A 143,145-nucleotide genomic window follows, 5' to 3' on the forward strand; every position below is an offset into this window, starting at 1 on the left:
CAGATCCTTCAGCTAGCACTATTAGCAAAATTGATCCGATTGTGCTCCCCGAAGATGCCTATCACCCAACTTTGAACTACTTATAGAACTGCCGGATCTAAAGCAAACTGTACACAGTACAGTAGCATTTAAGCCCCTTTGTTTTAAAAAAGCCGACTTTAATAAATTAAATAACCTTATTATAAATCATGACTGGTTTAAAGAAAATAACATCGCGATACTTTAAAAAATATAAGCGTACAGGGAACAGTGTTGATTTTTCACGCTATTCTACTGCCAAATCTAATTTTAACTTATTAAACTTACAACTTTACAACGATTACTTATGTCGTTGCCGGCTTCAGTTTGCTTATGATCCTAAACAGTTCTATAATTTTGTAAATTCCAAACGAAAATCTTCTTTAATACCCAATTCAGTTACATGTGAAAATACGACGTCAAATAATGATCAGGCATCAACACGGATTTATTGAGATTTTTTCAAACAACTTATTCTGTTAATAGCGACTCATCAATTCTTATAACGTACAAAAATCTAATTTTATTCCAGAGCCTGTGATTACCAAGGAATCGATATTGCGTGAACTAAATTTACTGAAACCTGTGTACACTCCAGGACCAGATGGCATACCAGGTTGCGTACTTAGATATTGCACCGGTTCCATATACTTAATTTTACATAGACTTTTTGCATTGTGCGTTAAATCTTGCCCATTGCCTTCATTCTGGAAGGAATCATTCATTATTCCGTTTCATAAGAATGGCCCTAAAAGTCACGTAAACAACTATAGAGGTATTTCAAATTTGTCTGCTACACCTAAACTCTTTGAAAAAATTATTACATCTCAACTTATGCATTTCTGTAGTAGTTCTGTAGTTCAATTATATCACCTTATCAGCACGGTTTTGTTAAACAAAAGTCTACCACCACCAACTTACTTGAGTTTTCTTCAAGGGTGTTTAAAGCTTTTCAAAACAAAATGCAGACTGATGTTATTTATACTGAATTTAGTAAAGCATTCGATTCCGTTAATCTTTTAATAAATAAATTAAGTATTATTGGATTTCCAATGAATTTTTTGAAGTGGGTATCTAATTACCTAACTAACAGAATTCAAAAGGTAGTTTTCAAGTCAGCGGCTTCCAAGCCAGTGTCTGTAACGTCTGGAGTTCCTCAGGGTAATCACCTTGGACCATTGCTTTTTAATCTATTTATCAATGATCGTGCCCTATCTATCATTGTGATTAAATCGTTCTAAGTATGCTGATGATGTGAAGCTAGCCATCGTTTAGAAGAAGTCTAAGTAGTACTTTATTTTTGCGAACAAGATCTTGACCGCTTTTGTCAATGTGGTGTAAAATACAACTTATAAAACTTAACTGTTCTTGCAAGTGTGAAAGTTAATATCCTTCCTATAGACACTCTCCCACATAGTGCGACTATTGATTATGTTGCCTCTCATAGATTAGCAGATATGTAGACTATGACTATGGTATTCTCCTTGGTAAAACAGCTAGGATCAAGCTGTTATTTCTATCTGTCTTAGTTAAGGCAATTCTATGTTCTCGGCTGTCTAATAATGATTGGGCATTTATTGTATTTATTATTTTTATGAAATTACTTGGTTCACATTAGATCAAAATCATTTTAGATTCGTTTGTCTGCCGTTCTGGAAGTATGCTCTTGTGTTGGTGTCTCCACAATACTCGACACCCAGAATATATTGAATCTGTCCAAAAAAAAATTTTTATTATTTGCTTTGCGAGGCTTTAACTGGGGTTCCAGGAGTTGATCTACCATCTTATACTAATCGTCTACTGTTAATTAATCTTCCATCGTTAGCTAACCGCCGTATTATGTTAGGTGTCATGTTTATGATTAAATTAGTTAAAGGGGAAATTGACTCCACATACTTGTTGAGTCAACTTAATTTCTCAGTGCCTGCTAGGTATACTCAAAATTTTGTTCCTTTATCACTTAACGTTTGTACAACTATATTTCACTGCATGAACCCCTTCGAATACTCTGTGTGTTCGTTCGATCTGCTAAAAAATTTAAAATTTATTGTACTAAAATATATTTTTTTGAATTAAATTTTAATGTTAGAACAACTTACTAAAATTAGCTTTTAACTTTTTTTAACTTTTAATAACTAACACTAACCCAGACCTGAATTGGGTTTTTGGGTTTTCCCCAATCTTCAACGAATGTTGGGTCTGTTTAACACTTCCAATCTTTAAGTTTATCAAATCTAAATTTAAAATAAGTTTTTAAATTGAATTTTAAATTATTTTATGTATCTTTTTCTTTTATCGTCGACTGTTCATAGTTGACATTAAATAAATAAATAAGGTTCACAAAAGCGGTTCGATGAATGCATAGGAATTTTCTAAGCAATTATTCGACTTTTCGACTTAGTTATAAGTTGTAAGTAATAAGTTGTAAGGGTACATAAGATGTGACAAATAAAGAATTGTCCTCCAAATTATTATTTACAAACTTCTGCTTATATTCACTATGTCCAGTGCATCTGTCGAAGATTTTCCAATAAGGGTCAGTGTGTTCGCATCATTAATTTGATTGATAACATCCACCTTGAGATTCAGTATACGTGATGCTGTATGATCAAGTAAACCTTGGTGATCAACTTCAGCGATTGATTCGTTCACACTATTATAACTTGGATAACTTGGATAACTTTGTGTTTTTGCTTGTAGAACATTATCGTAATTGGGTACGAGTTAACAAAACGTCGAATCAGCAAGTATTGGTTTTTTGTTAAATTGGCATCCATGATAAGTGCAACAACTTGATAAACATTTGCTTCAGGTAAATTTTGATCTACCTCTTGCATTCCGGAAAGCGTTTGCAGCAGACACATCTATTTTGGCTATTAGTCGATACTTTGTGCTTGTTGAAGACTCATTGAAAGTGGATTTGGGACGCCCACAATCTTTAGATTCATTTGATCTTCAGTTTTTTTTCGTCACAGTTAAAGACAGCATCAAGCCAATCCGAATGCTTCTGCCATCGGACGTAACATTTTTTGCAGACGGCAAAGGCACAATTCTTTCCGCAACTCCATCTGGATGGAATTAAAGATATGACGGACTCGAGCATTGCAAATAATTTTCTATTGTCAATTATATATATTATATTTATAATAAATAACAATAATAAACTAATTTGACATTTATAACAATAACAAACATAACAGATCACAAAAAAAAAGAAAGTTCAAAGAAGAAAACAGAACTACCTGCTGCATTTGAATCTATTATTAAGCTAATAATAATAAAAGATATGAACATCGGATTCGTTTCGCATAACAACTAAAAGCTTAAAGGAAACACACTCACAAAAGGTTAATTGGGATTATTCTTGTATTAAACGATATACCACGATAAATAAAGTTTTATAAAGTAAAAATCATAGTAAATACCTGATCGAACAATATCCAATGGATATATATGGATAATATCCAGACTTATAAAACGTTGTTGTAACTTGCTTTTATTTACTTGTTAACTTTTAATATTCGCGTCACTTTGATACAAAACACAAAACACTGAATTGCTTAGCGTGTTGTCTAACTTTATGGTAATTTTTCAGAAAGAGCGAATGGTCACACTCTAAAAATAATTTGACTTCGGTTTTTTTTTTATTTTTGTTATATGGGGCCGACCCCTTCGCAATTGTTCACAGCAATAATTGTAATAGAACTTAATACTTTGCTAAAAAAAAAATTGTCTGTCCTATTTTCAGTCAACGGCCGTGGGACTAAGACATGGCAGTAACACTGCTTGAAAGCTAGAGAGGCTTGCCACCTACATGGTGAGGTGTGAGTAGTTAGATGGCACAAATCACTGACTGGCAGGCAAACGGATGGCCATAAATACCAAATTGACACAATTACACGCAGCAACTGAATCAGGGGCATCACGCCCCTTGCCCACCGGCGTGGAGGATGTGAAATTTTATAGACGGCGAGCGCTCGCTCGCCTTAATGGACACCTTTCAGATTAATTGCTAACGGCGGCCACATGAACCGCAAAAAGAACAAAGCATTAATGTAAGCTCCGGCCAATGCTGGCAACGGCCATATATGGTACGTATACCGTATACGTGTGTTTAACCAGCCGAAGTCACGTGTCAAATAAAATGTCAACAAAACAATTGAGTTATTTATTTGGCTATGGGCTGAGCAGTCCGACAGTCAATGTGAGAAAGCGTTTAATATCAACAGCAGCAGCAGCAGAATCAGTATCATGACAGCTAAAGAGGGGTGAAGGGGAGTCGTACGATTGGTGAAGGTGGCTGGAGTGTGTCGAGTATTTAAAAATCCATTGGCGGTCACTTGGCTTAGGTAGGGAGTTATTTTGTCAGCCTGCCAGCTCAAGTGTTGAGTTCATTGCAATGCAAGACGCTCGGTTGTCCCCAGAACACATTTCCACTACCTTCAACATCGGCCAACCCCTGGAAAATATCGTTGCTCGTGGGCTCAAACAATTGACACGTGCGCTCGCTGGTCTGCCTACGACTTTGAATATATATATTATGTATCAATGTGTGTGTGTGTTTGTGAATGTCCTCGTTTGCTGCTTGGCAACTAGAAAATCATTTAGCGGCAGCAGCGGGATTAGCCGATGACACGCGTGTCGTAGGTTAGCGCCCAGACCCACGTCCTGGCTCAGTAATGCTCAAAGCCGCCGAGCTGCTCAATTGAAAAGAAAATGATATTTGCACAGGTCTCAGCCTCTGCCTCTGGCTCTGGCACTGGAACTGGCAGGACAAACAGCCGCTGTGCGCATCCTTTTTGGCTTTCGCTTCTAAGCAAACACAAATAAAGACCTTTGATGTGAATTTATTGGCAATACCCTAAACTAGAACGTGGTGGGAGGCAAGTGGATACGAATGTCCTGAGCATGGGCCAAAGTGCGTGAGAAAAATCTCAGTTGAAATTTGCACAACAAATGTGTATGAATTTGATTGTGAATAAATGCATATGGCCATTGAATATTAAATGTTTTATGCATTCGTATTTGTATGCGCATATAATATATTCAACATGCTCAACCGTATGCATGTATGTGTGTCATATATATGTATGGTTGTATTCCTGCAATGCCATTGACATGACAACTCACCGAAATATGTATGTGCTATTTGCTGTAATTGTAACGTTTTTCATTTGAAATTATATATACCATATACATACATACATTCATGGAATATGCAAACATACTAATGTACACATATATGTTGTATGTATATGTGTTATGTGAATAGTTGCCATGTTGGCCGTCATTGTTGTAAAAACCTCAAATGTCACTCGCCTGCCTGCCACGTGGAAATTATGAACAGCAGCAGTCGACAATGTCACACGATGTCATAAAAATAAATGTGGAAAACGCAAATGAAATTGGCTGCGAGCCCAAGGCATGAAGTGTGGGCTAGTGCCCGCCCGCATCCATTCGCATTCACGCCCAGAGGCAACCGCCAAGAGCATAAATTATGTAAATTCAAAAGCAGGCTGGCGCCCTAACTTTCAACTCCCAACTCCAAAAACCAACACCCACTGCTATTTCTATAAGCTTGTAACAGAGTCAGGGATATTCGTCTTTATCGTAATACCTACATATTTGTATAACTGGGTTTCTTCGGCGGCGCCATTCAGGTCGAAGATTTGAGGGCGCTTTAGGTCTAGCGAGGAGAAGGGCAGCAGCAGTTGTGGCCCCGAGCTTTAAAAAGGTCAGCATTTTACGGTTGATTAAAATTCGCCGGACAGCGGGCAGCAGACAACAAACTACAAACTACAACTGTAGCTGTTGTTGTTGTTGTTCTTGTTGCCGTGGTTGCGGACGATTTTTGGGGCCGCTCAAATTGTTAAAATATTTAATGAAGTGCATAAAAATTATTTACTTAAATATTTCATGCATTTTTGGTCGATGAAAAAAATATACTCTTGACTCTCACTCTTCTGCTAGCGAATGATTTTTGAGTATTTCGTTTACGAGTATTTTTGTCAAATATTTTTTACTCTTGTTTTTGACTGATGCCATTTATATGTTAAAACCGCCAAAAGGCAATTTGCGCATATTTGTTAATGGAAATTGTTAAAATGGCTTTAAGCACTTGAGCCCCAAATGGACTCTGGCCCCAGTTCTCCTAATTGAGTGAGTGGCCGTACATAGCGGTCCTCGGCAAAAAGGACACACGCCAATGCTCACAGCCAGCACATTCATACATACATACATACTTTTTCACGTTTGTATTTGTAAACAATTTATATTTTGGAGTTTAGTCAAGCCTTTGCCTTACTCGCCTGCCAAAACGGGCGTCTGGTCCTTTTATTAAAACAAAAAATATTTCAATTATTTGGACTGAGCTGAGCCTCGAACTGAGCTCAGAAAAAGGTGTTAATTTGGCTAATTTCATTGCGGGCACAAATATTTGAGATTATTTCATATAAAACAATTTGCGGCCAAAAACAAAAGCCGCTCAGAGTACCAAAACAACCCCTTTCCCTTCCATCCTACGTCGTTACACATTACACAATCCCCGCGACATAATCTAAGATGCATGCCTTGTATATGAGCATGTGCCAGATTGTTGCAGCCCCTCATCAGGAAAAACGAAGAGAGCGGATGGGCAGGGAAGCACAAATGACGAAAACGTCACGGGGCGGTTCGGAGAGCTATATCAAGCCAAAAAAGTGGCAAGTTCTGTTTACTGATTCCCGTTTTCGTTCCCGTGCCCGTTTGGCGTTTCCCTGTTTATTGGCTTGCCTGCTTTCAAACATTTTATGGCGCAGAAAATTGAATGATTGATCGCCGAAAGAGGCGCAACTAATTAATTTTCAACTGTGACAGTTGGGCGTTGCGCGTGAGGGCGTGGCTTCCCAACCGGCTGACTATACTCTGGCCACCTGCAAGAGAGTGCAAGGACACACGTGCGCACCTCAGGGTACCGTTTGGTTGCACAAGTCGGGCATATTTGCATAACTTACAGCTGAATTTCATCGAGTTCATCTGCGATGAGCGATTTTCACACGTGTGCGTTAATTTCGAGTTCTGCGGTTGTACAATTTTTTTTGCTCCTTTCCTCTTTTCTACCACCTTAAGCGATTTCCTGCCTAGTCGGTCACCGCACCAACCGCAATTCCACTTTTTGCGGCTCACTTCATTTTTGTCATTAAGTTGCGCTGCCGAAAAACTTACCAATCTTGCAAACAGAGCTAAAAGTGGGCGTGGTCGCTGCTTTTGCGACTTGCTGGCACTGGCAACGCCCATTCGACGATATAAAGCATCGCCTACCTACATAGCTACATACATATCTACCAATACTACTAGCTATGTATGTATATGTCTGTTCTCATCCATTTTTGGCAGTAGTCGTCGCCAGACTTTGGCAAGACATCTAATTTATTCATGACATCATCATTAGGATGTCGTGTCGTGGTGTGCGCGCAAACCTTTGATCCTGCCACTGCTCACCTACCGCTTGAGTTGCTTTCACCTTGCTGCCTGTTTCCCAGTTGCCAGTTTGCTCTGTTATTTATGTTTATTTTGCGTAGAGCCAAAACATCTTCTTTGTTTATGTTTGCCGCCTTGTAGAGCTTCCGCCTCATTCCAACTCTCAACCTCACTCCCCCCGAACGAAAACTGAGCAGGCATGCGACTCGGCTTTAATTGGCTTACGCGCACACACTAAGAGTTTTCTTAGTTCCTTATCTACGACGACGCTCTCAAATGAATTTAAATGAGTGAATTAACCTTTCAATGAATCTAGGAAAGACCCTATAGAACTAGGCGGAAACGACTTTAGACGAATTTTCTTTGGCATATCATGTTCCCTTCAGTAATATATATGCATATATATGAAAAATCATTTTAAAACAATTTTTCTCACACTGTGCACAAATAAACAAAAAAAACCAATTAAATAAATGATTCAAAAATTATTTTTACAAGAAAAGCCTTTTAATTTTAATTTTTAAATTTTTTTTGTTTTACATTTTTACCATTGTTTACCTTATTTTCTCGGCTAGATTTAAAAGCACCTTACTTATTTTTATACAATTGTATATTCATTTTATACAATTGCTTATTTTTAAATATATATTTATACTGTACTTTATTTATTTTATTTAAAGAGGATATAATCGATGTATCCACTGTCAGCCATGGATTACAGCACTTCCCTAAAAGTTATCACTTTTTCCACTTTTGCTTACTTTTAAAAAACATGCGGCTTGATAGAGAATTTTAGTTAATATTATATTGAAAATTGTAGCTAGTTACTACTGGATCACTCACCAACATTCATTTAATACAAACGCTTTTATATGTAGACATGATATTTAAATTAAAACATATTTCCATCTAGGCAAAAAACCACTTTAGTAACTCTAAATTAATACTACTACTACTAATAAACTGTATAATTTACAGATATACAGTTGTTTCATTAAAATAATCTGCTCATAAAAATCAAGACAGTTTTACAAGTGACAAATGTTTGACCTATTCAGTTGAGCGGGAGTGTCTGAAGCTCATTTGAATACATTATCCCTTTAAAGATCTCCCTCCACTCTTATAAAGGACTTATAAACATATGTGTTCAGCATGTCTCATGTGCTCATATACATATGTATTTTGACTATAAATGTTATCTTAATTAATTTTCCATTGCTTAGAGTTGCAGTTGCAGTTGATTGTTGCGGCATTGCAGAGGGAGAATCGACATGCGATAGCTTTTTAGGATGTCCCTACTAACAATAAGTAAATGGGCTGATGCTGATAACACATGCAGGTTGCTGTAGCAGCGATCGAACTGCGAAGCGTTTAAGAGTCAACAAAGGCTTGCTTGCAGGACAAACGACATGCATGCCATATGCACTTCAACTTCATTACTAAAGTCATGGTACACACACTTAAGCACACATATACAGAACATGCAGGACGTGTAGGAACTGAGTCAGAGACAAATTGGAAGGAGACGTGTGCAAAAAGAGGTGAAAATTTACATTTACATTGACTGAATGATTCCCGGAAACTTCAGTCGAGCTCTGGACAGCCATGCTGATTGATTTCGAGTGCCTGCATCTGTGTGTGTGGGTGTGTGTGTATTCTGGTTGATGCAGCTGTGAGCGACTCTTGCGTAAAAACCACGAAACATATTTGGCTTGTCATTGGATGCAGTGAAGCGCAGGCTCAATGGTCGCTGTTTGTGGCGTCCGATGGTGCGGTGTGTCGTTGGGGCTTACTGATGGCAGCGTCGAAAAGTGACCAGCCTCATTGACATTGGACACACGCACATAGTAGTCCCTCTCCCTCTCCATCCATCTCTCTCTGTCTATCTCGCTCTCTTTCTTTTCGTCTCGCAGACACTCTTGGTTGACGTTGGCTTTCATGTTTGTGCATGCATGGCAAGTGACGAGTATCAGCTTATATGAACGGACACATACACACAGATATTGACACAGACACAGATACATAAGTATGCATGTATATGCAGTAAGTGGCCGTTTAAATGGCGTGTTTTTGTCAGCTTCAACTTCTTGGTGTTGTCCTTGTTGTTCTTGTCCTTCGACTGTTGCTGTGTGCGGTTGGACTCTGCGTCTCTTGGTGGCAATAGCTGTGTGCTTTCATACCCTTATGTGCATGCATGTGGCGAGTGCTGCAATGTCCTTGTGCAAACTTCCCGCACTTTGTCGTTTCTGTTGCCATTTGCTGCCGTTTGGCGATTTCATCGCTTCCTTGTCTCCAGCGTCAACTGTGTACTGTGGCTCAAACTACGGCAATCTCCTTGTTCCTGGCTATAACGTTGCTGGCTACTACTGCTGCAGCTGCTGCACAGTCAGTATTCTACCTCTCCCTCCTTCTCTCTCTCTTTCTGCCGCTGGTGCGTTTTTAATAAGTGCCTCGTACATTCGGCATACGCCATGTTGAACCACCCAGCTGCAACCGACAACTAGCGCTATGTTATTTTTTTCTGGTTTTTGACGCTCACATTTCCTGCGGTTACCCTGGAACGTGACACACACAAACTATTAACGCACACACACACACACACACTCGATTGTGAACCTATTTGTATATTTTTCACATGTTCACTGCACTTGTGCGCATCCTTCACAGCACTTGTCCTTAAGGTGCCCCCATCGGACTTGAGCTCAAAAATTAGCGCTTTGCAGACTTCAATGTGTCCTAAATTAGTCCCATCAAGTGCATCCCCTTTCCCTGCCTCTCCGCACTCGAGAGTGCGGCGAGTGCTTCAAGTGGTGCGTATCTGAAAGCGATATATGTATGTCAATAAAAAATGCCCGAAGCCAGATCACAATCACAATAACAATCAAATCTGAATCGCAGTTCGGCTCACACACTCGAAGCGTGGCAGCGCGTGGCGCTACTTAATTGTTAAACATTTTGTAACATTTCGCATGGATTAGCATCGCAAAAAGTGGACATGGAAGGGAACAGCGCTAAGTACATGGGATGCAGGACACAAAGCAGGAATTCAACGGAAACAGGGGTGGGGCACAAATCAAACAGGTCGTCGCGTCGCAGCAGAGCGGATGCGCGAGCTTGGCGGGTAGCTTGTTGTTGTTTGTTGTTGTTTTGATTGTGATGCTCGGATAATCCTCGCTAAGGCACGTGAGCGTTTGTGTACTTGCCTATTGGCGTATTCTCCAGCTCTCAGTGTATTCTCGCCTCATCTATGAAAAGGTGCTATGCGTTAAAAGCACCAAAGGCTCTAAGGCAACCAGCACGTGGTGCATGTGCAGTGGCCACGCGCCACTGATTCACATGGATAAGCTTATTCTTGCCAACTGCCTATCTTCCACTTGCAAGTCGAAACTTGACAGGACTTTGAAGTTGGCTACATTTGCCAAGTGGGTATACACATACATGTGTACACATATACTATAAGTATGTCTGTATGATTGTTACCGTTTCGTTAAACGTTCTGGTATGTCCCTGCGGCCATTACACACACAAACTAACTGTGTGCCTGAGCGGGGGTACGACTTGGGCTGGCACATTTCTTTAATATTTTTCGCCGACTGCTGACGCTTTTCGGTTTTGCTTTTCGATTTTTGCGCAGCCATTTTGTTGGCTTTCTGGTCGCTGGTCCAATTTCAGGACCCCCATTGAATTGACCAGCCAACCATTGCGGGTCGAGTCGGAGTAAAAGTATCGTCTTTCTTTTGTCTCGCTTTTTGGCACTATCCTGACTAACGTTGGCACTAGAGCTGTGGCTGTAGCTGGAGCTAGAGTTGGTGGCGCTGCCCAAAGCCATATCCTTTGCACTATTTGCTTTGCTCGATTTCTATTTGCTCTTCTCGGTTCAGTGTGAACGCGTGTGTGCCAGCGTGTGTGTGTGTGTGTGTGTACTCTCGTATTTCTAAGTATGCCGAGCATGTAGCTTTTGGTATTTATGACTATTGTCGGAAAGCAAATATTTGTCTGCAGCGCATAAAAACAACAGTTAAGCGAACGGGCTACGTAAACGGAATATGTATGAGATAGCATGTGTGTGTGTTGTGTGTATACTATATGTATGTACTATTCCCTATTCACTATGGGTGTTTGAGCACTTTGTTTTTCAAATTATTTGCTAGGGTACTGCTTTTGAAATATCAGATATTATATATACCAAATTTTGTCTTTCTAGTTTGTTGCTCATACAAATGGACAGTGCTCAATCAACTCAGTTTTTGTTATTGATCAAGAGCATATATACCTTATGGGTCTGCCATATCTCCTTCTGCCTGTTACATTCATTTGCACAGCATTATGATGGTAATCATAATCTTATTTCGTATTAAAATGTCGAGTTGAATAATAAAGTAATTATAACAAACTTAAGTTTATAGCTAACTAACTAACTTGATAATAACTAAGCAAATAAATTTAAGTCGATGAATAAGATGGACTACGAAAGAAAAATTCTATATATTCAGTGTGAACGGAATCCGCGTGGAATGTACTAAAAATATCAAAATAGATACTGGAGGAAACAATTATAAAATGTTTGTTTTGGGTGGGAATTGAACGAAGAACTTTTATTACATGAGCCAAATTTTTAATGGAATTTGTCTCATCCCCTATTTTTGAATTAGGAACTACTACAATCGTACCAATATTGGTGACTGCTGGACAGGGATATATCTTCTCAGCTTGATCCAACAATGAATACCCTTGTAGGGTCTACCAAGCCTCCTTCTACTTGATGTCTATCAATAAATATCGGACCAAAAACTCACATTTTAAACTTTTACAAAAATTTTTACAAGATTTTTAAATAGTTTTTTTCCAACAATTGTTAACTATCGCTATATCATAATGAAAATTTTATAATGCAAATATGTTTGTTTAAAATTACGCTTGTTTATTGTCAAATTGTTTAGTGATGCTAAAACTTAGTCAAACGACCCATAGTACAATTGCTGCATGGCTTTTGCTTGTGTGTGAATTTTGTGCTTTGTCGCCAGTGCCACAGGCAATAAAAACAACAGAGAGTACAACAATCACACTCGTAAAAGCTGCACACTAAAAACTACTACCAAATGCGACATGTTTGCCTCGCAACCATTTTTCCCCAACAGTTTTATATTTTTTCTTTATTTGGTTATTTACTGTTGGTCAGAACTTTGATGCTGCTGTGTTATTATTCTGACCCCTAACTGGCTTTGGCTATATACATATGCATATGAATGTATGTGTGTTCATTGACGATTAACCGTCTGCTAGTTAATAATTTAAATAGAATTGAATTTCTAACTAATAGAATTCAAAAGCTATTTTCGAATTCGGCTGTTTCCAAGCGAGAATTTGTGAGAAGTATATAAATGATTAGATATTTTTTTAAAAATCCTCTTTATATTGATTTTTATACACTTTGACATTTTTGTAAAAAATGGAAAAGGATATTATGTGCATGAAAATGTATGTAACAGGGAGAAGGTGGCCTGGCAGGCCCAACAAAGTAAATATATTCTTGATCAGCAAGACAGAGTGAGTCGATATAGCCATGACCGTCTGTCTGTCTGGGTGTTTGAGCGACTGTTTTTCAACTATAAGAGCTAGAGCAACCAAATTTTGTATGAAGGTGCTCCTATACCCAAACCCAAATTCTTTATTTTATTTTTATTTATTTCCTCCGCAAATCGAAAAAAAAACGATTTACAGCCACAATATTCAGCAGTTAAAAAATACTTAAAAATCTGAAATAAATCTTAGGGATATGTACAGTTAAATTTTCAAAATAGACAGCGTGGTGCGCTTGCTTGCGCGTCATACAAACGTCGCTGCCGACGCAAGCTGCTGACGCTACAGCGAAAACGAGCTGTGACGCGTTAGGTGTTTCATGTGCATGTGTTTGTGAGTGTATATAAAAGTTGGTTGCGCCCAACTTTAATTTGTCCACTTGTTGATAATTGTTCTATTACATCACATCCTGGTGATGCGCCTAAGCGCATGCAATAGTTTTGCATTAACCTAACAATGCTGAGCAATCGAACTCGAGATCTCCTGGATAAGTAGTATGAAATATGTTTAATAAACAATATATACAACAAGTGGACAAATTAAAATTGGGCGCAACCAACTTTTATATATACTTTGACTAGAGCATCGCAGCAAACACACGCACGCACTCAAAAACAGCTCGATTTCGCTGTGGCGTCAGCAGCGACGCCGCTGCCTGCGTCGGCAGCGACGTTTGTATTACGAGTCACATGCGCACCCCGCTGTCTATATTGAAAATAAGAATGTGAATAACTTCTAAGTTATTAACCCGAACTTACTAAAATCGAAATCGGTCGAAAATATGACCAGGTGTTTTTGTGATTTATTTTCGAATTTTAAATATTTTTTAATGGCTTATAATCGTGTTTTTTCGTTTTGCGGGGGAGGAGGGGAGGAAATAAAAAAAATAAAATAAAAGCGTTCAGGTTTGGATACAGGAGTACCTATATACCAAATTTGGTTGCTCTATCTCTTATAGTTGCTGGGAAACAGTTGCTCAAACATTCAGACGGACGGACGGACGGACAGACGGACATGGCTATATCGACTCAGTTTGTCTTGCTGATCAAGAATATATATACTTTGTGGGGTCTGCCACGCCTCCTCCTTCTCCCTGTTACCTACATTTGACCAACTTCATAATACCCTTTTCCATTTTTTACAAAAATGTCAAAGTGTATAAAAACAAAACTGCTGTCATTGCCTAAGTTTCACAGGACAAGGAGTGCGTTTCCGACTTCTCAAAAACATTTTTGATTCGAGCCATAACTTGATGCATCAAAAGCGAAATGGCGAAAGATTTAAGCTGCTGTACAGCTTGAACCTTTGATTTCGTAGTAATTTCCTCGATGCGAACGAAGGACAAAATATAATCAAGAACACAATTTTGTATCACCATATCAGTGAAATATTCCACAAGACACATAATGTCGTGTGGAGTCATATGTTAATCGTCCGGAGTCAAAGCTGTTTGTCTAGATTCTTTTCCATTGAATATACTTACCTCGAAAGTATACCCAAGGGATTAAAGAACGAAGGCCCGTGCTGCTGCTGTTGGCATTGTGATTTGTGAGAGTCGACAGCAATTTGGGTAAATATTTGACAGACAAGGGATCAGATCAGAATCAGATAGCAGCAATAAAAGATTGTGCGGCCGATTGAAGTGGGCAAGGAAGGCGAGGGTTGCTTGCATACAGGCTTGGGTTTAGTCCTGTGATCAGTGGGAACGTCGTCAGTGTTGTTTACCATTTGTGTAGAATAAACTATTTTCAGATAAATTTTTTCTGCTCAATGTAACGCCCGCTAAATGCAGGCTAAGGGAATGACGCGATGGTCAGTGAAGCAAGAGATGAGCAAAATTCAAATATTTTTCAAATTAAACATAAAACATTTGCCTTTGCTAATCGGTGCGCTGTTTTTATTATTTCCGCCTTTTTTATTTCTCGTAGCCAAAACGGTTTTTACACTCGACTTCAAATCGCTCAAAGGCGAAGCTCCGAGGCATTGCCGCTCTCCCATGCCGAATGCGCTTTGGCCACCAAATGATAAGCAGAGGAAGAGCACAGCGTTGGAGTGGTGAGCTACGCATCAAAGCTCTATGAAAAATGACCAACGCTAGCAGCGCAAAATTGAAAGTAAGAAAAAATATGGCTGAAATGTTACTTTTTCCAACAGCAAAACGACCAAATGGCCATGACGATGACTAGGACGATGATGACTGTGCTTGGATAGCGCTGCCAATGATGAATGATTCGTAGACCAAACAAGGTACTAGCACCAGGCCCCATGCCCCATGCCCTAGTCCCGGCTGTTACAAAAGCCAAAGCGCGCTCACATTCCGCGTACGCAGCTCAAATGAAATTGGAAATTGCGCTGGCAAGCGAAAAGAAAATATGAGCAATCCGGCTCGACGGCCAAAATGGGCAGCGAAATGAAAAATAGTCAAGCACAAGCAGCACGCAAACAATTTGAGAGCCCATCGATACACAACGCGCTTGCATCGGTTTGAAAATAATTTTTAAGCGCTTATGGTTTATGAGGCTCAAATCGCGCATGTGAACAACTCCCCTCTCCCTTCCCCACCCCTTTGCCGTTTCCCATCACCAAAGCGTTGTGGCATTCCCCTTGATGCAGCATAGGGTAGCCCCAGAATTTATTGCCGCCCCATTGGATTCCACAAATGAATATCGGGCAAACCAACTATGAGCTGACTGCCAATATTTGTATTGCGTATTTGTGCTTGTGTTTCTGTTTGTGTTTATGTTTCTGTTTCTGTTTGGGGTATAGTGTTTGAGGTTGTCGTCCAAAAATCAAAGAATCGTATGCAATCTGAACGCCCCGAAGCGCAGCCTGTAGATGGAGATACATTAAAACGATGGCAGAGCGAGGCTTTTTTTGGAAAGTTCGCACCATTAAAACAGAATAATTACTTTGAAAGGCCAGCGGACAAGCAGTTCAAATGGTTGATTATAAACAAAAGATGCGAATCATTCGCAAGAACAAACAAATGAGATTCCATACAAGCAATCTCACGGCAAAGTAAGTAAGAGAGTAAGAGAGGGGAAAGCGAATCGTTCATCGGCTTTTGGACATTTGCTGGCACTTGTGAACGTCTCGAGCACTGAGATTAGCAGCACTGAGGAGGCTGGGTGGGTAAAGTTGACAGTTAAACAAACAGAGAATTCGCAGATGAAGAAGAACAATGATGGTCTAAATTATGCACATGCTGCGCCTCTTCACATACACAGATGCAACACAACAATTTGGTGTGTGTGTGTTTCTCAGTGTCAAGTATGCCTGTCTATCAATGGTCCTGCAATGATATCTGGGACTGTTGACACAAGTCCGCACACCGGGCAGGAACTAATTTAGCTGAAAAGCGAGAGAACCAAGAACGGGCACCCAAATCTAAACATCTGCAAAATTACGCGCGTAAATCCCTTAACACTTTTGCCGTCATTGTGGCTGCGACTGGGACTGCGAGTTCGTCTTCGACCTGCATTCGGGGGTTGTACTCGGCGCCTTGGCGCGCCTCGCCTTGCAGGGGCTCGTCAAATTAGCCCACTATGAGTATCAGCTCGCTACGTGGGCATGTGCTTATACTCGTGGCGGGTGAACAGCTCAAGTTGCTGCTCACTCAGGTCCATTGTTTACACGCCTCGCACGGCGCTGTCCAGCACTCAGCACTTAGCAGTCGCTGTGATGACAGTTGGCTCGGGTGCAGAAGTCGCAGAGCTACTCTGTGTGCAAGTCTGAATCTCCAGTGCAGCTGCGACGATGGCAGAGAAAAATAAATAACAATAAAGGTTTAACAAAAACTAGATCTACGCTTTGACTATTTCTTAGGTCTGGCCAAAATAAACAAAGGGATAATGACACCAACTCCGCCCCCACCCACACCCTTGTCCATATTGCAGTTGCCCCATGCCATGCGCACTCATTGGTAAGCCACAACACTCTTCTACTCGACTGCTCATCAACACGAATGCGAATTGCTAAATGTGAAAGTGAATGAATGGCTTGCTCGTATCCCTAATGACCCCTATCCCTATCCCTATCCCTATCCCTGGCCCATACACATATTCTCTCTACAGACACATATATGCATTTATGTACTGTTGCTGCTTGATTTCACTCACAAATGCCACAAGGTGGTCCCGTTGAGCGTCTTCAGTCCTTTGTCCATGTCCTTGTCCGTGTTGGTCTGTCTATCCGGCGGCGGCGGCACAATACGGGCAAAGTCTAGTGTGTGGCTTCCATTGGTTTCTATTCGGTTTTTTGCACCACTTTCAGTGCAACTTCATGCAGACAGTTTACTTTGCTATATGCCTCTTTAACACTGCTTATCATGCTCAAATGGTAATTGAAGTGCCGCTCTAAAACTATTTATCCTCAGGCTGTCAAGCGTTCTCTACTCCTTTCTTTTGTTATTATTCTTGTTGTTGTTGTTGATCTTGTTGTGGTTATTCAATATTATTCAGTTCACAATGAGCACACGCATACTCTGACAATGCACCCATTGAGGGGCCTGAACTACCCTTTTGCGCAGTTTGTGTTTTTTTGTTTTTAGATTTTTTATTAAATTAGTTTCGAGCTCGTATTAGGCATTGCATCCTACGACATTTTCCGCTTTTTTTTCATTGTCAATTTGATTTCATTTCGAACATCCCTACTCTCATGTTCATGTCGATGTGAATGTTAATGTTGTCATCATTATTCCGATTAAGGAATGCTTCCTTTATGGCATCGACTGTTGCCAAGGTTAATTGAATAGTCGCTCGTGCATGCGGATTGTTATCTGTTCAGATATGAGCACAACTATAGTAAATGTAGGTATGAGTTTCGATAACTTATCTTCATTATGGCTGTAAAAAATAATTTGCAGCATTAGTTTCTATTCTCTCCAAGTGCCCTAATTAATACACGCTTTCACAATAGGATTGACTACGGTCAATAAAATTCTGTATTTAGACAAGAACCTTGCTCACATGTAAGCTCGCCACAAATGTTGAACTAATTTTTTTTTTATCATAGCAGGATCACAACAAGTAAGCGTATTGTTGAAAATTAGAGCAAAAATTATTTCCATATGGCAGCTGCTTAAAAAAAATTTAGTCTTCTACAATGAAGTTTCATTTTAGAGCCTAATTTAATACTTTAAAGTACAGCGTGTACCAGTGTTACCACTAAAAAAAAGAATAGATGAGAAAGGTAGAACAAGGAGAAGAAGAGACTGCAATACTTATATACACAGAGCTGCGCTATTTTTCTATTATCTTCTTCGATTGTAAGCATAGATGCAAAACCATAATTACAAAAGTCAATTAATAAACTCATAATAAGATTTGCAATATAGAAAAGGTCATTACAATAATGAGAGCAGGTCATGCTAAATACGTGTATAAGCAAAACATATGAAGATATGTATACTTTACATATACAAAAGTATTTATTACAGTTAGATAAGTTAATACTTAGCAATAAGAACCACTCTAACCGATGTAATTATACCTATCCTTATGGCTAGTTCTTTTGAACCAATATAGCCAATTTAAGTAAATATGGTCACTCCTGCCCGCTAAGTTCACTCATCAACTAGTTGTGGACTTGCTGACTTTCCCTATTAAAATAAATTCGTATGACTTACTGGAGTTTAGCAAGAGAGTAGTTAAACAAAAGAGCTGTAAAGCTAACTACATACATAATATCTGTATATATTTTGATCAAAAGTCAAACACTTAGTTCACTCCCATCCAGTCGGATGGGAACATGATAGTCTATCTGTCTGTCTGTATGTGTAAAAAGATCGTATACGATAGAGAGACTGTAAGCGCAAAGATTTTTAAATTGGTGTATATACTTCTGTAGTATAGAATCTATACCTCAAGCGTATCGAGTATATTTTGCGCTATATACACATATTATATATCATTAATGCGTATATTATATTATATAATATAATCTTACAATAATATTAAATAGTTTTTATATATATAGTATATAAGACGATATATGATGTGGGCCCCAGGATTTGAAACCTATTTCAAAATAAGTATATGCTTTTTTTTTATGAAACTTTCGGATCTCAAGAGAATTGTAGTCCGACTGGGACCGGCAGCAGGAAGCAATGGTATCAGTGATTTATTTTGGATGCAGAGAAGCATACGCATAAACACCAGTATCAATAAATAAGGTGGCACGGGAGAAAGGAGGCAAAGCGTAAATTAAGTTCGCGCAAGCTAAGCCCCGTCTTAAGCCAAAAGCCAACAAGAAGTTACCAAAGGCGGAAAACAAAAGAAGAAATCTAACGTCAGCCTCAGCTTTAACGTCAGCCATAGCTTCGGCTTGAGCCAAAGGAAGCAAAAGTATCGCCAAACTTTTATGCACAGCATCATGTTTGGTTTGTCTTTTCAACTTCCGTCTGATGCTCCAGCTTTTACTGTTACTTGGCTTTCTTTTTCCTTTTGTGTTTCAGGCACAGGCCACCAAGCGTGAGAGACTGTTTGTGTGTGTGTGTCTGTGTGTGTCTTTGGGTGTGTGCGCTCGTTCGCTTGCGAATGTGGATGGCTGGAATCGATGCTAGCCTTCTGACGCACAGAATTCTTGAATGCCTGGCTGTCCAACTGACAGATATACAGGGTGTTTAGTCTGTTAAATATGTGACACCCTGTCTCTTTTCACATGCCCAAAAGACAAGGCCAAATCTGCATCGAGGACAACACGCTTGCAGCTCCAGTCTCGCCAAGTACTTGCAATAAGAGCAGACCAATGCTGCCGCTAGAGTTTATACGAATGGGCAATGAGCATAGTGACTGCAATAGCAGCGGCACCGGCAGCTGCAAACAACAAACACGAACATGGTAAAAGCAAAAGGAACTACTCATGGTTGAAAATTTATTCCAAGACGATATAAAATGAGAGCTGCAATCGAAGATAAAGTTCATGTTGATGTAGAGTTCGTAGAATGGCAAGTCAAAGGCGAGTGGTGCAAAGAGCTGGTTCGATGATAATAGCCGTGTCGACTACAACGAAGACAATTGCATTTCCCCTTAGTCTTGGCATGCGCGTGAGGCAAAATGGTTGCCGGGGAAGCGCTCGACCAATCGTAGAGCAGCCGAGGTGTGGCCTCAACTTGCGAAGGGATATTCCGCTTGAGTAAATTTCCCACGCTGCTAATAATCACTTCAGACTTGCGCAGTGCTCAGCAAACGACAAGGGGACTGGGGGTTGCACATTGGCTGGTCTCGTTGCAACCCTTAAAATGCAAGTGGGAAATTCTCTGATTTCATCTCAATTGTTCAATTGTTCAGCGTTGTTGTTGTTGTTGCAGTTGCTTTTGTAAACATGCGACGGCGCACTGAGTGTCGCCAGCAAACGAAAGGGTGCGAGAGTGAGAGTGCTAGCTACATATGTGTTTGGGGGTTCATTTCACTTGGGACTTTTCGACGACTGTGAACTGAAGGCATAGCCAAAGTGAAATGCTTTGATTTTGCTGATTGTTCGATCACACGCAAACTGACAGCGAACTCAGCTGGTTGTCGGCGCGCATAGCCAGAGAATCAGGCGAATATTAGAACTACACGAATCTGTTTACTGACAAAGTCGAGTGTCTAACAGAGTGTCAATCAAGTGCATTGGTATCGGGTTGTTTTTTACTCTTAACACATCCTAATGTGCAAAGTTCATGGGAACCCACTCGAGTATGTGTGTGCGGCTTGAAACTGTGTGCGCTTAGGCAGAGAAACTATTTTTTAGTCGAGATCTAAATAAGCAGGAAGAGTGCTTGCGCTTTACGCCTCTGTGCAAATACAATGTTGGAGTTCTATCCAATGCCCACGAACCTGAATCAAGTCGGCGGAAGCTTGTACTCGCTGCAGCAGAATCATGGAGGTGCGCGCTTCCTGGATAGTCCGAGTGCAACGAGTGTCGATGTAAACAACACCATCAAAAATGTCTGCTTTCCGAGCACTAACAGCATCAGCAGCAATAACAATAACAACAACAACAGTAGCACACCGAGCAACAACCACAATTTGCCAGCAAATATTTCTGGGAGTACCAACAACAGCCCAATATCAACAGCTTCATTAACAGCATCTGTAATACCCTCAAAGCAACAACAGCATCCGAGTCACGCAGTCTCGCCAGCCCAAATTAACAGCTGCCCAACGCCCACTGGACTCAGCCCCAATAACAACAACAACAACAACATAACAACAATAACAACAACAACAACATCATCAACAATCGATCAGCGTCGCCGCTAACGTTGGCATCGACATCGAAATTGTCTGCCGATTGCAGTGGACGCACAGGTATGTTCCAAAAGTATTTTGCACCGGCAGTTAAGGCATTTACCGGCTCGCTCCGCCTCACTTCGTTTCTAGGACTTTCACGTTTTTCGTTTTTGGCATAGTTGTGTGTGCGTGGCGTGCGGGGATTGCTAGTGTCGGGATTGGGGTCGATGTGCGGGTAGGGTAATGCGATGTGGCAATGTAGATATGCGGGGTGAGTCGTAGGCAAATGTTTCCCCAAGCCAGAATGTGCGTGCTCCAATGCTTTAGCAACGGCTAGTTTGCGTAGCGTTGCGTTGGCCTAAATACATTTCGTCTACTTGGGTGTGATATTCAAGGCCAGTGGTGGTGCTAAGCAATTAACTTTAACCCTTAAGCAGAGACCTAATTTAATCTTTAATTCTTGATGATGACATATCAAAACTTATTTGATTACACGACAGCTGAAAGTATCGTTCTCATTATTACTATAGTCGAATTATGTTCAATATTAAAATTCAATGTATTCTTTATTGTTATTTACAACATACTTAATTACTCTGTTTCAAACAACTCAAATCAAACTTAAATTAAAGCACTAAACTAGGAAATATTTAAGTTGGTAATACATCTATTGCATATAGATAGGCTAGTTTTTTTCTAGTCTAATAGGCTATGTCGCTTTAGTTTTCTTTTCATAGTTATTTCTCTTATGTTTCAACTGTTTAGATGTGGTCGTAATTTATTTATTTATAAACTAACTTTTCTGGCCAGGGTTGACGAGTCATCTGTGGGCGCTAAGACACTCCCTGTAGTAGCAAATTAAAGTCATACAAATTATGATAATTACAGAACGGAGGAGTGTAGTGGTAGCATCTACTTTTTAGAGAAAACTATAATAAATTTAAAATATCTGTGTGGATTTTGGTGTGATTTTCTTTTATCTAAATTCTTGACTTCGACTGAAACTAATCGAGAACACAGATAAAGAATTTATGGTTTTGGTTATATACAAAATCAGAATCCATGTTGGCATAAAAATGGGCCGTCTACTAGGGCAGGGTCAAAGAAAGTGATTTAAATTGATTTATGTATTGTGCCGATATTTTTAATACTGAGTATTTAAAGATTATAATTTTCATTTTCATGGCTAGACATGATTTATTTATTTACCTTTTCATTTATTTAATGTCATCTATGAACAGTCGACGGGAAGAGAAAATGATTACAAAAATTATTTTCCAATAATTAAAATAAGTATTCAAAATTAAGTTGTTTTTTAAGTTGTATAAGCTTATATTTTTGGAGTGTTAAACAGATCCAATATTCGTTGAGTTGGGAAAAATCATAATACATAGCCATGACCATCTCTCCGTCCTTCTGTCTATCTGGATGTATAAGCAACTGATTTTCAGCAACTATTAAAGCTGGAGCAATCAAATTAATGTATGAAGGTGCCCACAATATTTAAAGCAAAATTCTAAAATGCCCAATGCCCAAATTTCAGAATTTTCGGATAATTAACTTAGTTGTGCTTGCTGACGCTACAACGAAAACAAGCTGTGGTGCGTTAGCTGTTTGGTGTATATGTGTTTGCGAATGCGTGCATGTGAAAGCTGCAATGCCTAGTTAATTTAAATATATTTTTCATAATTAATCCAATTTATGCTGAAATCACAATTTAGGCAGTTCTTGCAGAAACCACAAAAGTATTCAAGAAAAAACACACATACAAGTTTGTCTTTCAGTACCCACAAGTGTGCCAGACCATTAGGGAATATTGAGACTGCAGAGACAATTGTTGTCTGCTACCTGGGAGAGAGGCGAGCATGGGTTAAACTCTTAGGTTTGCCAAAAGTATGAAAACATGTTGACCACACAATAATTTTGACAATGAACCTGACTAACGCCCACAGCTTGGATATATCCTTATGTACATATGTATGCAGCAGCCAAATGGCGATTAAAGCAAACACACACATATATGCACACACTCATATGCCCTTGAGTGTGCAGCCTCAAAGAAGGCAGCACTTTTTAGCTCTCGTGCAATGGAAGTGTTGTTAGCAAACTTTTCGAAATTTTGGCCAAAATCCAAAGTGTGCAAACAATGTGTGATGCATATGTGAGCGCAGGCCAGGTCCTATCTTCCGCCCACTGCACGGACTCTTACAGACGGGAAAATATTTCCAGCACACACACACACCCACACATGCAATTTGTGTTGATTGGAAGCTGAACGCTCTGCTTTCCTCTGAAATTTCTATTAATGCTTGCCAAATGGCAGCAAATAGTTTCCGTTTCCGTTCCCATTTGCATATTTGTCTCAGCTCTTGCCAATCACTTGATTGCTATTGCTCAGCTATGAATTTGAATTTGAATTTGACGCCTAACTTTAACGCAATGCTAGCCGGAAACCAAAACCAACATCAACTGCTGCCACAAAAGCCCGATTGGTGAGGAATTTCTAGGCATTTGTGGCAGCTGAGTATTCAGATCCTGCCAATAAATATGTTTGCATTTGTGCGATATCGACCTCGGAAATGAACACTTTCTGCGTTAGCTGAAGTTTGTTGCCTTTGCACTCTCCTCTGCCGTAATGTGAGGGAGAATAATCATAACATATGTGGGCACAGTCTTTAATAGGCGAGCGGTGTAATTAAACTCGAGCTGCCATTATGAACTGTCATTATGTGTGTGTCATTGAAGTTGAGTGCCAAAAATCTCCGTACTCCGTGCTATATAAACAGTTTAGGGGCTTAGCTGAGACGCACAGGTATTTACCTGAAAATATATGCCATAAGTTTGTCTGGCTGTCAGTACGTCATCGTCACCCTGCGTCCGTCTGGCAATGTGTTGCTATAAATGAGCCATAACGCGTGGGACGGCTCGAGGCATTAGGGGACGATAAGCGCTTGCCCTGATACCGATAATAAGATTCCCGGTGATAGCTGATAACTAATAACTGATAGCACAGTGTTGATAGTTGATAGCTGAAAGTCAAAAGCTGACAGCTCTGGGTGCTGTTGTCTATTATCTGGTTGTATTTCATAGTTGGGCTGGGCACTGGCAGCAGTGTCGGTGGGTATTGTGGAGTTTATTTTGAAATTATCTGCCATTTAATCTGAGAATTGTGACATGAGTGTGCCGCACTTGTTTTAGCCATGTTTGCGCCTGAACAAGTCGACTTGTAATTAATCAACACACGGTCGACGCACGGCTTCTGTAGTGCCCCAACCGGTAAAATGAATTGAATATGAACAACGCAAATACACACAGTTCCGTATTATCGCTTATATCGGATTTCGCTAACCCCCCTAAGCGCTGTGTCCCCCACACCGAGGTAGTCCATATGTATTTGCACTCGCTGAATTGATAGAGTATAAAAAACTGCAGTAAAGACCATAAATTTAGATTAGATTACATATAGCGAAATGTGAATAGATGACAGTCGCCAGCAATAGCAACAGCAACAGGACAAAACAAAATAGAAAAGACGATAAAATAACATTCCCCAATAAAAGACAGAAATTCAAAGCGTTATTTCACGATCCTTTGTATCGCTTCCCATTCAAAAGCTCACAAATCCACAAGGCAATTTTTGTTCGGTTTTCAAAAGCCGTTATCACAAATGCGATTCTCTTCGACAGACAGACAGGCACACTCACACATTTACTGTAGAGATTGGGCGTTGCAGTGCTGCTGGCTTTTGTAGCATACTTTTTTGGGCGAGCGCGTGCTCGTTTGAAATGCAAACAGTAAACACTTCTCTTCTCGTAACATCCATCGTAAACAGAGTTACTACTCGCCTAGGGGCAGGATACTTCGTATATCCATATTTCTGGGCGTCCCACCACTGCTGCTATTGCTGTTGACAACTGCGCTGCGCTGGATTAGCACACAAAACACCGTCAGGCACAGGGAAATGGTTAGATGTGTTGGAGCGAAGCTCGCTAGGAGTACGATACCACTCTCTTTGTACATGGGATTAAGGCTGTTTTGACTGTTTGCTGCCTCCACTTTTTTCACTCCACCACCCCTCCAAATCTCCACGCTTTAACGTTCAGCTCAAAAAAGCTGCCATTGTGGCATTCATAAATCATGCACATTTTTCAGCAAGAGCCTTATACACACAGACACATACACATACATACACACCGTAACGCCTTAGCATTCATTTTCGGTTGCTTCGCACGTCATATATATTTTGTATGATTACTGCAGCCATAGACGAGTCCTTTTTTGCTTTTTTTGAATAGAGTGTAGATTTTACAACCATTTTATAATCTAAATAGTCTAGAGTACTGGCAAAGAAATATGTACGTATGAGCATTGGTGAGCCAGTAATAACGGTATATTCTAGCATTCCATCTTTGGTATACAATCAATGTATGGGAGTCGGGTACAATACGGGTGTTTCATAAGTCCAACCTAGTTTACGTTTCAATTACGCATCAACAAGCTATCAATACAAGCTGTTACAGGCGGCAACAGCGACAGATAATTTTTTGTTTCAAAGTACTTTTGACTGTCACAGCCATGGATTGCAAGCATTCGCTGGCGTAAGTGCAAAACAATAAGCGAGACAACAGCCGAAGCCGAAGGATATAGGAGGATGCGACGGGCAAAACATTTTCACATGACTTGACAAAGTCCTTATTCTCGTCTGGCGTTTGCCAGCATATGTCATGATAAATTTGCTGGCGACGTATGCTGCCAACCCAAGCAAAACGTTAGAAGTTAAAGATGATGGGTCGAAGAGTCGTCAAATCGATTTTATATATTGTTAACTAACACGCTCATTTTTTTTTTATTATTTTCGTTTTACAGAAGTGGGTCATATTAAATGCGAGAAGAACTACGAACTATGCGAGGGCTGCGGACAAAAGATCCATGACAGATATCTGATGAATGTCGGTGACTCCAATTGGCACGAGCAGTGCCTAGCGTGCTGCTACTGCGGCATGCAACTAAATCACACATGCTACGTGCGCAACTCGAAGCTCTATTGCAAGCAGGACTACGATCGACTGTTTGGAATCAAGTGTGCCGCCTGCTGTCACTCGATTCTGCCACAGGAGCTGGTCATGCGGCCCATACCTAACTACGTTTTCCACCTATCCTGCTTCGTTTGCTTTGCCTGTCGGTTACCCCTGCAGAAAGGCGAGCAGTTCATGCTGCGGGACGGACAGCTCTTCTGCTATCGTCATGATTTGGAGAAGGAAATGTTCCTGGCGGCGGCTGCAGGCCAGCACTGTGGGTTTGTGGGCCTCGACGAAGAGGATCTGTTGCGACCGCGGGACGGACGACGCGGCCCTAAAAGGCCGCGTACTATACTGACCTCACAGCAGCGGAAACAGTTCAAAGCATCGTTTGATCAATCGCCCAAGCCGTGCCGAAAAGTGCGTGAGGCGCTCGCCAAAGACACTGGGCTTTCGGTCCGAGTGGTGCAGGTCTGGTTCCAGAATCAGCGCGCCAAGATGAAGAAAATACAACGTAAGGCGAAGCAGAACGGTGTTATCTCTGGCAGTGGTGGTAATGGCCGTGGTACTGCTAGTGCTACTGCCTCAGATGATAAGGATGCGAGCGAGAAGGAAGACAAGTGCGTAAAACAGGAGCATGGGTCGGATACCGTGGGCTTCCTCGGCAGCATGGACAGCTCATTTGCCAGTCGGCCACTTAACCCAAACCTGCCGTTCTCTCCAGATGGTGAGTACTTATCTATTTAGCCAACTTTGGCTCTAACTAATTGAGAACAAATTGTCTTTATTGTGGCAGATTACCCGGCCAATTCGAATGATAGCTTCTGCAGCTCTGATCTCTCGCTGGATGGCAGTAACTTTGATCAACTGGACGATGATGCCGACTCTTTATCGCTGAACAATCTGGAACTGCAATCGACCAGCTCATCGGGCAACCACAATCAGCACTCGAATCCGCACGACATGCTAGCCAATCTGAACACGAGCCTTATCAATCCCATCGACAAGCTATATCTCATGCAGAACTCATATTTCAGCTCAGAGCACTAAATGGTCAGTGGTCTCTTCCTGACCCAGAGAGTCGTCACAGTGGTACGAATTTATTAGCGTTAAAGACGTGGCCTCGGGCTCCCACGGTAGCAGCGATTTATTTGATGATAATCGATAGAGGATAATAAATAGTTAGTAGTCGACATAGACTTGGGTGTGATACCAAGTTGCAATGCGATTTCAAAGGATTGTAAGAAAAAATAAAATGTGATTATTAAGCTAAACCAAATTTTAAGTACGTGGCGCGACGAATTATTTATTGTTAGTTTGAAGTAACTACATTTCGAAGAGCCAAAGGGTAAATTCAATGTGAGCATACCTATGTTTGTAAATAATTATAGAGCCAAAAATTGTTAAAATCAAATGTAATTTATATTTGAACGTCAATAAATTATGTATTAGCAAGTGCAATTCTAGTCAATACACTCACAAATATTTTAAATTCTCAAGTTAATCCACTAATCAATAGCTCCTGAACAGAAACTACACCATTGTAAACAATAATATTATAAGCAGATTACATAATCAATCTCATATCTGTTTTTGCAGTCATATATTCAACAAAGTGTTTGACCCTGAATAGAAAATTTGTAAAAGGGCATATAATGTATTTAAATTTTATGTGCAACATACAGAAGCGTGGCATTCTCCATCAAGTATATTTATTCTTGATTAATCTGATGAGCTGACTCTGTGTGTGTGTGAGCTCCTGTATCTCCTTTATCTATGGTTAGAGCCAAATATTATGGAACAACATACGATATGGCGTTTTTTATGTTTTTTATTTATTTATTTTTTTTTATTAGGTTGTTTGGTAATGGGACTCCGGGTTTTGCATTTCCAGACCCAAAATACAAAAGTTTTGAAAATTCCAAAAGATATCGAAAACTACTAAAGTGATTGACAAATAGTTATCAGAAAATCTAAATGTTTTCGAAAAGTCTAAGCTGATCGAAAAACTAAAACCATTGGGAATATTGCCATAAGAAGTGACAAGTTTAATAAATACCGACTCAATTGAACTAGCGTGCAAGGTCAGAAAGAAAAAACAATGTGACGTTTTAATAACCTGATGCAATAACCTAAACTGATATAAGACGAAAACAATTTGTGTTTATAAAGATGATAAATACTAGAATTTAGAAGACGGTGGGCAAGCTAAATAATAGGCCTCTAGTGCTACGCTATGGGTTAATCGAGCAGTGGTAGCCCGTGCTTATTTAGAGGCTTATATTAAAGCCGATATAAAAATAAATAAATAAAATTTGTATCAATATGTATGTATGTGCATCCTGGCAGTATGGATTACTTATTATTATTGTTATAACTTATTTATTTATTATATTTATATTATTTTTTTGCAGATATCCCGTAATCAATAAAAATGTTGACTGCGCCCAAATTTAATGCGTTCATGCTTTATATTTCCTGAAATATTCTTAAGCCAAAAAAAACGAGTGGACAAATTAAAGTTGGGCGCAACCAACTTTTAGATACACTTTGACTAGGGCATCGCAGCAAACACATGCATGCACTCATGAACACATACACACAAAACAGCGAACGCGTCACAACTCGTTTTCGCTGTAGCGTCAGCAGCGTCGCCGGCGTCTGCATCGGCAGCGACGTTTGTATGGCGCGTCAGCACGTGCACCCCTCTGTCTATATTAAAAATTGAAATGTTAATAATTCCTATCATTCTGAAATTACAATCGGTCGACAACATGACTAGGCAATTTTGCGATTTTTTTTAGATTTTTGAAGATTTTTGTACTGCTTTATATATAGTTTTTTCGATTTGCGGGGGAGGGGGGAAGGAAATAAAAATAAATAAAATAAAAGCGTAGTGTCCTGGATATAGGAGCACCTACGTACCAAATTTGGTGGCTCTAGCTCATATAGTTGCTGAGAAACACGCATTCATACAGACGGACGGACGGACAGACAGACAGACATATCGTCGAGCCGATCAAGAATATATACACTTTATGGGGTCTTCTACGGCTCCCTTCCCTGTTACATACATTTGCACAACTTCATGATGCCATTTTTCCATTTTTTACAAAAATGTCAAAGTGTATAAAAAGCAACGGTCAAAGGTGACTATCCTAAGGAAGGTGACTATCCAGATGTTACAAACACTGGCTTGGAAACCGCTGACTTGAAAAATACCTTTTGAATTCTCTTAGGTAATTAGATACCCACTTCGAAAATTCTTTGGAAATCCAATCATAGTTAATTTATTTATTAAAAGACGATAATTAATCGAAACAGTATAAATAACGTCAGTCTACATTTTGCTTTGAAAAGCTTGAAGAAAACTCAAAAACAAAAATTGAAAATTATATAATTCAATATAATAAATTATTTTTTAGACCAGCAACCAGGTAAGATAAGTATACGCTTTGATGAAATATTTTATCAACCGCAGGCTCTACGCGTGTATGAGCACCAAGAGCACAAAAGAGCAAAGGAGAGTACGACTTACATCATAATTCTTAAATACTTACCGCCCCGTAATTCAAAATATCAACCTGAACGTATTTTCAATGAGTACACACCGCAGATTTTTTTAATGGTTACATTTCACCCCATTTTGTGGAGCACTGTTATTTTTAACATTACTGTGCTCACATTCTGTTAAGACAGCTGTTGCATTCATCGTTCGAGCTATCTCTTTCGCACAGATGGTTCATACGTACGATTGTTAATGAACTAGTTCATGTGTAAAACTATAAACAAACCACAAAACAATAAATTCATTGGAAATGGTAATGATATTAAGTACAGCAACGCTCTAAAATAATATTTCGCAATGTCATTTAGCTCTTCTATTCCTTCTTCAAATCTTTGGTGGGCAAGGAAGTTGTCGTTGAACTTAAAAATGACCTCAGGTGAGTGCCGGATTTTGTGCCGGTGTAAACGTTTACATACATATGTAGTAGGTAGAATGTGGAAGCAATAATAAAAATGTGCTTTAATATTCAGCATTTGCGGTACCCTGCATTCCGTGGACCAGTATCTTAACATAAAGCTTACGGACATAAGCGTCACAGACCCGGACAAGTACCCACACATGCTGAGCGTAAAGAACTGCTTCATCCGCGGCTCTGTCGTTCGTTACGTGCAGCTACCTGGTGAAGAGGTCGACACGCAGCTGTTGCAAGATGCGGCGCGCAAAGAGGCAGTGGTCAGCACAAGATAGAAACCCGGCATGTCGGATTGAGACAATTACCAGATGCGCACACCAGCACTTGCGCTGGGTCGATCTAGTCTGTGTCTCATGAGTTGTGTACTAAATTTAAGCGAAACTCCTTGTTAATGAACTCTGATTGAAAATAAGACTACCAATATATCTATATCTACATTCACTCTCTAGCTGGCGACCCTCAGTCGCCAATAAGTGAAAGCATCATAATTTCTAAAAATGGAACTATCAAATTTTGTGTATACAATAATATGTACAATTATAGAATGTTGCTCAATTGAATGATTATCACCAGTACCTACGCATATCCATACAAGAATGTATTACTTTGTATGCTTATTTTTAATGATGTTACACTCACTGACTTAAAGCGTGGGCAAGCACGCAGGACGTATTTTATTTCGGCGAGAGTCGAGTGGTCGTCAGCCGGGTCGCAGAATTTGTTCTGTCTGTCTTACTCGCAGAAAATAAAACACTTGTGCATTTATTCAACACTCGACAAACTTTATAGCAATAAAATTTAAAATCACCAGCGTGAAATTGCCAAGGCTCTGTGCATGAATACCGGACATCTGGCTATTTAGGGAATTACTTCTGTGAAATATCATGTTGACGTTTCTATGTACGTGCTGCTCGCCGGACAACACCGCCTCCTCAAGTTTCGAGTTTCCAGCCAGGCACACGCGTGCTTCATTGTTTAATAGCAATTGGTACGCGCATCTTTCAACGCGAAAACGAAACAAATATTTTGTAGCGCCTTTTTACAAGCAGCGAGTTGTCGATTACATTTGACTGTTCCTCACGCATTTACCGAGGGGACCTTTGCAGAGTTTGCGTGGTTGATGATGGTTGCCATGTACTTTTTGGGGGCGGAGCAATATATGCGCGTAAAAAGTGTAATAGACTCGTAACATGGGTGCTGTAAGATGCTAGGATGAATGTTGGCGATGAATGTGAACTAAGCAGGATTCACGTGGGGCCTTCTAAGCGAGGGCATCCGCAGGTTTTGGGTACTATCTCATCGACGTGGTGAGCTATGCGTGCTGCATAAAAGTTTGCTCGTAAATGTCTGCAACGCTCATTCATCTTTTATTAAATAATAAACTACACAAATTTTACAAAGATTATCTTATAGTACTGGTATGTGTGTATGTACAAAATATATACATATATATGTACAAGTATATAAATGAAAGTTTAAAAAAATTATCCGTGGGCATGTACAAAACGCTTGAATTAAACGAGATTGTTTTCCTGTACACGTTGTGTGAGGGTGTGCGTGCGCAGTTGAAAGGCTTATATAAAATTTAAAATACAATATATAATCTTAAACCTGAACAGCTTCCATGTTGATATGTAAATAAGGGTTCGGTAATTTCGAATCAACAAAAATATGCTAGCTGGATTCAAGCTATCTCCACAATCGATAATTCTAATCTACACTTACATATGTATGTATTTATAACATTTGCTTATTCTCAATGTAAGTACTGAAATACAGGCGACCCTCAGTAATTCGAACGAACTTCCCTATCGAAATCAAACTGAACCACGAAACGTTAACCAAATTGATATTTAATTGTAATTTTTATTAAAATGTTGGCTCTGCACTAAGTAAAACAAAAAGCATAAAGAACCAAATTAGTTTTGCCTTAAAAATATTGTTCGTTATCCGAAATTTCCGTTAAATAAGGTATTTGATAAGCCAGGGTTCACTATAATTAAGTACAATAATAAACTGAAGAAAACAATTGAGACAGACAACTGCAACTGAAGTTACTTATGTATGAATGCCTTATTTGCTTATTCACATTCCACTAAGGACTACAGCTACAATTACTACTATGCACACGAACAGTGTTCTAAGACTTGGTTCTCAATTAGTTATACTAATTATTGGTTTATCGGCCCAATGATCTGATCATCAGAACCGCGCACCCTTTATCTTATCCGCAATTGACAACAACCTCACGAGCTTTGGAAGAACCGAAAGAATTGTTCACTCTATGGGAAAAATCTTAATTATGCTGTTGTGGAAGCTCTAGAAGTACTTGATGTCGACGCGTTAGCTCCTGGCTCAGGCAATGGCAACAGGAACATTCTTCTTCCGCCCCGTCTGTGGCAGCGCCAACCCTAGCCTCAACCGTCACCATTGCCGCCAGCTCTGCTCACACGCTCGACACGCGCTTGTTGTCGTCCTCTAGATGACCCGCACCCAACTTAATTTTCATACCATTGGTCACACCCACGCCTACCCCGCCGCGTTGACTGTCGTAGCTAAGTACCACTGTGGACGGTGGTGTCTGTAGCAGCAAATGCTCTTGCTCCCGCGTGCAGTTCAAGTGTCTGGTAGCAATCGCGGCATTGTGGTTAGGATGTGGGCTGCGCACCGATGAGCTCCTTTCTCAGCAGGTGAGGCGTGACAGTGCTGCCAATGGAACTGCCCACCTGCAGGAGGCCGACTTGCTCCTTGAACGAAGACACTCCGGTGCCGTTGATTGAGTTGCGGTAGCAACTTTGCTGCCGAAATGTTCGCATTTGCCTTGAACTACCTCCGGCTCCATCCACCTGTGTCACAGCCGTTAGCATTGAAGGAGTGCGCTGTGAATCGCCTCTGCAAGGAAAAGTTTGTTTATACATTGCAAAGAGGAAGTGCCTGAAGTGATCGACTGATTAACTCACCTATTTAGACTGTATGCGTTATTGTTGCCACCACCGGCGCCGGATTTGTTGCCCTTTCCAGGACATAGGTGAAAGGCGCCGTAGATGAGCGGGTTGACGAGGCTGTTGGACATACCGAAGAAGAAGATGGCGTCCTGCAAATCGTCGCCCAGCTGCAAGCAAAACCATGCAAAATAAATGAATTCTGAGCAGGCGGTCTGTACTTGAGTTTGTTTTGCAAGCTGACGCAGCTTGCGGCTTCTAGTTCGTGCTACCTTTTTGTGGTTGTCCTAATCTCTTATGCTACATGCTTTTATGGTCGTAACTTGGCGGGGACCGAGCACCGACATTAATTAAAAATTGGGCATTAGAAATAATTTTTATATGCCCTGGAGCTGCACTTTGACATAACAGAAAGTGCAAAATATGAAAACATAGAAAAAAACCTGGCATTGGCCATAAAAAGGATTCACAGCATCTGGCAACTGACTATATTTCAACGCGGTTGTCAGGATGGATGAGATTGTGGATTTCTTGAATTCGTTTGGCAGCTGCTACTGCTTCAGACTAAATAACGCAACCCAGCCCGCCCCTTGGTGATTGATTTTCTTTCAATTTTATAAAACGTTGAAGGACCATTTGATATAATCGCTTTATATATATGTACATGGTTTGTGTTAGTAAGTAGATCAAAAGCTGTTTTGTTTCTGTTTTTGGTGTTTTCTTGTGGAGTCTGCTCTGCAAACTGGCAACCTAGGACAATACAAATATACAGTCGTATTTCGTCAGCTAAAAACACAAAAAAACAAGTGGACAAATTAAAGTTGGGCGCAACCAACTTTTATATACACTTTGACTAGAACATCGCAGCAAACACACGCATACACTCACAAACACATACACACAAAACAGCAAATGCGTCACAACTCGTTTTCGCTGTCAGCAGCGACGTTTGTATGACGCGTCAGCAAGCGCACCCCGCTAACTATATTGAAAATTAGAATGTAAATAAGTTATTAAACCGAACTTTCTAACATTTTCGGCATCGGTCAAATCCATAACCAAGCGTTTTTGTGATTTGTTAATAATTTTTTATTAATTAATATCGTGTTTTTTTCGATTTGCGGGGGAGAGGGAGGAAATACAAAAAAATAAAATAAAAGCGTTCGGGATTGGATATAGGAGCACCTATATACCAAATTTGGTTGTTCTAGCTTTGATAGTTGCTGAGAAACAGGTGCTCAAACATTTAGACGGAAGGACGGACAGACGGACATGGCTATATCGACTCAGTTTGTCTTGCTGATCAAGAATATATATACTTTATGGGGTCTGTCACGCACCTTCTGCCTGTTACATACATTTGGACAACTTCATGATACCCTTTTTCCATTTTTTACAAAAATGTCAAAGTGAATAAAAAGGCACACTAGCAGTGAACTCAACTAAATGATTGCTTTTTCTGCCTTGTCTCACAAGCTGATGGGCAATAGAAAAGCATGCAACGATAACATAAGGAGAGGTCTGCGAACAACAACTCTTTGGGGCTGCTTTGTGGGCCTTTGCCACGGGAGGGTTAGTGTCAATCTCAGTGTGGGCCAGTTGGCCTGCGTACCCTTTTGTCTGGATTCCAGAACATGAAGATTATCATCATGACATAGTAGGGAGTCCAGCAGATGAGGAATGCGATAATGATCACCACTGATATGCGTAACGATTTCATCTTGGCCTTATGTATTAGACGCTGGCGATTCGTCTGTGTGGGCAGTTGCTTTGTCGTCGAATAGTTAACCAGTTTAGAGCCCTGAAACATTTTTTCGCTGCCTGCAAGGAATCAGTAAAACCGACAAATGAAAAGAAAAGATACGGCATTAAACTTGGCATAATTTCTGCTACTATGGTAGGGTATGTAAGATTTCGATTACTCCTTACTCACTTGAGATAGTTCGAAATGTTGACATATAGGTGCCTGGAATATTCAAATGAGCTACATTAATATTGACTGCCGAGCATTAGGCCACATTCCTATTTACCGAAAAGTATGCACAGTGGCAGCAGGAACGTGAAGACTAGTGTGAAGGTTGCGTACATCTGTTCCTGCCAGTCGGCGGTGTAAAATCCGTGCGTCACACACTGATAAAACTCCTCAACAAAAGGACCTCTTGCCACATGGAATATGAAGAACTACGGAAGATACGGAAAATATGCGTGAAAAGAAACACACAAAATAGCAAAAAATAAATTCATTTTGATTGAATATGTTTTGCCTATCACTTCCGTCAAATGCCGTCGAACTCCTACAAAACATAGGTCCTTTGTTCACTTTCACTTAAGTAAATCCGCAGCTCAGAGAGGAATCTCAGCTGCCTAAGCTTTTTCTGCAACAATGGTATTTTGTCATAGACTTAGTACTAGCATTAAAATTCAAGCAATGAACACACGACACTTGTGGAGATAGTGAAATTGATTTGCGAATTCAACAAATATTCATTAAGCCGAATGCTGGGGACCGCATTGCATTTAATGCAGCACTTTTCTCTCTACAGTTTGACCATGCTTCTGGCTGGCTTAGGATATACTTTGCTGGTCAGCAAGTCTCCTCGCTCAATGGGAATAAGTGATTCTGTGTCCTTTGTCAGACCCAATTAAATCTAGAGCGTGCTGGAGCAGCCGTGGCTGTGGTTAGGGAAACCTGAAACAACGGCAACTGTGATTATAACTAATACAATAAAAGTCCTTTAATTTGTACACTTTATGGCTTTGCTAAGCCAGTCCACTGAAACCAGCCTTTGAGGATTCCGTGCGCTGCCAGCTGACGCGACTAGAAAAACATTCGCCATGCACCATTAAACGGCGCTAAATAGATACCATAGTAAAAGTTAAATTCTGGGCCAATGTGGGGGCAGCTTGTATTAAATCTCATTTTTATTAATTTTCTACACGTATAGCCATCAAGCAATTGCTCAACACGAGGAGGAGTAGCTTTAAAAGAAGGGACAAGGGATGAAGCTAACCGAGCTCAAGCAACAACGTGAAGTAGAGACTATAAATAAATAAAACTTACACCGAAAGATGAGGGTAGCAAACATTGTTTTTTTTTAAAAATTGGAGGGCTTGGGCACCTTTTTATTATTAAATAATAATTTTATTGTAGTTCAAGTCCGGCTACTTTTAAACTTAAACTGTGATGGAAACTAAAAGAAATGTAAACGCCAAGGAAGATAATTTTGTTGCTATCTTAAATTTTGTTTGTGAATTTCTGTCGCTCACGTCATACTGGCTACGCTTTTAATCGAAAATGGTAGTCTTACTACTACTGTAATGTAACTTTTTATTTTACTTTCTTTCAACCCACATGTGTTATTTTCATTTCAGCGAAGAGCACATATATATAAATGATTTTTTTTTTGTAGGATACATAGATGATTTAAATGATACATAAGAGTCAACTTGTACCATATGTGTAAATAAATATAGCTCTCTCATCTCACTCAAGGGAATGTGTAATAAATTATCCGTTTGTAGGTGTGTGTGTGTGCCTATTTGAAAGTGAAACTTCTTCAGAAGCGCGAAACATTTGCAACGATAAAATGCGATGTGTACTAAAAGCAATGACAAACCAGCAGCTTTGCGTAGGCAAAACGTAATATAAGCGAATTCGCAATAATCAAATGCACAAACACACACACGCACATACGCAAGGACATTTGGTAGGATCAGCATTTGCTGTTTATTGGCAGTTGAAGTAAATTTTCATTTGTTTTATTATTTGAGCCGCGTGAAAACGGATGACAGACTGCGTCACATATTGAATTTGATACCCTGGATATTGATTATTGAGACATGCCATGGGTTGCGCACAGTAAGCGGAGAAAACTTGTGCAATTTATTGGTGGATACCCTGCGAGCCTATTTAGCTGATAATCGTATGAAAGTTGGCACCAGAGCCGAGCAAGTGTCACGTTTGAATGCCGCATGAGTTTTATGCCGTAAGTTCAATAAAACGAAATGAAGAAAGTTTTAACCGTTGGCCAGATGCCGAAAGGAAGCATAGAGACTCCATAGCAGGCAGCACTAGCAGACCAACAAATTCTGATATTTGCGAAATTTATTTTAATTTGTGTAAGTCGTCGCGTTATAAGAACACCACTAATGCCACTTGAAATTCAGTACAGATTCGTGGAAAACTTGACAAATGCTTCGTAGTTATTGTCAACTGCTCGAGCAGTATATAAAAATAAACGTATAATTGCAAATATGATTATTACTAATTTTTGGAACTGCACGAGCTACTAGATTTTTATACACTTTGAAATTTTTGTAAAAAATGGAACGAGGCGTGGCAGAACCAACAAAGTATATTATTTATTTATATTATTTATATTTTTGATCAGCAAGACAAACTGAGTCAATATAGCCATGCCCGTTTGTCTGTCTGTTTGAGCAACAGTTTCTCAGCAACTTCTATAAGAGATAGAGCAACCATGAGAGCCAGTTTATATGTGTTACTATACCAAAACCCAAACGCATTCATCTTATTTTTATTTTATTTCCTCCCCCCTCCACAGCAAATCGAAAACATAGATTACACGGACAATATTAAGCCATTAATAAATAATAAAAAAAAAACACATACCCTTTTTCATGTCTCAGAACGATCGGGATAACTTGGGAATGATTGACTTTTCAATTTTCAATGTAAACAGCAGTGTCGCTGCTGACGCTACAGCGAAAACGAGCTGTGACGCGTTGGCTGCTCTGTGTGTATGTTCTGTAAAGTTCGAGTCAAAGTGTATATAAAAGTTGCTTGCGGCTAACTTTAATTAACGTGCCACATTGCACGCATTAAAAGTCAATACTTCAATACGCTTAAAGTCTAATATATTATCAGAGTGCTTGGCATACTCGGTTTTACTCACGGTATTTGCAATGCTTGCTTTTCAAACATTGTAGTATAAATGTATAGGTGTGACAAATCAAGGCAGCATTTTAACAAATGATAATAATACTTAAATATAAAGTTAACGTAGTGAATGTGTTTGGTGTTCGCTACTCTCGTACAGTTCTCTGTTGGTTGCCAGGCAAGAAACTCCATTTAATGAAAATTATTAAATTCAAAGACGTACACTAAATGAGAAATGTTATAAGGAAGCTGGCAGTAGTCTTACCGGGACACTGCCATATCGCCGCAAGGTGCAACGATTCATTGGAAAACTATTTTACAAGGAATTGGGCACTCCAACAGAAATACATTTAATAAATTAGAGAGTTGTATATATCACCATATGTATTTACTCACATATAGTATAGCAACATACTTATCTAGGCGCTGACTAGGCGTCAAGACTATTAAAACGCCACTCGTCCATAAATCTGCTGGGCAACTCAATTAGATATGCAAACGGTCGACATGCTTACTGACGCGGCAAATAAATCATGTAGTAAAAATGTGGAAATAACTGAGGACAAACAAAAGAAGTGATTCACTGCCATTTGGAGTGGGATGTTTTTGAATTGCTGTTGCTTGAGCTGGGTGAGTATGAAAGGATTCTAGAAGCACTAGATGGTGGGCCAGTCCAGGGACACATCAAAGCGTGCCATCAGCATCAACAATCGTCTGGTCGTTTCGTAAAACAACACACACACACACACACACACACACACACGAATCTCTCCGGGATAAAAGCCTAAGCCTCGCATCCAATGACAGCATTTGTTAGCTGGCTGCCGTGTAAGAGCTCGCGCAATGGCCCAACCCTTTGCTCGACTCGATCGCACTTAAAGTACGTGCTTTAAATGGGACACGTGCGAGGAGGCGGAGTCGTGTCATGCCCCTAAAGCTGCGCTAAATAAGCTCCTATGGAGAAGGCAATCACTTTTAATGCCACCCGTCTTAAGGAATATTTACGCACTTTCACATACGTATTCCATAAAGAAAACATTTCTTCGAGTAGGATAGACCTCTCGTAGAAGGCCCCGAGCTGAGCTGTGTCTCGCTCCCGGCTTTGTGTTGTTCTTTTAATGGAAGACGACAGACAGCAGTAAAAGTTTTCAATGGTTTATCATAAATAATAAATCAATTCAAATGGCTCTCAGTTACGCTTTCCGTAAAGTAAAGACTCACCTGGGGCAGACTGAGCACAAGCGACAGAATGTAAGTGCCGCCGAGAAGTCGGTGACATCGCTTGGCCATGTTGAGGGATTTCATGGGGTACTTAACGGCTATCCAGCGGTCAACGCCGATCAGGACAAGCACATAGGTGGAGAGATAGAGGCTAAACATCTGGAAGAGCTTGACTAGCTTGCATGTCAGCTCATTCGCTAGCCATTGCACCGTATAGCACCAAGCTGCCTCGCCGATGAGACAAAAGCCAGTGACCAGCACATCAGCTATAGACAGGTGGAACATCAACGAGTAGATGGCACTCCAGGTGTGACGTGAGTTGCGCCGTGAGATTCGTGTCTTGTATATATTCCATATCGTGAGCAGATTCCCTAGTAAAGAGAACACGGCCATTATCGCCAGGACATACACTTTCAGCAGGCCAGAGCTAGACAGCTGCGGTGCATGATCCATCATATGCTCCGGCACCTGCTCGGCCATCGGTGGCACCCCCAATACTGAAGCGTTTGTACCCAGATCCATTAATATGGTTGCGGTTGAACTAAGTGCCATCGAGCCCGGAGCTGGTGTGGTTGAATTAAAAGTAGTGGAGGCTGATGCATTGTTGACTAGAGTCATGCCCGCGTCGAGCATCTTGAGAGTGTAGGTTTTAAGCTGAGGGGCCACTGTTGCAATTCGTGAAAGGTTCATTGCCAGCGGCCAATTAGTATCCATGGTGGTATCTGTTCTCTCCAACATACTCCGGGACGCGAGGACCCCCATTATCGTTGGTCTTTATCGGTAAGAGTGTACTAGGTGATTTGCTTTACTTTTGTGGGCTATCAGTAGCTGAGCTTCATGAATCCATTTATATATCAATCTGCATTTGAAAAGCATTTGTCCTTTTTAGATATCCATTGCAAACTCTTATGCCCATCCAAAACAGATATTGCTATTGTAATGCATGTTTGAGCAACTGAGCATTTTTCACTGAAATGGTAAAACTGATTAGCATATGCCAAGCACAAATTCAGCTTCTAATAATAATAATAATGTAGGCACGTACGTACGAGTGTTCTCATTTAAAAACAAGTGGACAGGCTAAAGTTGGGCGCCACCAACATTTAAATACATTTAAATACACTTTGACACACGCATGCACTCACAAACACATACACACAAAACAGCTAACGCGTCACAGCTCGTTTTCGCTGTAGCGTCAGCAGCGACGCCCGGCCGCTGCGTCGGCAGCGACGTTTGAATGGCGCGTCAGCACATGCACCCCGCCGTCTATATTGAAAATTAAAATGTGAATAATTCCTAAGTTATTTGAACCGCATCGTTTTAAATACTTGCACAATCGGTGAAAACATGAACTAGGCAGTTTTGTGATTTTATTTCAGATTTTTGATTTTTCTACTGCCTTATATATGGTTTTTTTTCGATTTGCGTTTGGGGGGAGGAGGGGAGGAAATTAAAAAAATAATTAAAAAAAAGCGTTCGGGTTTGGATATAGGAGCAACTATATACCAAATTTGGTTGCTCTAGCTCTCATAGTTGGCTGCTGAAAAACAGTTGCTCAAACATTCAGCCGGACGGCGACCATGGCTATATCGACTCAGCTCGTCGAGCCTTGATCAAGAATATATATACTTATGGGGTCTGCCACGCCTTCTTCTCCCTGTTACATACATTTGAGGAACTTCTAATACCCCCCCCCTCCCCCCCCCCCGTCATCTTTTTTCCATTTTTTACAAAAATGTCAAAGTGTATAATAATATTTTATGAAAATTCATTTCAATGATCTGCATTTTTTATGCCTAATAAGTAACTGTCAGGGGCTTCCCAGACATCTATAAAAATTTTTATTTTTACATAGATTTTAGAAAAATCTGAACGAAATCGTATAAGGCAGAGCATCTATAGAGTCGTTATTGCTTGGAACGTGTAGTTACTGCGGCTACCATTAAAAAAAATCGGAATCTGTGTTACCTGAAGTTAGCTCGAGGCTTGAGGTTGATTTGACTTTCTGTGGGATATATATCTTATCTATATAAATATATATATATTTTGTTTTTCATTCGTTTTGTTAGTTTAAAGTAAAATCGAAAAATTAGAGCTTTGATTTGAAAAACCAAATACCAAGGTACAAGCTTGGAAGCATGAAAATTTTATATTATCTCTATTTTTTGGAAAACAAATTTTATGCTAACTCTTTATTTTTGTTTAAGTAACAAATTTATTTTAAAATCAACAAAATTTTTTTTTAGCTCAAGACCCAGCTTATAATATTAACAAAATGTTTTGGTGAACCTTTTAATTAAGTGTTTATATTCTTAATCAGCAAGACAAACTGAGGCAATTGCTGCATAACCGTCATCCATAGACAATACTTGAAGCAGATCGAGTTTATTTTGTTTCACCTAGTCAAAGTGTATCAAAGAGTATCACTATAATGAGTGTTTGTGTATGTTGTTATTGTTGAACATGGCTTATAAAGCCAAAAAAAAAAGAGTTATACAAAAACTTATTTGAAAAAGTAAATTATGTTAACATCAACAGTCGTACGATTCGTAATTGAAATTTAAGAGAATATTGTAATGTCATGCCAAATAAAAATTTGTATATTATCATTTTGGTGGTAATTGGCATTGAATTACAAAATCCAAGAATAAATAATTGGAAAAGACATGACTTTAGTTGAAATAAAATCGATTTACGATTGCTTTCGATTCCAGTGGGCATTTATTATTTAATTGAGCCTTTATTTAATTTCCTTAAATAAACATAGCCTTATGGGTAGCTCAATTACATTGTTGCATTCAATAAGCTTTAACTTCATAGCCGGTTTCCTTATATTCACACTGAGTAACTAACATAGGCAAGCCACTTCTGAGAAATTAAATTAATCCGTAATATATCACAGCGAGTATGTGGGCAATTCTGTGAGGCAACGATCGAGATTACTTTGCAAGCAATTTGAATAGAACGCATTGCATTAGTGCATACCAACATTGACCTTTGCAGCACAATTAAACAAGCGTAATCATATAGAGGGCCAGTTGACTTGTTAGTGTAATAGAAGCAGTTGACACAAGTGTGTCTGGTAAGCTGAAGTCAGAAGTACCAATAGCTCGCCTCGCATTGAGTTGCTTTAAATAAGGCGATCATATGCGGCCAAAGCTTATTTTCCAATCAAGCCCACAAATTAACTTTAATGGAGAACAACGACAGTGCGAATTTGTCGACTTTGCGCTGAATTCACAGGCGGTGGCACCAGCAGCAATTACAACACTGATGGCGTTAGCGACGATGACGGGAACGGAAACGACAAACGCCGAACTACTGCAGCGTAAGTTCAAAGTAAAATTCCATAAAATTTCATTTTGAAAATTAATTTATGAACATAAATTAAATTGAGTGCTTGGATAGGGCTGTTATTTCGCTTCTGGGCTGGCAATGAAAAAACAATGAAACCAGTTCAGTAAACAAATAGAACGTAATCAATGTTTGTCAAGTGTGGTATTCGAAAATCAAGCATACGCGGCATATCCCATGGGCATTCAATGGCACGATTTCAACATGTCTAACATTCAATTCAATCAATTTAGTCCGTCAGACCAGACTTTGACTAGCTGGCGTACCTTTGGAATTTTTCTATATATTTGCATTTCAGACTGCTCACAATACGTTTATGAAAACAATAGCCCATAATTATTATAACGCTAACTAAGGCTGTATATCATACATATATAAAATTTATCTCTGATTGACGCTTAAAGCGCAATTCTTTAGTCACTTAATCAGCTCGATTGATTGATGCCTGGTTGTTTGTCTAAGAATTTGATGGATTTCCATATGATTTTTCATAAAATTCCATGAAATGCGCACATGGTATGGTCCACAGCCTCCTTACAGACAGAAACTGAACTGGGCCATGCAAACGTAACGACTCTGGAAAGAATTAACAACTCGTTAGACCGATCAAAAAGGGCACAAAATTAATCTGTTATAAGTTTCGTATACGTCGTCTCTAGCTTAATTTATGCATAAATATTAGCACATTTACATTTACATACATATGTACGTACAATGTACATCGTTGTGTGTGTGTGTGTGCGTGCATGAGAACAATATCTTTTAGCATGGACTCCTCAAGTGTTTCTTGGCTTATTTTTGGAATTGCCAATGAGGTTGACATTGTTAATGGTTTGCCCACGGGCTAGTTCAATTGCGAATCTGCGTCGCTTCATCCCCGTTTCACAAATATTGCGCAATCTGTTATTGGCATAGAACATTCTTTAATATACTCTTCTTATTATCGTTTTAATTTTCGACCTTAAAAAACTTTACACATTCACTTGAGTTGAATTATTTAACAATATTCATCGTTCCTTGCCTTACAAGTTTATGAAAATTTTAAGTATCTTATAGGCTGTGGCAACTGACGGACACAACTCGAGTAAGTTGCCAGGCACACGGCAATATCAAAATGCTTAGGGCCGTTTGGCAAACAGGCAACTGAACTGGACTAACTGCCAAAAACGCAAAAAGTTTTTGTTTCACAAATTTCGAAACTCAACCCACACAAGTTGAAGTATTTGCGCTCGTTTGTGAACTGTATCCGTATTATGTGTCGCATTTATGAACATTTCAGTTGTATTTTGGCTTCGTCTAAGCCAAAACTCTGGCTTATTTGCACAGTTGCCCCGCATCGCACACACACACGTTGTTAGATCAGGTTGGAGACTCGAACTACTTTTGTTTTCAGCTTAAATATTAACATTATATTATAATTTGCTGTTACTCTTTTATTTTATTTTTTGTGACACCACACCTACCTACACACAAATACAAGGAAGCAAGTAAGTGTGTATCTGTGTAATCACGTATACTGCTTACTTCATAATTGTATCTTTTTGTCCACAATGAATAGCAAAGATCTAATACGTCTGTACTTTCAGAATATATTTTTTTCCTTTTATGAGTTGACAGTGTCAGGTACAATTGATTCAGCTTAAGAGCACAATATAATTTTTGTACAATCTGTACTTACAGATTCGATAAACGAATACCACTTGCCTTATAATAAAACGAATATTATAAATTGCCTAATTCACAAATTCACAGATCACTTGGTTTTCAGAGTAACTTTTGAATTTAATAGTAAAATTTAGTAAAATTTACTTAACACATAATAAATTTCTTAATCATATATTCTTTGATTAAGCCCATAATATGAATTATTTTGCTTAATTTAATTCTTTGCCCGTTTCGCATTTCACTTTCACTCGTTGCCATTATTTTCCTTATCTTATCAATTTGCTTTTTTGCTGCGAACATGCAAGTTGTTTCAAATTAGTACCGTTACCGCCGTTCACATGTCGTATGCTTTATTTTTCATTGAACAGAAAACGTCTGCTCACGTTGCATGTTCGGTGCAAACTGAACTCGACTTGACACAACGCAACGCAACGCACTGCGAACTCAAACAAGTTTGTTGGAGATGCCTGCGTATGATAGGAAACAATTTCATTCATGAAATGTGAGCGTTGCTCAGCGCGCAGCTGAGGAAACATTCATGCATGCCCCATAAGCAACACGCAACATGTTGAGGCGGACACAAAATCAAGGCCAACGCATGTTGAGCAAACCCTGTTATACCCCCCAACTCCAACTCCCATAGCTAAAGCTCGTTATGTCGTTGCCCTGACTGTAGTGAAGCTTCCTGTTGGGCACTGATGGGGAAAAAAATTCAAGAAAAATTTAAAAACATAATACAAGAAAATAAGAAGCAAAACTGTTCTTGCAAAGTGGCTGGCGAATTTCAGGCTCGAGTCTGTGGCTTCTAATTATTTCATAAGTTTCAGACAAGCACACAAAATGTATTGCATGCCAAGTTTTAGTTAAATATCTCTACGAGGCGTACAAGCCTATTTCGGTTTACTAATTAACGTGGCTGGTAGGCCATTTGCGGGCTGTTGTGCACGTGTGTTCAAATTAATTGCCTAAATCCACATAAGCTCGGGAGAGAAGCGCAAGCCGAAGGCTTACCAAGGCTCGGAAACAAAAAACTAAACGAAATGTGGAACATTTCTGATCAATCCCGTAAAATTAACTAATTTTGAAAATACTTATGTGCGCTTAAGCGTAGCTGGGCGATTGAAAATCTCAACTGAATTGTGTGTCTGTCTGAAACCCTGGCCAAAAGGCAGTCGATATCAAGACTTAAGCTGTCATGTCTCTGACACTTCCATTTACATGTCCGCATACAGCCTATGGCAAATATACTTTCCATTTGGCAACTACGCGCTCCTCTGTTGTCCCAATTTGTTTCAATACACCGGGCGCTTGTGGTGCGACACACAGCCAAACGCACATACATATGTATAATGCAAATGATGCTGGGACTGGCATTTAGTCATTGTGCTCTAATCCACTGGCTCTGGAGTGAGGGAGGGAGACCGCGGTACACCATGCCTTGGCAGAAAAGCAAAACTGTATACCTTGTCCTTTTTGCTTTCTGCCCGCATTTCTGAAAAGTAAAACTATGTTGTGGTTAATTTTAAATTAAATTTGAATGAATTCTTACAAATGTCTATGCATTTATACATACACATACACAAATGTACACATACCACATCCTGAAAAGCTGACACACGTGCAATGTCCTTATTCCTTGCGTCAAGGAGCATGCCACAAACTCAACCACAAGCATTATTCAAGCTAAAGTGCCTTAACTTAAACCAACGCTCCCTATGAAAATTTTGTTACAAAAGGACACTCAAGTGTGAGTATCAGTGTCCTTGTGTGTGACTCGCGGACAAATGCATACTTTAGCTTCAGGAACATACATCGCCGTAGCGTACATTATTTACGAACTAATGAACGAGAAGTCACCAACCCCCAAACTTCCCTTCTATTGGTGTTTGAAGAATTAAATCAATGAATAACTCTGCAGATTTCTTTTATTTTCTTATTTTAATTAGGTTAAGCTTTAATTCTGTTGAATTGGGATATAAACTAAATAAGCTCTGAGCAAAAAACTAAAATATCATTACGAGAGCAAAAAAGGGGTTGGACTCCTCCTTGAAAAATGTCTAGCTAAGCCCATAGCAACATGTCACTTGGGCGTCAGCCGATTTTTCGAGTGATTTATTTCGTCTTTGGGAAAAGTTGACAGGGCCCCTAACTCGGTTCCGAAGCTGGATTAGCAATACTACCGAAAGAGGAAAGGAACTAGGTAGTCACGTTACGTAATCTATGGATATTTTATGTAAAGTATATTCATGCATACTTACGTATAAATGTACACATATGCATTTATGATATGTTATGGTCTCAACTGATGACAGCCTTTTAAGGTAAGTGGGTCGCAGCTAACCTTGACATTGGAAATATGTTGATAATTAACAACAATCAACATAAGCATCTTCGAATGTTAATTCTTATGACACTGAGCACTGAATTAGGCAAGGCAAAGTCGCTCAGCAGTTGATTTAGCTGTTTCTATTTACATCTGTTCAATTGTCATATTCTAGTTCGGAATTTTTCTGCTGTATTACAATATATTTTCCTTGCCTTCCGCTTAAGATATTCGCTTTAAAAGATTAGATTAGGCCCTTAGACCTTTTTCCCATTCTAGCTTCCCGAGAAGAAGACTAAATTGTTTTATTTTCCTGTAGTGTAAACTTTAAGCTTCTCTCAATACAAATGTTATTTATTGGAAATGTTAAAAAAAATTCCATTAACGGGCTACGGCGTAATATTTATATATAACTAATCTACATATATCTGAACATACACTTTAAATTTAAAGAAGAAAAGTAACCAAAACCTTATCACATATTAATAATTTTATTGTTAGAGTGAAGCGAATAATTTAACTTAAATACCAGATCCAAAAGATGTAGTGGCAATTTTTCTAACCCTTTCGTATTTGGCATGTGCGAAATATCTTTAGCAATATATCTCGTTTCTATGCACTTAAAATATAGCAATAGATGTAAGAAATTAAAATTTAAAGCATGGTTTTTATAATCTGTCGCCGTTTCAAAAAAACATGATTAACTTTTGCCGACATGATACAATTCGGAGGTTGGCTTCTTCCTCCCAAGTTATGGTAGCTCTGGATTTCCAAAATTATGTCATTAAATTCTTTTAGCTCTACGCTGCACGAATAATTAAACAAGCGAGCCAAAAATTAAATTGGCAGAATCCGACTACAAAACACCGTGCACATGCAAAGATTTATTCTTTATCACACAAGTTGACTAGCTATGAGCAACTAGAACAGTTACCTCATAAGAATGGAAAACATTTTCTAACCCTTTTTGATGTGTCTTGTACTTAGTCAAGTCAGATTTGTAGGATGTGAAGACCATAAAGCATGTGTGCATATAAAAAATTTGGCGAATGACTTGGCAAACGCTAATTAAACAATTTTTATGACAGTCAAAATGCAAGCAAATTGTCATAAATGTCGGCAAATCGTTTTCTTTAGCTCGTTTACAAGCTTTTCAGGTGGGTGCCACTTGCTTCAAGCTGAGAGGAGAGACTTAGCTTTTAATATATGCAATTTATATGAGCACATGCGACGTTTCCTTCTACGGCAGTCCCCTCAGCTTTTGGGCCATTCAACCCAAAAATGCGTCAATCCGGTCATTCCCCACTTCTTTAGTCTAGTTGCAAAGTAGCCGACGGCACGTCCATTCAATTGACAGCTTTGCATTCATAATTTCTATCTATACACTTTCATTGTACCATTGACCTTTCAACCAAACAATCGAAAGGGTTTCCTCACCAATCCTCGTTTCAAACGTATCATACAGGCTAAGTAGCCCAACCCTAGTTTGTTGGTGCGACGTCAAAGTCAATGTGTTCCGCAGTGAGAAGTTAAAATTGATTTGCATCTTCAACGAGATGTGGGTAGCCATCAATTCAACAAGCGACAAATGAGAGATGAGTGCGAGTCAAAAAGTAGACCGGCTTGTAAATTAGCTTAGACATTTACATAATATCAAATTAACACATTTTAAAGACAGCTGCTGAACGCGATTAAAGTCATTAGTCAGGGGGCAACGGCCCACTGCCCGTGCAAGCACATTAATCATACGCCGCGTGTTTAAAGTGTGATCAAGCGTCTCATGTGCCTGCATCTGTATCGAAACAAAAATCGAAAAAGGAAATCGGCAAACAACTCCTGCTGAGTTGCCTGCCTACAGACCCAAAATTAACGACACATCGCTCAGAGATGTCGTTAAATGAATGTTTCTATTGTGCCGTGCTATGTTATCCACCTTGCTTTCACCTGATTTAACAAATGCTACATCTTGTGGGTATTTCCTAGGTGCCGTAATACAAACATCACATCAACTGATACAACGACTGCGACAAGTGCCTTTGGCGACAGACAAGGTAGCCAATAGTTTTTCAGGTTGTAGGGAATCTATCTATTCACCTATTTTACATTGTGGGTCGCAAGCTCAATGGAGACTTTGTTTGTTGCCCTTTTCGGGGATTCCTTAATTGCGACCGAGGGTGAACCATGAACGAATGCGTAGATTACCTTTGGTAATTAAGGACCACTTGTCGCTCGAGCATTAACACATTTGCCTACTGGTGTTGACGAAAACTTGAGCAGTTTATGGCTCAATAATAAATAACAATTATTTAACGCGCTCTAATGACAAGCCCTTTTGTGTGGAAGCCTCGTGTTGTGGCCAAGTGGACATAAAGTTTTTGTCAATTAGGTTTCTATAATAAGCCGCCCTGACAATGTGTATTAATTAGGGCGAAACGTGAATAACTGACAATAGGCGTCCTGCTTTCGCTTGCCGTTTACCATGTGGCCGAGGCAAGTCAGGACATGTATAATTGAATGCGTACCACAACCCCACAAATCTGAGAGCCCCCATGAAAACACACTCGCACTAGAGACAGTACATACTGAGTAAATGCATGTGTTTGTGTTTTTGTGTGAGTGTGTGTGTGAGCTTAGATATAAAACACAAAAAACAGCTCCGCCTCAACTGAGCTAAGCTCAGAGGCACACCCCCGATGCGAACAATGAAAGGCCGAATGAATAAGGAATTAGCTGTGACAGCGGTAGCCTAGGACTAAAACTTAAACCCCAAACAGAAGCTATTGGGCAATGGCCCAGGATACTCCAGGGGTCTGTCCACAAGTCTCCATGTTAAATCATTAAGTAGCCGCCTGTGTTCAGATAAACCATTCTTTTTTCTTGGCTATTGATTTTCTTTCTGGGCAGTAAAGCTCTTATTATTCTTGTTCGTTTTCCTCTGTTTCCTGGCTACTGGTCCGGCAGACCAACGCAACAATTTGGTGCGACTTACTTGGCATTAGACGGGGATGTGCATATGCCGGTTACTGGATTCCCCCAGATCCCATTGTGCCGTCAAAGTTTTGGGCGCATGGGCGTGGCTGAGATGTGCCGCGCATCACGTACTGCCCAATGTGGCGAAAACTGTTCACCAAAGCGGCTGTTGCAATTTGCGCCAAGTGAAAGTAGAAGTCGAAATGAAACTGAGCGTGAATTTCAAACCTCAGGCAGGGGAAACTATATGACAAAAGCTGCGACAGCAAAACTGACAGCTGGCAAGGGACGCAACCCAAGGCTCACGGAAAGGGAGGTGCTTGGCAAAATGTGTTAAAGACTGTCGAAGCAAAAGCGCATAACACTTAATCGGCTCACAGTCAAAACCCAATATCAGAGCCAAAACAATAGAAATGGAAACTTGCGGGACGATGTTTGCTTTAAATTGATATACCTATCCCCTTGCCTAGGGTTCTAGGAGAAATTCTTCCCATGTTACTTGCTACTCTCGCCTACTTAAGATATTAGAATTTGCTCCAATGAGCATTTTCTAGCAAATAAAATTACGTAAACGTAATTATCCATATGGTTGTTTCTCAGCCATCACAAGCTGGGTCTGTGTGTATGTATGTCAACTGAAAGGTGACCCGTAAGCGGCTTTAGTACAAAAATCGTTAGGTCAATGTGGGTAAAAGTGTTAGTTTGCTAACGACGAGTTGCATTTACGGATTAGCTAAAACTAAAGCAAATTCAAAGATGCCACCATTACTAAAAACCACCTTAAGGTACTGACCCTTAGCACGTTAACATTGAACTGAACTCCGAACGACATGTGGGAATAACAGCAGATGATAGATTTACAAATAAATCAATTGGGAAACACTTAAGCATGTCAAGACAACTCAAACTGGTATTAAAGTAAATTACATAAAAAATGAATAAATTTTCCCATTAAAAAAAAACAGCAATCAAACGAACAAACAACGAATAGAAAAGAAAAATAAGTTTAAGTGCCTCTGAATCAATGTCATCGTCACCCACAACAAAAGCCTACAGTTCTAAGCCAAACACATTATCGATTCTCAGGTTTTTTTCATTTGTCCGCATGTTTCGTTTGCGAATTTGTATTTCGGAGATAAACTGGCCATCGCCATAAATTACTTATTCGGAGAATGTGTACTATTATTGAATCGTGTTTATAAAATACTATGTACAGATATATTTATAATGATGCTTAGTATCCACGTATGCAATCTAACGATAGATTCATTTGGTAGCATCATTGAAATTATAAATCACTGGAGCTGAGGGCAAATCCCCCGACACGTCACGACAAGGAAGGTAAATGACCCAGAGATCAAAGCACCTCGGAAAGTGTTAAGTCAATAGCAACTGGGGAGCCAAGGATATAAACACACTAATAAAACATTATTTGGACACCTAGACAAAGCAGAAAGTAGCCCGTTTTATTTGTTTTTGTTAAAAAATCCAAAAGGGTATCATAAAGTTGTGCAAATTAATCTAACAAGGACATGGAGGCATCGCAAATCACAAAAGTATATATATCCCTGACTATCAGCCAAAGTGAGTCAATTAAGACATGACTGTCGCTCCGATTATCTTTATGAACAATAAGAACTCAGACTATATGAACTAATGATAACAATTTGTCAATTTTATTTTCATATTCATCACCTATATTGAAAATCTCAGTCTGCCCTAGTTAGAGTGTATCAAAAATTTGGTTGCGTCTAGCTTTAATGAATTCTTGTTGTTTTTCAAATGCGTATGTGTGCGTCTGAAAATGTTGTCTTTTATTTATTGACTTGTTTGAAATTCAATGGTGTCGTCAATCGCAAAGGCCTTCCAGCTATAGACAAATATCCCTAATACGACAGGCAACTTTCCTTGAGTCTAAGTCAGATATGTATGGGAGATAATAATTAAGTTGGTACTCTAAATTGAATTGAAGTCGCATGTGCAGTGAATGACCAACGGGTTCAAGAAACCCGAGTGCACAAAGGAAATGACCATCAAGTGTCACTAATAAGTTGTCTGGACAAGTAAACAAGTATCTATCATGTCAATGTATACAATTCTACGAATTGTTCTTTACTTGCGAGCAAAATTAAATTAAGTTAAAGGTATGTAATATCGTATCTTGGCTAAAGGAACAAGAACGCATTAAAGTTGGGCTCAGCCAACTTTTGAGCACACTTTTATTATTGGATCGCAACAACCTTACATCTACACACCTAAGAAGAGCTTTCGCTGTCTATATTATAATTATCGTAGCCTATATATGCACTGCGACGTAAAAGGTCTATTGTGCCTCTTACTGGTAGACGAGTTATAGTTCCTTGTCCAGTCCTGTCTATATGGAAAAAAAATAATATTTCCGAACTTACCTATCCAATTTATTTATTGTAGGCGTAAATCGTTTATTTTATAAATTGACAATAGAGGAGAAACAATAAGATTTCAAAAATTAGCTTACAATCGCCCAACTTCATGATACGCTTTTTCACTTTTCATAAAAATGTCTAAGGCTATGATTACCTGAGATTTATTATGCCAGAAATACAACATTCATCACATTTACATTTCGCACATGGCTGTTCTCTGCAATTAATTAAAGTCAGGGGGTAACGAGGGTCGACACAGGTGTGGATGGGGGGACAGCGTTGAAGCCGGCACGGCACGCATGAGGCATAGGACGGCAATTTGCATGCCACAATAAATAACTGAAACTTAAACATTAACTCAAAGGGCTAAGAAACTCATCCGTCAGCACCATCAACATCTGCAATCCGCAATCTCAGCTACAGGTGCACGGAGCAAAGCCAAGGAAAACATGCCCGTCATTGTCTTGCTCTCTTTTCCTTATCTTAATATTTACTTATTTTTCTTATTCCTTGGGAAACTGCCGTTGCTATTGGTTTTAATGTTAATCTTGAGGCCTTAACCTCTAAGTTTGTTGTTTGCGTTGCCCTGCGCAAAAGTAAAACAATAAGCAGCAAGTGAAAACGGCTTCCGACGACGCATTTACATATGCTATCCCCTGGTTCCTTATAGTGTGAGTTTTCCAGTAAATTGCGGCTAGCATGCAGTGGAGTTAATTGCGGGCAGCTGTCTAAATATAACCAAGTGTGTACATACAACCTTGAATGGTTCACGGGCATTTGGATGGTCGCAGCAACCATTTTGATTAGCACCTCGAATCCAATTAGAGGAGGCGACATAAATAGGACGACTCGACCAAATGAAATGCTAACAACAGCGGCGATAAAATGACAAGGCAACACGGCAGCAAAGCCATAATTATATATAAATATGTATATTACTGTTTTGATTTAATTAATGGAATGCGTGCCGCACTCGTCGTAGCCTTTGAATTCACATCCGCAGCCGCTGTGCTGCGGTGGTCCTTGCAGCTCTCCCAGCTGAGCTGTGGCCAAAGATTTATGGGCATTGTTTAATTATTAAGAAGCAATGTAGAATTTAAACATTTATTGCAAAATGGCGACAACGTGACGCATACAAATACATTGTGGTTGCAACAATCGGCAGAGTGCGACGCTTTGGGGCTTTATGACTGCGGCGAGAGCTTTTGCTGTTTCGGGACTAGTGCGGGCGTTTTACGAGCTTCCCGGTCGTAAATATTTTATGTGATATAAAAATTCTGCTCAGTGGTGCGGCGGTATCTAACTCTAGCACGGGCAGGCGGTCAGATTTGCCACTTGTGGTAATTAGTGGCATTTAGTTAAAAGGCTAATTTGTTACATTTGTTCCGCTGGCAAACGAAATACAAATCTTCTGAGTTATTTTTGTTTTTGTATTAACGTGATTTATGTCTCGTCCAGCCATTTGCTGTTGAGTACAAGAATATTTGTTCATTATGTTAAACACAGAATTATTATGATAAACACAATTTACCAGCATTACGTATGCTGTCTTTTGTTTTTGTCATTAAAGCAGCGACAAGGTCAAGCCTGTTTTCTCCCCCAAGCTTGTTTCTTTGCTTTTAAAAACTCTTACGGGCAAAATATTCCTTTCGCCTTTTGAGCATTATGCTGGTCCCAGCCCAGAATGAATATAAAATGTTCCTCCTAATGAAAATGATTCAATTATCACAATTTAATGAATAGGGAAAATAGAATGATAAATATCTCGGCTAGTCCTGAAAAGAAAGAAACTTAACGACAATTGATGTTATCCACACATAGCCAGGCCAAATGAAGATACAAAGTCGCAAACATAGCAAATTATTCTAACGACTGCTCTCACAGTCCCATTTATGATAGAGCAGCTTCCGTGAATGACCACAGAGCGAAGCTTTAAGTTCATTGTCTCTACGCCAAGTATGCCAAAGGCAATTAACAAACATTATTTTGATAACAAATTGCACAACAGCAGTGCTCGGATGATGGCTAAAAGCACTGTAAATGCCCCATGCTTTTTGCCAGAGGATTGACACTGGTCCTAAGTTACCTAAGCACCATGATGAAATTAAATTGAGTGAAAAACTAACCTGCCTTGGCGTCAGCGCCGCCACCGCCCTATTCCAACATCACACACAATGTAAAGTGGCAATTAGTAATTAGTTGGGTCTTTAATTTTGCCTGGGTCAGTCTCTAAATCTCGCATGTGGGCATGGTTGCGACCCTCGTAGAATTAATCTAAAAATATAGACGTCTACTAACCGAAATCTCTTATAAGCCGGTTTTGGGCTTGTGTCTGATGTTAAATGTGATTGCTGACAACCAAATATTTGCCCCCTGGGCTCATTAGCACATCATCAGGAACACTGGTCGACCAAAGGACGTAACTGTTGATTAAACAAGTGTATACATACGCAAGGGAATAGCTTGTTTTGCCAAAGCGGATTACGCGTCAAGCCGAGTTGAGCTGTAGTTGAAGGTTAATTAATGATTATACGAGTTCGTATACATTGTTAATCTTTCAACCAAATAAAATTTACAAGCGAAAACTTTTAATACCTTAGCATGTTTAAAAGTATGAATAAAGTCTATAGGAGCTTTTAAATTTGTTAAAGTACATAAAACTAGCGCATAGCTTAGTTTAAAGAACTTTATTATTCGTATACTTTATTATTTCTTGCACGGCTTATCGAACTCTGCGAGATTTTTCGAGTAACACACCAAAAAGTCAGCCTTGTGACATTAGTATCCTACTTAGAATTGTTAAGTTTTGTTGTCTTTACTCTTTAACTATAACAACGAGAGTTAAGCATTAAAGACTTAAACAGCATTAAAATGCGCAAGACCGAAGTTCTGCTTAATATGCTTTGCACGGCTCTAATAAGGAATTTAAGTACTTGCAAGTAATAAGAGCCTTGAAGGCAAACAACAAGCAAATAAAAAACAAGTCAACACGCACACACACACACGTAGAATGTATGTTTGGTTGCCTACTCACATGCTGGCTACATTCATATGAAAAATTTAGAAATTCTGTCAGAGCTCTGACTTTTTCTTGCTAATTCGTCGTAACTTTTTGGCTAATGCCAGCTTTTCCCGGTTGCCACTCTTTTACTCTGATGACTTCGGATGTCCCTCTATGGAATGCTAAAACTTTGTTATTTGAAGTCTCATGTGAGCTGAGCACGGAGCGTTTTTAAAACTGAGTCTGACATCAATCATTTCTGTTTTACAAAAACCTAATGCTTTGTACTTGTGGCATTTTCTGACACATCCTACTGCTGATGCATAGGGGATCCTGTGCGTGGTCATTGAATGTTTTCGATTTGGACTTTCATTAGAAATGTTTTATGTTTCATTCCCTGGACAGTCGCGAATATTGTCAGATGGCAACAGCTTAGTGAATAATTTAGGTCAAGTTGAGGCACGCTTAAGGATTTGCCAACAAACTGTCTTGCTGTTTATGAGGCGGTAAACGAGGAAAAGAGTCAGCACAAGCAGGACATGCTGGACTCTGCCGGCAAATCTACCCCATTCCGCAGTTTCAACGATAACAGCAGTAAATTATGGCGTACTTAAAGACAATCGCTTGAGTAGACACGCGTTTGCTTTTGCAACGAGGCCCTTACAAGATTTAAATACAAATACAAGACTTAAGCACTGTGCCGCGTTTTCTTTTATAAAGTCGCTGGTAAAGAGTTTAGTAGAAGGACTTAGAAGGATACTGCATGCAATTAGAAAATCAATTTATTTCAACACCATTGTCGCACATTCTCACCCCTCATAAAAAGACAATATGTCTGAGCCCAACCCGGCTCGGGACCAGATACGCGAACAGTGCACACGTTCTGTATTTATGCGATAAGCTCGTGTCAAATGTAATTTTAGAAACGTAATGCCACAAGTACAAATATAAAACTCTGCAGAATGGGAATGACTCCCTTTATTGTGGAGATGAAATCTAGGATGCCTGTAACTCCACCCAAAGTGTATGCGTTGCTCGATTCATTTTGATTGTGGTGCACGTAAATTTACTTACAAGTAAAGTAGATTCGCTTTTGTACAGGACTTTAAGGCACGTTTGCTTCTCTAAGGCTTCCAGTTGCGAGTCAGCGGTTGAGGTCCTTAATTCGCCTAAATCAGAGAGCTTGAAATGTGCCAAGTCAGCGCAGTTCAATTAATTGCAGCTCAAAGTATTTAAAACTTAGCAAAGTCATTGCCCATATTTTCAGTTGATTGCCAACTTTGCAGACTGTCGGGCTGCGCTGTTGGTCTGTCTACTTCGGGATTGAAGCATTTGAGTGTTACGTATACGTCTTATTGCGTACTCCATACCTTAAATTGTGTTACTGGAAAAACTAATGACACGCAGTACGTTTACCGCTGGTGCGTGATAATTTCACGCAATTGCGTTTCCGCATTGCGTTTGATTTAGAACCCGAGAGTGTGTTGTGGTATTGGAAATTATTCTCCTACAGTGCGCGGACAATTTAATGCGGTGGCAACATTGGCATCAGTTGCCTTTACGACTCATACGTGCTCCGTACCACAGGATCCTTGTCGTCCGTACTAGTCGCTTGACCACCCAGCACGCAGGACGTGGTTGCCAGCGATGCGTGCGTTCAATTTTTAATTGCCGTGTCGAACACAAAACTGAATTATTGATAAAGGTCTCTCAACGCCAGTCCTTCTAAGTGCTGGCCCCAACTTATCAGCAGAGCACACAGTACGTAACACCACACACATATCACACATATTGTTCAATAGTGCGTAACGAACAGTTAATTGTTTTGACAATGAAAAATCAAATACCAACAATAACTAAGTAACAATTTTAAACACATAAACTGACAAGCAATTTTGGTTGGGCCGAATTCCTAATAATATATGGATTCATTTTGCTCACAATACAATCTTTTAACTTGCCATACTCTACCTTGATTAATACTTGAAAATCTGGAGATCCGAGTCGAGCACTTGACGATACTTGTGTGATTGCGATGCATATATGTATGTAATTCTACTTGGCTGGCGGATACACTCACGCCAACAAAAATAATAACGGCTCTAATTGTCGAAATGGGATTATAATTTCAATTCGCTCGACTTCCTCTTAGGATCAAACATCTGCTTCAAGAACAATGAACGGTCTGAGATGAAAACAAGAGACAACACATGTTCCGAAAAAGGCAACTGCGGCCCAGAAAACTCAATAAAGTTTGGCGCAGCTAACATTTTGATGCACTTTGACTAGAGCAATGCAGCGAACACAACCTATTTCTCACATACACATACACTTGCAGGCTTGCCCGTTGCATCGCCACCGAATTTATCTTTCTGCCGCTCCTCTTTTCCCGTTACATTAATTTTTCACAACTTCATGATACTCTTTTCCATTTTTTATAATAAAGTCTAAGTGTATAATAAACAGTCTACAGTTAACGAGCATACTGTGCTTGTACTTTTTTGGAATTGAGCCCTCAATTTTGGCATTAACCAGAAAAGCAGCTTACTCAACAATTTGGGAGCAATAGGAATATGGGAAAATTAGCGACTCCATTCCAATTTGATGATGCTAACAAAACATTCCACACTAATCGGCTTTCGGCGCTTATAACTTTAGATCTAGGTTAAGGGCTAATTGTCTCCGTCATTCTCCTGACTACACTTACGATACGATTACAGTTAATTTGCATGTATTAAGCAATTCAAGCAATGCTGCCTACACAAGCAGCTGCAATTCGCTGTAATTTAAGGAATCGCTCTAAATCTCCCAAGCACTTACAACAGTCTACTTAGTAAGAAATACCGCATACACATATATATGAAATATATATGGTAGTGCCTTCACCAAGTGGAGGGGTGTCTTAAAAGCATTGAATTAAACAACTTTATGTATCAATGCGCCAGTGTCACACAGTGGCGACGACATTTTTGTTGTTCCTATAAGTTTGGCTTTAGCAGATGTCCAAAAGAGAAAGAAACCAGACTCATCAAGTATTGACACGTTCAAATGGTCAACAAACCACCAACTTTTGTTTGATTCTTTGACTGATAACTTCAACTAATACCCTAATACATATGTGCACAGACGCAAAATTCGAATGTTCCAAATACATTATGTTGAGCCAGTCCAATGTGCCATTTACCCATTCAAATGTTAGTAACACACTTAAACACACACGAGTTCCCTTCGCGTTTCTCTGCTCCTTGCAGCTTAATTGATTTTAGCGCGATTAGAGCACATATGACACTCGTGTCGCTTCACACACAACCACGTAGAAGCATTGACTAAATAATTCAAGTCCTAAGGGAAAGCGTAGCAGTAACTATTATTGTGTTACATACTTTTAGGAGCACATTAAGTTCCCGTTGTTTGTGTTTACGCACACATGTGTGCGTATGTTCGCACGAGGTAACGAACTGCCAGAATACCGGATAATTACCACTTGTAGTCAGAGGGATGGCGACCATTTTTCAGCGTCACTTCCACTGACAGTCCCTTGTGATGTATACCAGTGTTGGCTCTACTGGTATTTGTGATTATTTACTTTAACGAGAATATAAATGGTAAAGAAGTCCCAAACAGAGATTATGTACCCCTCAAATGTGTGCGTATGCGTGTCTGTGTATGATACTCAACAGGAGTATAGATATACAGTACGCAAAAGCTTTTCGCGCCCAATACTAAATTATTTGTTGTTCACTTGGTGTAAAGAACTGAGGCGCGCTTGCTGAATCCTATTCATATTTCCGAGAATAACTAACCTTCGCCTAAAGTATCATTTCTGCAAGCATCTCTTGACGACTATCGTCTTCAGCAAACTTTTTCCTTTTCAGCTCTAAATTGATGAATAGGCTTAGTTCACATCATTGCCACCGCTTAATCATGCCTTTCATATTGTAATAACTACAACAATTCCAACTCTGCAAGAATTTTTTAATTGATTAAAACATTTGAATTCAGATAAAAATTCATTAAGCGCTGAATAGTAAAGTTCCGTTCTTATTTCGAGTGTTAACCTTGGTAACCCTCCAAGTTTCAATCAGACACTATTCACGACGCTGAAGAAATTAGATTAACATTTAATAACCCTGTTAATGTGTGCGGTGTGGTCTATTAAGCTGTCTGTGCAACACTAATTCAAATTCAAATACATATACGTAAATGGTACAATTAAAATAACGAAAATCATTGTACAGCAAGCAAGAGTGCACTTAAGTGATAGGTAGGCTGCTGCAGAGCACCTGCTGTCCGCCGGTGTCACCTATCTAGGAGTAGAAGGTCAGCACGCTCGTCTGATTGCCGCGGACAAATAGGAATGGGGGCATATCACAACTGAGACTCTCCAGCCATGCCATGTAGAGTGGTGCGGAGACTATATTCTTGCGTGGCATTGGGAGCGTCATTACCACAAGATCCGACATGGTTGACTGCTCCCGAAGATATTCTCTTAGGCGCAGATAGCGATTCGTCTTGTCCGCAACGGCCAACAGATCGTCGTCAGTGATGAACGCTGAATGGAAACACAACGTCATTTAATTTATTTTTCTCAAGCGCTCGTACTCACTGTCGTCTTCATTGAGAGTTACTTTGCTGCTATGTCCGTTCTCTTTATCGCTTACAACGAAATCTCTAATAAGCTCATTGAAGAATTGGGTGGATGATTCCTGTGGTTTCTTTGTTATGTCTGGTATGAGCGTTAGGTCCGAGTAGTCAATGCGGAACTTTGACAGCAGACTTGCCATGGATCGCTGCTCGAACTCCAACTCGGCCTTCTTATTGGCCAGTGCATATACCCTGAAAAAAAACAATACACAATATATTAAATTCAAGCTCGCAAAAACGGACGCTCAATTTAAATTTTTAGTACTTATACTTAATATTTTCTTTTTGCAATTCCGTTTTATTTCAATAAGTATCGTTCGGAACTTTTCGGAATAGGTCAAACACATGGTACAACTTGTGTGTTTTGGTTGATTTGCGGAGAGCAAATAAAAATAAAAGAGAATTGCTTTGCATACCAAATTTGGTGTCTCTTGATCGTATAGTATATGAGCTTTTGTTTCTCATACAGACATACAGACAAGCATACAGACATTGCTGATCGAGAGTATGTCAGTTACATACATTTGCACAATAATAAATAAATGTGTAAATTCGCAAGTAGATTTTCCCGGTTCAACCAATGTCATTCTTAACGGTTCAGTGCATCAACTGTGACACAAAAAGCGTGCATTGTTCCTACTGACTGACAAAACAAATGAATATATTAAGTAAAAAACCAGCATCGCCTTATCGGAGCGGAGAGCAGCTGAGAAGGAAGACATGTCAGCTTGGCGGGTGTTTAATTTACGTATCTTTAGCTATCAATCCTTCAATCATACGAACTCGCCGAGTGTGGGCTTTCCCTACCCAGCTGGCCACATTCAATATCCATAATCAATTGTAAGTTAGGGCTGACTTGCTTGTCTCCTTTCCACATGACTGAGCGCCAATTGAATTCAACTGAGCTGCCAGAGCACAGCTGAATATTTTATAACGCACCGTCTGTGCAGCAGTCAGTTTCAATTTAAACAGAGCTCGTGGAAAATCACATAGGCAATACTCTATGAAACGCATGTTAGCACTCTGAATACCTAAGGTAGAGTATTCAATTGTCGAGCGCTGATAGCAATGGAAAGCATTAAGCAATAGGAGCATCCACCTTAGCGTATTTAGGCATTGGATAATACATGCAGCATTATGTTATTTGTGTTACCCAGCCTCAGCCCAGCTCGACTTATATGTATAAGGCGACGGAAGCTTACCTCAATTTACATGATTGCCAGGTGTGCCGCGTACTTATAATGTAGGGCAGAAGCAGAGTAAGACCACCGTCGTCGTATAACCACCAGACATCAATGATAGCGTGGCTGCGCTTACGCGTGAATTGTGTCAAGTCAGCCAGCACCTCCTTTGGTAGTTCGACTCCGCCGGGCCCTCTGTATAGTCTGGTTGGATCATCGTGTTTTTGCTTCGATTTCCTTACTGTGTTATGCTGTAAATTGCTCGAATCGAAGCTTACTGTATTTTAGCAGTGGCGGCGCCGTCTCACTTACTACAACAATGGCGGCCTTAGTGTTCAGGGGGTCGGGTACTCCGGACACATCTTTTGTTTGCTGGCCCGCTATGAATGATAAATCGCTCGTGCTGGATGCTATTGGTATGTATAAGTACTGATAAGTACTAAATTTATTTAGCCTATATACTTATGAAAACAACATGCACCACAAGGCAAAAAAAGGGACTCCTTCTGGTCTAACTCTAGATTATCAATTGCAGTCGTTACTCTAAGTATATTTAAATTTGGAGAAAATGTATGACATGTACGTGCAACCCTTAGAAAAAGTGGTTGCTTTAAATTTGACTACAGGAATTTTAATTCAAATTTTGGGAATTTTTCTTAAAATAGGTACATACATATGTACAAAGAACCTGCCACAGCTGCTAACCGAGAAAGTCTCCACAACTCCCCAAAGTCATGTCGCATCCGACCATTCTTAGCAGTTTGAATTCAAATTAGTAAGAAGTTGTCGGTAGTGTACAGAAACAATCTTGATATCATTACGAATAGTTTTCGGTTAGCTTTAGATTAGTTTTGTGTGTCAATGAACATTAAATTGTGGCACGTTTTATTACATAATGAGCTGTAGGAATTATAAGATTATGTGCTTATTATATGGGACATGTGCGCAAGCAAAGGCATAGAGACGAGAAGATTGGGTAGGCGATGTATTGGGACTGCGGGCTACATGCTTAAGGCTGTCAACGCATACACATACATGAGTATTTACCTAATGGCATTGGGCCCTACAACAAGCTCGCATTCCAATCAAGTGCCTTAAGATACGTAATATTGATCTTACTCGCAATTTTTGCTAGCCAAGAGTATATTCTACGTAGGCCCTGCTTGAAACGTACTAAGAACAAAAAGACAACATGGACACGGGCGAACACGTAAGGTTTAGGTAAAAAAAAAACGGAAGATGGCATCAAAGTTTTTTATCTAATAACCTTTAAGCGAGTGCTACTTACATTTGACATTCTTCAGACCGTGGTCAGTGCAGGCCAAATCATTGGTGCCACCTAAAAGATTCGTGTCGCAGGATATTTGTTATTTTGTAGGTGTGTGAGAGTGTGTGCAGAAGTGCGGATCCATGCGGAAATATTCAAAGATTTCTATGTTAACATGCATATCTTTTAAAAAGCGCGACTGGAACGACAGCTTACCTTGGGAGACATTACGACTTAGGGAGTCCACACTTCCACTTAGTCCGTTGGCTGCACTGTGCTCAGTAGACTGCAGGTCACCAGAGCTCTCGTTAGATTGCAGAGTGCGCGGTACGTCAAGACTGCAGCTTGCTACTGTCCATCCCGCGTCTGGAGAACCAAGAATTTGCGAGCAGTCTAATCCCTGGGGCACTCGAAGTATAGCCACGGAAAGGTACATGTCAAGAGCCTGTCGAAGAGGAGGAGTGGAAAGGAAATGTAAAGGGACTAGCACTTATGCTCACCTTGTGCATAACATTGAAGTATTGCTCCAATTCTTTGTTCTCGCAAGTTTGCCAGTTGCTCTTGTAGCCCATTAGGATAATGTTGGGCTTAAGCTTACCGATGCCTGTGGCCTGCATGAGAGCACGTGTGCCTGCTTCAAAATCCTCGCCCTCAACTAAAGCGTAGAAGCCCTTCACGCGGTGCTTACGAAACCAATTAGATGCACGATCCTTCAGATAGTTACGGTTCTGAGAGGTCGAGCAGCGCAGAACGTGCCCACAAACCAAAAGGGAGAGGTTCTTGGTCAGCATGTAGGCAAAGTCAACAAGAACAGGACGAGTGCTTGGAAGACCTGATAAGACGAGGATTTGCGGCCGGTAATTCTTAACGTGATCCTCCACGTTGTTCAGCTGCTGCACGGACATCAAGGCGTTCTTATAGGTCTGCGCCTGTGTGGTCGATCCCCAGTTAACGTCGGGCTTACGATATGCCACAATTAAGTACAATGCTAATACCGCGCAGAAGGTAATTAGCGCGGTCACCCACGAAATTAGAAACATAACAGCCACGCAAAGGACGGCGCCCAAAAGACTGAGCCACATATTGTAATACTGCGAAGGGGGAACTGCGGTTAACCTTGTCTTATCAGACAAAATGGAAGAACAACGAGTACAAACCTTGAAAGTTGGCCGCCATCCTACCGGCTTAGCCAGACTGGCATGGAATGTGCTAAAGTTGATCAGCATGTAGGCGGCGAGGAAAAAATTCGAAATGAGCGGTGCAATCAGGTTGAGTTTTCCAATTAGAATAAAGCTATAAGTGAAAAAAGGGGAACAGACAAAATGAATACTATTTCACGCTAAAAATGATTGCAGTCCCACTTACGCCGTGGAAATAATAAAGGTCAAAACGTATCCACGAACCGGTTCATTATTCTTGCCATAGCCCTTGGCAAACCATACAATTTTCGGATACAGCTCGTCCTTGCAAAGTGCCTACAGGTTTAGATAACAGATAGATAATTGACAAACTCCAAAGTGGGAGTGAGTCCGCTAACTTACTTGAAAAACCTTCGGGGCTGAAACCAAGCTGGCCAGCGCTGATGATAGAGTCGCAGCAAAGCATCCGGCATATATGAGAGGTCCAAAGCCAGAAACCAATTCGATTACCTGAAACGAGTTTTGCAGGCCAAACTTACAGGGCACTAAATGTAATTACATTAGAAACCTTCCTTCAGCACGCAACTTCGTCGCTTACCCTCTGTGCAGTTGGGAGATACAAAGGTACCATTCAAGATAGCGCTAAGCTGACCGGTTGCATCGCGCGCCACTGTGCTGCCGCATATCAAAACCATTAACAAATAGGTAGCAGTGGTTATGACTATGGCCCAAATAGTACCCATCGGTATGGATTTTTGAGGGTCCTAAAAAGCCCCAGATTTCTTTTTTTTAGAGTTCGATATTTTTATAGTAGAGGTAAGGCATACCTTCAAGTCGCCCGATATGTTAGCGCCTGCCAAAATGCCCGTTGCCGCAGGAAAAAATATGGCAAAAACCGAGAAGAAGTCATGCGGCACCTTATTCTCCTGTCGATAGTCCGGAAAAAGGTTTTCGCGGAATATTGTGGCTATCATTAAATGTAATTTGAGAAATTTTAAAATGATTTAATGTAGTTGCAACAAGTGGAATCTTGTCTACCGTTGTAGCCGATGAATCCTTTAGCCTTCTCCTCCTCACTCTTGGGTCCAATAAAGCTGCCAATAATAAAGTCGCCAATCGCGGCCAGCAAAATGAAGAGAAGCCCTATTTGCGCCTGCACATTAATAATGTATGAGACTGAAGGAAAAATGTAAATTAATCATACACACCTTTGCCTCCCATTCCATACCGACGACAACAAGTATAAGAAGCAGCAATATAGCGACACATCCAATAATACGCACGTCAGCAATGCCGCCATCGATAATTTGAACATGTAAACCTGTTAGCATGTCCTGCACCGATTCGCAGAAACCGACAACATACATTGCGCATGCAACGACATTTGCTAGCGAGAAAATCAGACCAATGGAGCCACCGAACTCTGGCCCCAAAGAGCGCGATATCATGTAGTAGGTGCCGCCTAGACAAGTGTATTGAAATGCATTATGAACTTAAGAAAAAAGACGCACATCGCAGCTGTCAGGCCTGTGTGTGGGTATGTGACAAACTCACCTCCTTTAATGACACCGTTGGTGCTTATCGCCGACATTGAGAGTGCCGTTATCGTCGTGACGGCAGTTGTTGTCAGTATTAAAATGAAGCCCTCGATGATGCCAGCCTGGCCCACCACCCAGCTGAGCCGCAGAAAGAGCATCACACCCCAAATATTAAGCAGACAGCGAATAAGAACACCCTTGATCCATCCGAACTTTACGATGCCGCTCGTATTACCCGACTCCAGATCCATGTTGCGCTGTAGGCTGTGCGTATTCTGTGGACAGAAAACCATACTGCCTATTGCTTAAGAATTTTCAATATAGCTGTCTACACTTGATAAATTATGCCCCCAAATTACATCCAAATATGTAAGCAAAGTAGGTAAGACTCTGTTAGTGGGAACAGGAAATTAATTAGGCCATGACTGAGAGTGTTCTTGAAGGACCATTAAATTGACAGACTTTGCTAAGTGACTTACACCAGGTAAACAATGATGCCAAGCGTTTGTTTAAAAAATTAATTACACACCACCGCAACCGCATGGCTTGCGTCTTATGAACTTTACAAATTTTGAAGACCAGGTTTTCAGGACTAAAATTAAACTAGACGACATTAAAGGGTTGAAGATTCGTGTCATTGGTCAAAAATCATGAATCAATAGGTGTATCATAGGAAAATACAGACTGTAGTCTACAGGGCTATATCAACCCACCCCACCACACAAGTCAAATGCAATTTCCGCGACATCCGAACGTTTGTAAATTATTCGCGCTTATTGCCATTAATTCATTTCATTTTAATTTCAGAAAACATCAGAGACAGACTTTATAAAAGTGCAAAATCAATTAGTAACAATTTACTGCAAGTTTTAAAGACCATGTTTTCAGGACTAGAGGTTAACGATATTAAAGGCTTGAATAATCGATAATTTTCATTGGTTAAGGTCAAAAAACATGGATCAGAAGGTCAATCATAGGAAAGTACAGACTGCAGCCCATCCCCCACACACAAGCCACCAAAGTCAAATGCAATTACCGCGACATCCAAACGGTTGTAAATTATTCGAGCTTATTGCCATTATTTTATTTCATTTTAATTTCAGAAGCAGAAACAACAGAGACAGACTTTATAAAAGTGCAAAATCAATTAGTAACAATTCACTGCATAGCAAATTGTAAATTGTATTGCTTCAACGCCTGAGCTCAGAAGTCAATTAAAAATTCCAAGACCATTGAGTGGGTGTAAGCTATTTAAAAATAGTTATGTAACCGAATTGCAATACAGAGCACATCTACCGCAAGTGAACTTGAAAGCATAAAAAATTAATTTGTGTTTGTAGCATCTACATTCAAGTTAACAGGGCATTGGTTGAACTCAGTAATGCCAATGGCCTTAGATGCGGACAAAGGATGAAACTGAACCCTTAAGTGATTACCTTGCCCACCAGCGTTGAATTATGCAGCTCGTCGAGCGTTGGACGGTATGCGGCCTGGATGGACATCATATTGCGATAGTTATCAAGCCGTGGAAGAGCTTCGCGTGTGAAATGCCTATAAATAGAATAGAGCGTAAGAAGGATAGCTTGACTCGAAATCTGTATCTTATAGAGTTCACTAACCGAAAGCTTTTACCGTATTTTGTATCATACTCATTATCAAGGAGCTCACGTTCCTCTTGCGAGTCGTTCGAGTCACCGGATTCCTCATTCTGAGGCTCCACTTGAAAGCGAGTTGTTGTCTGCAGATCCTTTAGCCGTGACGGCTTGTCTTTATCGCGAAAACTACTTTTGATCGAAAGCCTGCATGGAAGGAATTAGAAATGAGTACGGTAAGATATTTATTTGTATTTTTAAATCCAACTATGATCGTAGCCAGCCCTTAAACAAAACAAAAGTCCCAAAAATAAAAATTATATATATATTCTACATTTAATGTCGCTTTGTGTGTTTATATATTATATAATATTATATTATATATATAGTATATATTATTTTATTAGATTATTGGATGGATAAGATTTTTTAAATAACATATGGTTTTACATATTATATTTACATATTAAGTTATTATAGTTCCATATGTTTTTTTAAAAAATCTTTAGTCCATGAATAATCTTGTAGTTCAATGAAAACATTTTACCTCAATGCCCATGACATACTACACTAAGTCACACATACATATACACATTTGCGCCGCTTGGGTTTGCTTTAATACTTTTTTTTTTAATCTGATTGTTTTGTTTTTACTTTATTCGTACTCGACACCAACAAGGTATCAAGTTTTATAAGAGTCATGTCAGAGATAAATAAAATATTTCGTGTGTCGTTAGATATTTCCAATTTATATGAAGGATTAAAGCCCACTTCGAAAGGAAAATTACCTTAGGTAATAAATATACATTATGACGTAATAAAATAAGATTTAAACACAAAGAACAACGAGTAGAAGCTATAAATTTAGGACCTTATTAGTGTCCTATTTGTTCAATATCTCACAATTTATTTCGGTTCACCGCGCAATGGGACTTTGATTGCTTCTTTGTATATCCTTCATATAAAAACCTTCACAGCAACAAGGCCATGGTCATTGACTATGCAAATTGACTAACAATCGCTTTTGACCTGAATGCATTCCTCACATGTCCTTTCTGCAAATTGTGCAAACTAAAATTATTGTTATTCCTTTTTCTGATTTCTGATATTGTTCACTGCTCCGGCTCCAACAGTAACAGCACAGCCACAGCTCCAGCCAAAACCACAGCAGCCATAGTAAAGCGATAATGCGACGCGTCGCCAGTTTATTGAACTTGTTGGCTATTGGGGGGATGAACAAACTTTGGACAATTTTTGATAAATGCACCCAACAAAGGGCAGTGGCCTTGGCTGGTCCCGGCCATCATCTATTGCTTCTTTCAACGTGTAAGAATATCCATATACATACATAAAGCAGACTTACAGTTGCAAATGCCGGAAATCTGTTGTCTGCTTTGTTTTTGAATTTGAATGAATTTACTAAAAAATTTCAAAGCCCAAATGCATAATTGTTAAATTTAAATATGTGTAATCTCAGAACTAAGATAATGCTTTTGGCCAACACAGAGGCCTCAGCTTTGACTATTGAAGACTCAACAATTTTCTATTTAACTATTTATAACTAATGCTAACATTAGACCATCAAAGACTTGCAACCAATGAGCAAACGTACAATAATATATTTATTTATTTTATAAATTCTTATGTATTTCTAATATTAATATTTGCCAAAATGAACGATTTTAAAATAAAATAATAAATAAATAATTTAATCAAATACATCTGCTGTTAATTAAACCCATCTGCATTGATTAACATTAGCGATAAATGGGAAACACATAAAAATGGAGCGAGGACGCAACACCAGAAACCATAAACAAACTGAGAAAATCCAACTGTAAATTAAGAAAAATTCTCAGGGCACATTTACCTTTGCTGCCTGGGCTGCTGCTGCTTGTTTAGCAATTGTGTCGCGTCAAAAGTGTCGTCCTCGAGCAGGTCGCCATCGTTGTTTGTTAGCCGGCGGTATATCTCATGAGGTCCGTCGCTGTCGGCGTCGTCGGCTGCATGCGACTTGTGGTTTTCGTTGCTGTCGTTGTTTTTCTTATTATGGTTTACAGGATTCACTTGGAAGCGGTTCGGCGGCCGGTCGACCAAGCCCATTTCAAACGAAGTTGCATCCGACATGTCCTGGCTAGTTGCAAACTATCTTAGAGGTTAGTAAGCGACTTTAATGTGCGCCGATAGCGAAGTGCTGAAAGTTCTGCCTCTGCCTCAGAACTATTTTTTCTTATAGTTTGTAGTCACTCTCAACGAAGATTATTCTCCTGTTTATTAATGAATCTGAAAATAAAATTACAATATAGACATAAATGTGATTCTATTAATGTAAAAGCAAGCGAATGGAAAAAATTGTGTATGCATTGTATGCCATTAAGAAAATTGCCTTAGGAGTAGCCATTATTATTTATAAAAACAAGTGGTCGCATTAAAGTTGGGCGCAACCAACTTTTATATACACTTTTACTAGGTCATGCAACAAACATACGCACGCACTCACAAACACATACACACAAAACAGATAACGCGTTTTTGCTGTATCGGCAGCAGCGACGTTTGTATGTCGTGTCAGCAAGCGCACCCCGATTTCATATATTGAAAATTTAAATGTAAATAATTTCTAAGGTTTTTATTCGATCGTTCTGAAATTTTCGACTTCGGTTAAAAACATGATAAAGCGTATGTGTGATTTATTTCAGCTTTTAAAATATGGTTTTAATTGCTCAATATTGTGGGTGTAATCCGTTTTCTTCCGATTTTTGCGGAAAAGGGGGGAGGAAACCAAAGTGTATAAAACAACGTTTGGGTTTGGGTTAAAGGAGGTGCTCGTATACATACAAATTCTGGTTTCTCTATCTTTTATAGTTGCTGAGCAACAGTTGCTCAAACATTCAGACGAACTCAGTTTGTCTTGCTGATCAAGAATATATATACTTTGTGGGGTCTGGCACGCCGCCTCATTCTCCCTGTTACATACATTTGCACAACTTCATAATACCCTTTTCCATTTTGTTTTTACAAAAATGTCAAAGTATATAATAACAAGTGGGCGCAACCAACTTGTATATACACTTTGACTTTGACACACGCCTGCACTCACAAACACATATAATTAAAACAGCTAACGCATCGCAGATTGTTTTCTCTGAAGCGTCAGCGACGCTAACGACAGCGTCGGCAGCGACGTTTGTATGGGGCGTTTATCCGATTCTTATGAAATTTTCGACATCGGTCGAGATCATGACTAAGCATTTTTGTTATTTATTATATTTTTCAGCTTGATTGGGGAGGTTCTTTCGATTAACGGGGGAGTGGAAGGAAATAAAAAATAAAATAAAAACGGTTTGGCTCGGGTACAGGAACCAATCCGCCACTCATCCCTCTCCCTGTTACATATCTATGCAGAACTTTATAATAGCCTTTTCCAGTTTTTATAAAAATATCAAAGTGTATAAAAATGGTATTAATTTTAACACACCAAAAATTTTAAATTATCACTGGGAAACTAAAATGCAAGTCATTACATACATATGTATGTGTGTACAAAAGCGCCTGTAAGAATGAGCGAGTGTATATTCTACAGTGACTGCAGGCAAATCGTGGGCTAAATATAGCGCAGGCAAATTGATGCAAATTAATCATGATTAGCGGTCTTTATGATCACCATCACGATGGTAATGGTTGCCATGTGTGGCAAGGTTGCGAGTTCAGATTGGCGCACCTGGCGCATGTGATGTGAGCTTGGAAACGGGACTTGTGAAGTGGCACCTCGAAGTTCCCAGGGGAATTACACAAAAATTGATAGCTAAGCGGTGGTGATTTAGCACAATAAGAATAAGAAGAACGTGGAGCGACAAGCAATTAGCATAACAAGCGCCATATGACAATAGAAAAGTCAAACAGACGCGAATAAGCAGCTCAATGCGACCTGAATTAAAGCGCGAGGTAATTACGCCAATTATGCAATTTTTATGGGATACGAATAGACACACACATACAAATTAAAACATAAATGTGAATTTATGTATGTACAATGTACATGCAAACAAATGCGCTTGCGATTGCAGTTGCAATTGCTGGTACTAGTATTCGTTTTTGTATGTGGGAACTTTGCACTCGAGCAATGCGAAATTTGCACAAATTTATTGAGGCAATTAAGAGCTTAATTCAATGAAGCACAAATGAGGCACAGAGCAGGGGCAGAACTCCTGCCAAGTGACAGATGACAGCTGATCCGAGGGACTCCCTAGAGACGTCGGCCTCACCGGTAAAGGCCGCAATTATCAACACCTGACCTGTCTCGAGCGCCTGGGCTGATTGTTTAATAATTTCATAAGCCAAAGAGTTAGGCCGCCGACATCGCACCCAGGCAACCCAAGAGCCATTTTATGACTGTCGTTAAAAGTAGTCTCCTGAAATATGATCCATCGGCTTAGCTTTGATTAATTTTGTCATAAACAAATTCGTTTCCACACTGTCTGTCGCCTCTATTGATTGCTCTTCAATGAAGCGGGGAATGAGCACATTTCATCAAGCAGGGCAATTTCCCTCCCTCTTCTTCGGCAGCTGCTAAAAGCCATGACATAAACAAAGTAGCAAAAAGTTGTAAAGACTTATCTGAATAATTGTTCCCATTGTCCGAGCGCTAAAAGCGGCTGCGTCCCTTGCGTACTCTCGCTGTGGAGCCATTTGGGGTTGGACGAGACCAGTTTTAATGGCCCTACAATGGGGCAATTGCTGGCGCTAGCGCTAGCGTTTGCGATTCTGATTTCGCGGGCCCTAAACGTTATTTATTTTATTGTTGTTGGCTTCAGGATCGTTACTTGCTCAGTTCAGGGGAAGAGGACGATTTAACAACGGCCTATGCCCATACGAGCACGGTTAAGTGTACGTATTTAAACGTCCTCGCGCTTGCTGTTCATTGCCCAATTCAACGCCCATTCGCATATCAATTGCGTGAATAAAAATAAGATTTTTATAGCATTGCTGCTCAATCATAGTAAAGTGGCGCCAAGCAAGGCGGATGAGACAGGTTCCTGTTTTGGGGACAGTGTTTCCATAATTATTCCATAAAATACACAGGCACAAAAGTAAAAGTAAGTAGAAAATAACTGCCTAAGCAATGCCACGAATACTGCATTTATTTATTTTATAAGCACAATTACTGCTCGCTGCAAAGGGAGCATTCGGACCTTTTGGTGCTGATACAGCAGCTCTTAATGACCAAACATCAACACCTACGCTGAGCCCCAGATCCGATGTTCAACAACAGTCACGTGCTTCTGGAGTCAAAGTGGAAGCCACATGACTGATGATGGCCAAAGTTTATGCCCCAATATTGATACCAATCGTTTTTTTAGTAGATAACAAGTGATACATGTCCAAGCGGTAATCAGTGAAATAGCACGCACAGAAACAAAACTTTTTGCATAACATGAGAGGGCGGTCTGAACTGGCCACCATGTGGCCAACGCACGCCCTCACATGACAGAGCACTGGAGGTCGCACACAATATCATGCTCACATGTTTGCTTGTATGTATGGGAAGATTTCGAAGCTAGACCACTATATAGATGTGTGTGTGGGTGTGTATATTTGCACGTTGGAAAAGGCCGGGATGAATGACTATCAAAGCGGATTAACAAGCCAAGAACAAGTGACAAAAACAGCAACTCAAACAAAATAGCAGCTCACGAAACTGCCAGGAACTAAACATATGTATTGCAAAGGTTAAACATGTCAAGCTCTTGCTGATCCGTTAAGTATTACATCAACAGAGCCACTGACCTCACAGACTCTGGGCTGGGCTAGCCAAATTCTCAGACTCTTCGATGGATGCCTTTTATTTGTAACCATTCCAACATTAAATCACTTTGACTATATGTTTTTTTAATCACTTTCTGGGCAATTGCTACTAAGAAAGAGTTTTGCGGGAATTGCCGCTGCTACATTAATGTAAAACTGTAAATACAGTAGACGTACAGTTTGTGTGACACATTTCAGTTTGTTGTGAAGTAAGTTTTATACGAGAGTATTATTTTTTTCTGACTGTAAATTTGAATTGAAAAGCGTCATAAATATTATTTAGCGAGTTTTTATGAGGCAAACAGAAAGTCAGTAAACAGCTCAGTTGTGAGGCATCTACTGTGTTTGAGGAAGTGATGGGTGTGTGGTCTGTAGGGACAGGCGCCTTCCAATAAGCGATGATTTTTTTATGATTTAAAGTCGTAAATTTGCGTCAACGTATATTTACGACTCAGAAATGGAATCCGAGCCTGTAGGTCCTGTTGGACGCGCGACAAGCAGCGGCTTGTCCTGCCTTGCCATATGACTGGCATCCAAGCTGCGCCCCGCTCTACCGTTCTCAACTGTGACTGCAGTTTTATTTGCTTTATTTCTGTTGGCATACATTAAGTGCATAAGCCACACACATTCGCATTTAAGTGAAAACGGAAAAAGTTGGGCAATGCGTTGTGGCTGCCAGCACTTGAAAGGTTAATAAAAATGTATTACAAGTAAAAGGGAAATTGTTTTGGTGAAATCAATAGTATTTCCTGCTTGCCATTTATGGACATTTTCTGAGCATTGCAATAAAGATGGTTACTCTGGTTTCTTGAACCATGTCCAACAAGTGCACTGGCTCGTCAAGCTTAAGCTAAATCGAGTAAAATGTTGATGCTTTTGAAAACAGTATGCACATCCAGGCATGGGCAAATCGACAAAAATAAAAGTTGTAAAATCGGAAATGTAATGATGTGACGAAACGAAAACAATGAAACATTCAATCGGATGATGTTTGACCAGGTTATGACAAAAAGCCATTTCCATATCTATACATCAGGGAATGTCATTTTTAATAGTCGTCTCTATTAAAGCAAACAGTTGAGAGGGAAGTCGACTATATGAGCGCTTCCCTAATTGGTACTCGTAGAAAAGCTTATTTAAGATCTAGTACTTAAGGCAGCGTAGCAGAATGGCAAAATAAACTAAATTTGCTCATTTCCATGTTAGATTTGAAATACACAAGGTCTTGCGTATTACGACAAAAATTGGTACAGAATTTTTAACATTTTTATTTAAATATCTACACATATATTTAAAACTTACTAATAACAGCAATAAACTATTGGAAACTACATAGAAGCACGCATGACTTCAATATCGTAGAACAGGCACGTAATTTATTTCACCAAGAGAGAGGTAGAAGAGGATATTGAAAAAATGTATTATAAGATTACCTATTTCAGAGTTATTACTTAAAAAAGTACAAATAAATAAAGTAAATGTACAAATAAAATTAAATGTAGAATGCAGCAGTTCTACATATGAAAGCAACAATAAACTATTTTCATTGTTTCCATGAATACGTATTTTTAATTAAAGCGCCAGAGGGCCAAACAACCAATTTAGTTCATCAGTTACAACTTAACGTCACGTTCATCTACCAAGCAACAGTTTTATTCTATATGCCTACACTGCATATGCATGTATATGTTTGTATGTACATATTTACTGAAATATTTTTACGGGTCACTAAACAAAGCATTTACAAACAATCCCGGCTTGTATATAAGTTCATATTCACCTACAAGTAAGAAGTAGAATGCTAAATATAAGAGGCCAATTCACTTGGAAACACATTGAAGCAATTATTAAAATTATATATGGCTCTATTTTTTTGTGTTTTAAGCCAATGTATGTTTCGAGTCTGGACCCTATGAACTTCAAAGGACAACAAAATGTAAATAGTTCTAATCCACAAAATTTTAAAAGTAAAGATGGGCACAGTCCTTGGACTGCAATGGTGTCTTATCAATGACTCTTTCCCGCTGCTATTTGTATAGATAATTAATAATAATAATAATAATAATAATAATAGATTTTTCTTTTCATTCATTTAAGATTTCAGAACTTCTGAAATTTGGTCTCTTTATCAGATATACGGACGCTACATACATTTACACATCTTTAAGATAAGAGAAAGTCGGTGGATGAGTGCAAGGAATGAGGAAGAGAGTATGACTTGTAAATATGACGTGCATTTTAATTAATAAACGCTACCACAGCTTTTGGTTTGAGTAGGACTAGGTCGGATTGCTTTCATTAGCAAATCGACTGCGAAACGCGAGCTTGGCTTACTAGAGAAAGATTTTTGTTATACTCGAGGTTCCTCGTTCTGTCTGTCGTTTTGTCAATTACCATAAATCTTAATTAAAAGCGGAAAACTCGGCAGAAAGGTGAAAAACATTCGCGTTGCAATGAGGAACATTTGCTATTTTTGTATCTGAGAGCTCGTCGTTGCATAATTTCCAAGTCCCATTCTGAATAATACTGTTTAGCCATGAGCAAAGCCCACACCCACCCCCAGTACCACTTAAGCATCCCATATACGACAGCTGTCGCTGGCTGTGCCCCATTAAGTCGGGTGCAACATGTTGCTGTCGCCGCGCGAGACTGGCGCAGTTTCGCATTGTCAAGGCTCGCAAGGTCAATGGTTTAATTGCTTATTTGTCGGTTTTGCACAGTCTCAAGTGTACATAATCCTATGTTTGTATTTTCTTAATGGGAAAATTCTGCCAGTGTCACTTTTTCTTTCTTTATTTAAAATGAATCAAGCCAGAATACACACACTGAATCTATCTTTCATATTCTAGTTCGATTTCCAAACATATTCCTTCTGACTTATTATTTAGGTTACAAACAATTTAACTGAATGCAACCAAAAAACTTTTAAACACCCTTAGCCTAAATAGCTATGCCCTTCCCAAAGTGAATAAGGCGACAGCAGGGATGCACAGACACATAATGCACATATGCATATAACTGTAAATGTCTGTGGACATATGTTAAACATTCCGGTTTTAATGAGTAAAGGGTTGCAATATGGATGGAAAAGGAAACAGAACTCGAACCCGAACTCTTGACTCATGTGTTGTGTTTTTCTCGGTACTTAACAGCCAAACATGTAGTTCGTACGACTACCTTGTGAGAGCATTAAAAATAACATTTAATAATCTAAGAATTGAAAAAATATATATATATATATTGATGGTAATATATATATATATATATATATATATATATTGATGGTAAAATATATATATGTGCACATTAAAAAGACTCATAAAAAAAAAAAACACGGTTGACAACCTTAAAAAAAACATTTAACGCACGAAATATCAAAATGAAACCAGATACTTAAGTGTCTGTTATCCATTTCATCGTAGTCACAATATGCAAGTAACTATATACATATGTATATACATACATTTGAGTATGATTATGGATATATGAGAATACCTTTTGATGCAATTAAAAAGTAACCGTCCTGAAGATTTTACTTATTTTAACGTGCTCGATTAATAAAAATTGTCATGTAAATGCGGCAAGTGTTTAGATATATTTTAGTATATTTTTATATTGTTTTAAGCGAACCCACGCGATACTTAATTGTAATACGCAAGGTAATACACATATGTATAAACCTAGAATTATTTTAAATCATGAAAATGCTGAGATGTGCGTTTTATTTGGGCCGGGGCTAAGTTAAAAAAGAAAATTTAATACAAAACTATTCCAAAAGAAGAAGGCACACTTTGTTTATTCTTGAGCTACTTTATTTAATATACTTACCAAATTCGGTAAAAGTGATGCTTATTCTGAATTGCAAAATATTATTTCTGTTTCGCGGACGGTAATTAGATAGATTATTTATTAGAACGCTCGAATCAGTTACTTCAGATATTATAGTTGTTTCACTTTGTTGCAGCGAATTGATACAAAATTTAATTTATTCTTATCAATCTCAACAAACAAATATACAGTTAACAAATATCGTTTGTTTGTATGCGCATGTGTCTGGAAATATTTAATATCTGAAAGCGGAACAAAACAAAATTCAAGCTTATTATCACCACCGGCTGAAGCACTTTACTTGTAGTTGAATAATTAAATACACACACATTAATATTTAAAAAGCATACGGGAGGAGATCCCGTGTTTGTAGTATTTTTAAACGCTTTAATTGTTTTCGGGTCAAGTGTTTACTTTTAGAACATCACTTAAAAATGTAAAAGCAACGAAAAAATTTCTTAAAACTTCCAAGTAACAGCACATATGTATGTAGTATGGACCATGTTAGCCAATTTCTTCAGATTATGCAGTTTTCAAAATTAATAACACTACACCAAAACAATTATATTTATTTTATTTTATATTTAAGATAGCAGAATGCCGAGTTCGACGGATACCCTGCAGCGGGAGCCAAGTAAGGCACAATGTATTTATAAGCATGAGTTGCTACCAAAAATAAACTGTTTGTTTATTAGAAGTATTTCTTGTATGCCTCATGGCAATTATTTTTGAAAGTGTACTCGTACTTTGCAGACGAGAATCATTGATATGAAGGCACTCGCAAAGGCGTAGCGAATCCAACCCGTTCCAAGTACCGCAACTGCACGTGCAGAGAGCCAAAAAGATACTGAGCCACCGAGTCGTTCAGTTCGCGCTCGATCAGCAGAAAAGTTTTCTGTGTACTTCGAATGAACAGAAATGTGGCTCTCGGCTTTCGGCTTGCAAGCGTCCAAGCGACAACGCAACGTCGCAGAGCGTCGAGCTGAAAATGCGCCCTAATTGCTTTTTCCCCACACTGTGTGACGTGATCGATGACAAATCGCTGGAACGTGCAACCCGAGCAACGATCGCAGCGGCAACTACAAAACATCAACTACACTCACCCATCTTGTAAAAGAGCTCATCAGAATGTGCGTTAGCATTCGAATGTGGCCTAGCAATCTGCATACCAAAGCCAAATGCCTTGCCACCCCAACTTACTCCTAATACAATGTATGCCCTTAACTTTACATCTATAAGAGAGTTACGCTGCACAACAGTGTTGCCATGATTGGAATCTAATTAGAAACAGGACACCATTTAGCCTTGCCTTAAGGCTTGTCGCAAAATTATGAATTTCAGCAAATATATACTTCTTTCTTATTGATAAAATCATTCAAAAAACCTATAGCAACACTGCTGCATAAAGAACAAATAGTAAATATATTTTATATAATTACAGCTAAAAGCAGCAGATATAAAAATAGTTAATGCATAAATCAGAATCTAGTAAAGTTTGAGTTCTGAAAAATTATGATTCATGCTAATAAATATCTATGAAAGTGATATGTGAAAATATCAATCAACCTAACGAGTTTGCATGTTACAAAACCACGTCTTCATTGTTCCGATAATAATAATGAAGATAATATTAATTTGATAATAGAATTATGAAATTGTAAATGATTCTTAGTTGTTCGTCATTTTGCTACTTGTATTCTTAATTCATTAATTGTATTTGACCCAAAAGTCTTGAAGTTCACTACAAATTAAAAACAATTAAAGACGGAATTTTCAAGTTCATTTAAATTTTTACATGGAAGATTATTTGTTTTTCCAAAAAAAAAACGGTACATTAGGTAAAAACAAAAACTATATTATTTAACCTTTGCCAAGAGTCACATTGCAGCAGGCATACAGAAAAATCTTGGCCATTTGCAAATAGTTCGCATCTGTATATTGCACTCATATTTATTTACAAATGGCATATAATTTAATTAGCTCTGACCGTTCAATTGCGTTCATTATAATTACACATATTTTATTAGCATTCGCAGTCAGTGTTAGACAGCAGTTACGGCAGCGACGGATTCGCGGCGCTTGTGCTATGGAGTGTCAATAAGTCAAGTGATTTTAATTAATTGAGGGCGATAGCGAAGTCATCCGCAGCAGGCAACCTGTCACAGTAACTAAACGGATATGCAATTATTATTGACATACTTATGTCTCTAGCCATGTACATAAGTAAAAATACTGGTATACACATTCAACTTTTTCACAATTAAATTTTAGTAGTAAAAGTATGTAAAAATAAATTAAAGTGATAAAATAAAATTTGAATTTGTCAAATTCACTGTGGTAAGTCTTTTTATTTAAAAGTATTTTGATTTCTTTACTGCAGAGGAATTGTTAAAATGGTGTTGAGCGATTTTATAGGCAATGCTGCCTGGGCGAACCAGTTTCCGCTCGAGTGCGTCGCCGTATAGCTTAACAAGAGACGGCTCCACTTCCGTGGGTTCCAGATAAGCAGCCAGGCCACCAATCAACTAAAAAGCAATCGAAATTATTTTCAAAAGCCTGCATAAAAAATGATTAACCTTCATTCTTACCAGACTTTCATTACAATTCAAAAATCGCAAAGCTTGCACGTGTTCGGACCATATGCGTCGACGCCATTTGTTATCATACTTCTGAGCCAGTGGAAACAGCAAAAGCGCACTAAACAACTCATCGCCATAGCTGGCGGCCTCAAAGTGGTTCACAAACAAATAATACAATGGCTCGAAGTTTCCCTTATCTCCAACTGTTGCATTAAAATCAAATGTGTAAGTTGCATTTAGTGAATTAAAGTCTAGTATCTGTGAGCGTAACAAATCATGTAGATCCGGCTCCAAGAACTGACTGTCAGGACCCATAAAGGAAATCATTAGGTACATTAACTTCTCAAGTGGAGTGACAATCTGCAGACCCTGCAGCTCTAGCTGCTGCACGAACGTAAAGGTCATGCGCACCACCTGATTCTCTGAAAGAAACAAAATGTTCGCATTCACAAATTAAAAGAGAATTATAAGCGGCTTACCGGAAATAGGATTAACTGCCTGTTCGAGGTGTACATTTTGCAAATAATTGTTGAGTATAAAACGTAATTGCATATATGGCCAGTCTGCCGGAAGAGCTGGCGTCTGAGTATAGCAAATAGTCAGAGTAGGATCCTTGTTATCCTGCACATATGTATATACAAACATATTCAATACGAACTGGGTGATAATATATTAACTCTTACCGCAATAAATTGAGCGTAAACAACATCCATACAAGTCTCCTTCAACAGCTCCAGTGATTTTGTATCTAACTTTATAAATTGATCATTAAATATGTAGCGCTCAAATATGCTCTTCATCTGTCTGGCCTGTCCGATGGGCAAACAGCACAGATAGTTAAAGACTAACTGCAGCAAGTGAGTTCGCGGTAAGTAGGTTCCCAAGCCGTCTGTGGTAAGAAGCTGATGGATAAGCCTTAACTCGCTGCGAGCAAAAAAGTTACTGGCCAGGAAAGGGTTCAAGTCCGTGCTTAATTGTTCTAGATACGCCGCCAACGGTTCTAGCAGCTCGGGTTGTGTAAGTGCCTCAAATAAAGACTTTTGGTCATCATTAGTCGGTGCCTCAGCCAACGACCATAGATTGCTGAGCATTTGCACGGTATAGGTGTTGCTGACAATAAGCTGAGGACCATGATCATGATTTAAGACAGCACCCACATTCGGTAGCGGGGAGTGTACATTGCGTCGATCACCACAGCTCCGTAAAATTATAGAGGTCTGTCTGTTGGGAGGTAGTGATTAAAACGCATTAATTACGATCCGTGAGCTGTCTGTCAAGTTTACTCACGACATCTTCTGCACACATGCGATTAGACATGGGGAACGCACAAAGTCGGGCAATATATTTCCCAGAAACTTACGAAAGGCCGTTGTCCCGAGGTAACAGTTGCGCGCAAACCAGTTGACTGCGTAGAAAATTGCGCTCAAAAGTGTCAACTGTGTGTACTGCAAGAGAGAATCTAAATCAATTATATGTATGTATAGAACATGGAAGCTTATACTCACATCCTTAAGGGTATCTAAGCGAGTTGCCTTGTGAATCCAGCTACAGCAGCAATTGTGCAAAATTTCCAGCAATGTTTTCTGCGCTTCCAAATCGCAAGTGCCACTTTCCCCAGCAGCCACTAATGTAGCTATCAGGGCAGCTGCGTGTTGGCGTATTAGCGCTGGACCGCCCACTTCAAAAACGCAATGATTATAGTGCCAGTCAAGCATTTGACGTAGAGCAGGCAGGAATTGTCTATGACAACAAAAATGATAGCTATTAGAACTGGCGCTTTACAGCTATAAAAGAGGGCTTCTGGTCTAGACTGCACTTAGTTTGACTTCGCATGTCTACTACTGTCTAACAGTTGTTTATATTTATTAGTTCGCAAAGAATTTGTATTTTCAATGGATTCCAAGTGGTTAGGCCTCACGCTGGTTGTGCTACTGCTTTGCTCCCTTTTGTGCTCTTTACAAGCTGTAAGTATTATCTGATTTGTGAGTACACACTATAGATTTCTCTCGCACAGCTCGAAGTTCCCGAGGTTGTAAAGAAACAGGTTAAGAAGGTTCACGCTCGGTGCGTAAATCAAACTGGTGTATCTGAAGGTAGGTTGTACTGTCCTAGCAGTATACTGAAGCTGTCAAACTAAATCTTCAAATATCCACTGACAGCGATGATAGTCGAAACGCACAAAACACAGCAGTTGCCAAATGATCCTACTTTCAAGTGCTTCCTACACTGCATGTTCGACATGTTTGGTCTGGTCAGTATATACATACATACATATACATGAGAATGTCTACATATCGCAATGATTCCTTAAATATTTACAGATCGACAGTGAGCAAGTAATGCACTTGGAGTCACTGATCGAAGTACTGCCGGAAACTATGCACGAAAAGGTGAAGCGATTGGCTGATACATGCGGCACGCAAAGTAAGCTAACTGTTATGCAACTATAAATAACAAAATCAATTTTATAATCTTCAATTTTGTAGAGGGTGTTGATGCGTGCGATACTGTGTACCAGTCTATTAAATGTTATATGGATACAGATGGACCTTTTATAAGATCGTCTGTCGACCAGTTGCTGGGCTAGGGCTTACAAGAAAAAACTCACTTAAATAATCCACGATCCACAATTCCAAGCAACAGAAGGCACCGTAGAATGCGCAGAGCCTCGATCTGAACACGAATCATTGCGCCCTGCAAACCAAAAAGTATCAATTGGAAGTTTTCATAATCATTTAGACATGCAATAAATCTATTCTTACCTTAATGTCATCGCGACAAAATAAATATCCTTTTAATCTCTCAATAAAACCATCGTTCGACAGTTGTTTCGCTATATCCAAATGCTGACATATTAGAACTCGAATTAATTTCAAGCAAAGATGATGGGGCTGTCCGTAGAATGAGGACTGAGTTCCACCTACAGAAGCTGAAGAAGAATGCGCAAACTCACGTTTTAATTTCGCCAGCTAGTTGTACACACTTACCAGATATAGGATTTTTATTAAAATAAAATGAAAAAATCAAGTCCATAAGATGCGTTTCATTTACGAGTTGCCTGGCCGCAGAAAGATTTGTGCGTGCGATTCGTATGAGCAGTTTAAAGCATGATTCCATTGTACTGTTTTCTGGGCGTAAGGATCCCACAATAAAGCTATCGAAAAGACATATATCAATATATCAATAACAATATTCAGCATACCGTTATGGGACTACCTAATTCGTTGACAAATATTTGTGCGCAACAAGCATTCTATTAAATCTGTTTCGGCAAGATGGAAATCGTCAGAAATGCGGCTATCCTCTTGACGCTCAGACACATCAGCATTCACAGCAGTGGTTGAATTACCGCGTAGCAAGGTCATGTAACGCTTCATGAAGCTAATTTGTGAAGAGCCGTTTTTCTCTTTGTTGCTTTCATCGAGCACCTCCAGCATAGGCTGCCAATGGCAATAAGCGTTTTCGTAGACATGGTCAAGTAGCACTTCATCAGCTTCATTATAGAATAGGAGGCTCAAAGCTCGGCTTACTACCTCAAGTTGAGCTGGTGTGTTCTCATCCAGTCCATAACGCAACAGAAAGAATATTTTTGAGATTGGCAATGTTAGCACCTGATCGTAGAAGCCCTGATTATAAATACTCATAATTCCTGCGATGGCTCCAAATGCTGATATACGTTGCTGTAGCACTGTCGACCTAATCATCAAAACAAACATGTGATTATAAATATATGAGGTCTCTTATAAAATACCTACCGCGCCAAACGAAACAGTTCTTGTAGACTGTAGCCTGGTCTTTCTGGCTCCTCGCCATGCAAGTACAACTCACGTTCATCAACATCTTGTTTTGAGTTCTGAAGTGTGTAAGGCAACAGTACACCTTTCCAATCAAAGCGAGCATTAAACTGCTGTCCAGGCTCTAACTGTCCTACATTTAGTGGAATATCCCGCATCCATGCTAATTTGTGCTCCTCCATTAGATTAAAATTCAGCCAATTCCCTTCATTACTTTGCTGCAGTAGTTCAAGTGCTGCCGGAGAAGAATCGTTAAGAGCCGTGATCAGCGGTGATGAATGCGAAGTATTTTGGCTTAAGCTTATTTCGGCTGATCCATTATTTTGGATTTTACGTTTACTGGTCAGAAGCTGTATCAAAGAAGGATCTATAAGGTATATATAAATGTTTAGGTAATCTTCATTCCTTTCTAACGCTTACCTAATGAATTAAGTAATGTCTTTTGCTCAGACAAGATATCCTCCATACGCATTTGATCTAATAATTTCATGTTTTCAGCATGAATCTCACGAGACAGAGACTTGTCTTGAATAATAGTACTACAGCTATTATTCAACTCATAGTGTAAATCATCTACATTATCTTTGATCAAATTTAAAGGGTCGGAACTTTTTTGTGTAATGTTTTCCATGATCTTCTGGGCAAAAATGCTTTTAGGCTTTTGGGGTTTGTTTTCCTTCAAGTAAAGTTTTTTGTTCAGTATAATTTAATTTTGTTTTGTTTTGCCACTTACTTGGTGATGATCCCTTTGAGCATTGCATTTATTTCCATCGACTCTCTCTACGAGTTCTCCCAAAATGCTGTTAAAGACGGTAGGCTGTTCCTTAGTTTTGCCTATATTTCCTAAAATATTTTCATGTATTTCATCCAAAAGAACTTTCTGGTTTATTACAGTCATTTCATCTCGATAGGGCTCAGTCGGTGCCCTTTTATGTATAGATATTTTCGCTAAGTTCTCATTAACATTTTGTAAACAGTCATCATTAGTTGAAGTTTTTGCTTGTTCCCGTTTTTGTGCAAATATAGACTTCTGTGCCGCTACAAGGTGATTAAGTAAATGACCATCCATGAAATCAAAAATAAAAAGAAATACTCACAATTATTTACACGAACAACTGTAGCCGCAGGTTGGAAATTTTGATTATTCCGACGCTCTGTAGCGAAGTCTTGTGCCATGCGCAAGACATCTTCTTCACTTTCGCCGGGCTTAAGTTTGTTAAACATGGTTTATAGGCCTCGTATAAATAAATAAATCCTTATGTTTATGTTTGATTTCTCAGCCACCCACCGGTACCTAGTGATGGTAAAAACAATCATATTTTATTATCTACAATGCTTATTGTTATCAGCCGACCGCCACAAAAGTAATGCCTCACACTAAAAGTTTTTTAAACATAGCTATGTAAACACGCTTTATTCTTCGTATTAAATAATAATCGTAACCGTCAAGTGGTTGTCAGTTTTATTGATACTGTTAATACCGGTCTACCCACCTAATAAAAACTAAATAAACGTATGATATTCTTCAAATATATAGTTGATTGGCTTATCGATAAGCTTGTGTTTCAATCGGCTGATTTATTTAAAAAACGGAGAATTTATAAATATGGTTTATTTGTTTTATATTAAGAAGCATAAAAGATACTGATCAGAAAGAATATCTATTTGATTCAATATTCGTATAGCTCTCAAAAAACTTGTATGCAAACCGATTCAAATTGAATTTTCTGCAAAAACATTTCAATTTAAGCTACTTTTTAAAAGTAGTACCGGTGTCAGCCAAACATTTCAGTAGGGATTGCTGGGCTATTAGAGTATCCTTGTGGGGCAGTGAGGCAATTAGGAAAAATTGATCAAGTCCTTCCTTAAAGAGTTCAATTGCCTCATTCGTTTTTTGCGATTGCATTGCTTGTGCAGCTTCGCGATAAAGCTCTTCAATTTTAATAAGCTTAGCAACGCTTTCCTTTAAAGAAATGTTCTTTCGACACCGAGCGCAGCGTACGTCCTTTGATAGGTCTTTTGGGAATTTAAGTAGATTTACACAATTAGCTGAGGTACACCTAACAATAAAATGAAAGAGTTTATAAGTGTGCAGACTAACTTCCTCTCAAAACCGTCTTCTACTTACCAAAATCGAACTTGCTTGTCTATCTTTTGCAGCAAAGGCCAATTCTCTTGACAGGCCATACAGTTGCAGCTAAAGGCGTAACGACCACGTAATGATCTCTGCCGTTCCTTCAGGTTCATTTTAGTGAAAATGGGACCGTAATTTACAGCTACTACTTCGTTGGGTCGATGTGGCCTGGTGGCTGTTAGGATCAACTTCTTTCCCACGTAGTAACCAGCAACAGTCGGACAGCATTCGTGATTAAAGTAGGACCCTGTGCCAAAGAGGCCCGCACCCACGTACACGACCTTATTTCCTTCAAAACGATGCTCGTCCGTCACCATAGTGTGGTAGATTTCATGGGCATTAAATTGAAGAACTTGCAGCAAGCCTAAAAGTGCTGTTGCTACTTGCAGCTCCACAGCCGTTGGATTGACACCTTCCGTTTTACGGCGCCCAAAGTACTGAGCCTTTTGTAAAATACGCATGAGAAAGCCTGCCATTAGGGCACGTTGCAGATAATCGTCTGGCTTGCGCTCGTCCTGGTGGGAGCACAAATGTTCGAAAAGTAAATTGGCAGTTGAAATGCCGTCCTCAATGCTGGAGGCCTGTGTAAAGATGCGCAGTGCTATGAAGCAGAGAATGGACATGCCAGACCCAATGAACAGATCCATAAACTGGCATTCAAAGCGATGATAAGTCTCGCAAGCCTCACCCATGCACTGGGCAGAACAGAAAGCAATACCCGAGCAGTGAATACATGCCACAGGAGTACGTAGCCTGGAGGATGTAGCCAATCACATTATTGAATAAAATATTTTAATATAATTGTCCAAAGACACACTCACCGCTTGAAGCAGTTATGACAATTAGTGCCAAAGAAACTGGGCAGAAGACATGCTGCCACAGGATTCTCGCAGAGCACCACATCACCCGTCCTTAAACCCTCGTTGGCCACAATAAATCGGCCCTTATCCTTCGTCTCTACCAGTTTAACCACATTTGCGGCACCAGTTAAGTCTGAATTCTCCCCATGGGTTAACTGCGGCACTACCTCTTGCTCTGGTTGATGCCTCATCGTTAACTTGGCAGTGGCCATCTCCTTACGACAGGCAATAATCAATGTTGTATCAGAGCCCGCAAGTTTCTCGGCAATCTTTAGGGAAATATCGGCACGCGCTCCTTCGTTCATAACTGGAAATTACAAATGGTTACAAATCAATAGCTGATTATAGAATTAGCTATCTTCATGCATTTACCTGAATATGCTCTTGCCATTTTGCAGTAGTAGTCCACGCTTTGCTTGGACTCCAAGCCAAAGTTAGCAGCTAATTTGAGATCACTTAAAGCTGCTTCGCCCTCTCCCATGCCAATCAGAATGGAGGCACGTGATCGATAGGCCATGGCCAGTGTAAGACCGTTGTCAACCGCCATGTCCGAATGAGGAGCCGGTGCACGCATTACGGCAAGATTCGCATGGCCAAGAGCCTGCTGCAACATTTCAACTCGTTCCTCATCGTTGGCTGCGCTGCAGCTCAGCAGATAAAACTTATCAGCCTGTGCACGTCTTTGGGAGGAGACGAGTACATCTTTCTGCTTGTACACTGGCTGAACGTGCTCCAATACACCCAGCACTGGGTCACAAACCTCGCGATCACTGAATATGGATAGGACACGAGCTGCATTTGACTTTAGCTTGCCAAAATAGTTCAGCAGCCACTTCTCGCCACATGCATCCTTCACGTCTAGGTAAAACTCGTTGAAGAAGCCTTTCTTGTCCGACTGTACGGTGCGAGTGGAGCATACTTGTTGATAGATTGTATCGTGTTCCATACTTCCAGATATCAGCCTCGCTAATTATATAAAGTGCAATTTAAATTTTCGTTGCAATGGTCGCGCACAATTTTATACTCGTCCGCGTTTTCCGTTCAGTAAAGTGCTGGTAATGAGTATTGGGAAACAGCTGGCAGGCATATCCCTTCCAAAAATAGCACTGAATCTTCAGTTCGTCGCGTTAAAAATACCCGTGATTCCGCCGAATAGTTTGTGAACTAATCACTGTTCATTTTCAATTCGTTTGCTTACATACAACAAATATGTTTGTGTTCCTCGAAACCATAGAACAGCAGAGCAAGTTCATCAATCCAACTTCATGTAATCCAACCAGCAAGATTTCTGGTTAGGGCTCATGTTGTTATAATATTATGTGTGTGTGTTAAAATAACTGAAGAATTGAAATGAACAAGATTACCATTACACTTTCAATAGCTTCTTATAGTTCAGAGCAGATTAGATGCGAAGTTAATATCCCTATGTATTGGATGATCAAATTACAGTAAATGGGATATCCAAGAGACTTGAATAAATTTGAGGTGACGAGTCAGATATTGAGTGTCTTGGCAGATCAGTTCCAATTTAGATAGAGTTAAGAGTAGTATGCTTTGCACATTGTCACATAATATATTCTTTATTAATAACTTGAGAAGGGCATATAAATCACATGAAATCATTAATCGTAAATTAGCTAAACGTACAAAAATATAACAATACATGCAAGAAAGTAAACATTTGTTTTTTTTCTATATATATATATATTTATGCTGTTATAGATTCGAGTTTTGAATTTGTTCAGTATTTTCTAATGGAATATCAATTAAGATTAAAGTAGTTGTAAACTGGCATATAAATATTTATATATGTATGTACGTTTAAGTTTAAATAATTTGAATAAGGCTTATTATATTGGAGGTCAATATGAACTCAATTGAGCATAGTTCCTTTGCAGTGTGTATAGTTATAAGACTAGATTCATAGAGCTTTCGACCAACCAACTCCAGACAATAGGTTACTTGTTTTATAAACAAAACGTAGATTCTATTGTTTATTTAGGTTTGTATTCATTTCAATTTATTGAATATTGTAGCTGAACATTCTTGAGTGTTCCAAAATATCATTGATAGTTAGATAAACAAAATGATTATAATTTAATATTCAAATGATTTTACAATTTAGTGCAGATGGCAATGTTCACAAAATGTACAGAATATTTCCAATAATATACAATAATTCAATTCTCTAAAAATTCTTAAAAGTAAACCATATGAAAGTAAGAAAACATTTGGATGTTGTTCAGATTTATAATATTTCTCTTCTGAGGCTACACAAAAAAACATGTTAGGGATAGTTGAACTATGTGTAAATAGTTGCCTAAACAATTAATCTCGTTGGCTTTAGTTGAATAGGACAGCCTTAGAAAACTGTCATACATTAAATACAACAATTAGAATAAAATGATACCACAATTCAGCCTAGCTATTCACAACTAGACGACTTTTTGAAGCGCATTTTTTGATTTTGAATTTTAGATATATGATATTATATATTTGTTTATTAAAAACTATTATCATCACATTTCAAACGTTAAGTATAACTTGTGTTTTCTGTAAGTTTATGCTAAACAAATACGAGTAGTTTATGTCTTTTGAGTACAAGCTTGAACGCTCCCAAGTGCTTATACGTTTGATTCCGCTAAACTCAAGCTAGCTAGCCTTACACTGCCTATATACTTGGAGTTCGGAACACCATGTTACCAACTATAGTTCGTTCTTATATTGTGTTACATTTAGACGTCGCGCAAAAAACAAAGAAAATCCTAGTCTTTGTCGACATTAGCTTGCGAGCTGTAATCGTGTTTGACGCCTTAACATCATTCAATTTGATTTTTTTTTTTTTTTTTGGTATGAAATAAGTCTCCGTACGCGTTAATTGTATAAACATCCCACAATGACCTCTGAGATAGCCTACATACAATATGTTAATAAATAATCACTTAAAGCTACATCGGCTTGAGGATAAGTTCAGAATCTTGCTTTGCTTGCTCATCCCCCACACGCTTAATTTTAACATTTCTTTATATTTATAAATAAATTAGCCATAGTATCACTTATTTTGTAATTTTAAAAAGTAACCGAACTAATTCAACTATAAATTATAAAAAAAATATATATACCAAGAGTATGGAAGAGGTTTGTTTTACACTTAAGGAAAGCAGCTAGTCATCATTTGTCTTGAAAAGAAGAACAGTCTGTTGCATTACAGCAGACAACAGCACGAACCCCAGCCCGTCACTGATAGACCCGACCGGGACGTCATTACTTACAGCTACTACTATTTTACTATACAAAAAAAGGAGCATAGCACCAGATACGTTCCCTCAGGCTCTATTGCAGTATCTGCGCTGCAGACGGCTGCCAGGAACGCAAGGTAAACAAATCACGACATCTTGATGCCCAACGCTCGACTCGAGTATTCATAGACAACGTAACTGATGGAGACGGCGGGCAGCACTTTCAGGAAATTGGGCGTTATGCCACGATACAGTCCAGTTAGCCCTTCCTGTCGCACAATCTTTCGGAACAAGCCAATCATAGTCTCCTCCCCACTATGAGCGTCGCTGGACTTCAATGGAATTTGCGTCTTGCGCTTCTGCAAGGCAACTGTTTCAGCCGCTATAAGGAACAGAAAAATGCGTAATTAGAGTGTGTAAAAACTGTTTCGACCACCAAATAAAACTCACCTTGAGCCTGTAGCCGAGTTCTCACTAGTGCAAGTGGGTAGGAGCACAGTTGACCAAGCGCGCTGGACGTGCTTCCACAAGCTAGTAACACTAGAAAGCTGGGCTGCTCATTGTTATCATGGCTGGCGATATAGCGGCGCTTTAACGTTTCATATACGGCAAGATCTATACCAGCGTACGGCAGAATACCCAAAATATTGGGCACATAGCCACGATAGAAGCTGCGCGCACCCTCATTTTTGTATATTTTGGCCGCCGCATCTGCAATACCGGCGTATTGACCTGTTCGACGGAGCGCCAGGCGTGTTTTCAGTACTTCCATTGGATATATAATCGTCTGTGAGATGCCGCCTGCTGCGGCGCCCGCATAGAAACGCTCAACAATAGTCATCTGTCGGGAGGTGTCGTTGCCGCGAATCAACCGTTTCATTTGCTCATAGGCAGCAAATTTTAGGGCTGTTTCAGGTGCAATCTTAAGAACGTTTATTCCATTGCCACGCCACATGCTGCGCGCCCCGCCCTCATTCAGCAGTATGTGCAAGCACTCTGAGATTCCCATTCGCCGCGTTTGCACCTGAACAAACCGAATATTAAAAGGCCAAATTAGTTAGATATATATTGGAAACACTTTCAAGCCTGTTAGTAGCTTACCTGCAGGAACACTTTAACTCTGTCCAATGGTGCAGTACACGTGCGGGACACTGCTCCCGCGATACCGCCAGCGACAAGGTGACGCCACCAGAGACCCGTCTGCATTTCCTTCTGCGTAAAGTCATCAGGTACATTCATATCCTCGCCAATATCGAGGTACTGTAATTAAGAAAAAATTAGATTAATTAGAGTAGTTTTAATTAATTATTTTAAAGGTCTTAGACAAGCGCCTATTAAACATCCACAAATGAAAGTAAAAATTTGTCTAGCTACGACTAAAAAGAACAGCAAATTCAATTCAAGCCTCTGACCGCCTGTTCCTGCTCCCCAGCAATTTCCGTCGTCAGCATCAGCATCGAGACCAGACATCGTCGAATTACTACCTAAAAAAATTGCGTTAGTTTTGGATCATGCAAGCCGTATAGTCGGCCAAAACTCGCAATTATAGTGTTGTCTAATTTTTATAAAAGCATCAACTGCAAAAGCGTTTTCAACAAATACGAGAAAATACTAAATTTAATTAAATTAGCCCACAGAATGTCCCCATAGGCTCTTTGCCCCTCCGCTTTATCCATGCAAAAGCTGCCAAAATCGAAACGCAATGCGGAAGTCCACTATGTGTGAGTGTTTGTGCGTTTGTATGTATGCGTATATTTCTAAATTGAGAGAGCAGCACGCTTCCCTGTTGCTGACCTCTCTTCTCTGCTTTTTCTGACCGACCGTTCACATAGATATGCACTTACATTAAATACGTAACTATGTTTACCTATACGTGATGCTTTGGTCTCTCGGACGTGCCCCCTTCTGTCACGAATATCTTACGTAATTCGGCGATTAGGTTCGGGGAGCGCTATTGCTTAACCAGCACCAGCTCCCGCTTGTAATATTTCAGCCTGTGTATTCAAAAACTTATATGGAGGTACAAGTGGAGGTGAATATTTTTTACGGTCTATTAATTTCCTATGCGTTTGTGGCTGATAAGAAACTGATAAGAAACTTGAGCAAAATGTCAGCCCAAGCTGTCTATGCGTGATAAGCAAGTTTTGTGAGACTTCAAAGCTTTTCGCACAAAAAAAATAACAACGATAAGAATACGCAAATTCGTAGTAATTGTGTATAGAGACAATAAGCATAGAAACATTGACGCAGCTTCTATTAACATCAGATGTTAAAGTTGATTTCAAGGTAAGCAGAGCAAAAAATAAAGAAATAGGTTAATGTACCTTTCAGTAAATACCAAAAGGCCAGTACCCGCAAATAAGCTAAAAGGCCAAAGTAACAAAAATCTTGTTTCCATTTGCGAAATCATATAGAAATCATATCTACTTGTTTAGTGCTTGTGTGATATTTTAACATAATACATATGCAAATTAGTGGCAAACAGTACGTTGTGATTTTAACGCATTCTCACTTCAATTCGCATTGTAAGTCTCCGGCAAAAGTGTTAAATTGTTCACTTGTTAAACCCCAATTTTATCTGTGATGGCGATCATTTAAATTGCGATATTTACTTAGATTGCTTGTACCTACATGTTTTTATGTATTTCAAAAAACAAAGTCATATGACAGTGTCACCCCTACATAAATACATACAATAGATGCTCACACTCATGACAAGGGAAAGCTATAATTAAGTCTATTTATATCACGCCCACATTTTCATTTTCTTGCTAGCGAATATGGAAATCGCAGTAATTCGCAAACATTTACAAATGTGTACGCAAGTATGCCCCAAAACATACATATACATGCATATGTGTGTACATTGCCTTGAATAGCTCATCGATGTCCAAGTCAAGGCAAACAGGCTTTAAAATACAATTAGACCAGCTATTGTCTGACCAACAAAGCAATTTTAGCTGCATGCGAAGCGAAGGTGAACTGGGCCAATTCCAATTCAACGAACACCAAGCCATGGAAGCTTTAGTTGAAGGCAGATACAATTGTTGCTAATATGCTGATTCATAGAGTTACCCGCAACCGCATAAATGGAATGCGATATCAGCGTGGAATTCACGGAGCTTGAGTTGTGACGCAAGCAGCCGACGACTCGCATAAATAGTAAACAGCAGGCAGGCGGAGCAAGAGATCAACAAGTTTATAAATAACTATTTTCACTATGCATTTGACGTCACCGACACTGACTGTCTTACCTGCGCAGCCTTGACATAGCGCACAGGCGTTTAATTGACCAATAGCAAAGCATAATGACGTCGTCAAGCAGCACTTAGCAACAGGCAGAGTTGGGAGACAGTTAAGTGATCACGACACGATCAACATAGGCGAAGAGACGTTGATTTGGGCAACGAAGGTGGAGGCGTCGAAGTACGACCGGTTTCATATCAGCAGCTACGCATACGCATGCAAAGTCTTTGTACACATGCTCGACTTCAGCACGCTGTTGCTATGCGAACCATTCGTCGAGCACATATGTATATACAAACACACAAACACACACGCACATGTATGGACAGCAGTAAATTAAGGCGAAGCCAACGAATCGCGGATAGCAGCTTATACATGAAGTAAAAAATTGAAGCAGCTGCAACGAGACTGGAGATTCACATAGCATATTGCCCAAGAGCCTCAGCTGTATGGAATGGAATTTGCAACGCTAGCTATATATTTTTTTCTTTTTCTGTATTCTTAGTAGCGTTAGAAATATTTTCAAGACGTCCCGAGTGTATATTGTGTGAAATGAAAGTATTATTGAATCGATAAGATTAACAACAACATTCTCAATTAATGAGTCAACATCCTATGAAAAATCCCCCGCTCGGGATTAACCGCTAAGCGTGCTGTTGATTGATTGCAAATGTGGACTTTTCACAAACTAATTGTCAACATACCCGTCCCATCATGTCACGGAATATGACCACAAAGTCCTCCATCATATCACCAGCGACTGCCATTTGCTGTACGTTGTGGTAATCGACCGGTAAGTTATATTGATATGTGCCGTTTCGCAACATTGTGGCACAACTGTTTTAGTATGTGTATGAGTGCTTTGCACCGTTTCCAATTTACAGCTCGTCTGTCTTTCAATTCGCAATTGCAGTTGCGAAACGCAAGCGGTATAAATGCTGCAAATATTTCTATGCAAGTCGAATGGAATGAGACAAGGCACTGGCACTGGCTTTCACTATTCCACAGCGACAATAACATTAACAATTACACAACTTTCACTTTGAGCACTTGCCACTTGCCATTAATTATTGAGCGGCAGATAGAAATAATATAACGGGAAGCAAACGTTGCCTAACTGGTACAACAAAACGCGTCGCTTGGTCAAAAGTCGCGATAGGAGTTGCAGCAAAAGAACGTAAGCAGTCACCGCTTCAGCTTTAACTGTTATATAATATCACTCTGGAGAGTGCGGAACGAATGTTAACACGCGCACAACCTACGCGTGAGCCAGATGCCACAAGACTAAAAGTCAGAGCAAGAGCGATCGCTGCCGTTGCTAGCTGTTGTTATTGTTGTTGCGCTTGTCGTTCGGAAGCTTCGCGTCGTTGGCGCAGTTGCCGATGCGCTAGGCACAAAGTACAAGCTGCTCGGCTTGTTTTCGTATTTTGTGTATTATCAAAGCAGCAAGCGCGTGGCCCACCACACCTCCCACCACTCTCAGTGCTGCCTTAAACTAAATTTCCCCTCTCCTTCCCCAATTAAATCGCTAAAACAGCTGCGACTGTTGTCAATTAGCAGCTTTCTTACTCACATAGATACGTATGTGTGCATGTGTTGGAACCTGTTTGTGACTTTGCCACAGAGACAATTATCAAATTCGTAACATTTTCATGGACTCGTCTAAATCGCTTCACTCCGCCCAAGTCAAGTGTTTAGTTTAGTGACGACATGCTTAACCGGTTTCCTCCGATTTCATTACATCAAGGGCATCCCTGATGGAAAAGAGAATGCAATGGGGTAATGGGGCTGTAAGGCGGAAAATCTGCCATATGACTGGGCTACACTTCGGTCCGAGAAATGCGTCGTATTGCTTCTAGAAATGGAAATTTTGCAAACTGCACTGTAGCGCGACAAGAGCCTGCGTCTAATACTTGTACTTGTCAACAGACCTGTATAGACGTACATAAATGTATTATCAGTAAAAGGTACAAGGCTTATCTATTTAATACGATTACTTTTATGTTACAAGCTTTTGCGCAAGAAGCTTGGGTCAAACTGATAAGCTACACAAAATTGCAAACAGAGGCTGACACACCCATTTAAGTGTGACTGGCATATTTCAATTAGGTGCACGACAACCCACATTTTCTACAAAATAATTAATACATTTACTGCCTAACTAATAGCATGTATTTAAAAAAAAAAAAAAACACATGTAATATTTATATCGTATTGGTGGAGAGTAAACGTCTTAATTGTTTAACAGTTAATCGAATAAACTGCATCAAATTAAAAGTAAAGTTCAGTTGCAGTAGAGAGAAAACCTAAAAATAATTATGTGCTAGACTTAAATCGTCAATCCGCGAAAGCAGTTTGATAAACAAGACCTTGTTCTTATCAGTGGACGGAACTTTTTAACTTTGTCCTATTAAAGTCGATCAGACTGATTTGAGATTTCTTATAAACCTGTCCACTGATTTGATATCCAACAGAGGAATTATAAAAAATTAAAGCCTTAGCAGCAAATATTAAATCGCTTCAAACGATCGTTGCCTACGAATGAAGCTTGTATCAGGTACAGACTTTGACTATACAAACAAACGATTACAAATGATAACAAACGAGACGATTGCCGAAAGCTAAAGACAAAACAAAAACGAGTAATGTGTAAACAAAATGATTATGCAGACAACAAAGGGAACGAAGCGAGCTTCGAGCGCCCCTCCCTAACACAATAGCAATGACTGGATGCTTATAAAAGAATGAATTGTAAATGAGTGCCGGAGAATTCGAGATAGATAAGATGAAGGCGAACGCATAGAGACAACTATATGACAAATAAATCTATCAGATGACGCCAGGTCAAGGGAGAGAAAACAGAGCTCTCAGTAGAGCTTTTCACTCTAATACGAGTGACCCTCAAAAGTTCAAATGCCTATCAGAGGTGGACCTACCCGCGGCCGATAGGAAAAACCTTGACTGGGTTTTGAATGGTAAACGTTAATACTATATGTTTGTATCTACAAGAATGTTGTGATAAGCAAAGGTGGTGCCAATGTGAATTGTGAATGGTTATACCAAGATAGAGTTTTTGTACGCTCTACTGGATATAATAATTGATTATAAGTTAGTTATCGATATGTACCTTTAGGTCTTCCTCAGTTAGTCAGGAGTTGTGTGTATGCAGGTACTACATTAAAGCAATATAGTTGAGTATTATGTATATCAAATTCAACGGTTTTAACGAAACAGGAAAGGTAAAAAGGATTAACAATTAGTTTTAAATATGATACTCAATGCACATGTGTTTCTATGTATATGCATGTGGTATATACAAGTACATATAAAACTTCATATATAATATGTCTAGACAATTCAGCAAAGCAGTAAGGAAATCGGTATTTACAGGAACCACTAGAATTGAATCAAATTTGTTCCGAATTTCAAAATAAAAGCGCACCTGGAGCAAACTGGGATTCTTCAGGAGTGTGAAATAAATAAATGAACACATCTTTACAAAGCGGTATACAAAAGTACATTAAAACGCCTACACTATTGGTTTACAAGCATGTTGGGCTAAGGGCAGCACGTGGGACTTACAGTAGAGTGCCGCCAGAATTTAATCAGATCATGAATGTCCGTTGAGGGCGCTAGCAACATAAAGTCTCGCCACTCATTAAAGCTTATGTTCAGACTACCATCCTTGTCCATTCTACGGAATAAAATGTAATTAGAAAATTTATGAAAACACTTCGATTCGAATCAAATAACAGTACCTTCCGAGCAGTTTTTTCGCTTCATCGACGTCTATGTCCAAGCCTAGGTCTTTGAATGCCGATATTAGTTCCTCTAAGTCGACTTTTCCTGAGGGTCGATATAGATATATTGGAATTATATTTACTTATATTTTGTTATCAAAAAAAAGCTCACCATCCCGATTTTTGTCCAAGTGCGAAAATTGTAAGCATAAATTTTTCTCGTGCTCGCGCACGTAAGTTAAGAATTCAGCGAATCCCACGTTTCCGCTTTGATCTTTGTCCGATTGTTGTAAGAATTTCTGCAAAATATCAATTAAGCAACTTTTATAAAGTTCTATACCCGCAACAAAAACCAAGCGTTTGCTGACATAAACTGAGAGTGCCAGCTGCACCATTACACCTTGAATAAAAGCATGCCTCATAATGTTAAGTTTCTGTTATAAATATACCCAACCGCGTATTATAAAATTTATCTTAATTTTTCTGTATTTTGAGAACAGATTTAGACTGAGAGATTTATCTTGTGTGCTCAAATATGACAACAAAAACAGACAGCGAATATGTTCAGAGGTCACATTTTTGTTTGGCAACAGGAAACTAAGCAAATACTCTTGCATTTGCATGTACATGTTTATATATATTATTTGTACCACAATTTTAATTTAATTCCTATGCACTTATTATGTCCCACAATCTACAAAGAGCTATCACTCACCTCCGCATAGACACTCGAAAGGCCGAACTCGTGTAGTGCCGCCGACAAGTCATGAATGTCAACCTTGCCATCACCATCGCGATCCAATTGGTTGAAGATGCGCTCAAGACGCTCCTCATCCTCTGCTGGTATTTCTGCGGGCATAATAGACAACGGTACGCCGGAAACGGTATTTTGGGGTGGCATTGTGTTGAAGTTATACGGCATCGTAAGGTGTGCATGTTGCAGGCGTAGCTTGTGCGGCAAATCCTCGTCATATGGACAGCCAGACTTTAGTGGCATATATATGGCATTTGCCTGCTGCGCAAAGTTAAAGCTGCTACTCTGTATTTCCTTTGGCGTCAGATCAAAATCCACTGGGCGTTGTTGATACTCCTGCTGCTGCTCCGGCTGGTTAGTCTGCTGACTTACTTCTAAGGTCGCGTTGTTTTCAAGACCCACTTGCTTTCTAACCATTCTCCAGACTCGTCTGTACGTTGTGCTTTCAGTATATTTGCTTTGTTTAGTTTTCACAATCTGTGCGATCTTCCTTTATCTCTAGTTCCTCCGCAACCCCAGATAAAGGCAAGTTAGTTAGGATTCAATTCGCTTATTACTCTTCAATCGACGGATTGCTCTACGGGCGGCACATTTTGTTCATGGACTCTCGATTAACGGTTACTTTGAGCGCTACAAATATACAAATGAAAATTTTTATTGTATATTTTACAAATTTCTAAAATAAATACTGCTTATGTACAAATATGTGGGAATAAATGTATGTATGTGTATACATATTTACCATTGCACAGAATACGTACATACATGCATATACATATACATATGTAAAATAGTGTACGTTCATTTTAGGCATTATTTCAAAATTGTTGAGAGTATTTGTATATAACAAAAAATTTAAGCAATCTGATTTTTTTCTTCCTGCACACATGCACCCAAAAATTGTGATGAATGATTGATACGTATACATATGTATGTATGCATGTACATAAGTATTTAATCATGTTCACAAGAATATAATTTCGGTCAACTTTCTAAATTTCAAACACTTTCTATGGATTTCTACCAGCTGGTCAATGGGCACAGCTTGGTTTATTGATTTTTTGCTGATTTCAAGGCCAATAAAGACTTCCCAGAATAAGCGGGAGCCTTGAAAACTGTCATGCATTAAATTCATGCCAGGAGGCAGGACACTATATTACTGTAAGTTTCTACTTTAGGGCATTTCGTAAATGCTTGTATTTCTGTTGCCTAGAATTTGCACATACATTCTGCTATTTGAAAAGAGTATGACTCAAGTTTCCTGCAAATTTTTTTCTTCCAAATTTGCAAAATTCAATTTCTGCGTACGCTTTTTCACGCTCTCACTAACACTACCAATCATAGGTAAATACGTATACACACACACACACAACCAAACACATATCTGACACGATGTCACAAATGCAAATGGATAAATTTCATGGAAATTTTAATGCGAAGTAACATATGTAGTGTACATTGTACACCATTCTAAAAACATACTCCTTGATTTGACAGATCAATTAGATAAGGCTATAAACGTTTCCTCGATGATAAATGTAAATCAGTTCATCAAACACTGTGATCTTAATTTAAACGTTAATGTTAAAAAAAAATCGTATCGAATGCCAGCTGGAAGGGCTGCAAGCACACATCAGAAAGTCTTGAAGTTATCGATGTGTGTGATATTGTTTACTATCGATGTTTGTTAATGAGGGGCACACTTGGCGCTTTGCTCAAAAATGGTTAATTAAATGGTTCGTTTATATAACATGCAAAATAATTGAAATTAATTTAAGTTGTTAAGAGAATATACAACTATATTTAAATGATGCGCCCAAGAGACAAATTCTTATTCGATATATCGACTAAGATATATTCATAAATAATTATTTATTTTACCGGAGCAGCACTGCTTAATTCAGAAAATCGATATCGTATCGGTAATTATTAGATTTTTTTTAAAAAGAATTAAACAAAGTTTTGTATTCGGATAAATATAGTTTTATATAAAAAAGCATTTGCAATTCATTAAATATTCATACATATATGTCAAAAATGTTAATATTAGTCTTTAATCCATACATAATTTTATTTATTTTTATTCAAGTAGTAATTCTATTAAAAATTGGTCTATTTCTTGAGAGTAGGCATACATATTTGTTGAATATTATATATATATATAGAAATTTAATCGCAATATCCTTTGATTACATTAAATGCAAGCTCAAACAGATTTGACTCAATACATATATATGTACATGCAGATAACAAATTAAATAAACAAACAGATCGCTTCATGGTTATAGGTGGAAATATGTATGTCTTAATTCATTAATAAATTCCATGCATCATCCTCAGCACTTGGCTGGCCAGTCGTTAAAGTGCTAGATTTAGATTTCACATGCTTGACATCCAAGTTGTCAAATCCCTCACTTAATTTTCCAGATGTTTCTTGCAATTTTCGTGAAGACTGTCCAGTCGAGGGCGTGTTTTGATACGATGTTTCGGGACTCTGGTAGTTGGCCGCTTCAAACCCTGACCAATCATCATCGTGGGTAAGTCCATTACTTGCAACACCGCCAGCATTGCTGCTGGTAAGTTGGTTATGATAAGAGTTGGAGCTAGTTAAATGTGTTTTGTTGCTTGCATTATCTTGCCAACCACCCCAGTCTCCATCACTGACTCTACTTTTTTGACCCAGACCACTAGCTAAATTTCCGCCTACTGATTGAGAACGCTGATAGCCACTATCCTCCATACTAGGATCGTTATAGCCAGATTGTGAGGAGGAATTACCATAGCCTCCAGCTAAATTGCCCCATCCGCGTTTTCCAATATCTGTAACCTAAAAGATTAAAACATCTATAAATAATCAAAGTCAATAAAGTACGTATGGAATTAAGAAGTCTATTATAAAATATTGGATAACAGGAACTACCGACCTTGCAGGCCACATCTGTAACACCGCTTTGCACAGATTCTAGCAATGTGCCTTCTTTTATCTACGTACAAACGAAATAAAAACAAAAAACAAATCATATAACATAAGGAATCAAAAGAGCAATAAGAACCAAAAAATAAACCAACTTGGTAGCGTAAATTATTCTTTGCATATTACAATACCTTATTGGAAGCCAAGTTAACTGTTGTCACGGCCTTTTCCTTAGCTGTGCTAGCCAGCTTGGAAGCATTTGAGGAAAATAAATTCCATCCAGATGCCAAAGTAGTTAAAGTGGAATCAATGAGCTCTTGAGATTGGGTTTTTGCAGGTGGCTCGCGGGTGAAGCCAAACCCAGAATACTTGCCGCCCTGATTTGGTGGTAAGTTTCTGCAATAATTGGTATTTCAAAATAGATTAAACAGGATGATATTTATATTAATATTAAATACATACTCAGGTCTTGAAGCATTTTCTACTTGACGACGACTGAAGAACTCCTCTTTCTGATCTTTGAACTCTTGTGTTTGAAATTGCTGGTAACCGGATGCATCATTGAAACTTGCACCACCGTTTTGATAGCCACCTCCAGTTGTATTTTGCAAGTTGCCATTGCCGCCCGACATACCACTAGAACTGTAAGAAGATAAGCTACTACTCAAACGTTCCTCGGCATCCTTCTGTTTCCAGCTCTTGCCCTGTGCCAACGTAGATATCTTGTCCCGATACAACGCAGCTGCTTTAGAATTATATCTTTGCGTAATCGGCGCTCGATCATTCCAATCTGGCTGATCTTCAAAAAATTCACGTGCATTACGATTGCCGCCTACTTTCATTTTCTCCAACTCAATGTCTTTCCACTTATCCATAGTAACTGAGCGTACAAACGACAAATGCACGCCCAAGCTGCGATGCTTTCCTGAGCATTCCAAACATATCCAAATGCCATAGGTTACTGATACCCACTGGGGATTGTGTGTGCCGCATTCAAAGCATTTCTATGAAAGGGTTATGAAAATTAGATTTTATTTATTGAGCAATCTAAATATGTATGTATGTGCAAATATGCACATGAACATACTCAGGTATGTATGTATATAGAAAAAATGTATATACATACATATGTTCATGCATATGCAGAAAAGAAATCCGCGACTTATGTTTACCGAATTTTCATCCTGAGGTTTTAATTCTTGAAGAACTCTTCGCGTCCTTGGGCTAGCCATGGCAACAGAGAAATACTATATTTCACTTATAGTTAATGGTTTTAACTGCAATACATAAAAATTAAACAGATTTGCTGACGTTGGCGCTGTTCTTGGTATTGGTGCTAGGGCTGGAGATTGTTGTTAGAAAAAAATCGAGTACCTATCGATGATTGTATATTTAGTATTTTTTTTTTTTAATATATTGTTATTTTGTTAATTTGATAGTACTATGGTATATATAAATAATGATATTCGTGTAAAATGAATATAATGAATATTCGTGTAAGTCGAACAATATGAAACATGCTCCATAAAACTAATGGAAATCAATTCAGAAAAACCAAGATCCTGGCCGCGCCAAATCAAGATATAATACATGTGTATTAATAATTTAAGTGCATATGTAGGACAAATTTAGTTATTAATACAAGGTTACAGAGAAAATAATAGATAGCAACACTGACATGCATCGGCTTTGAGAATATAATGCGACAGTGTTTCAAAATGGATTTTTTTATTGATCAAATATAGGGTCATTTCCTTCCCACTTAAAAATATGTAAGTACGTTGTACTTCTTAAAAGTACGTTTTTTTTCAATTTCGATTTTTAAACATGTTTTACAATCTACGTTGACTCTGAAATTAAAGGATCTTTAAAATACGGCATACATATATGTACCTGAATAACTGCACTAGCATCTAATCTTGGAGCAGGGGTGCACAAAAAAAATGTACACGGAACATAAAATATTAATAATAACAATAGTTGAGATTTGCAGGGTAGTAATCAATATTCTAAATTATCTGAATAATATTTCATGTCAGGAATAAGTAGTTGTGAATGGATTAAACGAAGGCGAGATGGAGTACCGGTACGTGTACATATACATGTATGTACATACATTTTACCACTCGGTGCATTATTTTGTAAATATGAACATGCATACATATGTACATATGCATGTAAAATATTTATACATATGCATATATAATAGTACAATTCCAGTTCTCACCAATTTTAACCAAAAAGTTTAATTGTTTCACTTTCAGATTTGATTTTTCGCTGGAAAATTGCGAAAAACGTAGCTTTCAAATAGTATTGAAAAGCATGTAAAATTTTTACTATACCAAGTTAAAATTAATTGAACTGTAGCAACAGGTCCGTAGCTGATGTTGTTGGCATTAGCGTTGGTTATGTTAATTTTAATACTTTAGAAACAAAATGATATATCCTTTTTAGATTAACTTTTAATAGACGAAAAGGCAGAGTCAGGTATTGTCGGAGTATGTAAAACGGGCAAAGTCCTTTTTTTTTTGCACGGACCGTAAATAATGACTTTTTAATCGCCTGCTGATATGTGAGCTTATGCTTACATTTATTTTCTAATGAATGCATTACATCAATATTGTTTTTATTGCGCAATTAAAACATTTCCGTCATGACTTAAAAATTTCTGATTATCTTCTGTTTTCACTGGTTATTATTAATTTTGAGTAATTTAATTTAACAGGCAAAAATAAAAGTAAAAACTAATGATTATCAATGTTTTTTTTTCGCTCAACAGTAAGTTACGGAATATGGATACGTATTACGCATGTTATTTTATGCTTTTGCCAATAGTATAATGGCAACTTGCCTATGTCAGTTTAAAGTACAATTATGTCAAAGATTCTTCAATTTAAATTCGGTGCTTTAAATTGAAGAATCTTTGACAGAGATAAGTGTTATTAAAAAGAATAGAAGGTGTTATTAGTAGTACTAGGTGTAGTTGCTGTACGTGTTCAGATTTGATATCTTTAACAGTTGAACAAATTTAATTAATTATTATTGGATACATGGTGTGTGCTGTCGATGAGGCGTCTTACAAATTACAACTAATCATGCTAATCTGGTTCTCTTTTCAATTTCATTCAAGCTCTTCCGCTCAAACATATATATTTAGCAAGTCATGCTGATATATTAATAAAAGCAGAGATTTATCACACTCTTAACAATAATCAATCCTACTGTCGGTACGTTTCAGATAACTTTGAAAATTAAAGCGACTCCAAAGAGACCGTGTGTGGCCTACAGTAATGACTACATGGTGAGTGCTTGGCGCCGGGAGCATCAATTTCCTCCAATTTTCTATGGAGAAATCATTCATTTAAACACATACAATCTATACATATGCGCCTATATTATATTGTGCATACACATAAATCTGTTAAAGCACATGCATGTGATTATGTGGAATATCGCAAAGTGTGAAATCGCAAAGTGCATTGAAGGGCAGCGGACGTCAATATCATGTTTGAACTCAAGTTCCAAGTCTCAAGTTAATTTCAATTTTCAATTTTCAAACTCGCGCATTTATTTAAGTCAGCGCATTGCTATAATTTGCGTCACAATGTCATACGCCCATGTGCGGGGCGGAACTGTGGCATCGGCCACAATTTAACCAAGGTTATAATTGGGGAGGCGACGCAACCCAAGGATGTGTTGAATTGAAAAGCCTGCCGGGTAATCCGATCGATGACCCAGCCCAAGCGCTAGCACTGAGTTATGACGCAAGACTACTAAGTGAGGCTCACTCGCTTTCCTGTAGGATTGCCCGTTGGGCAGCCGACGCTTTCAACAACTACTGCGATGCGACTCATTGGTGTCGCTGGTGGTGGTCTTATCAGAAGCCGAGGCCGACTCCCCGAGCTGCCAGAAATGGCATTGGCGCGCATTCATTATCTGACCTCTCTCACTGCGTCTGCGGGTGAAGGGGAGTGTCTTGCCCCGCCTTAAACAGCGCCACTGGGCATTTTGCACCAGGTCTGAGTTATAGAGTGGATATGATCAAATTATAGGCTTAGCTTTGCATTAAACTCGCATTGAAGTCATTGGTAGCTGGTGGGCTTCAACTGTGGCTACAGCTGGATCTGGATCAGCTCTAGGGACTGTGGCCAACCGGTGCTACATCGCTGTATTGGTCGGCCAGCATCCGGTATCCAGTTCGGAACACGACCGGCTCATATCCACACCAGCTTCTTTTTGGAGGTTTAACTATTTGATAGCATGCCAATATGCCAATGCATACATTTATTACGGTCTTGCGTATGAATGCGAGTAAGCTAGAATGCAAATGAGCGTTCGGTTCGCACGATGCTGCCAGTAAGTCTGGCAGTCGCACAGATTCTCTCCGAATGTGAAAGACATGCAAATGGAAACAAAGTCATTGAAAATGGCACCAATTAAGGACAATGCGAAGTCCAGGAACGCGCATCATTGGCGATTGGGGATGGGGTGGTGGTCGCATTTATCAGAGATATTAAAGCGTTAAGTGAATTACTTATTCTTCTCCCCGCGCCAAAGTCAGAAACAGAGTCAGAGCCAGACCAATGCGTTTCGGCTCATGTCTACCAGTCCGGCGCGATTCCGTGTCGGCCTTTTGGGTCTTGGAGTCGCGTTGTCTCGATCTCTAGTTGTCGTTCTTATGCCGCGCTTAGCGAGTAAATATAAATGCATGTGTGAGATAGGCCATGCATGCGACAATTATAAGCGGCGAGCGACGCCAGCTTGGCTCCCGCATCCGCACCCGATCCCGGGGACTAGAGCGCAACACGAAGAGGTATTTGAAGCTGCCGCTTAACCCTTCTTCCAATGGGCCCTCGTCCATGGCCACATGCAAACATATTTACACTTACAAATGCAGCTACTGCCGCCGCCTTGCCTTTGCGGATTGCTTGCTGATCGATTCTCGATCAATCGGCAGCATCATGCAACCGCGCACAGCATCATCCCAGCTCAGCCTCAGTCTCGGCCTCGGCCTCAACCTGAACCTCAACCACTATGCAGACGACAAGAACAATATTAACAACATGTGAGAGAACAACAACACAAGGCTAAGACCTCAGCTCCTTAGTTCAACAAATCGTGCCAAATAACACAACATAATGACAACAAAGACGACGACGACAGGCGCAACAAGTTCGAGTCCGACTCTGTCCTCTGTCGGGGCGCAGTCTCAATAGAGACTGACTGTAACTGCAACTTCAACTTCGCCTTCGACTGCGACAACGACTTGGACTGAAGAAGTCGGTGATTGTCATTTCAAGATTTAACACACACACATTCACATAATGCAGAAACACACCAAGGTGATCGCTAAAATTAAGAGATATTTATAATAAGCACGAAAACCACTTAATACTAACGCCTTTGGCAATTAACAGCCACAGCCTGCCACAAGAAGGATGCAAACCAGTACACATTCCAATAATCAGCCCATACGTTGCATAATTGAAAGTATGTATACATATGTATGTACATACGTATATGTTCATATATTGATGGCTGATTAAGCGCCACATCATATACAATTCCTTTCATTCCTTCAGATAAGTACGTATGTAAATATACCTATGTAATAAATAATAAGAAAAAAATCATAGTATTGTATCCGAAAATATAACTTTTTGTAGTCATTTATTTATTTCTTAAAACCAAACTACAACTTTAGCAAAAACAAAAATGTCTAACAACATAAATGGTTCCCCTTTTAAGTAATACAATAATTACTTTCAAAAGCAACTTTGTAATATTCATTTTGTGTGATAAACTTTCGCTTTAACAACAGCATGTGGCTTAGAAATTATTAAATGATTTAATAATTTTTCTATATGATTCTTGTACAACTTTTATGCGTCTGGATTGAAGTAGGCGACGACAATATTTTTTTATTGAATAAAAATCTGCAACAGCAGTGAATATTGCTATAAGTTTTTATCCAAAATCGGATTGAAATTCTGGAACTTTGCCTGGACATTTGCAAGTCGGACATGTCAACAGAGCAATTGCTAAACTACACTGTTTGCAATATATTCGTCTGTTGGAGATCGGTTTACATTTGTCCGCTGTACATTTGTTACATTTGTTATGTCTCCAACAGATATACCATACATACACTTTGGACTGTATATATGTATGTACATATATATGTACATATAATATATAAATATGTATGTATATATGCATAATAGCCCAAATGTTGTAATTGCGTCAAAGAGGCGAGTACAATGCGTTTTTAACAAGTCATTAAACGCCGCAGGTTTGGAAATTTCACGGGTTTAATTGTTTTTATTCTTTCACCACTCGTCTTTTTCTACATACCCCCAAACCATTCCCTGCACCAGCTTAAGCTTCTTCTCCACTTCAGCAGTCTACAGTGCTGATGGAGAAGCTTACGCCTTTGGTGGCTCATTACAATTAATATCAATAATAGCAGCTGGCGCAGTGTATTGATTCAAATGATTCAGTCTTTCAATTTGGAGTCTGTTGGAGAGCAAGGGAATTGAATGAGGTGAAATGAATAACTGTTATATTACAGTTGAAGCTGAGCTGAAAGTTGGGGGCTGGTCGCTGTTACTGGGAGCTCTGACAATGAGTCGCATAACCGACCGATTATACAAGTGATTTTCTGATTTGACAGGCGTTAAATTAAAATTTAATTCGGCCATCTATATAATTATACTGATCCATCCGAGCATACACATCGACGACGACAACGAGAATGGTGACGTTGGCGACTTCTCAGCGCATGCAATTAAAGCCACATTAATCATTGGGCTTCTTTCTCTTGTTCTCTACCCCTCCACAAGCTCGTAGCGCAGAATGTGACGTGGCCCAGGCCAAGATCGCAGTCGCAGCCACTTCAGTATATGTATGTACATTCGTATGTCTGTCTGTCTGTCTATCTGTCTGCTCGTGGCTCTTGGTAGCCACCAAATTGTCAGATTTGTCCACTCGAGTTATTTTCGAATGAGCCCTAAGCTTCCTTACCTGCGCCCCTTCAGTTCAGGTTCCCTTTCTTGCAGCAATGGGTGTCAAGTCTTGAATTCTCCACCAATTATGTGTGGCCCGTGAGAAATTCACAAATGCATGCTCAAAAGCTAAAATACATTAAAATGTGTGTGTATATACCATATGTATGTTACATATACATACATATATGTAGATCGATTCTCTTTTTATTTGTACTGAGCACGTGTTTGGATAGAAACTGAATAAATAAATTTATACTTAAATTGCACTAATATCTCAAATTAAAGCAATAGGAAACTGACAATCGATAATTACTCGTATGTATCTGAATAAACCCTAAATTATTGATTGATTGCACTTATTCAATGAGCCTCCACGTCTGCATCCACGTTGACTTCCTCATCCGCAGGCTCCGCTATCGGAGGCTCAACCGCCGTAATGTCCGGTATTGCAATGTGGGGCCATATGAACTGGCGGGCAAAATTAATCGCAAACGCAGCCGCAGACGCTGAGGCGGAGATGGACGCAGAAGCGGGTGGAGCGTCAGACACCGATGGGATGGCAGCACGAAATGCGCTGTGCTCACCGCCCATTAATAATGGAACTGATGCTGTGTGTAAGGCAGGTGGCACTGCTGCTGTTGTTGGCTCGACGGACGGGCTTTGTTCCGTAGGGTGGTTGGGTATGTTGTGAGTGGTAGGATGGGGCACAAGCGGGAAGCTCTCCAGTCCGTTGGGGTCTTGTCGTGGGCTGCACTTCATGCAGTTCCCGGCAGTCGCGGCCTGCAGTTGTGATTGAGGGGGGGTGGGCGATGTTGAAGCCGAAGCCGAGGCGGAGTCTCGCTGTTTCAGCAGGTTGACCCGTTGGTGGCGCCGCCATTTCGCTCGTCTGTTGGAAAACCAAACCTAATTGATCAATCGACGGAGAGACAATTTGTTAGTTGGCAACTAAAGAGTATACGTCTGTGAGTCCATGTCTAATAGGTCGTAGGATATGGTTAGTAGGCAATAATGGGAATCAATTGGGGAACCTACATCTGTCCAGCATGACGGGGCAATACTCACTTGAACTCGCGCCTCGCTTAGAGTTGTGCGTGCCGCCAGCTTTTCCCGGGTACTCACACATGGATAGTGCGACTTCTCGAATTCCTTCTCCAGCTCGTCCAGCTGCTCTGGACTAAAGGTTGTGCGATTTCGGCGAAACTTTGGTTGATCACTATCTTCTGAGTCGCTCTCTTCGCCTTCAATGTCTACAGCACACAACAAAGATTTAAAAACACATTTACTCATATGGAAATCAACTCTGAGTGTCATTTCCCTAAATAAAAATAATTCTATAACTAATTGTAAGATAAAATAAACATTTCAGCGTGACCTTTAATTCATTCATTTTTTATAATAGCTTCTAGTTTGTGAGGCTTTCATCAAAATGTTCTTACCGATCAAACGATTGGCATCTACATCCGGTGAGCGACTGTCCCTACTTCCCGACTCAGGTGACATGGCTGGTAGAGACAGGCGGCCGCACCCAACACTGCTTTCCCCGCCAATTGCTTTGGTGTTGTTGTTGGCATTAATATTGGCGTCACCACATAAACTTGGGCTTGGAAGTGTTCCAGTTGTGGGCAGAGGCACAGCGTTCCAAAGTGGGTGGTGTCCAGGTATTGTGGCCGACCAAGTGGGAAAGCTTGTGTATGGATGAGGATGGTGGTGCGAATGGGGATGCGTTGGATGTAGAGCATAGCCATAGCTCGCAGCACGCGCAAACTCCGCAGCAGCTCGTTCCGCTGCTCGATTGCGCAGGATGCGATTAATGCTGCTGACCGATGGAGCCGTTGCATTCGTACAAACACCTAAAATTATACAATGTTCTATTTATTTATTGTTAGCTTCAAAAGGTGGTCGCTAAGGTCTTGCATAAGTGAACAACTTCAATAATTGGGGGAAGCAGGATGCAATGCATCCCAAACTGTTCTCGAACCCATGCCAAAGTCTGACGCAAATTAGGTTGCGATTGACTGTAATGAGCAAACCAGTTCCGATTCAGATCTACTCTGTCCAAGCTCAGATGCAGACTCAGACTCAGCCTCTTGGCCATAAGCTTTGTGTGTGTCCCAGGGACTCATGTGCGCGATAGCTATCAGGCGATTCATCGCACTGCCACTGCGTTCCAAATGGATGGTGGGGATGCGGGTTCAGGTGCGGAGGAGTGCGATTCCCTGACGAGTGACACAAATGTGAGCACATTTACATATCAATCGACTCGCCTCCGGGCGGATGTTCATAAATTAGCCAATCGATAAATCTGCTCGGGACAATAGCTCCATGTATGTTTGTATTCTTACAACATTAAATGGAGCTCAGGGCAGGAGAAGAACGCAGATTTAGTTTTTTCTCTTCAGCCAGCCAGCCAGAACTGGCTAATTCTTATTACGGCTGCAATTACTGACAACCGCACCATAAACACATCGAACCTTTGCAGATGGCCACTGCTCGGGCATCTGTCAGTCGTTAAGTTTGGCATAACTCCCTATGCCCGCCCAGACGCACTAGTCCACTTGTCAACTGAGTGACGTTGTGTGCTTTTGCTTGACCAGTGCCCCTCTTCCCTCTTCCCTTTTGCAATTTTGCTTTTGGGGGTCCCCGTCATTTAATTAGTTAAACTGTCGCTCGTACTGTAGTACTATAGACTGATCATCCATGTTCCCAATCAGTACTTGCATCTGTTCGCGTTTAGTTTTATTGCTCAGTTTCCAACTAGCCGGATGTTGCGTACTTACCTTCGCTAATCAGTCGCTCGCGTATTTCCCACGCGAATATTGTTGGGTTCTCGCGTTTGTACTGCTCGATCTTGGAGACAACTGTCGGCGTGGCTACCTTGGGCTTTGAGCCCCCAATAAGCCCAGGCGGTCGCAGGGTTCCTGCAAGACAAGAATAGATTTCACCCAACTTTAGCTTGTTCTTACACCTACCATTCACCCCACCTCTAAGTTATTTCACCAAGTCGCATACGTTTCGCAATAATTCAGACCAGATGCAATAAATGCGCTCACTTGTGCGGGTGTCAAGGCAAGCCCGGCGGCACTATTGTATTGTTCACTCATCAGCTGCGGCAGACTGCCTGCTACTAGCTAACTAACTGCAACAATTAAAGCCGCGCAATCCCATTCAATGGGCCGCTAATTTGAATACTTGACAAAGACAAAACGGCAAAAGCAGAAAAGCTGAAAATCTAAACAACTGTGCAGCCTCATAGCTCATAGCTCGCGGCTCCCAACTCGAATGATAATTTGTCGGAAACGAGTGACAGGCGTACGCTGTTTATCTTGTGAATTGAATGTGGCTACACTTAGCGAAAACTATTCGTATACACCAAATACTGGCATGTGTAGTTGGGTGTCAAAAATCAATTTATAAACAATAAATTCAAAAATAAACTCTTGAACATGTTAATGTGCAATTCATATCTGTGTATTTATTTTCGCTCAGTGAACGACAAGCGAAATGTTCGCGAGTGCTTTGTTGCATATCGATACAATGTTGTGTAAATTTATGTAAATTAGGGTTTGCACAAAAATGGTAATTACGTACACACTTACACAGTTTAAAGTGCCTTACCAAAAGTAACTAACTGAAGTACCCACCTTGAAGAATGCAAGTGCAAAGTATATGAATTAAATCGCGCTTAATAGGGTAAAAGTTACCTTATTTATTTTAATATTTACTGTAAACGATTTTGTGTGATATAAAATCACTTTTTAAAAATCTTGAAACTAACTCAAAATTGATGGCAGTCACCACATATGAATATTGAATATGAATATTAAACGAAATTTGTTTCATCTTATTTCAGTTTAGATCTTCCTTACCATATACACATTTACATGTAGATAAATATCACATTCTTCTCTGGATAAAGTTATAATTTTTCATTTTAATATTACATAACCGATCGGCCAGAAACTTTTAGAACTAGTAGATATGAATCGTAATTCGTCATAGGCTTTAGATTCAGAGTAATATACATACGTATTTACTAGAATCTTTGTATAAATAAATTCAGATGCCCATTTAGGCCTTTAACTCAATCGAATCTTTGTTTTTTTTTTTTCTTGATAAATCATAAATTTCTATATTTAAATACTCAATATATAATTTCAGTATTTTTTCCTTTAAATAAGAATATAAGAAAGAAAATATTTTGAAAGAGTTGAAAAATAATAGAATTTTTCATTGAATTAAATATCCTTCAGAGAAAATAAACAACGTCCAAGAGCCCCTAATCAGGCAATAATTTAAATTTGACTTATCAGAATTAATTCCAACGGATTTATCTTTGTATTTCAATTATTATTCTGTATTTAGAGGTTTGCCTAATTCGACATCCAATTTTTATACACTTTGACATTTTTGTAAAAAATGGAAAAAGGGTATTATGAAATTGCTCAAATGTATGTATAACAGGGAGAAGGAGGGGTGCAGACCCCATAAAGTATATATATTCTTTGATCAGCTCGACGAGCCTGGAGTCGACTATAGCCATGGTGCCGTCTTTGTGCCGTCCGGTCCGTGCGTGTCCGTCTTGTATGATGTGCGTGTTCCTCAGCAACTACAAGAGCTAGAGCAACCAAGTTTGGTATGTAGGTGCTCCTTAACCCAGGCTTTGGAGCTTTATTATTATTTTTTTTTGATTTCCTCCCCCCTCCCCGCAAATCGAAAAAAATCGATATTATATAATGCAATAAAAAAATCTTTAAAAATCTGAAATTGCCTAGTCATACTTTGCATGTTTTCGACCGATTGTGCAAATTTCTAAACGATCGAATAAATAACTTAGGAATTATTCACATTTCAATTTTCATTATAGACAGCGGGTGCACGTGCTGACGCGCCATTCAAACGTCGCTGCCAGATGCAGTTGGCACCGTCGCTGCTGACGCTACAGCGAAAACGAGCTGTGTGTGGTGTTGGTTGTGTTTCTGTTGTGCGATTCTCTATGTCCAAAAAGGTGTTATTATAGATGTTTGTGGTTTGTGGCGCTCCGCATTAGCTTGTAACCTGTTTTCATCTTGTTCCAAATGACCATGTGGTGTTTATAGGTTATCTGATCCTTTGTGTACTTTTTATATATTGTGGTTATATAATCGAGCCTGCTCTGAATCGTCTATAAGCTCTGTTGAAGTATTTATTATTAAGAGTATGTATAAGGTGAATACCAGATTATAAAGTATTAATTAATAGAAATTAATTAAGCAAAATATTCCTGTCTGAATAATTATTTTGTTACATAATTAATTAACAAGACTTCAAATTGTCACGAATGTTTAATTCGATTTTATTTTAAGTTAAGAAGCATTGTCGAATATGCCAAATTGTTGCTGGGGAGCCATGACGATGGGGGAGTTGTTGTTCTAGTTGTTGGCGGCTATGGGCAACAGGTGTGCGACAATTGCTGCATATGGCTGGTCAGGTGTGAGTTTGGGCATGGTTAGCTGCAATCGATTTGTCGTGTATACGTGGCCCTGACTACAACGCAGCAGCTGCGCAAATCGATTGCAGACGCTTGAGTCCCTAATTTACCGGGACATACTCAAAGAAATTGTATTTGGAGCGCGTACTTTGGTTGTTCCGCGTTATGCAAAAATTGTCGCTAGCGCTGATTAGATTTGTCAAGCTGCAACGCGCTCTTGCTACAGCTTTTCAATCCCACTCAAACCCACTCCCCTCCCACACGCCTTTACTTACCAAGTAGTTTCGTCACAGCGCCCTGCTGTGAGAGCATGTGCTGGGCCAGGTCATAGCCTCGAAGCCCAAAGCGTGATAGTTCCAGAAGGCGATGCTGGGAGGCCATGGCGCTAAGATTGGTGGCAGCGGCTGTCGCTCCAGCTCCAGATCCTAGAGGTGAACCTCCAGTAGCAGCTCCGCCAAACAATGTCAATGCAGGAGAGGAAGAATTGTTGGGGACCGCGGCTAGAGCGGGCGTAGCTGGGCAGTTGATATGCGCAAGCGCTGAAAGAAGATGGAGGCGAAGCAGAGTAAGACTGTGAGAGAGAGGAAGAAACTAGTAGGGAGTGAGAAGGAGTGCGCGAAATCATTAAATGTCAATTGGAATTTAAACGAAGCTGTGCCGGCATTCCGCGCATGGCACGGAAACACCAAGAAATTTGTCGCGAAGAGCGAGCACGCAGAGACCGAGGGGACAAATGGACAAATTTCGGTCTGTTTTTGATCGAAGAGACGTCAGTCAGTTGATTGCAACTGGAGGAAGACAAACACTGCCGAGCCTGACCTGGCGGAAGTGTCAACGTTTATGGTCATGATGGCGTGTCAAGTGGACGTGGTGTGGTCCATTACCGTCGCACGTTCCCGTATCAGTTTGTAGTCCAGCCAACCTGCGGAGCTCCGAACAACAGGCAGCTAATTTCAAGTGGAATTTAGGAAATGCCTGGTGTCTTTGTCTTGCAGTCACTCGCAATTTGTTGTTGTTGTTGTTGGACTCGAAGTCCAGACCGAGATGGCGATGCTGTTCATGACTCTGATGGTATGGGGCAGCGATTAGCAATTCCTCAGATGTAGAAGCTTTTATGTTAGTTTTGACATTTTATCTGATCGCGAGAACTGCACACATTTTAACACCTCAGTCCAGTCACTCTGTGTTTTTCTTACTGTGTGGCATTGACATTGGTATTGTCATTGGCATCTGCACTCAGTTCGTGTAGACTGAGATTCGGATGCCTCGGTATGCTTATGCTCCTGCGGCCACCGAGTGGGAGATCCGTCATGGCAGACCCACGGCCTCGTTCCCCTTCCCATTTGCGCTAATTAAAAGTGAAGTAGACACGGAGGCTGTAGGTCCTGCAGTTAAATAGTTCGCGGTAGCCTTCTCGCAGCCGCCAATTTGTTGAAGACGCATGTTGCGCCAATTGTTGTGGTTGCGGCTATGACTATGCCTGATTTATGCCCCTTTCTGCACAATTGACGACATCCCAATAGCAACTGCAATCACCGGGCCGCAGACACAGAGAGCACTCGCTGGATGCGCTTATGCCACGCATGTCAACTGCGGTAATGGTAAACTCTTACTGCCCCAACCTTCGTATCATAGCCAGCGTCAGCGACTGATTCAGAGTCGAATTCCAAACCATTGATGATTTACTACCGAGCACAGTGGCAATGCTATATGTTGCTCCGACTGCCCCTACGTACCTCAGTCAATTGCGGAATCGGCTTAGGGACGCACGACTTGGCGCATCTGCCACGCCCTTTACTCCCCCCCACAAGTCTAGAGCATGCAACAAGAGCAAATCAAGATCGCCAATGCGAAAGTGAATACAAATACAAATACAAATTCGAATTCGAATACGAATGTGAATACGTGTGGGTCTCAGCGCAAGCACAAGTACAAGTGATGATCGCCTCGGAATTCAATTGATAGTTTGATTTATTGCTACCGGTGAGTTTTTGCCGCTTGTTGCAGCACCGCATATAAATTAAACCTGCCCGCTTTTTGTGCTCTATTCAGGTCTGTCTGCTGCTCTCTGCCTTCTGCTTTGCTGAATTCATCTCGAAAGCTACACAACTCTCCCTTCGCCGTCGTCAAGTGAGCAGCGCATGATTGCTAATCTTGGATGTCGCGCGTATTACGTATTGCGGCATCTCTAGGAGCTTCTGGTATTCCGTGCGCAAAATCACAGCTATCGGCTTGTCTCCAGAAATGGACTGCGGATCGAAAGCTATTAGCAGAAATTGCTAATTGGTGGTTTTTTAAACTGTCGTGTGTACCACGAACAGTAGGAACTGTACAACTGCTCCAGAGTGGAGACCCTCCGAAAACAGGCTCAGTTAGGAAGAGCTAGATGGGTTTCCGGTGGACACCTATGAGTGACTTTGGGAACAAATTTGACACACACTCATAAATATATTTGTACGTACCTACTATGATCATCGCTATATCGGCTATAGCTTCTATAGTGGATACGTATAGTGCATACATACGTATGCATGTGTGTTGAGCTAAAAATTATTCTGCACACCTTTTATACGCTCGGCTTTCTAAGAATAAAGCGAATACACGCACCACGTAACCCGAGACCCTTAAGTATGGTTTCTGCCCTGTGCTTAAACTTCAATGTATGCCATGTACCCATACCTTTTGCATTAACTATGCCCATACCCGTACCCATATACATATACATATGTATGTACATGTATTTGTGTTTGCCTTGTTGTTGCTCTTGGTTTTCCTTCTTATGTGTCTTATGTGCTTCTGAGCTCTTTTTATAATTATTTATTTATTGTGCAACTTCCAACACCTTTTAAAAACAAGTCAAAGCTGTGGACGCTCGTTTCGCCTACTGCAACTTCTGCCCTGGTGTCCGTCTCCGCCGCCGCCTTGGAGCAAAGCTGAGCAGAGCAGAGCAGTCGCATCTCGATGGCTACTTTGGCCGCCGACGTGAACTAATTTTATTTGACAACCCAAACTTGTGCAAAACAAATTGCCACTGATGTGCGAAAGACCAAAACAGTTGGCAGTTGATGTGCATTGCAGTCATTTCGGTCTTTGTATTTCTTGTTGTCGCTGCTGCTGTTGTGAAATTTCCAAATCAGTGCGCTTTTCCAGACCGGGGCTACGAGACGCCAACTCTGGCCCAGGCTCAAAGACAACTGGGGGCTTGGGACTGTTGGATACATTTCGGCGCGCAGTGTCAAAAGTTTACTGATCTTGCCTTTGCGCAATAACTGTCTCTGTTCCCAACTTAATTTGCTCATGGGAATATTGGACTTGAAACTGTTCAACTAATAAGATTGATACCCATACCCATTTTCCCCATTTGAGTGCGATATGAGTTTCTATTCCTATGTATGTGCACTCGGAATTTAGACTCGTCACTCACCTGCAGATGTTGGCGAAGAGGGCGTGATGCCGGGACTTGTCGTTACCGTCGGCTGTTGAACACCTTTTGAGCTCTCCAAGATGTGGTGCATGGTCATGCCGACGGGTAAACTAATGGTTGGCATGGCTGTAACTTGGCTGGAAATTGTGGAGACTTCTGCTGAAGCTCGGCTGTTGGAGAGTGTGACTGAGGAAAAATCGGCGGCAGCAGTGGCGAGCGCCGTAGAATTGTTTGATGTCCTTGCGGGCGCTGAACTTGTCGTTGTTGCAGCCATACCCCCTGACAATAGCACAAATACAATTCGAGCTCAATTTTCAAAGTTGTTATGTAGGGGCATTATCGTATCGAAATCAAATCGAAATTCCTCAACTACTTAATTAGTGTCACCAAAGAATTGTCAGCTGCTTGGCTTAACCGTCGGTCTTTTGAGCTTGTCTTTGGCACAAACAATTTAGAGGCGAAACAAAACGAAAGCCAACGGGAAACGAACGAGACGTTAACGTTCCCGTTCAACGCGCACTCACTCGACGCCGACAGAGACTGAGACAGAGACTGAAACAGAAACAGACACAGAGACTTTTTGAGTCTGGCGAGCGGCAGCAGATCGGGTCTGCTGATGTTTTTGCTTCTTCTTTGTACCTTTGTTTTTGCTAGTGTGTGTGTAAATGCATACGTATGCGCGTTGAGTGTGTATGCGTGCGTGTTTGAGCTGAGCCGAGCCACAATTGAGCGCTTCGGCGAGTTTCTGTGTTCAAACAGTAGTAAAAGTACAATAATTAATTAAAAACCTAAGCAGTCGTTGCTTTGTTCACCACCAATAACGTCGGGGTTATTGTTGTTGCTTCTTTTGCTGTTGTTGTTTTCGGCTCGGCCATCGAGCAGGCATCACGTTGGTTCAACTTTAATTGATGAGCATTTTTGTTTTGTAATACGGGGCGTATGTGTGACTAAGTAAAAGTTTTCCAAAAATGCCAAAGTTCAGTTCATGAGCACTGAAAAAAAGTGCAACGATCCCCAACATTCAATTTGCCCCGCCTCTATCACACCTATTTTCTTTGCCTCGTCCATTCCATAGATTGGAAGGGGCAGTAGGAAAGTTTGTCAAGTGAACGGAAGTCCAAGCTACCGTTCCTACTAATCGCAAACTTTGATTATGATATATGGAGCATTCAGGCTCGCTGTTTGTCTTCTGTACATACAACACAAACATTGCTGGAGGTTGGGGACAACTACAACTGCAAAGAAATTTGGGCTTTCGCTGGCAAAGAGTTGTCTAGCAAAAAGCGTATTAGGCAAGGCATTAATGGGTAGTTGAGGCAAAAAATCGAGAATCCGCAACTTGCTAGCCAGTAACAGTAACTGATTAAGCTTCAACTCCTATCACCGTCAGCAGTCAAGAGGAGTGCGATGTAATTGAAGTCAGAGCGAGAGAAAATGCGACTCGATTTAAGTGGTAGCGCGAGCGAGAAAGCATGTCAGCGAGCGAGTGACAAAGAACGAGAGTGCTAAAATCATGGGCGAAGTCCACCCCAATTTAGAAACGCTTCGCAAGAATAAGCGAGACAGACTTACATTGCTGGTCCGCGTAAAAAGGCCGCTGCCAGTGGGCGAAGCGACACACCTAATTGATTTATTTTCCCACTTTTATTCCTATTGTCATAATATACACGTGTATGTATGTATATGTATTATATATATATATATATATGTCGTAAGTAAGTATGTATGCTTAAAAAGGTTGTGCTCTGTACTTTCTACCATCGGGGTTAAGAAGGAAATGTAATTGGAGTGTGGGTTAACACTTTTTGCTCTTTCTAACTCATGAATATGTATATATGTATATGTATATGTACATGTGTATATATAGAGATCAGAAAGCACGACATAGAAATCAGTGAATTCGTTCCTTTGTTTTGGCAGCAATTGTCACGAGTAATGGCGGCCCTTAAGGGCGGGCATTAGTAAAACTGTCCATAGGGAGTTGGTCAGCTCTGTAATCAAGGCACATATCGCTTTGTTTTGTTTTTTGTTTTCTGCCGATACTGATACAACACAGCCACACTATGTTGGTGCGTGACTGCCGATGAACCCTCTTTGATAATGGAAAATAATCAATTTTAATGGGCTATAATTTGCCACCGCAAAGCAACAATGAATCAAATTAATAGGCAAACTCTAACTGGCAAATGACACCGCAAATACGGCAGCAGCAAGCTACCCATGCATTTCTACATAATTTTTAATCGCAACCACTGTGATGAGCGGAACAACGCTGCGGAGAGTAAAACACAAAATTGGTTTTCGTTTTACTTTGTGTTCCCATTTTCGCACCAGAGCTCAGCTTATATAAGCCGAATGTCTGTCATTTGAGTGGAAACTAAAAGTTGAGTGAGAGAGGCGTGCCCAACTTAACACTGCGCTCTTTTATGGTGCACAGCAGCCGTCTCTTTCTAGAGCATTGAGCGCGTTCTTTGGTTGCTTACAGCCAATGAGTACGAAGAACCGTTGCACACAGCATTAGCGACACCTAACTTATTAACTTGCTCTTGCTGCACTCTGAATATCAATATACTAAATAAAATATTTCATTTTAGCTAATGAAGATTCGGCACATTCGTCTCTCCGTAGTCGTTGGCCACTCTCTACTGCTGAAGATTGATTTTCATTTTGTTTTTGCGTCGCATGATTGATTACGTTAATTACGCGCCTAATTAGGCACTTATCACTGTATCTAATGGACTGCCCAAGCCTTGTAGCCGTCATTTGCATTTGGATTGTTTTGCTCTTGCTCCCAGTTCAACATTTGTACTGCCAACAAATTATGCTCGCATCTAATTGCGTTCCGTGCACTTTTTTTTCTTTTTTAATTGGAAAACCAATTATGGCCGCCTGGCCCGTTATGCAGTCAGCCGACGCCATTATTTCAGAATTATTATTATTTCAGTAGTCAAGTTCCTAGATAGATAGCCATCTAGTATCTACATGCGAGTGGTGGCCAATGCCCAAACCAAGTCACAGCCCTTTGTAGACAGCGCATATTCGTGGTAGCCACGCTTCCTGTTTTTGTTTGTTTGGCCGCTCTTGCTCTCTCCTCGGGACATTCCGCGCCACGGAACTACAAATGCTACAACAAATTTTCAACATTTTCCAAGACATCAAATGCCCGTCGCTGCCTTTTTTTGTACTTCCAGTTACTGGGCGCGGTGATGTTTACCCACATGTAGGCATATGCATATGTTGATTTCGATTGTTTCTCTGTGTTCGGGTGTATGTGGTTGAGTTTGAATTTAAAATGACCCTCGTTTTGTCTCACCCAACTTCCATTTTTTTTGGCTGGATATTAACACAATGGCTACAAGGTTTGTGAACCGTAAAAAAAGAGAATACCAGACTGAAAGACATACATACATATATCTAAAGGAAGTGTAGCTTTTTTAACATATAACTCTATGTTGAGCCTTGCCTAGTTTACACTTCGCTTAGAGAATAAATCCTAAATTTTTATTATGAAGAGGAAGTATTATTTAGCCATGGTTCTTTTCTTGAACATTTTTAATTAATTTGGATTTTTAAATGGCTCTGATAAAATAGTTATTCTTACAGAAATTTAAAATTTAAAGGAATTGAAGTTGCCATAATGAAATAAATAATATTTATTAGATTTTATTTTAATACTCAAGCAACTCATACTGGACTAACTGGATAACAGCTAGTACCCTCCAGAGCGATTTATTGGTGTGCTCATAGTAACTGCACTAGTTACTGGTAACCAGCTTCGCTTACCCGACTAGTTTATTAGTTAAATTAACATTGGGGTGTCATTGGTAGCTACCAATCACTGACCAAATCCTCTGCCTACTGCAGAGGATATAATGGGGTTGTCTTCTTGTACTTATTAGTTTAAGATATATTTTTAATGTAGTTTATAACAAATGTATAATGATGAGCAGCCAGAAAGTATATGAAAGAGCTTAATGGCCTATACATCTTGGCATTGACGACTAGACTTTTTTAATTTCATGAATTTATATGACTAGCAAAGTTGGATGTTTCAACTAATAATGTATAAAAGCAAGTTTTTTTTTCACGTTTTTAATTTCATATTAACATTATTCTAATATTTTTTGTCAATTATTTTAATAAACTTGTATAAATATTGAAAACTGCGTAAATTTGTCACTGGGCTATAAGTTATACAACATGCAAATATGCAATCCGGGTTAACTCAACTACTATAAGGCTTGGCACTTAAACTAGCACTTGCACGTACTCAAGAGATCACCCCACTGGCTGGCGGCGGCTGGCGAAATGTAATGATTAGTTCCCCAGCCCTGCTAAATTAAGTGAGTTTTTACTCAACAACGGATCGACGGTCGTTGGTCGATGGGTGAGAGGTGTGGGAAGTGTAAGTTTGCTGTGCTCAAGGAGGTGGGGGGGTGTTTGTTTGGCACTTGGTGGGGCGCGGCGGCTGGGCGTGGGGTGGGCAGGTAGGTTTGGGGCCGGGGGGGGGGGGGGGGGGGTGGGGGGCAGATATGATGAGCGGAGGAGTTCTTAATGCAGTGCTCCTGCGACAAACTAATTCTCTGCAGTTGAGCTGCGGCCAGGCATTGCGTGTCTGGGCCAGAAATGATTTCCACATACCACAGCAGTTAAAGCCCTTAAGTCAGGGAGAAAATCCAATTAAATTCGGTAGCGAAAGAAATAAGTCCGAACTGTCGGTAAAATGATTCTACATACACGTATTTGCGTCAACATTGATTTTGCAGAAACAACAACGACGCTGACGATGACGGCGTTGATGATGCTGATGATGATGCAGACGAAGGCCAAGGCAGGCAAATGTAGTTCATGTGCATGGCGTGATTGAGGACGAAACCAGAGTTGTATAGAGCAAGAACATCAACATCAACAGAAGCAGTTTTCTGAGGCGTGATCTGAGTTTAGCAGTCGGTCGGGGATCGGGAGACGACCATCGGCCGTCGGCCAGCGGCCATTGGACATGAACATGGATTTGGTACGCGTTTTGTGGCTGCAACGGCAGCCGCAAAACCGTCGAAAAGTTGCGTGCCCATAGGTCTTCTGTGTAATTGCGCAACAATTGTCAGGCCCATTCTGCAGTTGGAGTTGCAACTGCCGCTTTTGCTACTGACGCTGCTTCTTCAGTTGCTTCATCTGCAGCAACCGCAATCAAGACACGGACATGTCTTGCGTTAAGCAAAAACCATAAAAGAGAAAAGGAAAACAAAAAATCTCCTCCAGCTACGGCTGGACGGCTCGACTCTCTTTTGGCTTTAGTTCAACCTTCGTGTTTGCGCCAAACTTGCGGAAATCTGATTTTAAAATTATTAACAACATGCAATGGCTAAATAGTTTTGCATTCGATAACAAAGGCGCTCCCTAATTCACCCCCCTTCGATCTTTATTCAACCGATTTCCCAGTCTCCCAAACTGGACTGCATCGGCTCAAAGACATGCTTGACTGTTGTGACTGGCGTGGCTTGAGAAGTAGACTGCAGGAGACACAGCACGAAGCGTATCTTTAAGTGTGTACATATGTGCGTTTTCTCATATAATTTCGATGAGGTTATCAGCGGTATTTGCGGTAATGTTTCAGCTTCTATTCTACTCAGACTGAATATTGCTGATGCAGTTGTTATTGTATTGTAAAATCAGTCGCTGGTCCGTGTTGTCCAGTGACCGCAACGTATAATTCACAAATTCAAATTCAAACGATCGAAAGGCATTTTTAGCTAGCGAACCGTTATAAGGTTAATTAAATGCAGCACAGCCATTAACATCTCCAGCTGCAATGCCCACACTCCATGGAAAGTAGGTGCAACTACGCTTTCATTTCCACGCCAGCGACAGCGCAATTAGAGGTTGCACAAAAAGCGCAATAAGAAACTAACAAAGCAGCCAGCTGGCAAGCTTGCCGACTGTTAAAAGCCTGGAAAAACAAAATGGCGATAAATACCGCAATTTGCATATAAATGGACGTAGAAACGTCTTTAGTCACCCGAATCTTAAGCAAACCATATGACCGATTAACATTGTTGTCGACCGCCCGAAAACCCCCTAGGGAAATCCACCTGGCCCTCTCGTTACATTGTTACGAGTTACAAGTTACGAGCTACGAACTACGAGCTACGATTTGCGATTGCAGCTTGCTGAGGACTGGGCACCAGCGCTGCGCCTTAGACTAAATGCACGAAAAACTCTGGAAAAAATGGCGGCTCAATCGTCAGAGCGTGGCAGCAACACCCTACGACGCGTCGGCTGGCATAGGTAGTAGGTAGTACGTGAAGGGGTTGGCAAGGGGAGGAGTAGGAAGACGCTGGTGGCCATCAAGCGTGTTAGGTTGGTGGGCAGCTTACTGGGTGATGTAGTTGGCGTTTGCGTTTCTTGATGGCAGGTATATGTTCGTAATTGCAATGCTTTTTGTTCAACCACCCGACTCCATCTCTGTGGGGCGAGGAAACGCGGCAAGGGAGAGCGGAAGATGAGGATGGCGTAGCTGCTGTTGGTGCCAGCTATTATGCAAATGCCATTCACAGGTAATTACCACGCTGCACCGTTATAATTGCGCTCTAAGCCCAGCCGAATCACGATTGAAACTCCAACGCCAACTCCAACTCCAACCTAAGCGCTAGCTCCCATCTGTTAACAAGACCAAGAAGTGAGTAAACGGCACAGTTTACTTTTCTCATTGTGAACAATCACAGAGTACTATATAAAGCAAAACGCCAAAGCACAAAAAAAAAATACTTACTATGCAAACATATGTATCGTATGTATATATGTATGTACATATACATATACATACTAGCAATTTTATGGACAATAATCTTTTGCAATTGTAGAGTCCATATCGCATTTGGAGAATCTATGACACTAAACGAAATAGGCAGCAATTCAAGTTTCTCATCTTGAGTCGGTTATGTTTACGATCTTGTAATACATTTAGGGTGTAAATTTGCGATTGTATTTTATATATGCCAACAACTGGTAGTATGTACTATGTACTTTTTATGTTTTAAAAATAAACACACATTAAACATTAGTAAGACTATCTAAATATAACTGTCGTTTCAAATGCATTTAAATTGAATCAAAATGATGTGCTAAACAAAGCTATTAATAACATAATTAAGACTGGTTAACAAACAAATTAAAGTTTTTTTTTATTAATTTAGTACCTATTTTTTTCTATATATTTTATATAGATACTAGTGGACCCGGCAAACTCCGTTTCGCCACCAGATGGCTTTATTTCTTTTGGTGATTAAAAGATAAAGAAATTCTTTTTTTTTTTTTTTTTTGATTAGGAAAAATTTTGCTGAAGATTATGCTGACCAGAACTGTTCCAACTGGTTTGCAGCTTCTTCATGGGCTCCGTGACTTCTTCAAATATTACTGGCTTGGCTGGCAAGCACATTTGGAATGGCTCTTCCATTCGTATTTTCAATGCTCTTGTGACATGTGGCGTTGTAAGGCCAAAAAGCCTTCTGCGCGTTTGGGAAGCACCTTCCACCAGGGGATCCTTGAGTGGGGCCTTCGGGACGACAACCCTTTTAAAGCGGCATGTAAGTTTCTATTATGAGCAGTAAAAAAATGATGAATCGGGTCCAGTTCTTTCAAGCAAAGTTTCAATTGAACTGTGCTTAGCCTTTGCAAGGGTTTTTTACAAACGGTTGGACAGTCTCACGTAGATTTTGTGGATTCTAGCGTCACCCTTTCTATCGTACTCCTTACGCACTTTTCTTTTAACCGCAATAGTGCGCTTACGTTTGGGGGAAGTGGAGCTTGATGAGTTGGCGAGCATTGTCTAGCTTGTGCGATAGTGGATGCGGCTATTTTTATATTGTTTAAACTTTAACGCATTGCAATCGGCATATCGTCGTCATTGGCCCAATATCTAAATGTTTATCATCACTGTAGTTTGCAGTGGGATCATATTGGAATGCCAAACGATTGTATGATGCCAATGATCCTCGTGTGCTCACGTGTTGTCTCAATCGGGCATTTCCTCATATTTTATTTTGTCTTTCTACGCTTAAGTTCTGTGAATACACTTGTTGCTGGCTTGCATGTCTTGTGCGGCGGCCGATGTTCCTACGTCTTAACTCTATGAATTTTGGACTATGGACAGAGTGGTGAAGTTAACCTCAAATGGACTATCCACATAATTTACACAGTTCAACTTACCACTTTAATGACAATAACTTATTTTTTTTTTACAATTTTTCAGAATCTCAGTGAACACATTACATTACATTTAACATCACGGAGCCCGAGACCTTTCCAACGAATGCAAAACCGTGGAAATCGGTTCGTGCGTTCTGGAGTTATAGCGTCAGGAAGGAAAACCCGACTTATTTTTATATAGTAGATATATATTCATTTTAAGCATTATCCTCTAAAGTCGACTGTCCATAGTCGACTTTAAATAAATAAATGAATTATATTTTCAGCCAGTTTGTTAAACATTTTAATTTTTTTTAATTCATTAAATTTGTGTAGTTTAGTAAATACTCTAAGAAATCAATTGTACTGTCTAACTAACTGACACAATATAACAACAAGTGCCTAAACAAGCTATCCGTTAAAAAAGGAGGACAATACCTTAAAAAGAGTGAAAAAAGTTCTAGAGAAACTGAGCTGAAACCTCTAAAGAGAAATTAAATTTATAACAATTTAATTGCATTTGATATCTGGGATAAGACAAAAGCCGTCTGTTGCATCTCATAATGCGAATGACACTTTTGAAACACAAAAGCAGAACAACAAGTCGCAGATTAGGCACTGGAAAATTAGAGTAACTTTAGAGCGCGACAGCACACATTAATGGATGTGAATACCCTACTCAGAAGAAGAGCAGGCGCGATATCTGTAGACAGGAAAAACTGCCGAGGTAGCCACGAATCCTTAGCCTCTTGTGGCTCACTCGCGCTATCAAAAAGCAATAAATCTGCGACTGATCTGTCGTAAATCTTTGCGTTTGCTTCATGATTTACCCACATAAATCAAAATTATCGAAAAGTCGGGGCGCATTCTGTTTTTTGAATGGAGCCAAAAGGATCCACTTGTTAACCGCCGTTGGCAAGTGGAAGTGTTAAATACGTTCAAGGCCCACGCGTCCATGCCTTTGGCTTTGTCTTTGGAGTTTCGACTCGCATTTGCGAATTGAAGTGCGTTAGCTCTGAAATCGAAACTGACACATTAGGAACAGTATCAACATTTTTGGATAATGTACCAAGCGGATCGAGGTGCTCTCGTTCTTGCTGTTTATTGTAGTTTATTATATTACAGGCTGACGGATAGGTCACCCACCAGCAAGCAGCGACGGGTCACGCATTTCAACCTCTGTAATAAACGTAATGCCGAGAGCAGAGAATCGGTTAGGAAATTCGACACATGCAAAGTGAAATTACCTGGTCGGCTAATTTCATTTAATTTTCGGGCATTGTCAGCGAGTGAGGCAGTCGGTAGAGGCGGTACTGAAGAAGAAGAAGAAGAAGAAGCAGATGAAGATGAAGCGACCGCAACAATTATGGCATATTTTCCCCAATTAATAATTAATAATTTGTTTGGGTCACGAAACACGTTTCATTTATGTGAACGTTAAAGTTACTCATAGATAAAAAGATACTATATCTTGTACGCATCGAGAAGGTGTTTTTGTTTTGCGTTTTTTGGCATAGACCAGGGTGAAAGGCAGCCGACCCGTCTGTCTGTCTGTCTGACTGCCAGATAGACTGACTCTGACTGACTGTCACTATTAATTGCTGTCATAAAATTTGAGGTCGAGCCTGGAGTATAGTAAGTGAAAATCTTTTGTACATAGAAGTGTAATATTATAACCAACACGAAGACACGCAAGGTTCAAGCCAGTCAAAGGTGCATAACATACTTAATGGGTGTGCGAGTACCGCTTCCTTCCTGCCCGCGCTGTGGCTAAACTGATGTAAACAAAGCTGATCGACAGCCAGTTGGCTGATACTTGCTCAGAGCTGTTTTGATTTGTTGCTGCCGCATGTGCGCATCCGTATGCCACATGTGCACATGGCTTGGCGAGAAGTAAGGGGTAAATTCACAGTCTGTGTAGCCCTTCGGTCACAATTTGTGCTCATAGCTGAGCGATAAATTAATTGAAACTCACTAAAATGTGCACACACACACATGGACATGCACTCACACCATCGCATGTCCTCTGACTGATAGCCATCGGTTTGCAGAGCTGCGAGTACTTGCCGTACTTGCCCATTGCCCTTTGGATATTCTCTTAGAGCTTACAGCTTCTTTGCTTGGCAGCCGCTGTTGAGGCTCCAATAGAGACATCAAGCAAGTCAGGTCTGTGCCCCTCCGCAAGTAAAAGCATACTCCTAATTCCTAACTTGAATTATGTTCGCTTTAGCCTCTGAATGAAGCGATGTGTGATCAGGATTGGCTAATGTGTACCGTCCAGAGACCGAGAACGCAAACGCAAAAGCGAAAGCAAACACAGGCAAGCTGTGACTGCCACTGCCCACTCATGTTCACTTCGTCTCTGAATCCCGCGTCCTCGCCCTTGTTGGGTATCATCAAAATTGTCGTTGGCTCGCAGTTAAATTAAGTCATAAATTCTGTATTTATCTCTTGAATGTAGTTTGTTGTCCGGTCATCACTTCTGCCTTTGTCGCTGAGTTGAGTCTCAGTCGCAGCTTCAGTTCTAAGCTGTCCCCAACACAACCGTTGTTATCCATGTTGCTGTTGCTGTTACTGTTGCCCTTGCTGCTTTTATAGCAGCAGATAGCGCGATGCAGGGGCGCGGCCTGGGGCTGCTCCAGTTGCTCTTACGTGTCTGGCCTTTGAGCTGGCTTAGTTCCACTTAGCCAGAAGCGCTGCTCTTCAGCAGATGGGTGCTGTTAGTGATTGGTTTGCCTTGCCGCTCTCTGACCGAAAAGCTGAGGAAGGAAGCAAGTTGCAGCACTGCTGTTTCTATTTCTCAATTGAGTACTGTGCAGCACTTTCCCAGCGGCACGAAAAGCGTCAAGATTAATTGGGGAACATCAATTAGTTGACATTCAGAGATGATGTATCTATCAGAATCTGGAGCACGTATTTGTACAAATCGTTGATTTGTATTAATTCAGATCAATACAGCAATGTCTGTCTGTCAATTAGTCAACCTGACACGCTGCGCACAAAATCTTTATCTCTAGTCCCCGTCCATCCGACTCCATCGGCTGTTTACTATTGCGACTTTGGCTTCCTGGCTATTTATTAAAACATAACGTAACGCATTGGGCCCTTCGCATTGGGCATTTTTTAATGTCAACTCAAACGAAACGAATGCTGACAGCAGCCAAAGTACAAGTTGCTGCCACAGCCACTGCACTAACGGCACTAGCATGGCATAGAACTGCTCACCTTCAGTCCAATCGTGATGTTCGCTTGCTTCTCGGCGGCTCGCCTTTGCTGTCCCTATTTGTGTCTGAAAGTCGCACAGTTGCAGGTAGCTGAGTACCTTGAGATTGTCACTCTTGTTGTTGTTCTTGTTGTCGTTGTCGTTGTTATTATTGTTACTGCTGCCGTATCAGGCCAGAAACATGCAGCTCAACCTGACAACGCCAGCGCATTTGGTGCGATGACACTGACCCCACCCCTCGCTCACGTGCGGAGCATCAGCATCAGCATTAACGTCAGCGTCGGCATCAGCTTCAAAATCAACAGCGGCAAAGCGTGAAATATTTTGACTAATCGCAGTCACTTAATCAAAAGTCGTCATCGAAAAGCGATCGATGTTTTGTATTGAGGGAGCAGCGGGTTCAAAGGATGATATGTGCGTCTTTGGATATGTATTTGTGCATGTGTATGTGTTTGTGTATGTGTATGTGTATATGTATATGTGCGTGGGTTAATAGTTTAAAAGATTTCCGCAAGAGATGATGAAACTGCCACACAAACATAAGAGAAAACACGCTGGTAACCTTTAGTAGCTTCAGTTGATTGTCGCACTTGTAGCCTATACGAAACATATGAGAATAAAGGAAGAGAAACAGAAGGAGAGAGAGAGAGAGAGAGAGAGAGAGTGAGAGGGACACCAGTGTGAGTTGAGTAATGGCAGTTCATTTATTAGAAATCGTATCAATCTTTATAATGTCGCTGATTATGAACTACGTGACACTCATGGATATAGGTGTTTGTGTGTTTGTGCGTGAGAGTAAGTATGTGTGACTGCTTATGAGTCGCGCAAGTATCACTTCCTCGCTTGCTTCTCCTTCTCCGGGCCATGCTCTAATCACACACCTTAGAATGGACTTAAACTCTATACGGGTGGCATATTTACATTAATACCTATGTACAAATGTTTGTAAAGCCTTATGCATTTTATCCAGAAATAGTTTATAAATGATATACAAATATTTGGTATGTGTATATATGAACAGATATAGTTTGAAAAGATCTGAGATCTTGTAAAAGGTATAATACGTATGTCTTCTGTTAATTATTAATCTTTGAGGTAGCCACCAGTTCTGAGGTAGCAGTTCATTGAATTCAATTCGATATTCTCCGTTGCACGTCATCCCCATTCACAGTTGGTGCGATTTGAAAGCGCCGGGCAAAGCAAAAGTAACCCGTAATTAAAGTTTATCAGGAAACAAATGCTTAAATCACGCAATGCAAACGCAAAAATTATATCTAGTGGCAGTAGTGGCAGGAGATGAGCGAACACGACCACGAAGATGTATCAACAAAGGTCGATTGCTTCATCCGACAGGCAGGTGATGAGCTGTCATGCGATCCGATACCTGACAAAAGCAGGTTAGATAAATTATTAGAGCAGTCTCGTACATTGCTAAGCTAGCGGACACGGACGGCGGCGCAAGAGACGCTGTTGTAGCGGCTGTTCATGAAGCACGCTGGAAGCTGACGCTGGAAGCCCCGAGGCCGACTGCACGCGATTGCTGCCGCTGATTGGTGATTGTAGTCGGGACTAATTGTCATAGGCAGCACATGCTAAGCACGCGCAGGTTCAGGATACGCTTGTATCTCTCTCTTTCTCTCTCTATTGGACCTTTAGACTTCAAAACTCACCTGTCCATCGCGTCGTTTCCGCCGGGTACAAAAACCTCAAAAGTTGCGTCATTACGGGATCGGGAAAAAAACTCAAGAAAGAGCAACACACGCTTTCGAAATTTATGCCATATTGACCTCCGATATACATATGTATGCATGTGTGTACAGTGCTCTAATTTTTTCCGCTGGTTATCGTCCTTTTTGTTTTAATCAGCAGCCTGCAGCCGCCTTCAAACATCTTTATGCCCCACTCTTCGCTTTGTAGCTGACTTTTGCTTGGCATAAGTTTTGATGAATTGATGATAGGGTCTGGATCTACGGTTGCAGTTGGGACATGTGGAAAGCGCGTTGGGAACCCTTTTGCTCTGTTTTTCTCGTTCTTAATTTGGAATTTATTTAAATCTACGGTATTCAGTAAAGGGTGTCTGCACCCTTGCACATTCGTCAGGTCGCCAACGTCAGCGTCCGCCATCCCGCCAGTCAGACAGTCACACACATACATACATATGAATGTAGTGGACGGGGGGCTGGAGAATGGGGTTCATCGGCTCGGTTTTGGCAGGTGCAGTTAGCGGCAGACCGCTAACGCATAAATAACGCGATTACATTTTAAGCGTTTGCTTCTACTGTTGTATGATGTTTACGCCTGGTATCCAGTGCTGTTGGTCACTGAATTTTAAAAGGCGTTTAGCTTGTTACCTTTTAATAATACCATTTAATTTATCCACTCTTATCTGTTCCGCCTGCATTCGGTTTGCTGCGTAGGCGCTCAACCATCAATCACCTTTGTTGGAAGCGCCGCGTAACTCCTTTTACACACACACACACACATTCATATTTTTGTATATCACGATATATTCATTTTTTATTACTACGGGCTAGAGTGGATCCTATCATATTGCTTAGGTTTTTAAAAGTCAGTTCGAAGCGTTTTAAATTACAAACATTTTTAGAAAATAGTTAGTAACTGTAACTATACAAGTGCCAAATCTTTGAAACGTATATGAACGGAATTGCTTATTGATCATAGAGATTATTTAGTTAAAATACGCAATAATCAAATCGGTCAGTTTTTATGACCTTGGTTGAAATACAAAAATATTACAATTTAGCACAATTTTAGTATAAAGTAATGTATATCAAGAGTTTAAATTAAACTGGGAGTTATCGTGGTTCATGTATGAAATTATTACAGAAGTAAGATTTTATTTGAACAATTTTTTTCATGCATATATCCATAAAATTGTGTACATGCGAGTTAGTCTGATCTTTTATGTGGGTTTTACTATTTTTATTAAAAAATACTTAAATAATAATGGGCAAATATAATTCTTTTTTATTTTATTTTAGTTTTAATTACAAAATTTTCGATGAATCAATAAGCGAGAGAGTATCAAACAGTGTCTGTTTTTTATCTAAATAGTTATTATTGTTAGTAGTGCTCTAGTGAGCAGAATGCTTTATCTATTATCTAATGTTAATTATTATTACCATTGAAGCATTCTGCTAGAAGTCGAAAGGCAGTAGTCGAAAAAATGTTGAAACCAAACGCACACACATTTGTTTAGTTAAGTCTGCCTATTGGATGGAAATCTTACTTTAATGCCTAGACAGATTCTATAATCATTGGAACAAAGGACGAAGAAAATTTTAAGATATATACCAAACACTAACTACACTAGGTAACAACCAATAGACATAAGAGAGCTCATTACTGTTTTTACTTCGAGATTCTTGCCAATATTATCTATTTTGTATTATACTTTTTTTATTATTATTATTTGCTTTATATTATTTGGATCTTCGCTTAAATTGAGACTTACTATAAGTTATTAAGTCCTTATATTTAAACATTTCTTACAGCTCTTTTGGATTGTTTTAGGATTGCACGTTCCTAGATTCTATCGCTTGATTGGTAGTTCATTACGAAGAAATTTTTCCTTAAGCTATTACATCTCCGCTCTATTAAGACTTTTATGCTTAAAAAAATGTATGCAAAATTTAAGTCAATTTGGCTTATATTTTTCGCATTTCAAATTCCCCAAGGAATAATTAGTCTTCTTAAATCATTTACTGCCAGCATAATTGTTAAGGTTGTTGGAATATGGAATTAAATCACCAATTTATCTAAAATATTTAGAACTTCATTCCTATTAATAAATTAAAATAATTTTGCAAGATAATGACAACTATGATAATCTTGCCTAAAAAGTGCAAAATTCAGTCATTGCATTATATTGCATAAATTAAGAGAGCATTGAAATACGCGTAAGTCAGAGCAAAGGGTGGTGGATTCAAACTCCGTCAGGCAATGGCTGACTCATTTTAATGGCCGGCACCCGCACTCAAATCTACATCCGCTTTTGGACAAACGGGCGTTAACGGGGGTGCACTTGATGTTGTCCAGTCACAGTCGTAGAGTGGCCAACGTCCCCCAGCCGCAGGTAATAAAGGGGTGTGCCTGAATTGGCCAGCTGGTCGCGGCGCATTAGCAAATAAATTATGGCATACTGGAACCACTCGGACAACGGCAAGCGTAAACTTCCGCGACCACAATAATTCCATTCAATTGGCTTTCAGTGTGAAAGGCGGTGTTTGAGCATTGTGCCTACCGAAAATTGAGGCAAAGGCAATCAGCTCGGGATCAGTTTCGGGTTCTGGAGCCAGGCGGATTGTGGAATTGCAGGAAACCAAAGTCGCAAATTGCTGGCTGCGCACGTGGAGAGCCAAATGCCGATAAGCGGCACATAATGCAGAATAAAAACGGGAAGGGACGGCAACGATGAGGCGGAATTAGTGCAATGGATCGAGCAGGAGCCCCGGTTTCCTGTGGAGCTGTTGCTGTTGGCTGTCGCTATGTTTATGAAGTTGTGGGTTTTTCGATGGCGTCATTTTCAGCCCGACTACAATTACAAGCCGTAAATTTGTCAAGGCACGATAAATGTGCATTGACTGCAGCTACGAGCAGTGTAAGGGGCAACAGGGAGGACTTGGTGGCAGCCTAATGCATGTAATCTGGCACTCAACACTCTGCCAGGCCGTCCAAGCAATTCGGGTTGTTAGGGTTAAGCAATTTGGCACGCCCGGCCACAGCCAGACTCAGATTCGTACGCAGACCATAAAGTAACAGTCAGGAGCTCGTGGTATAGTTTAGTATGGTTCGGAGGCAGTGCAGTTGGTACCGCTAAGCCTACTGAGACAGGAATTTCGTTCAAAAGTAGGACTAAAGCTTGCGGATTGTGTGCGCTTGGCCATGCCAATTCATGCTCACATTTTGGGCTGGTTAATTAAATACGGATTTCGCTTTAATGGTCGATAAAACTTGATGAGATAAAACAGGATACCAGCCGAAGGCGAAGTGGCGACGCAGATGGGACCTGATGGGGTAAGAGGAATGACTATGCAACAGAGAGCTAAATCACCGTTAAAGCGATAAGATGGCCAATAACCGCTGCTATATAACATCTGGCAGCCATCACCATCAACCAACACCACAAGCAACAACAACAACACCAACAGAGAGCATAATCTGCTTTTTACGAGCCAATTGGCAACACAATTTTTTATCTCTCCTTCCCGGTCCTTCCCCACTAGCAATGCTTATTACATTGTTGCCGATGTGCACAAAATTAATTGTTGATGAATGTCATTTTGCAGACGCGAATTAAGATTCGCAGACGCCAATGGCAATGCCAACGTCAATAGCAAAATTAAAAACGCAACGAGAGCATAGAATTGGCCAAAGACATTGGCAAAAAGGTTGTAAGCTTATTGACAGCGGACCATGCGCGTTTGCAATTTCTTGGTTAGTCCGTTGCCTCCACCAACAATAAACTCAATCCCCTTGACGAACGCTTCAAAGTCGCGCTTAGGCGTCCAAAGAAGCGGCCATATAACCATTTCGCATACAGGGCATAAAATTAAAATGTTGCACGCTGCCTGGCCGCCTCGCTGCCCCACCACTCATTTCGCCCCCTCGGTGTCCAAGAGCAAAGAGGCAAGCTCATTAAAAACGCCATAAATGCAATAAAACGGAGAGCAAACATCGATTAAACAATATTTATGGGGCTTCTCTTGCACATTGTTCGTTGACTATGCGCCGAACATGTTGCCAATTCCGATTTTCATTCCATTTCCTCACACACAGAGCAGCCCCTAATCAGTCCCCATAGTTACCTAGTTTGCCGTTTCTCTTCTCCTATTCTATCTACAAGGGGCACCGCCCACTTGGGCCATATGCCTCTCATATCATCTATTGATCAAGTTTAAAGCATTCTTACATCCTTTATCCTACTATCCAAAATCTTAAACTACTATTGATTCAACAATAAAACTTTATTGATTTTGCTTTATAATTAAGGAGCAAGATCAACACTAACACTCTGATCAGGAAGAAATTATCAGACAGTTAATAAAATATTATTGAAATTTCAATTAGTTTTGGCATCGTCAGAGACATTGTGGTTAAAGATGTTAGCCGGAGGTTGCGGAACCGCCGGTGGCAGCTGGTTAGACCGGGTAAGGTATGCACGGCAAGTGTTGAGACAATGGTAGAGCGCGGAGCTCAATGAATAACAATTACAGCTATTAATCTTGGCCAAAACTGGAGGGCTGGTCGGGTCGAGTTGTGTTTGTGGTTAGTTACTCTCCCCCTGTCTCTCGTGCTTCTTAAGCATTTTGTTAGTGTTTACTTTTTTGCCTGGCAGTTTTCGTCCCATTTTTTTTTTTTATTTTATTTATACGATATGTGTGCTAAGTGATCGCTAAACCGGCATTGGCAACGGCAACGGCAACAACAACATCGGCAACTTTGCTGCATCTCTGTCACCTTTGCTCTCTTTTTATTATTGTACATATTGTGTTGGTAATAATTGTGCGGAAAGCGGAAACAATGGAAGTTGTGTAATATATGAGGGGAGTGGCATGTCGGCCAAATGACTGGCCATCTGGCGTTGGCCAAGTCACTCAACCAGCCTGTGCCTATGGCTATGGCTATGCGCATAGAAAGGAGTGAAAATTGCACGTAATTGCACACACATACAAGTATATTCAGAAATGGTGAATGGTGAATAAGTAAAAATGGTAAATGTGGTCATTATATGCCGCATACGCGACTGCCAATCGACCACGATTATGACTACTAACCGTCGCAAACGCCTCCGTGCGGATCCAGCTGAAGTGCGTCCAATACGGGACCTGGCTGTTAGCCAATGTCTGCGTCTGTATGTGTGAGCCATTATTGGTCGGCAGAGGAAGCACTCGCGATGGCAAATCCGCACAGCTGCGAGTGCGAGTGCAAGTTCGAGTACAGCTTACGGCCATGTGCAGTTAGAGTTATAGCCTGAGTTGAGCTGCCATTGCCACTGCAGTAGCCCTAGCCCCAATCATCTTCGTCTCGGCGGCTCCGCAAGTGTAATCATGCGCCACTTATTTGTTGTGGCACTTAGCTATTCAGCTATTCATAAATTTGCCCAACATTTGCGGACTTGCTGCAGTCACCTGCAAGCGGAGTCTCATAGGCTTGCAGAGCTCCGTCTAAGTGTGAGTGAGTGAATGTGTATTGCTAGTGATGTGGGGCAACAGCAGAGAACTCCCAGAGGCCACCACACCCACAGTTAAGAAGGGCCCTCTCAAAAAATAATTATTAAGTTTTCCACTGAACCGCAAACTGTTTTGCCTCACTTTTCTTCAGTTTTTTCGGTCGCAGTTCGGGTCTTTTCAAATTGCCAATTAGGCCAAAGAGTCAGTTGAAGGAAAACGCGAGAGGTGTTGCCAATAGCTCCGCTGTTGCCTGAAAGGGTTGACAGACTTGTGACCGACTTCCGAACGGTCGAGCAGCTCAAGCAACCCGCCCTCAGCGCAGACCGAGCGTATAATTGAGCCGAAATGAAATTTCGTATATAATTGAAACAGAACATAGCCCAAATTTTACCGCTCTTCGCCTAGTACATGCTGGTCTTATGCTCGCACCCTCAGCCCGACTACAAATAAAAATATTTCATTTGGCGTTCTGCTTGGCTTCATTCGTGTTGAACTAAAGAAGGGACAGAGTTCACCACAATTTAAACCTAATGATTATTTGCATTTTGAATTTTATAATTTGCATTTTTGAAATCAGATCTGTGTCCGCATACCGTCACGTGTTTGGTTTTCGGACAGTCATGTACATACATATATGTATATGTACATATATAAAATAAAAATTTAGGCAAGACAAATAACACAAATTATACATACATACTTATCATTTGACTAATTACGGGTTATCGGAGCCGAGGGATACACTAACGTGACTTTTGACTGTGAACCGTCCCCAGTTTTATCTTTTATTGTACTTCTGGCTTCGGATTCAGCATAACTCCCTTCGTTAAGAACGTACATTAACATAATAGAATAATGTTTTAGTAATACTCATTACTTGAATTTTGATTGTTTTTAATTTATTTTACCATAATTATTGATCAATTACGATTACAAATAATTGAAAAATAATTCGACATTTTTCGAGAGTGTTTAGAATTATTGAAACAATCGCAAATAATCAAAAATAATCTCTTTGAATCAGTCGAACTATTTTTGTTTTTAAAAAGATTTTGCCATTTTCATAGAAAGTGGAAAAGAGTTTGATAAATTTCTGTATGTCATAGGGATAAAGATGCTTAGCAGATCATGTTGACATCAGGAAGATAAGCTGGGTCGATTAACTGAGACCTATGCGTCTGTGTGACTCTCCGTATTCTCCCTGAGAGCTGGCGATCATATGTATATACATATATATATATATATATACATATATACATATATATATATATATATATATATACAAAAAAATAAAATTAAAGCGATTTATTGAGGAATAGTAGGCTACATACAAAAATTTGGTTACTTTAACTCTTATAATTGCTCAGAAACTGACACTCATAAAAACGAACGGACGGACACACGGACATGGTTATATCGATTTAGTTTTCTTGCTGATCAAGAATATTAGTACTTTATGGGGTCTGCCACACCTCCTTCTGGGCTTTTGCGATCCACTAGTCCAAGCAAAGGTATTTAAAAGTTTGCTGCGGCAAAGTTTGCGCTTTTGTTAGCTTTTGGATGATTTGTACTAAGCTGGGTCAGTGTCGTTACCATATGGTTCAAGACAGTTCCATATGAAAGTCCCAGTGGCCGAATTTGGTAGTTAGGCTCATGTTCCCATGGATATCATTATTACGCCAAGACGTTAAAGTGACTCCCATAGATTTCGGTGTCGTTGATGCGCTCAACTGAGCAAATGAGACGTGGACACTTCCAAGTAAAAGCTTTGCGGGCCGAAATGAAGCTAAGCCTCTATTCCGATGGAATAACAATCATGTTTCGCGCAGCACAAAGAACTCAGAGTTTGATTTTGTTTTCGGTTTTATTGAATCCACTTAATCCAATTAGACTAGCTGCGCAGTTGGGCGCCGCGGCCGAAATAAACCAAATTTAAAATATATGAGAGTTATGGGAAGCGTTTGTCTTATTATCTGACTGAACTTATCCTTCCATCTCCCACGTTTCACTCGTCGATATACCTTATCAACCGCAACCGCTGCACATATTTAATAAGCTTTCAAGCACGACATGAGCACATTATTCAGTCTGGAGTTTCGCATTCATCAGAGCCTCAGACGGCCAGCATGAAGACATCACAAAACGGATCTTTGGGGTCAGCTGGGTCAGCTGCCGATCATTTCGCTCCACAGCCTGTATGACTGGTAAACAGAACGACAATAACAACTGGTAGCCCATTTGAGGAATTGCAGCGCAGTGCGCATTTAATTGAATTAAATTCCCATTCCTGATGCCACTGAAACCAAAGTGAAGGGACGAACGAGCGATGCGTCTCACTCACAATGGTTGTCGTCCTATCGCTTTGATCAGTCAATCCAATTATTTGCAAAATTTTGTCACATAAATAACTAGGCAAACTTGCGCTTCAGTGGCCACTGGCGCCCCCCTAAAGACTAGACCTCTGGCGAAGGCTACCAGATCAAAAAAAAAGCAAAAAAGGGAGTGCGTTTCCTTTCATGTTTCACCTGTCGACAGCTTGTCTTCCTGGTGGCCCTTGTAGTCGGCGAATCGTAGCGTTGGCGTGCCGATTACACGAAAACATTTTTGCCGCCCGCTGCGCACACGCTTAGCCCAAACGTAATTCCGAGCTCAAGACTTCCCGCGAGATCGGCCACGAGTCCGACGACAACGACAAGGGCAGCGACAAGGGTGATCAAAAAACAAAGACATAAAGATCTCTCTCTCTCTCTCTCTCTGTCTCTCTCTCTCTCTCTCTCTCGCTCTCTCTCTAAGCGTTTCATGTTCATATGCTGAGGTGTTAATTGAATTCGTTTTGCATAAGTGGCCAGCGGGAGTAACGAGAAAGAGAGCGAAGGACCACCTGCACTTGGCAGTAACAAGGATAAAGGGTAGCTCTTGGTTAGCGCTCAGCATTGTGTGTTAATTGTTGCAAAAATAATGCAAACAGGCCCAAAACGAAGCGAACAGCCAATTGTCAACATGACAGCGACAGGCAACAGCAACACTAGCAGCAACAGCAACTGTTGCCGCAGTTTGCTGCTGTTTATTGTTTGCTCGCAGTGATCTTTATCGGCGCATAAGTATTTGCATATTCCACAGTCGCACTGCCAAGTGACGATCAGGGAAAGGGAACAGAGGAAGTCGGAGAGCCGGAGGCAGAGCATAGCATTGTGTGCAGGCTATGCTATTGCTGCACATTGTTGTCGCTACTGTCGACTTTATAATGTCATTGCATCATCAGTGCCTTGTTTATCGCCATCCGTCATGCACATTGTGTAGAAATTAGCACATAACCCAAATGTGTAACATACACGCGTGTAAATTAATTGACGACACTTAGGAGAGCTACGATGGAGTGGTGAGAGGCAGTGGCAGAGGCAGAGGCAGGGGCAGAGGGAAATCACTATGAATTGCAACTTATAAAGATGTTAGTAACTGTTGCTGCCAGTTGATGCTGCAGTTGTAGATACCGCTTCTTCTGCACTGCCGTCGATTCAGAAGATCTTGCACAGGTGTCAATATCGGACAGCTGTGAAGTGTGCATCGTCGTTGACAGCAGAATGCCCTTTAGTGTTCCATTCGCGAGTGGCGACTGCAGACTGTAGAATGCAAAGCTGTTGACTGGAGAATCTCCGTAGACTGCTGGCGATTCATGCAAATGTCGGCGTTGCCGAATGTCATTGAGCAAATGAAACATAAAACGGGCCGTCCTTGCTATAAATCATGGGGAACGCAGCCACCTCTTGTTATGGCTTGGATGCAGTTACCGCTTTCCACCAGGCAGCGCCTTCTGGCCAATTTGAGTCTTTGATGTGCTTTACAAATCTGGGACTGGCCCATAAGCTTCAAACGCCCAATGGCACTTGTATGCCCACTGCGGATGTTTACCGCTGTCCGGTTGCATAAATTAACAATCTAATTACCAGTTCACCTCACCAGCCTGATCCCGCGAAATCTTAAAAAATCACGAAGCGCAACCAACACTGAGCACGAGCATTCACCATTTGTATGCAAATTATTCTGCTAGCGCAGACGCAAACATAGACACAGATGCTCAGCTGCAGCCGAAGTCGACTGCCAGCGATCGCTGAGGTGTAATCATAATCGGCGTCATAATATCACCTGGTATTCAAAGCAAAAACTATCAGCCGCAGATAGAGCCGCCGTAAATAAATTTACATATAAATTGCAGCGACTGCGCTGCCGCAGCTGCAGCATCAACATAAGTTTTAGCAAGAAGCGTGGCTTCAGTTTCAGGCGCGGCATCTCTTCCATTTAAATCGATGACCACCGTAAGCAATTTTTGAATTTATGTAAGCATTTCGTTCGCAGATTTAATTGACTTGGGGTTGAATCTGTAGCTCAGGCCCGATCCTGAGTGTAGCTCAGGCCCGATCCTGAGCTCGAACTCGAGCTCGATCGCTGTTCCGTAATCCAATTAGCCCAGCAAACGTTTTGTACATGAAAAAGCACTTGTCGCTCTCTGTTCGTGGCCTCAGTCCCACAGTCATTTCGTAATGAAGATGTCTTAAATATTGGATATAGGACTTGGTGCTAAGGCTGGTGTATATGCTGGATGTACGCTCTTAAGCAATGGAAGTCCTCAGTTTCATCAGCAGCTTAAGTCCCGACTCAGCCTGCAGCTCAAACTATTTTCAAATTGAATTCACTTTGTTCGATGAGCATTATCAGCAGATAAGACATTAACTAAGATCTCTTCACGCTTTTAGTGGCATCCAAAATCGAAAATCTTCACTCAACCCGGACTTGCACCAGGGAGAAGCTTCAGCCAGCAGAAATGCGGATGGGACAGAAGCAAAAGTAGCCAAACTTTGAAAAGGTCTCAAAAGGCGAGCACAAACGGCATCGGCATCGGCATTGGCATTGGCATCGCATGCGCAAAATCTTTCTCAAGTCATACGACAGATGGCGACAAAGGGGATCGGGGATTGGGCAAGGACAAGGTGTCGATGCGACTAGGAAAGGGTAAATGACTCGGCTCCAAGCTCGTTTTGCCCAAAGAGATATCACAATAAATTAGGAAACGAAATCTTTACTAAATAAAGACATAAATTACACTCGGAATCGCAAAGTGGGCTTAGCTTCAAATAAAGAGCAGCCAACTACGAATTGAATGATGAGAGAAACCGTAACATCAAACACATTAACAAAAACAACAACTACAACAAAAGCACCAACCACAATGGAAATGGAAATGAAAACAAAAACAAAACAAAATCACACAAGCCAACAGCGAATTCGAGACAAGACACAGAACACAGACAACACCCGAACGAAATGACAGCGAAGTGGACGGTGGAAGGGCTTATAAAAAGCGAGAGAAATACAAATAATCAAACGAAATGTATTTTATAGGGTGATAAGAATCAATGAAGCCACTGAAATCCTATAGAGACATATTGTATGCATTATGAGGCATCATCAGCTTCAGCTCCATTCCAGTTCCCCGCCCCAACTCTGGTGCAGTTGCCGTTGCCGCTGCCGCTGCCGTTGCCGATGCATGTTCACATTTAAATGAAGAGAGGCTTAACTTACAGCAGCCGCAAAGTCGATCGCCAAGTGTCGCCGAGTGCACAAGCTTCTCATCATTCCCCCACCCCCCATTCCCCGACTCTTACTGGAGAGCGAACCTTTGCTTATCAGTCGATTGGTTCGACTTTCGCTCTGGACTTGTTGTTGTCAGAGACGGTGTCGGTGTCGCTGGGTCAATTAGTGGGCGAACTTGGCGCATGAATAAGTTAATGTTAAAGTTAACTTAACGTTAATGTTAAGTTGGCTGTTGATGTTGATGTTGAAGTTGGCGTTAATGCGTACAACGACTTCATTTATGTGTGATTTGCTGGAACGTGATCTGGACTTAGATTGGCCTTTGTTTGGTTTGATTTGACCGCTGCAGCATGCTGAAGAAGCACCATCAGCAGCATCAACGGGCAATCATCATCTGCTGCGGTCTTCTGTGATTTTCGAGACAAGCAATAAATCTTGTGTCACAGCAACCAAAAAACGCCATTTAACATTTTAGTAGTAGTCGCGCTTAATAGACTGTCACCACACTTAACAGGCGGAGAACAATAGCCGTAGTTTGAGCACCATTTGAACCACACTATAATACATAGTTCGTTGGGAAATTGGAATAGGAATGGATCTTAATTACACATATCGTTATAGCTTTAGGTTAATTACAGGGCTCCACTCCACTCCATTTGCCATAGCATGTGCATTCCATTAGCATGCCAGAATTTATGCTCAGAGCGAGTGGCCTGAATTGTATCTAACTTTAGCCTTTGATTGGCCATTGTCTCGCCATGAGTTAATAACTCATTGTCAAGTAAAGCTTATGGCTTTGTCAAACTCTATTCGAGACTATAGGCACCACGCACAATGGTGCAAAATCAACTGAGAACTAGACGCTCCGTTAATAATACATTGTAATTGATCATAATTCGGTAGCCGGCCACTAATTGGACGTTTTACAATCCGGGCTATGGGCTGGACAAGGAGCAATCGGCGATGGCGTTGCTTACTTGGGACAAGACAAAACGAGCAACCATTTAACAAAATATTGACGAAAATTTATCATATGCAAATGCCAATGGCCCGCGTCCAGAAGACGCGGAGAAATTTAATATTCACAATCAAATCTTAATACAAAAGCAAATGAAGAAGAACAACAAACACTAATACGGATACCAGCTGAGCAAGAGGCTCACCTTTAACCTTTGATTCCATTGAGTTAGCCGCATCGATAAGACTCTCAATGGCCCAATACATTATCATAAGCATATGGTCGTATTAAGCCATAAGCTTTCCAAGGCTGTATTCATCCTTTACAGGAGAAGATTATGGCACGATCCACGATGGGGAGAGGGTAAGTAAGGGTACATGGTATTCGGCCACTGATAGCTTTTCTCATATTAATGCTGTTGCTTGTGTCTCTTGCTTTGCTTAATTAAGACAACGGGGGAACGGAATCAATGCCAATGGCTTTCGAGCACTATCAACACCTCATTACTCTTTTCATCGCACATTCTTTGGTGCGTTTATGAAAATGTCAACAACAGCAGCAGACGCTGGCTCAAACGTCGACGCGGACATGGCACAAGCAAGCCAATAACCCAAGCAAACGCATTTTGAATCAGAAATCTATGCATACCATTTATTTTAATTTACTGGTGCGAGTGGCAGCCAGGTGAAGCTACAATGATTAAATATACATAACTCTTTTCTCTTCGTTGACCGCTTGAGCATCGCTTGTCGATCGCGCCGGGGTGATTTTGTCAATCTCACCGAATCGGTGATACCTTACTTTTGCTAAGAGGGACAAGTGCATATCCGGAGGCCATGTACTCGGCGAATAGAGAAACATTCTTTGCCCAAACCTGTATCCGCATAAAGTTATAAGCAAAGAAAACAAATTTGTCTTATCGCTGGATTCCTAATGAGATGACAACGAGACAAAATCACTTGGCCGCAGCGCGTTAAAAGCGCAAGCTCATTTAAGGAGTGGACAAATACAAATTCATATTGTATTTTAATCACTTTACTCATTAATGGTTGACTAGGTGAGGGCGGGGCGAAAGCATTTCTATGCAAGTTCCATAAATATTTCCAGTATTTAAAATTGGGAACAGCCAACTTTTTGATGCGCTCTGACTCACTCACACACACATGCATTTATTACAACAGCTTAAGCGTTACAGAACATTTTCGCTTACGGCATTTGCAAAGCGCGTCTGCAAGCCAACCTCGCTGTCTATATGAAAGAAAAATAAACATTTCCGAAGTAATATATATCCGTTCAGTCGAGACCATGATAACACTTGTGTATGCTGAGTTTTAAAGAGAATCCTTAAATATTTTTGGCATTTCTCGATTTTCGATTATAGGAAACAAATTTTCCATAATTAGGCTCAGTTTGTCTTGCTAATTTAGAATATATGTGCTGTATGGGGCTTGTTACATATTTTGTACAAATTCATGATATCCTATTCTATTTTTTTATACACTTTGACATTTTTGTAAAAAATGGAAAATGGGTATTATGAAGTTGTGTAAATGTATGTAACAGGAAGAAGGAGGCGTGGCAGACCCACACAAAGTATATATATTATTGATCACGTAGACGACCTGAGTCGATATAGCCATGTCCTTCTGTCCGTCCGTCCGTCCACTATCATGGGATATAGATATCAAAATTATAAAATAAACTCTATTTGCTTAGGATATACAAGTACCAAGCCAGACAGACATCTCTATATCCCCTCTGATGTTTTTTATCTTTGTCTGTGCGGACGATATTAAAAGATACTATAAAAAGTCTTTGTATTGTTTACTTTATAAGGAACAATGTGTATTTGAAAGGAGACAGTTACGAGTGTAAGTTTTTTGGGTAGCGACAAGGGATCCAGGTTGGGTTCAAAGGTCCACATCCTCAATGGGCAACAATGTTGTCCTATTAGCAAACGTAACTAACTTTAGTTATTGCGCGTGTTGCGATTTCGCGCTTTTATGGTTCATTTAAGACCACAAGATGGAAATGTTGTGTCGGCGTCTCCAACAGATTTATCACTGGTCCCTGGCGGGTGGGAACCAACTTAAAAATCGACAGATCACCGAGCAGTCCCAGTCCCAACACCAGCACCAGCACAATGGTCCCAAATGCTTCTATACCAACGTGCTGCACTAGAGCCTTCGTAAAGCTCATCGATTTGAGCCAACCCAGCGATAAAAACTGTGCGCAGTGAACAACGGTGGAATTGAAAAAATATCCCCCAACATTGTTGCCAGCGCCTGGGCAATTTTACTGTAAAACAAGGCATCATCCTGAAAGTGACCAAGTGCCCAACTCGCCAGTCGATCGTAAAAATGTTTGACTGCAATTATATGGCGCTCATGCGAGCGCCACTTTGTCAGAGACCTGATGCTGATGGACTGGGCTCGTTAATCCAGGGGCGTGCTAGGAATGGCAGAGCTGACTTGATGAGGCCCAAACAGTGCTTGACCAAGCCAAAACAAATCAGAGCCGAACAGCCATGCACACATTTAAAAGTGTGTCTTTGGTCAGACAAACTGATCTGCCGGCACTCATACATATGTACATTTATTAGCTCATAACGGACATGCACATGCTTTCTACATATGTTCGTATAATTTATTGAGCTAGAGGTGAAAATATTTTCAATAGAAGGTGATTTAAATTTATTAAAGGAATGTCCACGACCTGCCTCATCCCCATACTATACAAATGTTGCTGTTTCTGTCTCATGTGGCATTAAATTAGAATAAGACCGAAGCAAA

General features: G+C 40.1%; 10 protein-coding genes and 2 long non-coding RNA genes across 21 annotated transcripts; 5 read left to right on the forward strand and 7 right to left on the reverse strand.

Moving 5' to 3' along the window:
- Nucleotides 1-20,846: 20,846 nt before the first annotated feature.
- LOC108598148 (LIM homeobox transcription factor 1-beta) lies at nt 20,847-27,678 on the forward strand. The gene is given in 4 exon segments (XM_033294768.1): nt 20,847-21,242; nt 21,245-21,350; nt 26,139-27,017; nt 27,087-27,678. Coding segments are annotated over 4 exon segments (1,635 nt in total). The 3' UTR covers nt 27,341-27,678.
- A 2,091-nt stretch (nt 27,679-29,769) lies between these two features.
- Nucleotides 29,770-30,855, forward strand: LOC108599137 (U6 snRNA-associated Sm-like protein LSm2). The gene is made up of 3 exons (XM_017985926.2): nt 29,770-30,111; nt 30,167-30,234; nt 30,329-30,855. Exons 1-3 carry the CDS (start codon nt 30,109-30,111, stop codon nt 30,543-30,545), a joined length of 288 nt encoding a protein of 95 aa, XP_017841415.1. The 5' UTR covers nt 29,770-30,108; the 3' UTR covers nt 30,546-30,855.
- An 836-nt stretch (nt 30,856-31,691) lies between these two features.
- On the reverse strand, nt 31,692-44,413 carry LOC108600154 (gonadotropin-releasing hormone receptor). Its single transcript, XM_017987551.2, is given in 8 exon segments — nt 31,692-32,947; nt 32,949-33,162; nt 33,231-33,382; nt 34,825-35,033; nt 35,146-35,178; nt 35,243-35,393; nt 39,334-40,302; nt 44,215-44,413. Coding segments are annotated over 7 exon segments (1,752 nt in total). The 5' UTR covers nt 40,096-40,302; nt 44,215-44,413; the 3' UTR covers nt 31,692-32,716.
- Nucleotides 44,414-59,237: 14,824 nt separating this feature from the next.
- Nucleotides 59,238-76,156, reverse strand: LOC108600153 (solute carrier family 12 member 1). 3 transcript variants are annotated; one of them, XM_017987550.2, is made up of 20 exons: nt 76,049-76,156; nt 68,286-68,698; nt 66,443-66,622; nt 66,260-66,374; nt 64,840-65,098; nt 64,494-64,747; nt 64,324-64,438; nt 64,113-64,252; nt 63,884-64,049; nt 63,688-63,830; nt 63,512-63,621; nt 63,304-63,439; nt 62,647-63,237; nt 62,363-62,591; nt 62,168-62,218; nt 61,999-62,052; nt 61,192-61,289; nt 60,901-61,130; nt 59,661-59,890; nt 59,238-59,606 (listed from the first exon to the last, which is right to left on the reverse strand). In XM_017987550.2, exons 2-20 carry the CDS (start codon nt 68,540-68,542, stop codon nt 59,362-59,364), a joined length of 3,603 nt encoding a protein of 1,200 aa, XP_017843039.1. In that variant the 5' UTR covers nt 68,543-68,698; nt 76,049-76,156; the 3' UTR covers nt 59,238-59,361. The 3 variants fall into 3 exon arrangements, with proteins under 3 accessions (XP_017843039.1, XP_017843037.1, XP_017843038.1); XM_017987548.2 differs by lacking the exon at nt 61,999-62,052 and having other exon boundaries at nt 76,049-76,155; XM_017987549.2 differs by lacking the exons at nt 61,999-62,052; nt 62,168-62,218 and having other exon boundaries at nt 76,049-76,154.
- LOC108600156 lies at nt 66,303-67,651 on the forward strand. The gene is made up of 3 exons (XR_001915181.1): nt 66,303-66,392; nt 66,484-66,651; nt 67,549-67,651. It is a non-coding gene; the product is annotated as an uncharacterized LOC108600156 (long non-coding RNA).
- Nucleotides 76,157-78,399: 2,243 nt separating the features above from the next.
- LOC108598149 (RNA polymerase II-associated protein 1) lies at nt 78,400-83,697 on the reverse strand. The gene is made up of 14 exons (XM_017984765.2): nt 83,519-83,697; nt 83,155-83,459; nt 82,842-83,097; nt 82,383-82,788; nt 81,844-82,323; nt 81,615-81,781; nt 81,390-81,556; nt 81,236-81,321; nt 80,133-80,367; nt 79,915-80,072; nt 79,311-79,848; nt 79,107-79,248; nt 78,637-79,049; nt 78,400-78,573 (listed from the first exon to the last, which is right to left on the reverse strand). Exons 1-14 carry the CDS (start codon nt 83,643-83,645, stop codon nt 78,400-78,402), a joined length of 3,654 nt encoding a protein of 1,217 aa, XP_017840254.2. The 5' UTR covers nt 83,646-83,697.
- On the forward strand, nt 80,472-81,238 carry LOC108601109 (general odorant-binding protein 69a). The gene is made up of 5 exons (XM_017989026.1): nt 80,472-80,591; nt 80,642-80,720; nt 80,787-80,878; nt 80,949-81,051; nt 81,114-81,238. The coding sequence occupies exons 1-5, from the start codon at nt 80,520-80,522 to the stop codon at nt 81,212-81,214; spliced, it is 447 nt and encodes a 148-aa protein (XP_017844515.1). The 5' UTR covers nt 80,472-80,519; the 3' UTR covers nt 81,215-81,238.
- Nucleotides 83,698-84,039: 342 nt separating the features above from the next.
- Nucleotides 84,040-86,477, reverse strand: LOC108598699 (SET and MYND domain-containing protein 4). The gene is made up of 4 exons (XM_017985423.1): nt 85,788-86,477; nt 85,377-85,722; nt 84,550-85,308; nt 84,040-84,481 (listed from the first exon to the last, which is right to left on the reverse strand). The coding sequence occupies exons 1-4, from the start codon at nt 86,359-86,361 to the stop codon at nt 84,172-84,174; spliced, it is 1,989 nt and encodes a 662-aa protein (XP_017840912.1). The 5' UTR covers nt 86,362-86,477; the 3' UTR covers nt 84,040-84,171.
- A 2,003-nt stretch (nt 86,478-88,480) lies between these two features.
- Nucleotides 88,481-97,964, reverse strand: LOC108599821 (probable calcium-binding mitochondrial carrier CBG00135). Of its 4 annotated transcripts, none has more exons than XM_017986922.2 (9): nt 97,877-97,964; nt 96,356-97,024; nt 95,813-95,939; nt 95,659-95,746; nt 95,483-95,594; nt 90,067-90,138; nt 89,756-89,914; nt 89,105-89,678; nt 88,481-89,036 (listed from the first exon to the last, which is right to left on the reverse strand). In XM_017986922.2, exons 2-9 carry the CDS (start codon nt 96,809-96,811, stop codon nt 88,801-88,803), a joined length of 1,824 nt encoding a protein of 607 aa, XP_017842411.1. In that variant the 5' UTR covers nt 96,812-97,024; nt 97,877-97,964; the 3' UTR covers nt 88,481-88,800. The 4 variants fall into 4 exon arrangements, with proteins under 4 accessions (XP_017842411.1, XP_017842410.1, XP_017842412.1 ...); XM_017986921.2 differs by lacking the exon at nt 97,877-97,964 and adding an exon at nt 97,137-97,227; XM_017986923.2 differs by lacking the exons at nt 90,067-90,138; nt 97,877-97,964 and adding an exon at nt 97,137-97,227.
- Nucleotides 97,293-99,166, forward strand: LOC108599825. The gene is made up of 3 exons (XR_001915168.1): nt 97,293-97,555; nt 98,822-98,931; nt 99,078-99,166. It is a non-coding gene; the product is annotated as an uncharacterized LOC108599825 (long non-coding RNA).
- LOC108599823 (ADP-ribosylation factor GTPase-activating protein 1) lies at nt 98,545-100,645 on the reverse strand. Of its 3 annotated transcripts, none has more exons than XM_017986927.2 (5): nt 100,481-100,645; nt 99,771-100,312; nt 99,500-99,704; nt 99,319-99,378; nt 98,547-99,221 (listed from the first exon to the last, which is right to left on the reverse strand). In XM_017986927.2, exons 1-5 carry the CDS (start codon nt 100,538-100,540, stop codon nt 98,700-98,702), a joined length of 1,389 nt encoding a protein of 462 aa, XP_017842416.1. In that variant the 5' UTR covers nt 100,541-100,645; the 3' UTR covers nt 98,547-98,699. The 3 variants fall into 3 exon arrangements, with proteins under 3 accessions (XP_017842417.1, XP_017842416.1, XP_017842418.1); XM_017986929.1 differs by having other exon boundaries at nt 99,162-99,238; XM_017986928.2 differs by lacking the exon at nt 99,319-99,378 and having other exon boundaries at nt 98,545-99,221.
- A 5,842-nt stretch (nt 100,646-106,487) lies between these two features.
- Nucleotides 106,488-115,735, reverse strand: LOC108599822 (paired box protein Pax-6). 3 transcript variants are annotated; one of them, XM_017986925.2, is made up of 6 exons: nt 115,207-115,735; nt 112,058-112,321; nt 109,093-109,233; nt 107,752-108,165; nt 107,378-107,562; nt 106,488-107,218 (listed from the first exon to the last, which is right to left on the reverse strand). In XM_017986925.2, the coding sequence occupies exons 1-6, from the start codon at nt 115,478-115,480 to the stop codon at nt 106,676-106,678; spliced, it is 1,821 nt and encodes a 606-aa protein (XP_017842414.2). In that variant the 5' UTR covers nt 115,481-115,735; the 3' UTR covers nt 106,488-106,675. The 3 variants fall into 3 exon arrangements, with proteins under 3 accessions (XP_017842414.2, XP_033150658.1, XP_017842415.2); XM_017986926.2 differs by having other exon boundaries at nt 106,794-107,201; XM_033294767.1 differs by lacking the exon at nt 109,093-109,233.
- Between the last annotated feature and the right edge of the window lie 27,410 nt (nt 115,736-143,145).

Source organism: Drosophila busckii, unplaced genomic scaffold (assembly GCF_011750605.1).
Source record: "Drosophila busckii strain San Diego stock center, stock number 13000-0081.31 unplaced genomic scaffold, ASM1175060v1 chrUn_07, whole genome shotgun sequence".
NCBI classification, from domain to species: domain Eukaryota; kingdom Metazoa; phylum Arthropoda; class Insecta; order Diptera; family Drosophilidae; genus Drosophila; species Drosophila busckii.

What these genes read in the sequence shown, in the direction of transcription:
- LOC108599823 (XM_017986927.2), bottom strand. Translation starts at nt 100,540, where the DNA reads ATGGCTAGCCCAAGGACGCGAAGAGTTCTTCAAGAATTAAAACCTCAG. An exon ending in AACCTCAGGATGAAAATTCG is followed by an intron (nt 100,313 to 100,480) that starts GTAAACATAAGT and finishes ACCCTTTCATAG; the next exon opens with AAATGCTTTGAATGCGGCAC. An exon ending in GAAAATGCTTCAAGACCTGA is followed by an intron (nt 99,705 to 99,770) that starts GTATGTATTTAA and finishes CAATTATTGCAG; the next exon opens with AAACTTACCACCAAATCAGG.
- LOC108599821 (XM_017986922.2), bottom strand. Translation starts at nt 96,811, where the DNA reads ATGGTTAGAAAGCAAGTGGGTCTTGAAAACAACGCGACCTTAGAAGTA. An exon ending in GAGTTAAAGTGTTCCTGCAG is followed by an intron (nt 89,679 to 89,755) that starts GTAAGCTACTAA and finishes CGGTTTGTTCAG; the next exon opens with GTGCAAACGCGGCGAATGGG. An exon ending in AACTCGGCTACAGGCTCAAG is followed by an intron (nt 89,037 to 89,104) that starts GTGAGTTTTATT and finishes TGTTCCTTATAG; the next exon opens with CGGCTGAAACAGTTGCCTTG.
- LOC108598149 (XM_017984765.2), bottom strand. Translation starts at nt 83,645, where the DNA reads ATGTTTAACAAACTTAAGCCCGGCGAAAGTGAAGAAGATGTCTTGCGC. An exon ending in TAATAAAAATCCTATATCTG is followed by an intron (nt 81,557 to 81,614) that starts GTAAGTGTGTAC and finishes ATTCTTCTTCAG; the next exon opens with CTTCTGTAGGTGGAACTCAG. An exon ending in TGAATTGTAATGAAAGTCTG is followed by an intron (nt 78,574 to 78,636) that starts GTAAGAATGAAG and finishes ATTGCTTTTTAG; the next exon opens with TTGATTGGTGGCCTGGCTGC.
- LOC108600153 (XM_017987550.2), bottom strand. Translation starts at nt 68,542, where the DNA reads ATGTCGGATGCAACTTCGTTTGAAATGGGCTTGGTCGACCGGCCGCCG. An exon ending in ATTCAACGCTGGTGGGCAAG is followed by an intron (nt 65,099 to 66,259) that starts GTAATCACTTAA and finishes TTCTGTCCACAG; the next exon opens with AATACGCACAGCCTACAGCG. An exon ending in ACCTTTATTATTTCCACGGC is followed by an intron (nt 63,440 to 63,511) that starts GTAAGTGGGACT and finishes TTTCACTTATAG; the next exon opens with CTTTATTCTAATTGGAAAAC.
- LOC108599137 (XM_017985926.2), top strand. An exon ending in GAACTTAAAAATGACCTCAG is followed by an intron (nt 30,235 to 30,328) that starts GTGAGTGCCGGA and finishes TTTAATATTCAG; the next exon opens with CATTTGCGGTACCCTGCATT.
- LOC108601109 (XM_017989026.1), top strand. Translation starts at nt 80,520, where the DNA reads ATGGATTCCAAGTGGTTAGGCCTCACGCTGGTTGTGCTACTGCTTTGC. An exon ending in TCAAACTGGTGTATCTGAAG is followed by an intron (nt 80,721 to 80,786) that starts GTAGGTTGTACT and finishes ATCCACTGACAG; the next exon opens with CGATGATAGTCGAAACGCAC. An exon ending in TGTTCGACATGTTTGGTCTG is followed by an intron (nt 80,879 to 80,948) that starts GTCAGTATATAC and finishes AAATATTTACAG; the next exon opens with ATCGACAGTGAGCAAGTAAT.
- LOC108599822 (XM_017986925.2), bottom strand. Translation starts at nt 115,480, where the DNA reads ATGGCTGCAACAACGACAAGTTCAGCGCCCGCAAGGACATCAAACAAT. An exon ending in CGAGCGACTGATTAGCGAAG is followed by an intron (nt 108,166 to 109,092) that starts GTAAGTACGCAA and finishes GTATAATTTTAG; the next exon opens with GTGTTTGTACGAATGCAACG. An exon ending in TAAGCGAGGCGCGAGTTCAA is followed by an intron (nt 107,219 to 107,377) that starts GTGAGTATTGCC and finishes TTGATCAATTAG; the next exon opens with GTTTGGTTTTCCAACAGACG.
- LOC108598699 (XM_017985423.1), bottom strand. Translation starts at nt 86,361, where the DNA reads ATGGAACACGATACAATCTATCAACAAGTATGCTCCACTCGCACCGTA. An exon ending in TGTCATAACTGCTTCAAGCG is followed by an intron (nt 85,309 to 85,376) that starts GTGAGTGTGTCT and finishes TACATCCTCCAG; the next exon opens with GCTACGTACTCCTGTGGCAT. An exon ending in GACAAGCAAGTTCGATTTTG is followed by an intron (nt 84,482 to 84,549) that starts GTAAGTAGAAGA and finishes TTTTATTGTTAG; the next exon opens with GTGTACCTCAGCTAATTGTG.